This window comes from Syngnathoides biaculeatus, chromosome 10, assembly GCF_019802595.1.
Source record: "Syngnathoides biaculeatus isolate LvHL_M chromosome 10, ASM1980259v1, whole genome shotgun sequence".
NCBI classification, from domain to species: Eukaryota; Metazoa; Chordata; class Actinopteri; order Syngnathiformes; family Syngnathidae; genus Syngnathoides; species Syngnathoides biaculeatus.
In genome coordinates this window covers 24,862,347-24,976,806 of record NC_084649.1, presented here as the reverse complement: position 1 = coordinate 24,976,806, position 114,460 = coordinate 24,862,347, and the positions used below count along the sequence as shown (strand labels likewise).

Sequence of the window (114,460 nt, the reverse complement as noted above, 5' to 3'; positions counted from 1 at the left end):
TAGATGCTACTCACAAGTATGCATGTATTCTTTATCTTCTGCAAAAAGAAAGAGCGACAATTGCTTACTTGGTTGTGAAACTCTTCTTCATACGTTTGCGTTATTCTACGCCCTGGCGGCCAAAACATGCACACTCCAAAGTGCGCAAGAGATCGAAACGTGATGTCGTGGGCAAGGCCAAGAGGGGCGTGGCCTGACCAATGCTCTGGGCGGTCCCAACCCTGGTACCGATCACAGCTGTTTCACTTTCGGACTGCGATTAAACGGCCGTTTAAGTGAAGTGTTTTTATCACCGGCATTTGCCAGTTCGTTGAAGATGCTTTACCGCATCCTGGTTTACTCGGCCACTGCGCCATTATAGTCCAGTCACGCTTTTGTTATGTTCTTTAGTTGTCTCATAGTTATCGGACTTTGTTTCTTGGACTGTGTTATCGTGCACAACTTTAGTTTATAATAAAACCCGCTGAACATCATTCCTTTGCCTGGGAGTCCTGCATTTGGGTCCGCCCCCGCTCCGCTGGTATGTGACACGTCATCGTTCTTAAAATTCTTTGTTTTATAAAATACGATAATCGTGCTCTAAAACTGAGGTACTGTCATCTAGTAGCATTTTGATTGGCTGAAAGGAAAGAAGCAAGGCGTTATCGGGGGGGGGGGGACATTTAATGCAGTCGTGGTCTAAATACAAGTATCAGTCAAATCTCTCAATATTTCACGAAAGATGATAAATTGAATTCATTTCCGCAAACGCAGATGCACTGGCAGCCAGCCTGAAGCACGAGTACTTGGAAATGGAAAATACTGGCTACCTTTAAAAGCGTAAAGTGTAAAAATGTGTCATTTTTGCGCTATGAAAGTCAAACATGGAGTTAGCCCAGTTTAAGTTTACGCTGTGTCCAAAACGTGAGAACGGTCCGCCGTGTAAATGAAAAGCGGAGTACACTTTTAGACAATGTAAAGTCCGTGCGCGTAATTAACCAGCAGGAACGGGAAAGCCCACCGGAGCGTATGTGGCCATCGCGGCAGGGAATTCGACGAGCGTGTCTGACACGGCGCGGGAACGCCGTTCGCAAATGGCAAAACGTCTCGGCGCCGTTCTACATCTTAACGTTCATTGTTACCATAAAATGCGAGCGCGAAGAGGGCGAGCTTCCCGTCCTAGCGCGCAAAAACACAAGAAGAAGAAGATTTCCTTCGGGATGCACTGACACCTAATTAACACCTAAGTGACGAACCAACTGGGAATAGGCAGATAAATTGCCATCGCGCGCACACAGATTTCAACTCGTGTGAGACGCGTAGATCAGTCGAGAGATAAGATGACATCGTTTTTTTTTTTTCTTTCCGGCACTTCAGTCGCCGCCGGTCTCAAGGTTACGCTGGCAAGGTCACTTCGACGTTCCGTTAATTAACTGTCAATTGAAGGCCGTGATGCTTTCCTGATGTGGCGTGCGCCCCCTGCTGGCCACGTGCGCAATCGCTCATTATTTTTCTCACAACAAATGCTTTCTAACTTACGGAAGCATATTTTACTGCCACACCTAAAAAAATAAAAAAAAGTAGCGTTTCACATTATAATGTGAATCGTTTCACGTTATAACGTTGTAATTCGATTGACATATGACTTATGGAGCCGGCACAGTGGATCAGTTGGCAGAGCGTTGGCCTCACAGTTCTGAGGTCCCGGGTTCAATCCCGGACCCGCCTGTGTGGAGTTTGCATGTTCTCTCCGTGCCTGCCTGGGTTTTCTCCGGGTGGGCACTCCACTTTCCTCCCACATTCCAAAAACATGCAACATTAATTGGACACTCTAAATTGCCCCTAGGTGTGATTATGAGTTCATCTGTTTGTCTCAATGCGCCCTGCGATTGGCTGGCGATCAGTTCAGGGTGTGCTCCGCTTCCTGCCCGTTGACGGCTGGGATAGGCTCCAGCACTCCCCGTGACCCTTGTGAGGATAAGCGGTGAAGTAAATGGATGGATGCATGGATGTCTTATAGAAATGTATTGCTACCACTTGGGGGGGGGGGGGGGGGGGGGTCAAGAGGGGTGAAATTGATTTATTATTTTCTACGTTATAATGTGAAACGATTCACGTTATAATGTGAAACGTGACCTTTTTTTTATTGTGGGGTGGCAGTAATACGATTCCGTACTTACCTGCGCGCTCTCTCAAATACTTTTTCTGACTCACTACGGATGTCGCTTAAAGGTGGCAGATTATAAAAAGCAGAAGCACGTGAGGAAAATAACCTTCTGTTTAAAAAAATAGAAATAATGTCGTGATCGGCAGAAGTTCGCGCAGGGAAGGCCGATGAAATGGCCGCCGCGTACCGCTGGCTAATCGTTAGCCTCAAGTTTATCTTACTTGCGGGGACGCGTATGCGGATCGATGGGCGTCGGAACTTCCTCGTTTGTTTGAGGCAATGAACGGCTTCCGTTTGGTAATATCAGTTGAAATCATTCATGCGAGTAACAAAAAGTGAGCGCTTCAAAAAAAAAGTAACTTACAGTACCTGACTAGTTTTTTGTTTTTGTCTGTGTGTGTGTATGATGACTTTTTGTAAATTTACGACTTTTGCTCGCAATGTTCCAACTATTTTCATATCTTAAAGAACTTTTTTTAAAAGGTGATCATTTTTTTTCGCAGCTTCAAGCTTGCGTTATTGCCGCCGGCGTCCATACTTATCTGCTTCTACTCCTTTTTTAATTGTCTTTTTTACCCCTCCTTCCTCGCGCTTCTCCCGATCCGTCTATTGATCGCGTGGCTCCTTTTTGTCATTTGTCTGTTTTCGAGTCCACGCGGCGTTCTAATGGCGTCGCCGAAATCCGCCGCGCGTCCGCGTGTGAGTGTGCGCGAGGCGAGACGACGGACCAAAAAAAAAAAAAAAAAAGCTGAACGACGGCCACATAAATGGGCAGGTAGATGAACTGCTGGACGGGTGCCCAGATGGATGTGTTGATGGACTGATTATCTGAAAGATGGAGGACGGGGCGGACAAAAAAAAAAAAAAAAAAACCCAAAGTAGCGCGGAATGGGCCGATTTTCACGGCGACCGGCTGATGAATAAATGGGCCGAGCGAACGGTAGAGATTGATCGGCGTTCCCCTCGCCGGGCCACCTGCACCCTCAGCCGACTCGTCGGTAATGGGGCTCAAAATAAACTCACTAACAGCTCTTGCGCTATTTCCGCCAACCATCCGGCCCAATGCCTGCAACGCGCGTGGGATGGAAATTGCTCACGTCCAGCAATGAAGTTTGACTCCATGCTGGAAACCAAAGCAGGCAGGGCTCTCGTTTATACCATCACGAGCCCAAATTTGGATGATTTTCACTTCCAAACAAACTCAGCGAATCCTGATTTTTGGGTGTCTGATAAAGATTATTCTCTGATCTTGTGCCGTGGGATATTTTCCGCTGTGATTTATTTATTTTTATTTTTTTTTTTTCCATGTTTGTGTTGTGGTGTTTACATAATTCACCCGCGAGACCTCGAGTTGGGGTGCGGGGTTCCGCACGGACTGTTTTTGTTGTTGCGCTTCCGGAGTAAAGGTTAACTGAGTTCCCGCCGTTATGCGAGTCGTGTTTTGATGTCGAACAATAAAGCAAGTTCTGTTCCTGTGTCCGACACTCCGCCTCCGACTCCTTTTCTCCGGCGCTACATTAGATCTGTTTGTAAAATGGTCTGGAAAATCTCATAGATTGGACATTTTTGCGATTTGCAATGCTAATCTTAACCCTCGTGTGTGGTCACCGCCGATTTGGGTCAATCCATGAGTGTGACAACGCTTCAAACTGCTCCCTTTGCACAGTTGACATCGCACTGGACTATAACGAGAACCGCGAATGGGTAAAGGCGCTCTGTACATGTTAACACTTCTTTTTTTTCCTTTCGGCTTGTCCCGTTAGGACTCGCCACAGCTCATTTTCAGGAAAAGGTTGCTCGTCAAAGATTGACTTCATTGTTTAAATCAACACTTGACGGGGGGCCACGTCATCCACGTGCTCAACGATATTAAAGTACATTGTCCGTGATATTCATTCCCAAGAGCCTCAACAAATGTTCTTCTTCTTTTCCTTTCAGCTTGTCCCGTTAGGGGTCACCACAATATGTCATCTTTTCCCTTCTAAGCCCATCTCGTGGATCCTCCTCTCTAACAGCCACAGTCCTCATGTCATCCATCAACCTTTTCTTTGATCTTCCTCTCGCTCTCTTCACTGGTAGCTCCATCCTTACCATCCTCCTACCCATTTCCTCACTCTCTCACCTCTGAACTTGTCCAAAGCATCCAAGTCTGCTCTCTCGAACCTCATTTCTAGAACATCCAACTTTGGCTGGCCCTCCAATCAGCTCATTTCTAATCCTATCCAAGCGAGAACCTCAACACCTCCAGTTCTGCTTCCTGTTCTTTCTTCACTGCCACCGTCTCGAATCCGTACGTCATGGCCGGCCTCACCACTGTCTTATAAACTTTGCCCTTCATCCTAGCGGAGACTCTTCTGTCACATAGAAGACCGGGCACCTTCCGCCAACTGTTGCACCCCGCTTTGACCCGTTTCTTCACTTCCTTACCGCACTCTCCATTGCTCTGGATTGTTGACCCCAAGTATTTGAAGTCATCCACCCGCGCCATCTCTTCTCCCTGGAGCCCCACTCTCCCCCCCCCCCCCACCCCTCTCATCCACGCACATATATTGTGTTAGGACGCTAACACACTTATCTATAAAGATTTTACATCTTGCATGTCTTATTAGGAATAGTTCCAATAAACAGAAATGTCTCTTGTTCTTGTTGCTATGTTGGTCCTTGTTCTTTGTTCTGAATGTCGTACCAGGGCAGCACCGACTGCCGGAGAAAAATTCCTTGTGTGTTTTTACACACCAATAAAGCTGATTCTGATTCTGAAACAGAATGGTAGCCAATAAAGAAGCGACCTGAAGCTTGCGCTGTTGGCCCGCCGCACACTGACCAACTCGAGTAAATTGGAGAATCGCAAATACCTGGTCAGCGGGTGACCTTTGCACTCATCCTAAATCAATGGAATGAAAATCCGTGACACCTGAAGTTGTTAACGGGCTGCAGTTCTAGATGGCTGTTTTAGCACACACACAAGTGTCATTTTTGCTGTGAACACGCTCATGTATATTGAGAGACTCTCCACATTTTGCTTTTATTCACAGGGTATCTCATCTCAGCACTTGTTAAAGTAAGATGGACTTTGCAAAGTGACTCATACCTGTATGTGTTTTTCGTATTTGGCACTTTCTGAAATTTCAGTTTCCCCCAGACTTTTGGCCAAACTCTTCCTGCCTTGTGCTTTTGTCTCCATGACTTTCAGTAATATTTGTGTATGTGATGTCATCAGCGTGATGTCGAATTTTGAAGGAGCAGACGAGTGACACTTGGAGACAGAGAGAGAGAGAGACTGATGGGTATTGACGGGATTGTTTCAAGTCTTTGTCCTCAGGTAAATCAGTGGGCTCGATGAATGACAGAATGGTGCCAGCGATCAACAAATGGCCTCCAGAGGATATGGCGCTCGTCTCCGACACAAACTCGGGAGAGATGCTCTGTCAGGATCGAGTCGCGAGCTGTGCCAGTACTCGTCTGTGAGACTGATCAGCTTTGAACGCCATCTTTTTTTTCTTTGTTTTCAAGGCCGCGGCGCCACTGCGTCCTACGGTCTCTGTTTTTTTATCAAGATATTCTAGGGACGATTTTTGGCCGGATCCGACCTTCCTGAGTGGAGTTTGGGGAACGGGGGGGGGGGGGGGTTCTGAGGGAAGCTCAATTCTATGGTGGACCTTGCGTGTCTTGCCAAAGGTCAGCCAGTATCGACGCTCGCTCACGTGTGACCCTATTGAGGACAAGCTCTATAAGGAAGAATGACTAAAAGGTTTTTAGAAACATCATCCCCGTGGCAGCATGGCGGACAACTGGCCACCATGTCTTCCTCACAGTCAAGCGATTCCCGAGGGCTGTCGGAAAGATTCCAGGACTGAAATACACAGTCGGAAGTTGTACTCCAGTTCAATTTTTATGGATGGGGTCCATTGCCGATTGTTTTTATAGGTCAGGGCAGTTACTCACCTGCTCAACTCTAACACAGCTAGCTTTAGCGGCTATAGAATTTTTTTTATGTCGAAGTGATGACTCACAAAAGGTCAACGAGATTCCGATTTCTTAGCAAAAAAAAAAAAAAACAGACCTCAACTCATGCATTTGCTAACTCATCAAATTTGTTGAGGAAAGCCAACGTTTAAAAGACTAACCGCAATCATCCATCCATCCATTGTTTTGCTGCTTATCCTCACACGGGAAGTGGGAGTGCTGGAGCTTATCCCAGCTGTCGTCGGGCAGGAAGTTAGGGTGCACCCTGAACTGGTTGCCAGCCAATCGCAGGGCACACAAGAGACAAACGGCCGCACTCACAATCACACCGAGGGGCAATTTAGAATGTCCAATTAATGTCGCATGTTTTTGGGATGTGGGAGGAAACCGGAGTGCCCGGAGAAAACCCACACAGGCACGGGGAGAACACGCAAACTCCACACAGGCGGGTCCAGGATTGAACCCGGGACATTGGATCTACAGTTCTACAGTTGTCCCACAGTTCCACCTAACCACAATCTGATGAAACAAATTTGATGACTATCTAAAGCAAACACACATAATGCAAGTAAATAGTAACGCTTAGCTTGATTTTCTTCAACTACTGTGCTGTAGTTAAAAATTTTACCGCAATCATTGAAATGGAAATGTAATTTTTTGTAATTTTGCTTTCACCTGATCCTGAAACTTTTCGCTAATGTCACGCGCTGTGATCATCCTTCACGTCATCCTGCTCGGCCAAGTCCAAAGACAAAGCCGCGATTCCTTTGAAGAGCCAATGCGCAACTTTTCACACCCTCGCTCATTTCATTCCCGCATTGCGATCACTTTTGCAATCAGGAAGTAAGATGGAATTGTCTTGATTGAAACCTGATGGTGCTGATACAGTTTGATGGACGGTAAGGCCACCTGCGCTGTAATTGCCATTCTGGCGTAGGTCTCGAGGTCTCGGGTCATCTGGTCTCACCCCACGACGACCCGCCGGCAATAATTCTGGGCTCGTAACTCACAAAGGATTGAAATGAAGTCTGAAGCTGATAAATAAGCCTCGGTGTCTTGCGATTACGCCGACTTTTAATGGGAAATGTAATGGAAATCCATCTGGAGACGTCGTCAGATAATCGTCTTTCCTGTGAAGCAGCCTGACGTTTATGATCCAAGGTTTAGAATAACTAAATAATTGACGACACCTAAGTGCATTTGAGCCGTGAAACCTTATCGGCTTAAATCTTCTCGACATTTTCTCCGAGAAATGTTCTCGAACTGGACCTTGTACGTTGTGTAGCCCAACTTTCCATCACTGGTCTTTTTGTTTTTCCTGCCACCCCAAAAACTACATTTGTGTAAAGTCCATCGATGGCACTTCTCTTGGGTGCTGCCAAGTAGTCTTCTCAATTTTATCTCATTTTGAGATTTAATCAATCAATGCGGCGGCACGGTGGATCAGTTGGTAAAGCGTTGGCCTCACAGTTCAATCCCGGACCCGCCTGCGTGGGTTTCCCCCGGGCACTACGGTTTCCTCCCAAATTCCAAAAACATGCAACATTAATTGGACACTCTAAATTGCCCCTAGGTGTGATTGTGAGTGTGGTTGTTTGTCTCGATGTGCCCTGCGATTGGCTTGCAACCAGTTGAGGGTGCACCCTGCCTCCTGCCCGTTGACAGCTGCGATAGACTCCGGCGCTCCCCGCGACCCTTGTGAGGATAAGCGGTGAAGAAAATGGATGGATGAATCAATGCAAAGCAATCGGGGGAAGTCTCGAAGTTTCTCGATTCATGACAGTTCTGTTCCGGTGCAGCTCGAACCCCACCGCAGTCCATCCTGACCAATGCTAGTGGAGTAGGAAAGTCATTATTATTACAATATTTCTAAAATGTAAGCTATGAATGGAAAACAATCCAATCAAAAACAGTTAGTAGAGCGGTAACTGAGCGTGTCTTCTTGGGCTGTACGGTGACGTGTTCTTGCGTGGCCTAGTTTATTGTGCGATGTTAAAAACCTCGAATGTGGGGGTCTTCCAAACCCCCTCCTGCATAGTCAAAATATTGTTACAGCAGCATTAAAAAGTTTGACACCGCATTCATATCCACGCTTGTCATGTCATTGTTTTGGACAGTGTTAACTTTGCCCTTTGACCCCGGTGATCACGACGGCGATGGATGGTTTCCTCACCAGCACCAGGTTGGGTGTCCATCAGCAGACGGAAATCCCATTTCATGTTTTCTCACGAGTCCTCTCGCTGGCGCTCGTTTGACATTGCATTCCATAGATTCGGACTGAAGCGATAACTTGACCGAACGGCTACTCGCTTCCAGCAAGAAGAGCCTGACGACAAAATGGACAAAATTCCAGCAAAAGCGTGCGCAAGTGACGGTGTGCATTCCTACCCCGCAATTTAAAATAGACACAAATTGTACATTTGACACACCGCACAACACCACGCCCCTCTCAATTGTCAACTCTCGATCAAATCCCACTTCTGCTCTCCAGAAAAATGGATGCTACCCTTTCTGACGTCTTTCTTCTGGCTGGCTGGATGGTGGCTAGTTATACGCCACCAGGTTGTCGCGGGGGTTTTCCTCGCTGTGACGACGCGAGCTCTCATGTCAGACTTACAAAAATATATATATTTTTTAAACTTTGCTATTTCGCCTTCCCTCTTTGATGTGCATGTAATGGTGTGATGTTGTGCGCTATAATAGCAACAGGACGTAGAAGCGCATTTTTTATTTTGAAAGGCAGCACTTTCTCTGTCATCGTTCTTTCTTCTTTTCAACATCATTGATGGCAGAAGGAATTGTGTGTTTAAAAATGTTCATGGGGTAAAATGCCGTTGAACTGTTGTTGGTGGAAAGTCTGAGAAACACAGGAAGTAGGCTGCGTGCTTTATTTTGAAGCCACATTTATCGCGTGGCAGGAGGAAATACTTCCTCTTGTTTGTGAGATTCCCGGTGTAAGGTGTGCATTTTGTTCTCCTCCACATATTTTCATTGTTTCGTTCTAGAACGCGAATATGAGTTAGTTTAAAACGTTTGCAAAGCGGGTGTAGACACAGAGGCGCAGTGTTGACTCCATTTCGTTGATTTGAAGCAGGAAGCTGCTAGTTGGAGGAGGAGCGGCGAGGTTGCCGTGTGGTTTGTTCGGTGCGAATGAGGGCTAGCCGAAGCCGTGTGGTGACCGTGTTTTTGACGTTGCAGAGTTTTAAGAGTAATTGAGAGGAATTTGTGAACATCCGTGACCGTGTCTACTTTATAATACACAGAGAGAGGATTAAACCAAGTTGAGACCAGCCAGCAGGTGTGTCTTCTCATCCATCATCCCAAAAAATACACAATGCAGGGTCAGACCCACTACATGCGCACACCTGAGGCTTGACAATGAGGCGCTATGAACCGACCACAGCATCTCAAAGCCGCTTATCCTCACGAGGGTCACGGGAGTGCCGGAGCCTCTCCCAGGTATCTTCGGGCAGGAGGCGGAACTGGTTGTCAGCCAATCACAGAGCACATCGAATCAAACAAGCATTCACACTCACAATCACATCTAAGGGCGATTATTCTCTTCTTCTTTTCCTTTCGGCTTGTCCCGTTAGGGGTCGCCACAGCGTGTCATCTTTTTCCATCTGAGCCTATCTCGTGTATCTCAGGAACAGGAAGGCCTAAGGGCGATTTACAGTCCGGAATTCATTAATTAATTAATACATTTTTGGGGGCGATGCGGTACGAAACCGGAAAATCTGGAGATAACGCGTGCGGCCACGAGGAGAACATGTAAACTCCGTACAGGCAGGGGCGGGATTTGAACACGGGTCCTCAGAACTGTGAGGCAGACGATCTAATCACTTGCACCAATGTGCCGCCCAAGTCAGACTTCTTTATTTAAAATAACAACAACAACAACAACAAAACACAATCAGCACAATCTGTAAGTCCCGACGAATATTTTCACATTTTTAGCATCTCACCTCAACAACTAAAAATTGATAAATTCAGCATACATTGATTTTTTTTTTTTTTTTTTGTAGGGATAAGCTTTAGTTGCAAACATTTGTATATGCATAACGTGTTTAGAACGATGACAATTGATATTCATGAAGCCGCCCAGAACTGTATACTATGCTTCCTACTTGAGCACCAGATATTCACATCTCCAAATGAATTGAACGGGATCAATACTCTGTGGCTGCCAAAAAAAAAAAAAAAAAAAATCGATCGACTTTAATGGAATTGTTTTTGCGATGGATGTGTATGTGTGTGGATCACAAAGGCGACTCGTTTTCACAGCGGAGCAAAAAAAAAAGAAAAAAAAAAAGGAAAAACATGTCAGGGTAATGTAGCTTTATTGTTTTTCCAATGGCAAAAGTGGGACAACTGCTGTTTTTCCCTTGTATGGATTGCATAATTAAATCAGCAGTTGGCTGCGTCAACCCAAAGGGAGCCTGACTCCAAATTGACTGGACCGCTTTGACGCCGTGTCATTTTCTCAACGGTAGAAACCCCAAAAAAAAAAAAAAAAACATCTCACTGTCCCAAATTCACCTGTGAAATAAATCAGCTTGATTTCCAAGTTGAGGGAAAAAAAGATTCCATTTTATGTCAACGGTCGCTACTTCGGCGCGAGAAATGCGAGCGAGCTTTTTGGCGAGTAAACCAAAAGCGCGAGAGCAGCGCGTTTGCCTGGGCCATCAGCACAAATGTATCTCCAGAACTTCGCCATCAGCCGGAATGGATTGTCCTCAATTTCCAATAAGGTGCTTAAGAGCGAGCCCTAATCACGCCTTTTAATTAGAATCCGCAGGTCATTAGGGGGAGATAATTCCGTGAAAAATACCGGCCTGTGGAAGGGCAACCGCGGCAGACGGACCGACGCTTTTATCGCATCAATTCTTCTCTCAACTGAGCGTGCGCCGTGGGAAGTTCCGACCAAAAGACACACGGCCGGTTCTGCGCTTGTTATTGCTAAAAGGAGAGACAGATGTGAGCCCTTAAAGCAACGACATGCAGTAAACCGAACCTCATTCGAATTAATACACATTTTAAAAAAGCAGCACTTCCTGAGCCAATAGGGTGAAAGGGTGTAGTATAGGGTCATTTTTTTTTTACACAACACACGCACGTATACGGTTAGGATCAACTATCGAGACCTTCAAGTTCTTGGGAATTACAATCTCAAAGGACCTGAAGTGGGAGACTAACGTCAAGTTCATCCTCAAAAAAGCCCAGCAAAGGATGTAGTTCTTGTGGCTTGTGAGGAAGCACGGCCTGTCACATGACTCTGCTGAGACAGTGGTCATCCAATCAGTACTGTGTACCCCCATCACAGTCCGGTTTGAGGCCGCCACAAAAAAGGACAAACTCCGACTCCAACGCACAATCAAAATAGCTGAAGGGATTATCGGCACGACTCTGTCCACTATTGAGGACTTTCACGCAATGCGAACTCGGCCCAAAGCAGACAGGATCCTTTCGGATCCTCCACAACCTGGCCACCAGCTCTTCCAGATCCTTCTGTCGGGAAAGCGCTACAGATCAACGCAAGTCAAAACGAGCAGGCATTCGAACAGTTTTTTTCCTGGTGGCAATTAAGTAAATTTACTTTTTTCTGCCTTGTGCTATTGTTGGGAAACTCACTCACATCCTGCTGGTCTAATCAATACTAGTATCCATCCATCCATTTTCTACCACTTCTCCGGGTTGGGTCGCGGGGGAAGCAGCTTCCGCGGGGATACCCAGACTTCCCTTTCCCCGGCCACTTCTTCCAGCTCTTCCAGAGGGATCCTGAAGCATTCCCAGGCCAGCCGAGAGACACAGTCTCTCCAGCGTGTCCTGAGTCGCCCTCGGAACACCCCACCGAGGAGGCGTCCCGGAGGCGTCCGGATCAGGTGCCCCAGCCACCTCATCTGGCAGCAGCTCAACACTGAGCCCCTCCTGAATGACTGGGCTTCTCACCCCATCTCTAAGACACCCTGTGGAGGAAACTCATTTCGGCCGCTTGTAATAGTCATTTATATCAATATATTTTGTAGACTATCGCACCATGCGTCACTTTAAACTGCTCCCTTCGCACAATTGTCATTGCGCTATAACGGGAACTGCGAACGGCTAAAGTGACTCTGTGCAAGCTTTACACAATGTGGGACGTTTGCACACTTATCTCTTACCTGTTCTAAATAAAGCAATTTTACATCTTGCGTGACTCTTATCAGGAATAGTTCCTATCATAAAAATGTCTCTTGTTCTTTGTTGTTGTTCTTGTTCTGTATTTCGGACCAGGGCAGGACCGACTACCGGAGAAAAATTCATTGTGTTTTTTCCGTACTTGGCCAATAAAGCTAATTCTGATATATACACTATAGGGCCCCTTTCCCTATGGCAAACTTTTGCACTTTGGGTATGAGTTACACACAACCAGGCGTATAAACGCAATCGTGAAATGTAACTTATTTTGGACAACTTTTATATTGTTAAATTGTTTGTATGGAAGTGTCAGTCATCCAAACACAAAAGCGGCTCAGTGGCTGGTGGTAGCGCACGCGGCGCAGCAAACGACGAGCTCCCCCGATAAGCGCCCGCTGCTCCGTGTCTGTTATGTATTATCTCCGTTGTCTCCTTTGTCACTTATTTCATTGTAAGTCTTGTTTTCCGGCTTGCGTGTCTCCCGATTCCATCGGAGCGCGCGTAAATGGATATATGGCCACGTTTGCTTAATAATGTCCTGACCGTTTCATTACAGTAATCGCGGCCGGGATCGGCAACGGTGGCAGGATGACTTAGAGCCGGGGGCGGCGCCTCATTAACTCTGCGTGACCAACGAGCGGCACCCTCAAGAGACATCGGAATTGCCTCTGGCGCGGCCAAAAGAAACGATTGTGTTGCTTTTCTTCGAATCACATTTCAAAACGCCGCGTGCCTGTTTTCACTTCAATCCGAGGCCTGATAGGAGCAGACCAGTCTGATTGTACCTGCAATGTGATCTGTTTTTGGTGACGTCACGTGATATGGTCATACGGTGTTTCCCTGCTGTTCCAGGTTTGCGACGAATTGCCTATACATGCCACATGTTTACAGCAAAACACTTCTTCAGTTGAAGTGCTATGAGCACACTAAATGAAGGGCCTCCCTCACTTCAACAGACGGTCGTCCCTCGGCGCCGAGATGCCGCAAAATGATGCTTTTACTGTATGTCAGACAGTGTTGCCCTGAGCACAAAAATAGCACCCGGCTCTTCGGTGAATAATGGTGGAAAAGGTGAAGAAAAAAAGAATCCACTCAGAGGTGAATAGACAAATGGGAATTTTTCAGGCGTGTGGGACGACACATTTTTCACAATTTAAGAGTTAAGTGCTCTGTGAAATTTCAACAGGAGTGAATATTCGACTGATAATCCCATCGAAATAGTTTTTCCTTTATTAAACAACGAGGTGCAGGTATTATGCTTGAGTACTTGTGGTGATCACAGTGTACATTGTAGTATTTGTCGTTGTGTTTGGCCTTAGAAAGCGGGCCCATCCTCTGGTGTAATATGCAAGTCCGCAAACGAGAGTGTACTTGGCTATTGTTGATGCATTTTAGTGCCTGGCTGTTAACTGTTTAACCTTTCGCTATTTTTCATGTTTGACACAAATAATATTAATTTCAGTCATTCTCTGTTCTTTATTGACTATTTCTTCCAAGCTCGCCATCATTACGCCAATTTATTTCAACACCGAGTCATGCGTGCGTCTGGAGTAGGACTTGGGAAACAAAAGAGCATTTTATAACCTCACAAAATCGACAAAAAAAGAAATTTGTGGACGTAAAATTTCTGCCTCGGCCTGTGCTTGGAACCAGATTGGCGCCGCCGGAACTCGTGTTTCACACGGACATTTCTTGCCGACGGACACAATCGTGGTACCCAAACAAACTGGGCCAAAAACAACAGTGGAGCGTAGGTGGGTTTTGTTCCTTCCTTTTTTTAAAGACACTGTTGGTGTTTAATGTACCTATTCGATGACTTAGTTGAACGGTACTTTGGGGTTTTTGACCGAAATGGTTATCGCGAGCGTGGTAATGCTAATTCGCGATTGCTAACCTTTAGCATGTACCAAAGGCAAATTCTGTACACTAAATGTAGACCAAACACTCAATACCAGCATGGATTTTAAGGATGGAAGTAAATCCCTCATAAATTGGACTAAATGCACGTGAGTAGTACCCCCCCCCCCAAAAAAAAGGGTGATGTTAGAGTGATAATTGTTATTCGATGATTCGACCAATAATCAAAAGGTGAATTGATTGTAAAAGCCTTTGATTACTGACAGTCCTCTGTTGGAGCAACAATAGATTGTGTGAGGTAAATAATCCCTGTGAAACCGTGAGGCAGAGGTTTTGCATTGTCGAGTTGTTCGATTAGTTGTTTCAGCGCTACTCTGGAGCTTTCCGTAGATACTAACTCGCTGTCATGGGTGGAGAAATGTACTCTGTGGGGGAAATTCTAATGCAAAATAGCATTAACTGTAAGACTAAATGTATAAATTGTTGAGCAATTTTAGAATAGTAGAAGCTGCGTCATGAAAAATTGAATGGGTAACAGCACAAGTCATCCTTTAACTTTAACCACAAGAGTTCAGTGTTCAAATCTCTCCTCTGTAGGAGTCACGTAACCGCCTCCATATTTCCCCGCGTGGCTGACACTAATGGGAAGCATGCTGTGTCGCGCAAGCAGGTGGCTTTAAGTGGAGGAGGAGGGGGTCATCTTTTTCCTGGGCTAAAAACAAAACTTCAGCAACCTGCTGGGCACTTAAGACGCAGCGACGCCGAGATCGCTTCGCGGTGCACGATGAGTAATGTGGCGGCACGGCCTGGCTCTTATCCAATCATCAGCGTGAGCTTTAAGGGGAGACGGCGAGAGATGCTATCGCGCTTTGTTGTGTTCGCGCTTGTAGTTAGCGAGAGAGGCTGCACTAAAAAGGGATTTTCCTTGCGCCCAAGATGAAGAGAACGCTTTTTGATTGGACGCCTGGACACACGACCGATGACTCCATTCATTGTTAGGATTGTCAGGTTCATTTTAGATCTTTTTTAAATTATGAAAATATGGCATATAATTCTGTTTGTGTATATCACAGGTGTCAAACTCAAGACCCGGGGGCCAGATCCGGCCCGCCGTGTGATTTTATGTGGCCCGCGGAAGCAAATCATGTGCATCAACTTCCAGGATTTTTTTTTGTTGTTGTTGTAATCTGTAGCCAAATTTCAAATTGGCGTGTCGTAAATGACAACATTGAGATATTAAAAGCATTTTTGTGTTACCAAACAACAATGGTTGGAAACAGCCATTACCCTTGATTTCTAATTCCAAAACGAGTTCACAAATTTGAAGTGTAAATATGATGAGGCGGTTAAAGATTTTTATCCTTTCACAGCCATAACGGCCCTTTGAGGGGAAACCGCAAGTACAATGTGGCCCGCGACAAAAATGAGTTTGACACCCCTGGTGTATATGATCTCATGTTTTGGACTTTCAACAGCAAATTTGTTAAGCGTGAATCAACAGTGCCTCTACTGGTGGAAATGAATCATGCACTTAATCGCTAACGATCCCCAAATTGGTTTGAAAAATGTAAGATCCCCAAAAACATGCAGTTTGACCAGGAAAAAAATGGCAATTTCACGAGAAACTCACAGTTTTACACGGAAAATATGCAATTTAAATCGTACATGTCAAACTATTACAAGAAATGACCGTTTATGAGAGAACATCGTTTTACAAAATTAGTGACATTGAAACAAAAAACTTGTAAAATGATGGGGGTAATAATTTATACAAATCCATAATTTCATCATAAACGGTAGAGTGATAAAAACTATCAGGAAGCCATGACGTCATTTAAACAATTACATACTCAGAGTGAAAGAAAATGTTGCAATTTTACAAGAATAAAGTCATATTACAAAAGTCATACATCATGAGAATAAGTTAGCATTATAAGAAAGTAATTTTATGAGGAAAAAACATTTCACATTGTTTTGTAGTTTTTTATGGCCTCTTTTATGAGACTGGGGTGGTATTAATAATATGTTATACATGTGAAAGACTAGACTTTTACTTGAATAAAGTCACAATGTGACAAAAGTGTTTCATATCATAAAATTACAAGGAAAATGTTGACCATAAACTATTATCCCCATCCTTAATGTGCGAGCACAATTTTAATTAATGCCCTTGCAACAGTGATAACTCAGTTTGAAAAGGCACTAATTGAAAATGATAATTAGCACATTTTTAGCTAAATGTTGTCGTCGTCTTTTTGTTTCACCTTTTATTGCATCCGTTTTTCTTTTTTTCGCTATTTAAGTGTCCGTGTGTACAAAGAACCTGGACATTAAATTGTGTTGTTATGAAAATTGATTAACTTTTGCCAAAACTAATGACTAATTTGCACTTGTGAAGAACAACACATTACATAGAGACGTCTCGAAGTGTTTTGTGTAGCTGGGAACGTTAATAAGGGAACCAAAATATGAGAAACATCACACTTAAGGGCACATGTAAACAATAATCCATCCATCCATTTTATCTGCTGCTTATCCTGACGAGGGTCACGGGAGTGCCTTAGCCAATCCCAGCTATCATCGGGCAGGAGGCGGGGTAAACCCTGAACTGGTTGCCAGCCAATCGCAGGGCACATTGAGACAATCAACCATTTGCACTCATAATCACACCTTGGGGCAATTTAGGGGGTCCAGTTAAAGCATGTTTTTGGGATGTGGGAGGAAACCCACGCAGGCACAGAGAGAACATGCAAACTCCACACATGGGGGGGGGGTTGGACCCGGTCCTCAGAACTTTGAGGCCAACGTGCTACAACTGCTCCACCGTGCCCTCTCATGTAATCATATCAATTTTTTTTCACCGTAGTGTTACATTTTTAATTTCTCAAGTGGAGAACTAACTAGGGTGGCACGGTGGGGCAACTGTAAAGCGTTGGCCTCACAGTTTTGAAGTCGCGGGTTCGATCCTGGACCTGCCTGCATGGGTTTTCCTCCAGGGACTCCGGTTTCCTCCCACATCCCAAAACATTAATTGTGCACTCTAAATTGCCCCTAGGTGTGATTGTGAGTCTGGCTGTTTGTCTCAATGTGCCCTGTGATGGTCTTGCAACCAGTTCAGGGTGTACCCCGCCTCCTTCCAAATGACAGCTGGGCTTGGCTCCAGCGCTCACCCTTGTGAGGATAAGCGGCTAAGAAAATAGACAGACGGAGAACTAACTATATTGTCTCATCTTTAGCTCTGCTTTGACCCACAACCCGATCGTAATCAGGGCCTGATTGTAATTAATGAGGTGATTAATTGCTCAATTGATCCTCTGTTCGATTAAAAAAAAAAAAAAAATGTCCCTGTGATGGAAATCCAAAGAGAACAGGAGTGTAATTCTTCATATGTTATACCACTTTAATTGGATTCTGAGGTCCCATTGGCTTAGGATGTCCTACTAAATATGCATGCGTGTAATTGTCAACGTCAAGGAAGTAAGTGCAGACTCAAATTGTGACTAAAATGTATGTTGTTGTTGTCCCCCCCCCCCTTTCATATATATATATATATATATAAGTGAGGCCCAACTAGAGGAGATGATTTCCCCGTTCAAGCGGCAGGTAGTAAATCACACATTAGGTGGGGGGTGGGCGCACTGGTTGCTGCAGAAGGTGACCCTGAGATCCGGGCGGCCTTGTTCATTTAGACAGTCTGCGAGCGCGCCGCGGACAGCCAGCGACGGAGTGGAGGCTCGCCCCCGGAGAGATGCAACGGAAAGAATTTAGATGAACGATCTGCACAGCGTTGGTGTTGATACTCTGCTCGCCGTCACTTGCAAGTACCAGAAAGGAAGGGAAAAAAACAAACCAAAAAATACATCTCGCGTATTCTGTTCCATCCATCTTTTTTCTTTTGCCGCTTATCCTCACAAGGGTTGCGGGGTGTGCTGGAGCCTATCCCGGCTGTCAACGGGCAGAACTGGTTGCCAGCCAATCGCAGGGCACATCGAGACAAACAGGCGCACTCACAATCACACCTAGTGTCCAATTATTGTTGGATGTTTTTGGGATGTGGGAGGAAACCGGAGTGGCCACCCAGAGGAAAACCCACGCAGGCACGGGGAGATCACGCAAACTCCACACAGGCGGGTCTGGGATCGAACCCAGGACCTCAGAACTGTGAGGCCAACGCTCAGCTGCGCCATCACGCCGCCCTTATTCTGTTATCAAATATAATGTGGATTTGTACTATGCCAAACCCTTTTGTTGCGTTTTGGGTAAAAACAAACACACCTATGAATTTATCATAGAGAAAAACTTGCTGAGAAGAAACCTTCGTTAATCAGGTGACAGAGTACTGTAGAATCAAGCTGCTACATACTTTATCGTAGCTGCTGAAGCATGTTATTGACAAAAAAGCAATCCAAGAGAAGATTGTAACTTTAAAAGCGCCGCACGCCACAACGAGCCCATGCGCGCGGAACGCAGTCGGACGAGAAAGAAACGAGTGAACAGAATGGAAAAAAGGACAAGCTTGACCGAGCAGCCGAATTATGTATAGTGGAGAAGACCCGCGAAGACCGAATCCAACTTCAAAGCCAATGTCGGGAATTGGGAAGTTACGTTTAGGCTACGCGCGGACTGCCCGGTGGTGTCATGGATGTCAAGGCAACTTAGTTCACAGTTTATGAAACCAGAATACTGCTCGCTCGTTCATTCTGAAAACAAATACATTGAGATTCGAATGATCCACTTGTGTATTTCCCCAGATACAAGCCAACCTTCAACAGATTTTTGTCCGTTATTTTGTAATTAAATTTTATATTTTGCTTTGGCTTGCAAGTCGATATGAGAGCTGCAGGAGGGCAGTGACTCACCTCACTCCATAATAAGCGGAACTTTTGGCAAATGGTAAACAACTCCAATACCCCCCGCCCCCCACACGATAAAACAAAAAAACGCTATTTTAAGTCACAGCGCAACGTTTAGCTAGCGGACGTCGCAGTAAGTGAAATGCTTTTGGCAGTCCATCAGACTTGATAACCGGGTGAACCTGAATACCACGGCTTGAAAGTGTTCAAATAATGGAGTGATGTGGTGAACAGGTGTTCCTGCATCTGGCATTTTGCCTTTTCCACGCAGTTTGTCCCCCCCCCCCCCCGCCAATGCTCCTGCACATTTACATGAAGGCTGCCACGTCGTACCAACTGCGTACCATCCAACCAGGAACCTGTACATTGCATTTTGACTGCTACTTAACTTTGTCATTGCCCAATGTTCTCGACAGTTGGGTAATAGTAAGGAAAAGTATTGTTGAAAATGGACGAATACCTCGCTTCCCAGAATCATACACAGAACCTCGCAATTTTTCCCGATCAAGTGTGCGATTTTTTCCCTGTCGAACGAAGCGGATCCATACGGCGCGATGCAATTACTTCCATCCCTCACGACTCCGACAAAGTTTCTCCGAAAAGGTCACTCGTGTCCTCCTCGAAATGGAAATCCTTTAGGAGGAGATTTTCTAGCCTTTTATAACCTTTACACAAGATATTCCGCTGGGTTGACTCATTGCGTGCTGCGGTGGCTCCTTGCGGATCTATATTCAACATTGTGAATGTAATCAATGACTTTTGCGCGCTTGTCTTTTCCAATCACCTGGTCACGCCCATTGATCATGACAGCCACGGTCAAACGCGCACCAGCAATTACCAATCGCAACTGGCGAGCGGCGTTTAAATGCGTGCGCGGTCGAAGGCCAACGGCGTCCTCGGTTCCACGTTTTAATTGAGATGGCGCGGAAGCAAAGGGATGGAGGTCGGCTCGTTTTCGCGCGTGACAGCGAGGGTGAAACGGTCCACCCCTTCCCCAGGGGTTCCACGTGGACCCCTCAGCCGTCCTTACACCACCAATTTGTGGATCACTCAGACGCCGCACCGCATCGGGCCGTCTGTCGCTGGGTTCTGAGGGCTGCGGATGCGTTCGGGTGACATCTTAACTAAGTCTGTTGCTATCAATTAGAGTGAAGAGGCGAGAGGAGGAGGAAATGAAGGAGCAGAGTAAAGAAAGAGGCGGGTGTTGGGAAGTAGACCTTTGCAACTGGATCAGGGATAAGCTGCTTTGACTAAAACAGCCACACACCGAGCGGCGCAGCAGTTGCGAACTGACACACTTGTACCGACCAACTAGGCCAAGATTCTATTGGACTTCCAGATCCAGACTGACAAACTGGTCACGGCTAACCAGTCTGACACGAGAGGACAGTAGTCGTGCTAGATGAAGCAATACCAAGTGATAGCAACGTCGGAAAAATGAACACAAAAAGCGGGAGAAATCCCAAGGACTGAAGGAAGAACTGAAGAAAATGCCGAGGATGAATGCAATAGTGGTGCTCGTGGGTAGTGCACCGGGGGCAGTAACCCCCGAGCTGGGAGGATTGGAAGATCCCAGAACATCTGACATCTCCGTTAAGAAGAGCATAATGCCGGGGATAGCTAAGATCTCGTTCGGAACCCTCACGCTCCCAGATCTCTGGGAGAGGAGATCCTTCAGATACTGCATGTGTGGTTTTATAACAATACTTCATCACTGTATAGTTATAATTTCTCGTGTACCTGAGCCTAGATCAAGAGAGAGTCCGCATGGGTACTGTTGGTAAACTGCCAAACAACCTCTAAAATGATTCACACGGTCTTTTTTTTTTGTTCCCACTTCTCGTGGTGGCAAATTGTTGCTTCCTTGACAATTGCACCTTGTTTTTGTGGTTCATTAAAGAATAATTCAGTACAGTATATGGCCTGCGGGGCCTCAAAATTCAACACAGGGTTGCAGTTTCTTCATCGCAGTGCATCGTTTGGTATGTGGTGAAGAGTTGTCGACTTGGTTTTTTGCAATGGCTCACTTCAGTCACTTACAGCCTCATTGGTGGGGATTCGAACTGAACCGATCCACTTCTTAGTCCATTCATGGATTAAAATGTCTGGAGTGAATTTTGAACCTCGTACAAAAATGAGCTGGCTTGTTGAACAGCTGGATCATGGTGCATACCTGTAAATGTATTGCGAAATATCACGGGATGTATCTTGCTGTTTTGATTGAAGAAGCTTTGCTCCTCTGTCTTAGCAAAGTTTGTTTGTTAATAAACGGCATTACGCATTAATGACTATTGATTCCCGCTAAGCTTTATTTGATGCCGGTGCTCGGGCCAACCAAGAGCCCATTAAGATTTGGTGCAGATTCAGGAATTTTTTTTTTTTTCCCCCGACTGCAAGATTGGACATTTATCAGCATTTTCTTTAATTTCTTGTTGAATAATGCATGAGTCCAAATGACTAAATGCAGGTAATAGTCGGAGTCTGTGAACGTGGAAACTCTTTCTAGTTGTCTTTAATTCGACAAAAAAAAAGAGTGACATCAGTAGCCAGCTTCACCTTCATGTCGGCTCATTTGCGATCATATTGCTTACTTCTCTCACCATGTGCTTCTTTTCCAGGCTTTTCCTCGGTCTCGTTTCTTTACTGTCACACTGTTTGACTGAAGAATTGCCCGTTTTTGTCACGTGAGTAACAATCAAAAAACACACACATACATGCACACGCATAAACAACCACACCATAACATAAAACAGACAAAGTAGACAAATCTTCGGCACCAGAAAAACACACAAACATACCAAAATACATCAACAAAGGGACACTCAAATACGAGCACACAATACACTCACAAAAAAGAACTCAAATAAACACAACACAAGTACACTCAGCTACAATCACACAAAGATATTCACAGAAATACACAAAAATAAACATGAAAACACACGAACAAGCATGGACACACAAGGAAATCCACGTATAAAAACAAAAAGGACACAAAGACACTCAAACACACCGACAAATAAAAACTGACGTGCAGAAATGAAAATACACACACAAAAGCCAACGTACATAAACAAACAAAATCACACACAAATACAGAAACGTACACGTAAACACAGAAATACATGCAAATCACAACACTCACAAAAACGTGCGCCAACATGCACACCAAAACTCACATGCAAAAACACATAAATACTGTACATATATATGCCACAATTGCCTACAGAGTGCACCTGGTTATAAGCCTCATCCAGTACATTTGTAAAGGAAATACTATTTGGTACATCGATACGCCCCAGGTGTGTAAAAGCCACAAGTGCCCACATTTAAACACGAGATATTTACAAAGAAAGACTGTACACAGAGAGTTTACCGTGAGCTCAAGGCTAACGCTAGCGCTAGCACAGCGCTGACAGGGCCGGTTAAAAACAAAAATTACTGACACACGGCAGTAACACAGCAGCAACATGCTAGCACTGTGCTAACATATAACATGGCCGGTAAAAGTCACTTCCTCGGCACATATATTCCACCGGTCTCACTCTTACCTTTTCCGCTAGAGTGCCCCCTTGCAGCTGTGCACAAATGAGCCGCATCACCGCACAAACCGCAGGGTTGAAAGCGTGTGGGGGGAAAAAAAGTCACGGCTTGTAGCTCGGAAATTACAGTGTATATATACAAATACAATATACAAATAATAATAATAATAATATACAAAAAAATGTCAGCATGTCTACATTGTGTGAGATCCACACACAATCACTCACTCACCCCCACCTATCGTGCACTTTGGAACTGGAGGACATCTTAACTGTGCACTGTCCAAACTGAAGTGAATATAATTTTTTTTTTTTTTGATTGATGTGCATCCTCTCAATGGAAAGCTTCATTAAAATGAGATGATTATGCTCCAATGTGAAAATCCATACAAAGGTCCATGAGAAGGACACGGACCCTGGAGGACTCCTTGGACTCTTTCCCTAGTTCACTACAATGTATACTGCATTTTTTTTTTCCTTATTACCTTTGTACAGTATGTTGAAGTAATGGGCCCGCATACCCCCACCCCATTAAATACTCTCTACTGTACTGCATTGGTGTCGAGGCGACGTGACACATTACAAGACCGCCGCTCGCCGAACAAATATTGTTACGAGCGAGCGACGTTTAATAATATAAAAGTTGACACTTTAATGCATACCGGGTCTCTAATGGATATTCCATCACCATCAGGCCCCCCTCGATATAGATGGATCGCGCTTTTTGTGCACGGGACAGAACCTCATCAATCTCCCCGACCGCCACCCCTGCAACAAAAAGGGAAAGAAAGCAAATTGCTGTATTTTAATTAATGCATTGCCTCACCTCTTATGGGCTCAGCATATTTGAGCGTGGAAGAGACAAAATGGAAGCCGGGAGAGGCAAGTGGGTGTGCAGAAGGGGGCGCGGGGGGGGGTGTTCTTCAAGTTGCATCCGTCGGCAAACTTTCAAATGAGCGTCAAAGTTAGCCCGGCGTGATGGATGAGTGCCCAATGCCGCTTGTCACCAGGCTTCTCCCGGTCGCTGCGCTCGCCTCGTGTCCCTGCCAGGGCCGTGCCATAGTCGCGTCGTCAATGAGGCCCGATATTAACAATTAATATCTTCAGACGAGCTTAAGCAAACATGTCATCCCAATAAAAGTGGCCAAGTGGGGCATATTCTGTTTATTCTCGGTGACGAGCCAGACATGGATCATGTGATCATGTCGGACTATTTGCGCTGCCGCAATGGTGATACGTGATGTCCGGCAGTCTGGTTTAATATTGTCACAATTGACATTATGTTCTTAATTTCATTTCTATGATCAGTCATAATAGCATAAGTGGCACAGCTAGACAATGGCATCGGCACGGAGAGAGAGACATGACAGGAATAAACTACGGCGACATCAAGAACTGAAAGAAACCAGGGAGTTCAATTCACACAGATTGGCAAGACAACGGAAAAACACTTGGACAAGACGCAAGTGGCAGGAGGGAGCTGATTGGTTGACACCAGCTAGAGGGTAACCCGAACACGTCGACGCAATCAGCTGAGGACTGAAGACATAAAAAACAGACAACACAGTAAAACCTTAAACAAAACCAAACAAACCGTGGCATCAACCACGTTGTTTTATTTCCGTATTAGACACTTTTTCAACCACATTAATTCATTTTTTCCCCCATTTCCCCTTCCAAAAAAATACATTTAGCAATACAGGTTATAGGTCACATTCATGGTGGGAAAAAGTTGTGGAATGATTTTATCTTGGTTTAATTTTTCATATCAAAGAAAGCTACCATTTGAACAGGGGTGTGCAAACTTTATATATTCACTGCTCATTAGCATCATATTCCAGCGAGTCACGGAGTTCATATTGACAACAATTGCACATTTCTTTGTTGCCATACTGCAGTTTCTTAAAGAAACGCAAAGAATACGCGGGGTGTTTTCCCTTGAGCGTACTACTTAATTTGAAATAATTACAACCGGATATGTGCAGACCTGCTCGATTCTAAATACATTTGTGATGATTATTATTATAAGTCAAGCTGCTGAATGAATATGTAGATAAATTGCATGAAATGATAATGTAGATTCTCTAGCTGATACAACATGGGAGTTTTATTGTCTAGTCCACCAATATTGTCGACCACGATGGTTCGAGCCTGGTAATGACATATTATTTCGCTCTAAAGGATAAAACCATGCAAAACAATCTCCTTGAAATCAACAGAAAAGAAAGGAGCCCCACGACCTATCCCTGTGGGACACCCCAGGTGGCGGCTTTCTCACCTGATTAAAATCCTGCGCATTTTACCCTTAAAAAGTAGAGCAATGCACTGTTTTCCAACGCCTGCGCCGTTTGTCATATAATAACCATGCGGGTAAATTTCTTGCGGGGTTGTGGGTGGGCACGCCATCAATAGCATGCAGGTATGTTGCTGTGACCCCACCCATCTGTGTCCTCTGAGCTCCAATCAATACTGCCGGCAAATTGTACACCCCGCTAAACCTCTCGTTCCATCCACACGCATGCACTCTCTGGGGGATCAATGTGGGTCTTTTCAACATGATTATCATATACTTTATTCCCTCTTTGAAAGGACAAAGTCACCTAAACTGCCGGAGGGACTCGATTAATGGGATTAGTTCGGTATGATGGAACAGGACTGGTGGTAGCTGAGTTTTAGGGACGGCAATGGGCCTCATGTTTAAACTTGAGTTTTTTATCCATCCATCCATTTTCTTTGCCACTTATCCTCACGAGGGTCGCGGGGAGTGCTGGAGCCTGTCCCAGCTGTCAACGGGCCGGAGGCGGGGTACACCGTGAACATGTTCCCAGCCAATCGCAGGGCACATGGAGACAAACGGCCCCACTCACAATCACACCGAGGGGCAACTTAGAGTGTCCAATTCATGTTGTTTTCGGGACGTGAGAGGAAACTGGAGTGCCCGGAAGAAACCCACGCAGGCACGGGAAGAACATACAAACTCCACACAGGTGGGGGGCGGGATCGAACCCGGGTCCTCAGAACTGTGATGCCAACGCTTTTACCAGCTGATCCACCGTGCCCCCCCTTTTGATTTTCATCTGTAATTAATTGTATTTTTAACAAAACATGTTAATTTGTATGCGCTAACGTGTCTTATTAACGTCGTCGTTGTCAATCTTTTTGGAATTGGAGTGAGTCGGGCCGTAATTGCAGGTAACCTTGGGGCAATTGGAGAGAGACTCATCGTAATTGGACCGTATTGTCATTGGAGTGAAGGGCGCTGTGATCGGAGTCTTTCGTGCTGTAAATGGAGTGAACTGTATTTAAAATGTGTTTTATTGGAGTTAATTTTATTGTAATTGGAGTGAATACTAGCAGATTTGGTGTGAGTCGTATCAGTGAACTGGAGCATAATCGGTAATTGGCATAGCTTTATATGAATCTTGAACTACAGCGCATCATTGGTAACTATACAGACTCCCGTCCCGAAAAACTACAGTCGCTTGCTTTGATGGGCCTCAATCGATAAAGAGTCAAAGCGAATCCAAAGAGAGGCCGAGTGTTGTCATCTTGGGTTTGTTTAGCTAGTTTATTTATCTAGTTGACCGATATCGCGGAATGTGACCATGAGTAAACAAGTGAGATTCTCCGCTGGTAATAAAAAAAAAAAAAAAAAAAAGGACACGTGGGATGAAGAGCGAAGCGCAGAAGGAGAAGGTGTTCACCTTGAGAGCGGCCATCCATTACAAAAAAAAAAAAAAAGACCAAAGCTCACTCTGTCACGCTGTCACTGAGATGCCACCTCCTCACAGGCTGAAAGGTCACCTCGCGCTTCACTGCATTGCTTCTTTTTTCACGTACGCAGACACACACACACACACGGGCAGAGAAATTTTATATTTTATAAATACATGTCTGTGTACTTTATATCCAATGGTATCTCTTTTACTTTACAAAAGTGATATTTAAAGGAGGCATATGATGGAAAATGCCCTTTTTAGAGGCTTCCCGCCCCGGTTCTCGAACGTCCCCGTTTTCGAACAAATCGGTTTTCGAATGAAAATTTTGAGATTTTTTTTTTTTTTTTTTGCTTCTGTTTTTGAACGAAAATCGGTACTTGAACGCCCCCGGCTTCGTCTTTTCCTTTCCTTTCGGCTTGTCCTGTTAGGGTTCCCCGCAGCGTGTCATCTCAGATGAACGCATATTTGTTTGGCACAGTTTTATGCCGGATGCCCTTCCTGACGCAACCCCTCTGCATTCTAGCCGGGGAGAGAACGCCCCCGAAAAAAAACCAGAAATAACATATTGCGCGCGGCCAGACCAGCTGACCCACGACGTGCTTCGTTATTGTCAATTTGAACGCCCCCCCGAAAAAAAAGCAGAAATAACATAATGCGCGCGGTGCAAGCAGCTGACCCACCCCTGACGTGCTTAGTTATCGTCAATTCAAGCGCCCCCCGAAAAAAACCCCGTAAATAACATCGCGCGCAAGCAGTTAACCCATCCACGATGCGTTTACTTATTGTCAATTCGAATCCCCCCCCCAAAAAAAATGCGGAAATTACACAACACGGGCGGTGCAACCTGTGCACTTTTGTTATTCTGTATAACGCAGCCTCTGTACACAGACGTGTCCCGGTAGTGACTTGTTTTTCTTCTTATCAAGGACGACCGTATTAACCCCCAATCGTGGCTCCAAAGAAGGCAAGTTGCTTGTTTAAAGTTATTCTGCACTTTTGTAAAAAAAAAAAAAAAAAAAAAAATGTTCACAAGGCTGGGGGCCAAGTCACTACAGATACGGCAATGCACTCCCAGCCTAGGGTACTGCTAAAGCATACATTTTATTTAATTATTATTTTTTTTCTTACATTATTTTATTTTATAAAGTATTTAAACTATACATCTATCTGTTAAGTAGGTTATTATCAGGAAAAGCTAAAAAAAATGCTTTAAAAAGCCTAATTTTTAAAACTTGGAACGCTTTATTTCTTTTTCCATTCATTTTAATGGGAAACATTGATTCGGTTTGCGTACAAATCACTTCTCAAACCATTTTTGGAACGGATTGTGGTCGAGAACTGAGCCATCACCGTACCAGTTAAATGTTTTGTAATCTGCCCCATTTCTAAAGAAAAAAAAAAGTTTGTGTTCCGCAACAATGGGGCGAATTCACATAATAAATTACTCCAAGTTTCTTTGCCCAACTTGCCATGAGAAGATCCAGAGTCACTTCAAGTGTCCTCTGGAGGCACGATCGGGCGCAGTGGTTTCATTATACAGTGGCTAATGGCATCACGCTGTCAAGGGTCACCTCAAATGTTGCCTTGGCATTTAATAAAGGTTGTGGGATGGTCTTGATTTGACCCTGCAAAGGATTCATTTACTTTTCCTATGGGTGGAATGTCCAAATCCAGCATCCCTGAAGAGACGGCGTCAAAAAGAGAAAATCACAGGTTTCACTGTAAAAGGATTTATGTATTTAAATACAGTGCATTCTTAAAGTACGATTAACCTGACTTATATGTATATATTCTTTATCCTCTGCGAAGAAAAGCTAATATTCTTGGGGGTTGGAGTGACTGTCTCCATGTGCACACCAGAAAGAAGAGCACAATCTCTGTTGGATTAAAGCTAAATATTCACATTTAGCTGTCATAATTGTACATTTTTAGTTTGCATATTTTGGTTTTCACAGTGAGCCAGGCACGGTCTGTTGTAAACAAATGCGGCTTATATTTTTGCTCGATACCTTCGCGCCCGATGACATTTCACGCCACAATTCCGGCTTCAATTGGGCGACATGAGAATGCAGCGCAGCAGTTAGGATAACACTCATTAGGCGGCTAATTAAAAGTTTCCATGGTGACCGTTGAACAGACGGTTGCAAAAGAAAAATGAAAAATGAAAAACCCGGAGGATTCACGGCGAGGGCTTGACTCTGAACAATGTAAACGCTCAGCTAAGATTTTTCTTATGCTGACACTTGTTGATGATTATTTAGCCATGACTAAAATGTTTTTTTTTTTTTTTTTGCATTTAGAAAGACACAAATGCTTTTTTTCTTCCTCACTTTGACGTGAAATCATAGACTAAACTTTTCCTGTTTTAAATGAATTTGGATCAAAATTTATTTATATTTCCTAAAGGCGGTGGATCAGCTGGAAAGCATTGGCTGCACAGTTCTGGGTACCCGGGTTCAATCCCACCCCTCCCTGTGTGCAGTTTGCATTTTCTCCCCATCCCTGTGTGGGTTTTCTCCGGGTACTCTGGTTTCCTCCCACCTCCCAAAAACGCGCAACATTAATTTGACCCTCTAAATTGTCCCAAGATGTGTTTGTGAGTGCAGCCATTTGTCTCCTTGTGCCCTGCGATTGGCTGGCAGTTCAGGGTGTGCCCCGCCCCCTGCCCGTTGACAGCTGGGATAGGTTCCAGCTCTCCCCGCGACCCTCATGAGGATAAGCGGCAAGGATATTGGATGGATGGATAATTGGACACTCTAAATTGCCCCGAGGTGTGATTGTGAGTGCAGCCGTTTGTCTCCATGTGTCCTGCGATTGGCTGGCAGTTCAGGGTGTGCCCCGCCCCCTGCCCGTTGACAGCTGGGATAGGCTCCAGCTCTTCCCGCGACCCTCGTGAGGATAAGCGACTAAGAAAATGGTTGGATGGATAATTTCTAAACGCCAGAATAATGATTGGACTTTTTTGGGACAAATATTGTATATACATCATCGACAATACAGACATGGTTACAAACATGGGCAATAACGTCATGACTAACAACATTGGCAGCCAAGGGGTGCCATTGTTGTTTGCCATTTTCTATTTGTACGCACAAGTACAGTAGTTGTATCATTTCTCTTTTTAATCCTCTCTCTGGGTTGTGTTTTCTTAATTCACTAGGTGACATTTGCAAGGCTGCACAGGAGAACCAGGCCATTATGTCGAACAAGACACGATGCACGGGCGAGGAAGGGATAAAATGGCAAAGAACAGATAGAAGTAGGAGAAACACTCTCGGACGAGTGTCACGAGTGACAGTGAAGACATCGTCACCGCTGAGGAAAAGGTTAATTGTGTCTAACTTAGGACTGTTTGCATTTTCTGTCATCGTCCACCTGACCTTTTTGTTTGGCGCCTAATGAAACCATGTGATACATCACGGACGACACGCCTCCTTTCCCTCGCTCTCTCTCTCCATTTCTCTTCCATGCCCGTTTATTGTATTTATGCTCTGGGCAGAAGTCTATATGCCAACTCTGTTGTGTGGCCGCACTCCTTCTTCCCCTGGAAGTGCCGTGCCCCTCCCTCTTTCGAGGCCCTCGGTATTAATAACGGTGACACTGCAAACGGCGGCGATAAAGGGAAATGGAGATGGGAACCAGTTTCTCTCAAAATGTGCACTTCATCATGTGTCGAGAGATGGAAACAAGCCGAGGGAGGGGTTAGATTGTTGCAAAGTTGCAGCGGCGCTGGAATGGGTACAAAAAACGACGGCGGCGATTAAATAAAGTACTGATTTTTACTCTGAGGAACTCAGTGAAGAAATTTACAATGTAAAGTACAGTACAGGGATGTCTTCAAGCACAGAAACTCGAGTTATTTGGCCACAATTCTTCAAAATAAAAAGGCTTCAAACAGTTTATTGTCATTCCCAGTGGAAATTTACATTGTGTATTAAAACAACTACAGTAATCTTGGTTTCTTTGGACCACACGCGCAGTCGGTGAAATTTGTGAAGTAAGGAGCAAATATTTTGCGGGGATTTATCGTAGTACTATAAACTAAGTACATCCGTCCATCCTTATCCTCACAAGGGTCGCGGGAGTGCTGGAGCCTGTTCCAGCTATAGGGCAGGAGGCGGGGTACACACTGAACTGGTCGCCAGCCAATCGCAGGGCACATAGAGACAGACACCAGTCGCACTCACAATCGCACTAAGGGGCAATGTTGTCTCCAATTTATGAATATATATATATATATATACACCATATCCTTAATAAAATCAGTTTAAGATAATGCTAACAGACAATGCAAAACAGATTGGCTAACAGATAGCATCAATATTGTTGATGTAACCCTTTGAGCCACACGTGTCAACTCAAGGCCTGGGGGCCAAATCTGGCCCGCCATGAAATTTTATGTGGCCCGCGAAGGCAAATCACGTGTTAACGTCCACGATTTGTGCTGAAACCTGTCCCAAAATTTCATAAATAAATCTGAGGAGGTGATTAAGTCATAGTCACAGTCATAGCCCTCTGAGGGAAACCGTAACTACAATGTGGCCCGCGACAAAAATGAATTTGAAAACCCTGCTTTGAGCTACGGATGTCTGAACTCAAAGGTGGAGCAACACGTCGACAGTGATCACAATATTCAAAGGCATATAGTCATTTTTCTTTGCCCAAATTATTAAAATTGGAGCATCTTACCAAGATAGTAGTGCAACACTTTCTGTCACTAATGCTGACACTGCCCCCCAGTGGCCTGGTTGAGCACGCCAGAAGGAACATCTGAATGTCCGTTGAATTGAAATAATGGATGTGGCAGAAACCTAATTCTTTATCCATCCATCCATTTTCTTCGTCGCTTATCCTCACAAGAGTCGCGGGGAGTACTGGCGCCTATCCCAGCTGTCAACGGCAGGAGGCGGGGTACACCCTGAACTGTTTGCCAGCCAATCGCAGGGCACATGGAGACAAACGGACGCACTCACAATTTAGAGTGTCCAATTCATGTTGCATGTTTTTGGGATGTGGGAGGAAACCGGAGTGCCCACCTGGAAAAACCCCACGCAGGCACAGGGAGAACATGCAAACTCCACAGGGGCGTGTCCGCGATCGAACCCGGGACCTCAGAACTGTGAGGCCAACGCTTTACCAGCTGATCCACTGTGCCGCCCCTAATTCTTTACGTTCCAATTAATTGTCATTTGTGTACGTTTTTATAAAATGTGATAAAAGCGGTAGAAAATGGATCCTTCTTCTCGATATCGCCACCTAAACAAGCTGACAATCCAAATGCTGTTATTAAAAAAATATTTCCAACTGGTGCTAACCAGTCAAGCGTACGGCGCTCTTCACTAAAACCTCACCTGGGGGAGTCGAGCAGCTTTTCTTCTCCCAGCATGATTTGTTTTTTCAGCCATTCCAAACGTTGTTCGGAGGCTGACATTGCGAGGAGGCCTTTGATTCAAGTTCAGTGCGAAGCACGCGCAAGTTGTTTTGAAATATAATTTGCCATTCCACGCGTGCCGTTTTGCTCCGCTTTTTGCAAGGAAGGACACGAGCGGACAAAGAACACGACTTTGCCTTACCGGCGTAAGTCATCGACCGCCGCCGCCGTCTGATATTATTCCTTTTCCCCATCAGTGTCGCCGTCCCGCTAATAAGCCGTGTCACCTTTATTTCCACCGGGCTGTGCGCATTTAAATCTCCCATGTAGCCATTCACCCCCCCCCTCCCCTCCCGTAGCGCCACATTGAAATTCCAACATGAATCGCGTATTTTTATTTCTCGCCCCCCCCTCCCCCCGCTTCGCTTTTTGAAGACAGACTGTTGTCAGAAGCAACTTGTTCAGAACTCCCACCAGTAATTAACAAGCTGAAGCAAAACAGGAAGACGCATCCTTAGTGCCTTTTTAATTGGAGCAACAGCTGACACCATGCGGGAGGTGTCAGCAACACCACTCTAACCCCTCATGCACGCATGTACACGCACACCGCTTCCACATTCTCTCTGTACGCTTGCCGTCAGTTAGCGTCGGCCAATCAGTTGCCCAATTATCTGCTTGCTTTGATTTTCTGCAGACAAATATGAAACAATCTTCCAATTAAATTGAGATATTTTTTTTTTTTTTTTTTTTGTGGGTGGGGAAGAGTTGTTACTTTCTCACCACACCAAATGAGCAGATCGTACAGTGCCTGATGGGGCTTTTTGTGATGCATTGAGATACGAGTTTTAGTTTTGAGTTCAGAACTCAAATCAGTTCGTAAATCATCTTCACCATTTAAATAAATGCAAATGCCATTAATCAGTTTCAGCCTCCCCAACACAACCAATGAAAAAATGAGAAAAATACCACTGTAAGATTGTGCTGTACTTTATGAAAACACACATAATTACACGTCAATCCATCCATTGATTTTCTTAACCGCTTATCCTCACAAGGGTTGCGGGGATTGCTGGAGCCTATCCCAGCTGTCAACGGGCAGGAGGCGGGGTACACCCTGAACTGGCTGCCAGCCAATCGCAGGGCACATCGAGACAGTCGCTCTCACAATCACACCTAGGGGCAATTTATATTGTGCAGTTAGTGTTGCATGTTTTTGGGGTGTGGGAGGAAACCGGAGTGCCCGCAGGAAACGCACGCAGCCACAGGGAGAACATGCAAGCTCCACACGGAGGGGTCTGGGATTGAACCTGGGACCTCAGAACTGTGAGGCCAAAGCTTTCCAGCTGCCCCACCGTGCCGCCTAATAATTACATAATTAATTGAAACTTCATTAAAAGATTATTTTTTTTCTCACTGTATCAAACGGCTACTGTGTTCTTGCCCGTCTCGGCCACCTGAACGCAGCAGAATACTCGTATCAGACCACAAAACGTATTAGGTCCCTCACAATGTCAGCCATAAAATGTTGCCGTATCTCAGTCATTTATTAGGATAAAAACGTATCCCGACTTTTATGATTATTGAGCTTTTTTTTTATCCTCAAGTTACTTTTGGGGGAGGCGGAAGCGAAAAACCCATCACTGCAACAAGGTACAACTGTTACCATGGCTACAAAAACAACTTCATGCAAAAATGTATTCTGTTGAGAGAAAGGAAGGAAAACTGCCACGTTTTGCTTTGGAGGACATTTCGGGCTCTTCATTCTTCAAGGAAATCTGAAAGTAATACACATATTTAATACCAGCAGGACGCAAGGCAACATAATGTTATGTATCAAGCTAGTGCTAGCACTAACCTTTGTATGCAAGATGTTGGGAGTCTGTTATATTCATGGTTTAAAGTTTTGGTAAGCACTTTGCTGCCCGATGATAGCCGGAATAGCTCCAGCACCCCTGTGATGATAAGCTGTTCAGATAATGATGGATGGGTGTATGGTTTGTGCGCGTGAATAAATGTTGGCAAGGGAGGCGATCCGCTCGATCGTTTCGAAATCCCAGCTGACTTTGGACAAAAGGCGGACAGTCACAGAGCACACCACTGATCATCTTTACGATTAGATGAAATAGTCTTAACTCAACCCAAAACAAAAAATAAATGTAGTAGGATAAGAAAGGTCTTTACACACTCCACGCCAAAGGAGAGGCATTCAGGAGAATCTTTTAGAGACGTCCGATAATCAGCTCTTCGCTGAAGTTTGAGTTGAAAGCGGTGGTACCCAAATTCCAACCGATTATCATGGGTGACTGTTGAACTGAAAAGACAAATACAGGCCTCAATACATGCATTTTTTTTTTTCTTGTATTTTTATACATTCCATGTTTGTCAGACGACGTGTACAAGTGGTGCACTATAAATAATAGTTTAGCTTTGTAATCACAAGCTAGCTCCTCGGCGAGCCGTAATGGAGTCTTATCACTTGGAGGCGATTTCGCACCGTTCCGCCGCTAATTGAACAGCCCGTTTGTTCCACTTCTTTTCCGTCCCACCCACCTCACGGCGAGCCCGCGGGACGGACCATGAAGAATGACACTCTTTGCGACTCTCTGGGCGTCGGCCGGCTAAAACTAAACTCACATTGAGACACACACGCGTACACAACACACGGTCGGTTACCTTGGCTCATTGATTCTGCCCAGTAGAGGAACCAGGAGGGGGGCGGACACAATGAGGCAGAAGGCTTGATGGGTTATTCCCATTTTTGTTGATTAAAACGCACACAAGAGTTTTACTTTTTTTACAATTTGAACAAAAACAAAACACTAATTCGCAGGTCCTGTCAAGGGTAGAATTACAGCAGAACCGCAATGTGATGTTTTAGCGAGATTCAGCCTCGAGAGACAAGACGGTGCTGTCGCGATAGCGATCATACGGAGAGTCACGTAAGTGGTGTGTGATACTGAAAGATTTATGGTACTCGAGAGGTCACTTGGACTCCAATTACAGATAAACCCGATACTATCGATACCTATGCCCAATTACAAATAAACCCGAAACTATCGATACCGATGCCGATATCTTTTTTTCAAACTGAAACTGATCGTCCAAGCCAATCACAGCAATGTTTCGTATTGACACCTTTGAACAATTTCATCTTTAATGATGTTTTTTGAATGTTGGGGTACCGGCAGGAAAAAAAAACCCACGCGAGCACGGGGAGACCATTGAAATGATGAGATTCCAATCGTGTCGCTGAGAACTGTGAGGCAGACCTGTTAGCCACAACAGGTCTGTGCTACTTGGACTTAGTCTTATGGATATTGAATAATTTATATCCAATGGAATAGATCAGCGCACAGTGTTAAGCCAATCCCCCTCCTACTGCTTCACTCTGGACTCCTCTCTGACATAATGGATGCACACGCCCGCAGCCACTCCCACCTCACAGCTCATACATCACCAGATAAAGGTTAAGAAACTGAAGCCTCCGCAGACAACCGGGCCGGTACCCGGCAAAGGGCACGTGTAGCACACTGACGATGATAAAATCCAGTGCGAAAAGTTTGGAACTCACAGAGGATGGCGGACTCCGTCCTTAAGACGGACGAGCTGATTAAAGGAGCGGATGACTCCAAGTCCGGAGGGGATGTTTCAAGCATGTCTCCGGCACTCGTACAGCGAGGTGCGACAAAAAATGTCGAGGGGGTCGCCGCTGAGGGGGGGGCAATCGAGGGGAGCTGCTAATGAAGCGGTGCTTCGTTATGCGACGGCTGACCAACCGCACATGTTCTCACGATCTCATTTAACAGAGCAAACTTTGTATGATAAACTATTTCCGCATCATTTTTTTTTTCTTCACATTTGGATTCTGTGTGACTTTCTGCGTGGACTGTTACAATTTTGTAGTTAACCATAAAAGACGGGTCTCATAATGCAATGTTTATGAGTCTGTATGCAGTATTCATGATTAAATCTAGTCAGACTGTGCTACGAGTGACCTGAATTGAGAAATTTTCGAGATACAAGCCATTGTTAGGGTGAATTTTCCTCACACATGCCAACAACATGCATGGTAGGTTGATTGAAAACTTTTAATTGTGCGTAGTTGTGAATGTTCGGATATATGTGTCCTGCGATGGGCTGACGACCAGTTCAGGGCGTGCCTGAAGATACGTCACGCCTGAAGATAGCTGTGATGGGCTCCAGCATACCTGTGCCCCTAGTGAGGATAAGCGGTACAGCATGCAAAAAAACCAAAAAGGGGGCGAGGGGGACCATTAAGCCCCTTGGCCGAGGTCATTGTCCCTCGTTGATATTCCATTCAATCGTGAAGTGGTTGTGGAGTTACTCACGGTCAAGGGGGGGTCGTGTTGTTGGTTGGAGGTGGAATAATTTTGGATTGGACGAAAAGACGGCATTGTCAGAAGGAAATCTGATGTTTTCAACCCCCTCTGGTGTTAAACAAACATCTTTCCACCTTTGTGTTTATGGCCTCTCTCACACCGCTTTCAAACAATCTGTCTTCTCTGGCTCGAATACTCAGTTTTTGGGATAATACCTAAGAATGGGATCCACTGGAAGAAAAAGAACTTGTGAACAATGATCCAGATGGAAAGGGGGGTGAACTGTACCTTTAGTTTCTCTTTATGGTCTTGCTATTGGCATAATTGGAAAATGTATCCCAATCTTACTGTTATCTCAGGAGTTTCTCACCAACGAGCCAAAAGGTGACTGAAACAATGTTGTCCACCAAATTCTTATATCGGATCCTTGTTATTTAGCTTTAGAAATAGAGGTGTTCTGTTTGATTTAGCCCGTGAGGACCCTGCTTCTAGTGACATTTGAGATTCTAATTGATTTTTTTTTTTTTTTTGAAGACCCAACACTGAGCCTAACTCAAAAAGAGACGACTTTATATGGACGACTTTATTGAGCTGGCGATCGGGCTGTGACAATGGCGAGCAGGTATCACGTTTAAATCCCTATCCTGCTGAAATCAGCAGACTTGACCGTGGCTGTTGTTCCTCGAGCGCATTCCTGACAGTGAAAAATGTCTTTATTCTTTGTCTGTGTGTGCGTGTATGAGGGAGTGTGTGTGGGGAGCTTAGGCGAGTCCAAAGGCAAGCTGCACCAAGTGTTTTCAGCTGCTTACCGGGCCGTAAAGGCCTTGCTCAGTTAGCTTCCTCCCTGCTCTGCTTGATCAATAACTGGAGGCAACAAGATGAGTCCCTGCGCATTGGGAATGGGGGAAAGGTAGAGGACGCAGTGAATGGGGGGGGGGGGGGTTATACAACTACCTCTCCACCTCCTCCAGCTGGTCTCTCGCAAGCTCACCTCTTATCTCCACACTCATCTAGCGACATGACCTGCACAGACAGCACACTCGTAACAGATGGGATGCAAGGGTTAAAGCCTCCCTGCGACCATTCAGGAAGCACTCGATCGCAAAAGTATCCTAAAGGCTTCTTTATACTCGCAGGTGCGGTGACTGCACTGATGTCACTGCGAGGCTCCTGCGCGTAGTTTTCCGTTGTACTCGAGCGTAACCCACGCGCTCAGTTTTGAAAATGTACTGCAGTTCTTCTCCAAGGCAGCTGTGTTGCTATGCCTGGTATCGACTAGGACGCCATCCGTTGGGTCTACCGTAGCACATTTTGGTCATTTCTGGTCGCCGTTTTCGCTTTCCTTTCGGTAACAAGAAACAAATCAATAACAATGTCACCCAAGGAAGCTTGTCTGCTTGAACAAACGGACCTAAATGACCAGATGACGCGCATAATTATGCTGCCAAATCGATCGAGAAGTTGGTGAAATAGATGCTACGCGGAACGGGGAGAAACGGGGTGAGTACGTCATCACAGCATGTGACTAAACGGGCAAATCGCGAGAGACGAGCTCCGCAGCAGCAACTTTCTTTGACTTGTGCGCGACAGGCTATGCACAAGCTACGCAGAAGTGCCAGCTGATGGAAGTTGTGGAAAAAAGAAGGGCATTGGGAGTCATATAGTAGGAAGTAAAGAACAATTAGGGAGAGAAGAACGACTCAAGCGTGGACAAAAAAAAAAAGGTTGGGTGTAAGGTAGAAAGGAATTGGAGAGGAAAAACAGAAGGAACATACCTTTATAGTAATATAAGACAGCTGTAGCCAACGGAAGACAAAAAAATTGAAAATCATATTGGGAAGGAAAAAAAGTGGACTTAAAGAAGGGAACAAAGAAATACATCAGATGGAAGTCCAGGGAAAACCACAGTGAAGAAGTCTGAAAGGATGGATGGAGGTAGGAATGACAAAAGAGGACATGAGGAAGGATTGCAAGGAGAAGAGATGTGGAATAACGGATGAGTTCCTGAAAAGCAGAAACCAAAGGAAGGCAAGACGGCAGCAGGTCTAATGCAGTAACGCCAAGGTGACATTTTGTTCAGGACGTTTCTCATCAAGTACATCGAGACGCTCTCACTCGGGCGTAATCAATAGCTGGTGAAATTACTTTATGGATTGCAGAGGGCTACTCAACCAAACAGTTAACGCAGTACAGTACCTTCCTGAAGCAACGCTTGTTACAGTGCTCCGCTAATTCGGGTTTTGCCCACACATCCTCCGCAATGGCTAAACAAAACATGGGAAATGCTTCCGCTTCAGGTCACGAGCAGAGCCCGGTGACAGTCATCCATTGAAACATGAATCGTTTTCCAAAGATAACCATATCTGTCATCCTGCAACTTCTTTTCAAGGAGGTGACGTTGGCCACTTCGAGTTGTTTGGCCATCAGGCAGATGAACGACTGATTGGTAAGCAGGACGATCGCTTTCCAGCCACGGCGGACAACAACAGCAATGGCATTGGGGCCACAAGATTTGCCAAAAACATTCGCTCAAGTAACATCCCTTTCTTTGGCCACAGGTTTCAATATAACGTAGGTCCGCCCTTTGCAAGTAAAACAGCTCTTCTGTGAAGATTTTCCACAAGGTGTAGGAATTAGTTTATGGGACATTTTGACCATTCTTCAAAGAGTTTTACAGACTGATTTGGGACGAAAAAGCCCAGCTCTTAGTCTCTGCTCTAAATCATCCAAAAGGTGTTTTATTAGGTGAAGATCAGGACTCTGTGCCGTCCAGGCAAGTTCAGGCACAGCACTTTTTCGTGTATGATTTTATTGCTCTTTCTTTGTGTTGGCTGGACGTTGGTCACTTATTTGCGGAGAAAGGAACTTTGAATGTCTCAGAACAGAAAGAGATTTTGGCTAATTCCATGCTCACAAGTTTGTGGGAACAGTTTTTTTCTGTTTCGACACGACGATCCACCAGTGCGCATAGTAATCTCACAAATGCCCGTCTGGACAAATGGTTGAAAATTCACACAATGAGCACTCCTGTACCTGAAAGTGGTGATGTTACAGCTGCTAATGGTGACATATTAAATGCTATTGATTAAGAATCAAGTGTCACTTTAAGTTTTCTGCAATTCAAGCCTGTTGAGCAAAGACTAATTTTTGGCAATGTAGTGAGGATACATTGGGGAAACTTCACATTTAAAAAGGAGAACTCATGAGGCCTTTTAGCTTGAAGGTGAAATGACCTTAACCAACAAAAAGTGTCCGCTCTTCTCAATTCAACCTTTTTTTGAATTCCCATCAACTGGCTGAGTGAGAATCTGCACAGACTGAAAAGTCTTAATGAAGACAACTGGTACGCTGCCGATAATGGATGGATGGGACGAGTTAAGAGGTCTAGCCAGCCTCCTGGTTGATGAATGAACTGATCAAGAGGTGTGTCTTGATACATTTTCCTCCCCGCAAAGTGAAAATCATTACAGGCGGCTGGGAGGCACACCTTGGCCCATCACTTTCTCACTACTTCCCATTTACCTCCCGCAGCTTTCTCTTTGTTTTATTTTTTTATCTTCTTCTTTGAAGTTGCTCTTTTCTTGGAGGTGTAGCTATGCCTCGAGTTCAATGAGGCTGCGTCTTCCCTGGCATAAATACTTAAATAGCCAAACGGACATACAGACGGGCGGGTGGAAACGCGGCAGCGGGCACCTAGTGCACCCTCACAAAGAAGACTGCATTAACACGAACCATCTGAAGGGAACGCAGGAAGCGTCAGGTCCCAAGGTTTTCCGGGAGCCGGCCAGCCAGTGTGCCAGCAACCTGTCTGGACCGAGCTGCCGCAGAATACAAAGCACGCCAGCCGCCATCCGAGTCGCCACTCGCACCTTGTAATATGAGCCGCGTATGGCATGCTTAATGGTGGACTGGATGAAAAGGCCTCCGGTGTGTGACGGTCATCATAAGGCAAAAGATAAATTCCAGATTCCATCGTCGGTGGTTCACGACTGTCTCGGGAGTCCTTGCTCTGGGTACGGTCGCATGACCACCAAAGATGGCGTCGGTATGGAGAGACACGGATTTTTTTGGAATGGTTACTTGCACGTACCAGGCCGTTACTTAATATTGTATGGGAGCAACGCCGTTGAGACGAAGAAGATGGAATGAGTAATCAATATTAGATGAGTTTACGATCATGGAATAATAATTGTTGTAATGATACTGCCGCACCTGTTTTTTTGGGTTGCTGCTGTTTGTATGTATGAACTGTTATTCGGAAAATATGAAGTGCGATTGTCCTTAATGACCCGAAAAAAAAAGTGGTGAAAATGGCATTTTGATCTGAGCAAATTAACGTAACGTGTGTCTCTCATATTTGAAATAAAAATTGTATTGTGCTCAAGTGAAATACAACTGAACTGTGACTGTATTTGAATTTACATTTTCATTCATCTTTTCTCTTTATTGCTCGGTTAAAATGTCTGCGCAAAACCCATCTGCGGCGCCAAAAAGGGGTGGAGCCGCTTCACATCGCAGAAAACACATCATCGATTAATCAACTTTGGTATGACTTGCGTCACGTTATAGTCGAACAGAACAATATATTGAGGTCGTTTACTAGTTTTCGAAGTAGGAGAACATCGATATAATATAAAAATACAATTGTCGGTGTCAATTTTTCTCATTAAGGACAAATGAAATTGGCTACTTTAAAGGACCTCTTCAAGAATTCAGGGAGAAAAAGTTCATTTTCATATAAAAGTCAATGATTGATTGGACCTTGTGATTCTACCTTTCCAGCCCTGAAGTCATACTTCATCCATTTACTCTCATTACATTCATGGCGAAAGGCAAACGTAGCAACACTTGTTCATTACAAGAAGAACCTCATTTAAGACTTGTTGAGTAGTTTGCATGAATAGTAAATCAGAGCTCGTGTTTTTACTTTTTTATGCACCATGAAAAGAATCGCTGCTCTTAGTTTCTCCCTGACAAAGTTTCCCTCTCAGTCCTGTGCCAGGTCGGTCGACTGTGTATTAGCGTTACCGCAACGGAGAAGAAGACAATGGAGGAGGAAAAAAAAAAAAAAAACCCCCAAACAAAACAAAACAATGCGATGGGTGAGGAGGGAGCTCGCTAAGATTGATGTGATTGCACACACAAAAGCGAGATCGAGGTGTGGCCAATTGCGCACACACATTTGCACACGCGCACGCCTCGGGCCCCTGTGCTATATGATCCAGAAAGTGTGGGGATAATGGAAAAGCCCGGAGGGGGATGTGGCCCGCGTCTTCTCCATAGCTACAACTCTCCACCGTCCGCCGCCTCGCCATCCATCAGACGCTGCACCGCAAAGCCTTGAGCCAGGCCTCCGAAACGCTCATTAAAAAGCAGGCCAAACGGCGTGGGGAAAGTCCATGGGCGGAAACCAAAACGTTTCCGCGCAGCGCTGCCAAAAACTCTACCGGTGGTTATTGTAATTAGAATTGATTTTATTATAGTGGGATGCAAAGCATTTTCATCTCTAAACCAATCGTGAGGCTTGAAACAAAGGAACAAAAAGTGAGTAACCCATTACAAGCAATCACATGTGAAATGAATCAAAATATTCAATCAATTCAGATCAATAATGGTGGCCAAATGATCGAGGAAATTAATTAAAAATATATAAGAATTGAATTACAATGGCGACTATGACCAATGCCTCACGTATTAGAAATGCCCTTGATAGCTCACTGTTGATATTTTTATACTTTAGCAATTGATGTCACTTTCTGTGTCCTCTTCATGAATTATTGTTGGTTTGAATGGTTATGGAGTATTCAGAAAAGTGAAAACGAAAGTTGTTTTGAACTCATCACCGTGTCCTACATTTTTCGTTATTGTTACCTTTGTGTGGTACGGAAGGCAACTTTAAGATTACTGGGATTGTTCAGCCTTTTAAGCCCCTTTTCCACTGCACGACAACATCCCAAAAACATCCATCCATCCATTTTCTTTGCCGCTTATCCTCACGAGGGTCGCGGGGAGCGCTGGAGCCTATCCCAGCTGTCAACGGGCAGGAGGCCAGCCAATCACAGGGCACATCGAGATAAACAGCTGCACTCACAATCGCACCTATGGGCAATTTAGAGTGTCCAATTAATGTTGCATGTTTTTGGGATGTGGGAGGAAACCGCAGTGCCTGGAGAAAACCCACACAGGCAGGAAGAGAACATGCAAACTCCACATAGGTGGGGCCGGGATCGAACCCGGGTCCTCAGAACTGTGAGGCCAACGCTTTCACCAGCTGATTCACCGTGCCGCCTCCCAAAAACATATACATATTAATTGGAGACTCTAAATTGCCCATTGGTGTGATTGTGATTGCGGCTGGTGGTTGTTTGTTTGTATGTTCCCTGCGATGTGCTGGCAACCAATTCAGGGTGTACCCCGCCTCCTGCCCGAAAATAGCTCCCACGACCCTTGTGAGGATAAGTGGCTCAAAAAAAATGGATGGCTATACAATACGTAATCAGTAAATTGAACTTGTGTAGTCATATTTCATGGCTGATTTTTTTTTAAATCTCATAAAAATGTATAATATGAATCCCATTCCATAATTGAAAAGGTAGTAACGTAAATTATTGACATTCCGATATAAAAGTAATATACAATATTTGACAGATTTACATTGTGTTTATTTGAATGAACAGGCAGATATTAATAATGCATATAGGTGAGTGGACATAAGTTTATTGTATGCATACGGAAGCAACATTTCATGACGAAGGATTGTTTGATTAATGTACTGCTCGGAAAATGCTGGATGATCCGCCTGAGAGTTGAAAGTTGACGTAGAGCTCGTGCGATCTCGACACGCCGAGCGCTTTTCCCCGCTCGGCTGCTCCGAGTGCATGATGAGTTGGCCATGATGACATGGAATTAGGCCACTTCAATTAGTGCCGCCATCGGTGGCTCGTTAGACAGGTGCGCCATGAAAAAGCGCAGACGGCGAGAGAGATCCTCAAGTGCGTTTATTTATGTAACTTTAACATTGGAGATGGATTTTGGTTCTGCGGTGGGGTTTTTAATTTTTTGCGTGGGACATTTGCCAGTCTATCATTTGTAAATCTCTGTTAGTCCAAGGGAGGGCAAATGCAATTTCTTCAATCCTTTATTACCCGTAAACAGATTGGGCAAACCCTCGCTACCCGTATTTGTTATATCCCGAAAACTGACGTGAATACTGGTAATTGGTTGAATGCCCCCTCCCCATCCCTGCCCCATCCCCCAAAAACGAGTTTTATCCGAAAAACTGCACTCCATGATATTGTAATTCATTAAATTATACAGTAATGATAGAATTAAATACAATTTAATTCAATTGGCATTGTGTTGTGCCTTTTGGTGTTTGTACCTTTTGGTGTGTGTACCTTGGGCACCTGGGAGCAGTGTCAAACATCCATCCATTCATTTTCTTAGCCGCTTATCCTCACAAGGGTCGCGGGGAGTGCAGGAGAATATCCCAGCTGTCAACAGGCAGGAGGCGGGGCGCACCCTGAACTGGTTGCCAGCCAATCGCAGGGCACATGGAGACAGACAACAGTCGCACTCCCAATCACACCTAGGGGCAATTTAGAGTGTCCAATTAATGTTGCACGTTTTTGGGATGTGGGAGGAAACCGGAGTGCCCGGAGAAAACCCGCACAAGCAGAGGGAGAACATGCAAACTCCACGCAGGCGGGTCAGGGATTGAACCCGGGACCTCAGAACTGTGAGGCCAACGCTTTCCAGTTGACCACCGTGCCACCCCAGTGTAATACAGCCATACAAATAACTATATTTAGAGACAATCTCAGTTTCTCAGTAAGTCACAAGGTACTACTGTGTGGAGTTGTATGTACTACAGTCCCAATTGCATTTATAATTTCATATGAATCTGTGACTAAAAAGCAAAGCGTGGAGAGTCTCTGTTGCTGTCAGAGAATAGCTCGATCATTGCTAGATAAGCTATCTAAGATCCACACACTCTCCCTTATTGTCACCCGTTTCCGCTCTTCGTTTTGTCATGCGGCTACAGCGGCCGGGACATATTTGCGTTTTTCTAGACAATCCCGTCACGTTGTCTGACGTTTAATACGAAATAATACAGTTCGTTATATGCGGAGCCTGGAAACGTGGTTTGGGTTTCCCCAAAAAGAACACCAGGGCTGGCGGTTTTCCCGTTGCGGTCCGGCGCCAGGAGTCACTGACCGTAATCGGATTGGGATTGCTCAGTTTGGTCACGTCGCTCGGCGCGTAGGGGGCCTGAGAAGGAGCAGGTCGTTTGGGCGTTATCTTGGGTCATTTCTGGAAAATGGAACTAGAGGCGCAAGAGGTGAGTTTTTCAAGCAACAGTTTTAGTTGGGTTCAATCGAGAAAATTGCTAATGCTGACTCCGAAATCGCTGGAGTTCAGCGTATACTGGACACTTGTTGGATTAATATTGCTGCTACTTTGCCCCAAAAAGCCCCCATAAAAGACCTTGATCCAACCCCCCCCCCCTCCCCCTTATCCCTCCATAATCTATTTTTGTCAATGCTGCAAGATTTGAACAAAACGAATAAAATAACACTCTTGTTTTTATGTCCGTCTAGCCCATATTCGTTCTTCTTTTGGACAAGCGTCCTCTTTGGATTGTAAAGGTTTATCACAGAATAGTTACGGTCTCCCAGCAGAAAAAAAGATTTGTATTTTATTCTCAGCTTTAATGCATTTCTCTACTTCCTTTTCTTTCGGATTCCTGGTCAGACATCCGCTGTCCACCTGCTTAAAAAAAAAAAGTAATAATGGCAGGTGCTGTGGACGACTGAGGAAAACTGTATTAGGAAAGATATCGGACATTGAGGCCATATGCGTGCAGTGGTGTGTCTTTACGATAAAGTCCTTGAATATTGGTACGGCGACTCCGTTTTCATCTTGAATTTGATATGAAATAACATTTACTTTAACGGCAGACTTCCGTCTTTAATTTGAGAGGATTTAGAAATCAAGTAAACAGCGTTGACATGACTGTAGTATGTGTGTAGGACTCCCATTTTTTTAGAGAGACCCAAAGTAAAGGGACAAATTGACAATCATCAATCAAAAATTCACTTTTCAATACTTGATTTGAAATATTTTGTCGTCAATCTGCAAAGGCATCACCAGATGCCGGATTTCTTCATCCCTGGTGTTGTTTTGCCAGGCCTCCATGGCGTTCCTGCTTGATTATGGGGCATTGCCCCCCCCCCCCCCTGCAGTTTTATCTTCAGCGAGCGAAGTGCATGCTCAGTCGGATTCAGGTCAGATGATCGACTTGGCCGTTGCATAACATTCCGCTTCTTTGCCTTCAAAACAGTCTTTGTCTGCTTTTTTTTTTTTTTTTCAGTTTCAGTATGTAAGTTATGCTTGGCGTCATCTTCCCTCTGCGCTACCAAGTGCTGTCCAATGAATTTTGAAGCTTTGGATAAATATGAACAGCTAATATTCCCCAAAATACTTCTTCAGAGCTCATCCTGCTTCTTTTGTTTACCTTTACGTCACAGGTGTCAAACTCAAGGCCTGGGGGCCAGAGCTGGCCCGCCACATGATTTTATGTGCCCCTTGGAAGCAAATCATGTGGATCAACTTTCCGTGATTTTTGTTGAAATCTGAACCAAAATTTCAAATTGTCATATCATAAATGATAACGTTGAGATATCACGAGCGTTTTCTGTCTCGCCAAACAACAATAACACTTGATTTCCGATGCCAAAACTAGTTCATAAATTTCACGTGTGTATATATGACGAGGCGGTTAAAGATTTTTATGGTTTCACAGTCATAACGGCCCTCTGACGGAAACCGTAAGTACAAAAATGAGTTTGACACCCCAGCTGTATATACCATATTGCTCGATATTTAAATACATTAACAGATGCCATCATATGTGAGATACCGGGGAGTTGATAAGTTGGAACGCGACTGGACAAGCAGAAGTTGTTTTCGGTTGGCTTTAAGAGGAGCACTTCTTAACAAGCTCCCACAATGCAGTGCAATGTAACACGCGAGTGGTGAGGCACAGAGGAGCTCGTTATGGCCTAAACTGCTTTGCCCTCACCGAGAGCAACATATCGCAACTCGGGCTTTGAATGCTAATCAATTTCCGCCAAGTATTGTCAACAAGCATCTAGTTGGTTGACACAGACCCTAGAAGTATAAATTTTGCCCCTACCTTACTTGTTTGTTCATCAGCATCTGTATGACGCGCAATGTTCACAGTGTAAAAAAAATCTCTCTCCCGTTGACTAAACACGTTTAATTGCCACTGATGTGGTTTGATATTTCGCCTGAGAACTGTGAATAGAAAAGTGTTAAACTATCGTCAGCTGAAGCCCCCCCCCCCCCATTTAAATCCACTTCTTCAGCACACAGACTAAAGGTTGTCTTTTTTGCAATACGGATGAACTTTTAATATTTGTGGCTGTTCGGAAGTTGCTCATTAGTTCCAGTCTTGTAACTTTCTGGTCCGGTTCTCTTTGTCCGTGTGGTGAGCTGTGATAACTCGTGCTGGACTCGGTCGAACTCTCCAATGACTAGTTTGGTGGATTGTGTGGAGAAACAGGTGTTTGCACTGTTTTTAAGTGAATTCTCAGACTTTGCATTCTAAAAGTGTTTTGACCGAAAGGCAGGTGTTTACATTTTTGCATTTTTAAAGGAAATTTTGACATGAACCATACACCGTTGTTTTGAATGTTTATGTGGATAAATAGTGGAATGGTCGTGCAGTTGGAAAGCGTTGGCCTCACAGTTGTGAAGTCCAGGGTTCGAGCCCGGCCCGGCCTGTGTGGAGTTTGCATGTTCCCCCGTGCCCGGGTTGGTTTTTCTCCGGGTGGGCACTCCGGTTTCCTCCCACATCTCAAAAACATGCAACATTAATTGGACATTCTAAATTGCCCCGAGGTGTGACTGTGACTGCGGCTGTTTGGCTCGAAGTGCCCTGCGATTGGCTGGCAACCAGTTTAGGGGGTACCCTGCCTCCTACCCGTTGACGGCTGGGATAGGGTCCGGCACTCCCCGCGACCCTTGTGAGGATAAGCGGCTAAGAAAACTAATGGGTGGATAGATGGATAAATAGCTTCGGTGTTTTGGTAGTAACTCTCTAAAAAAAAAAAAAAAAAAACAGATGGAACACAAATGTTGCAGCAACACGTACACAGACAATATAACTGTACGCACCGGAAACGTGTGCCTACCATGGTGCACAATGGTCTAATTCTTTATAATCATGTAATTACAAATTATTTTACCATCCCACTTATACAGTATGTTTTTTTTTTATAAAGTACAGTATTGTAGAGTGCTCTTAACTATATGTTGAAATTACCATTATTCTCGTTTTTTTCTGGGTGCTGGAAGGCATTAATGGCATTTTAATATTGGAATGGAATGACAGGCAGTTGGACGCTGGGTTGCGTTCCATATTTGCATAAACAGCCAGACGGGTCACGCAGCTAATACTGGAGCAAAAAGGGGGCCCGTGAGGAGATGACTGTGAGAGGATAAAGAGAAGGGACGATTGGAGGTGGGAAGAAAAAAAAAAATCTTCAGTCCCTTGAGATCCTTATGTCAGGGGTCATCTTTGACTTGATAATCCTCCTTGTCTGGGCCGCACTGGACCCACACTGACACACAGAGAAAGCCAAGAAGGGGAGTCCCGGGGGACTGGAGTTACCTGTCACAGTGGCTACATACCTTCGGGCTGTTGGCTGGGGAGGGGAGGCGGCTTGTCACCGTGCCCGACTACCGAGTCACCTTTCGGGGATCTGAATCTTAATAAGGTGGGGGGGATGAAGGGGGCCCAGCAGATGCTCGTGTGTGTGTTTGTGAAAAAGAGAGGTGGAAAGTTGCAAAGTGCCAAGAGGTCCAGTTTGCTTCCTGCGCACCTGATTATTTTTGGGAAACGTACAACCGTCCGTGTCTTGCCTGTACTTGCTTTTATCTCCCTTTTATCAATGTAACCCACCTGAACGAAAAAAAAAAAAAAAAAAAAAACGGGCAAGCAATAACGACAGTGCCATTTTAGCCGTTATTAGCTCTGACTAGGCTGAGGTGACTGCCAGTTTCTGGCACGAGCAGTACGTGCAGCCTGCCCAACCCCCATGAAAAATTTGCCGCCGCCTCACGTCTCTGTCCTAAGCTCAATAAACGTGGACAAAAAAAAATATACAGGAAGAGACTAGTTAGTCGCGCTTGTCTTGTTGCCTCAGAGTGCATCTCATCAGGATCAGAATGAACTGTATCGCCCCTGAGGAAAGTTTGCTTTGAATGCCATAGTTTTGATGGATTTGTATCAATATGTCATACAGGGAACAACTGCACAGACAGAACAGAGCCACTGATAATAATGCTAAAATATCCTTGAAATAAAACATGTGGATCAGCTGAAAACCGTTGGCCTCACAGTTCTGAGGTCCCGGGTTCGATCCCGGACCCGCCTGTGTGGAGTTTGCATGTTCTCCCCGTGGCTGCGTGGGTTTTCTCCGGGTGGGCACTCGAGTTTCCTCCCACATCCCCAAAACATGCAACATTTATTGGGGACTCTAAAATTGCCCCTCGGTGTGATTGTCTGACTTGCGACTTGTCTGTTTCCGTATGCCCTGCGATTGGCTGGCGACCGGTTCACGGTGTAGCCCGCCTACTGCCCGTTGACAACTGGGATAGGCTCCAGCACTCCCCGCGAGCCTTGTGAGGATAAGCGACTTGGGTGATGGATGGATAGAATGGGTCATAGAGGTGTGATTTTTCGAAAGGTAATTTTAATAATAATCTGTCATGTCATTCTGACGGTTTCAACATCAGGATTTAAAAAAAATTGTACTTTTAAATTCTATCTTAAAACTATGTATTCAGTTATCATGTTTGTTTGTTTGTTTTTTTGTTGTTTTTTTTTTTTTTTTTTAAAGAAACCCAACATTGAAATTCAAAATGTGGAAAAAGTTATTTTTCAGAAGCGGACAGTTTGACTACCAGGATTTAGAGATGCATTAGCCCTTACTCGACGTTATGTGTACAGCCTTGGTGTGATTGCAGTTTGATATATTACGAGTATTTCTTGTTGTCAGGTGGGATTGACGTTGTACATCATCTGATTTGGACACATCAGCGACTTGTGAGTTGAGGTCACGCAAAGTCCTGTAAAAACCAGCATCCACTCGGCTGGATGGATCACAACGCAGTCCAAGTAATGTGTATCTCTTTTTTTTTTTTTTTTTTTAATAATTTTTTCAATGTATGAGTCTCAATATGCGATTCAGTTTGAGGCTCAAACATTTTTTATCTGAAACTTTTTTTGTGGACGATGCAAGTGATGAACAGAAGATTATGTTCGGTGTAAATTAACTGATAGACGTACAATATGCACATTGTGTTTGTCAGTGGAAAAATACACATTTTAATTGCGTATGTATGCGAAGCTGTTTTTTTGTGCTTAAATAAATTGTCTGACAGATATTTACATTTTGCATTTAAATGAACAGACACCTGTTTATCTTTAGGCACACACGAATACAAATGACATCTTGCCTTTGGATTGTTTGCTCGTGCGGCCACCTTAGAGCGCCTCGTTGTTGACCATAAGTGCGTGCGTCATGGAGAGGGAACGGGGGGAAAACAGTCTTACATGACAGTCAGTGAGTGGACAGGGGCTTCGCGCTGGTTGTGGCCACTTTAGAGCGCCTCATCGCGACCCGGGAAAGCCCTTCCACGACCCGGTGGAATATATTCCAACCGATGGATCCTTTAAGCGGATATGTTTTCATGCCTCAAACATTTTGTTGTCTGCAGGCAAAAGAAAGCTGCTAGACGAAGTCGCCTCCATTTTTCTAGGTCAAAGCACCGGTATTTGATTGACAGCCGAGCGGGGCGTAGTTTTGGAGAATTCAGTGGACACGCCTGCAGTGTTTGAGTTGGTTGGGAATGAAAGGATTTTTCAGCGTTTTGAAGCCTCATTTCAAACATTGCCCATTCATCCAGCCATTTTCTTAGTTACTTATCCTCACAAGAGTTACAAGGAGTACTGGAGCCTATCCCAGCAGTCATTGGGTAGGAGGCGGGGCACACCGTGAACTGGTTCCCAGCCAATCACAGGGCACATCGAGACAAACACCCACAATCACACCTAGGGGAAATTTAGAGTCTCCAATTAATCTTATTTAATTAATATTTTTGGGATGTGGGAGGAAAACGGAGTGCCCGGGAGAAAACCCACGCAAGCACGGGGAGAACATGCACAAGGGAGGGCTGGGATTGAACCCGGGGATCCTCAGAACTGTGAGGCCAACGCTTTCCAGCTGCTCCACCGTGCCGCCTTCAAACATTGTACTTGGCAATTTTTTTTTTAAATCGTTCAAATTTGGCAGGTTTGTCAACTGTAGTGTATCAAATTTACAAAAACGTTTTTCAGTCTGTGCATCCGGATGGACAGTGATGTATTTGCACCATGCAGCATTAATACACATACAGCCTCGCGTTTTTTCGGGGGGCTGTATTATCGTATTTCCACTGACTACCACCGCAACATGATCCATAACAATTCCCACACTCTCCTCCTCGCCACCGCGCACTCGTCCGGGCGGCGAGACGGCCGCACACAAATCCGTCCGCGGTGTGCACATTACGTCTCGTCCCGACGCACGTCATCCCGTCCAATTATTCCACTTCTCCCCGTGGCCCCCATTAGCGCTCCTCTGCCTTTCCCTTGTCCCGCAACATCACATTTGAATGACAATGCCGCATACCGGAGACACTCACCCGCTCGCTCCGTCGCTCTCCATTCTGGAAAAAGAAGGGAGAACAACACCGGCAGGTTTCATAGAGACGTTGGGAAATGACTATTTCCACACACAAAAGGGCTCCATTACTGTCAGCTGACCTCTCTGCCTTGTACCGTACTTTGCAACCTCCTCGATAAGATATCCTGTCATGTGTGGATGTGCTTTGGTTTGCGTTATTCCCGGGAGTCGTTTTGGGATCATTTCGCTTTTTGTTTGCATTAAGCTATTGCTTTTACCAGGTAGTTTTTAACCTCCAAAACTAATGGCGTAATGAAAATATAGTACAACTGTAGTTTATTGTGGAAAACTGTGAATATTTCCTCAAAGTTAAAAAAAAAAAAAAATACTAATTACAGCGGTGAGTTGAGATACAACTAGCCTGAGTCATGACATGGTTCGGGAGAGGGTACAGTTTGCTTCGTGGTACTTTCACACTATGTACCCGGTGGCCACGGCAATCACATTTTAGGCTTTCTTGGACAAAACGGAATGGATGTCAAACAACATGGTGGGACGGGTTGGGCAAACGTGACAGTTTTTGATTGCTCTCGACGCCCAGCGAGATTTTTAAACTGTTAAAAATTAGCTATGGCTGTCAAACTGGATGCAGGCAACAAAATGGCAATGTACGTAATAATATAATAAAACTTGGAATCAGTCCGCAGTGGGGTGGGAAGTATTTCCCCCGCATCTCGCTGTTCTTTTTCAAATGTAGTCATGTTTGTTGAAAGTTTTTTTCTTTTTTTTCCCCCCTCATGATTCTCACAGCAAAGTTATTGTGTACGGCAGCCATCTTGTCGCGTTCTATCACGGCGCATCGCACTCGACTCTGCCGTAGCCGCAAACGCGCTGCAAAGCTGCCAGGCTTTTCCCCCTTGTAGAAAGAAGATAGAAATAAAAAAAAAAAAAAAAATCTCGGACCTCGATCCTGACAAGAGAAACGTTAGGGGCCACGTCACATCGTGATAAGCCCAGAGCAAATTTCCTGCCATCTGTGGGAAACCACAAGCTCAACTGAAGTGAGTTCTTGAGCTTCTGGGACTCTGGGCAGCCCTGAGAATCAACAATACCTTGATAGACACTAAGACTTTATCTTAGATCTAATACATTCTATTCTACTGTATTTATATTGGTTGAAACACATTGTGGAGTACTGGGCGTTATGTCGTCGTAGCGCACAATAGAAGGTTTTGATTTGATTGATTAAAAACTTTAAGACTTGAATATGGAGAAAAAAAAAATCCCACGGTGCACTGCGTTCCGGGTAAACGGCGCCACTTGGCCATTCAGGATAATTCCGCTTTCTGTCGCTTTAGCCAACAAAAGAGCGCCGGTGACTCACTCTTCAGTGTAATTAGTACGCCAACCCCATTGTGCTCAAATCAGACGTTCAGTACGACAAATACTGAGTAACTTTTATAGAGTTTACAGGTACCTCTGCTTAACTTGAAGATGTATTTTTCTGATGTCTACTTTTACCCTCTACATTTGAAAATAGATATCTCTACTTTCTACTCAATACTTTGTCAAGCTTGCCACTATCCATCCATCCATCCTTCCATCCATTCTCTCCTGCTTCTCCGGGTCAGATCGCGCGGGAAGTCGCTTCAGAAAGGATACCCAGACTTCCTTTTCCCCGGCCACTTCTTCCAGCTCTTCCGGAGGGATCCCGAGGTGTTCCCAGGCCAGCCAAGAGGCATAGTCTCTCTGGCGTGTCCCGGGTCATCCTCGGGGTCTCTTTCCAGTGGGACATGCCCAGAACACCTCACATAGGAGGCGTCCGGGAGGCAGCCCCAGCCAGCCCATCTGGATCCTCTCAATGCGGAGGAAAATCGGCTCGACATTGAGCCCCTCCCTGATGAACGAGCTTCTCACCCTATCTCAAAGGGAGAACCCGGACAGCCTGCGGAGGAAACACATTTCGGCAACTTGTATCCGGGATCTTGTTCTTTCGGCCACGACCCAGAGCCCGTGCCCATCGGTGAGGGTAGGAATGTAGATCGACTGATAAATTGAGAGCTTTTTTATTTTTTTAACCTTCACGAATGACCATTTGAAATAGAAAGTTGATATTTTGAGTGCTCGAGATCTTGGAGATTGAGGATTATTTGATATTGTCAGCTACAATATTGATTTGTCACAAATACGTTGTCGTGTGCTCGCCTGGTAACCACCAACTTCTTGCGTTCAAGAATTCTCTGACTAATCGGTGAACGAAAGCTCTGTACAAGAAATGTGTACTTTTCACATATTTCGCTTTCTTCTCAATTGACCCCTCGGTGGATGTTGCGCAATCCGCGTCACTGACCAATCAGAGGCCAGAGATCTGCATAATCTCAAACTCAAATCTCAGACAACGCTGGCTGGATGGTCCACTATAGCTTCTGTTGGCGTTTTATCCCGTATTTGGGTTCTTTAACAATAGATTTGGTTAAGAGGTGTAGTCACGGACTTTATAGTAGTGACGACAGGTATCCTGAAAGGCTAGTTGGTGGAGTTCAATTCGTACCCTTTCCAAAACCGAAGACCCAGTACGAAAAATGTCTTTGATGGATCAAACTTCGTGTAAGACCGCATCATCAACTGAATCCATCTAAAATCAACCGGAACAGAAGGCCGAGTACGAAAAATGCCTTTGATGGATAAAACTTTGAGGAAGACCGCATGAAAACAACTGAATCCATCAACCGGAACAGATATGTTTGCACGAAGGTAAGTCCTATATTTGATTTTCAATACATGTCTCATATAAATGAATTAGCAGTTCTTCGCTTGCATAACATAGCTAAGTGTGAATGATTGTCACACTTGATCTGTGTTGAGCGATATTTTGCGATGATCTGACTGCACAAACGTGTCCCTTTGTTCGCGGCTAATTAGCTAAGCTAAACCGGACTAGCAGTCCTAAAAGCCTTCGACGTGCACCGAGACACCAAGACTGAAGGAAGGATGTGTGAGGACACTAAAGTAGTGATTGTCGTACTCGGTCGGGACTTGCGTAGGTTCGGCACTAATTCAAGAATAATTATTGAGGGGAGCGCCTGACGTTACACAAAGAAAACGAGAGAAACAACTCGTAAATCAAGCCTCGCCTTCTTCTTTTCCTTCATACGGCGGTTCACAAACGGCTATACAGATACACATACAGATTCTGCACACAAGTGTGATATGTAACACGAAAATAGGAAACTGTCAATGACGAATTTGTCTTTGGGTTATGATATATTATATTATGTGGCTTCTCGGTCTTCCTCTGACTCTGGAAATATCTCGCGCTAATATCGATGGTTTCTCCGTCGATATGCATGGAAATACCCCTCGCTGAAATACTTGAAGCCCTGCTGTCTGCTTTTCAACGGCATTTCACTGTTAGCTAAGAATGGGAGTGAGAAATCAGCAGGTAAATGGACAGTTTCGCTCTATTTTTTTTTTATTGCCGCGCCGATATTTTTGCTAATTGTTTGTCTGACTTCAGGAGGCGTGGTTAAGTGCCCTGTACGGAGGGGCCAATTAGTTCACAATGTTAGCAAGGGCATGCGAACAAATTGTTTTGATAGCATGAAATCCTGAGATGATGCTAGCTAGAGCTTGATTTAAAAAAAATATATATTTTCTCATTATCCCAAGTAATCGAAACTGTGATGGTATACACCGGATAAAATGTTTTCTTTTATACTTGAGTACATTTCCAAGTCTGTCCTTTTTTTAGTGGAGTGGAATTGCAAGTCATATGCTCATCAGTATTCTCTTATTTTATCTACTGTAAGTACCTGCGCTTCTGCTTAAGTGCATATTATAAGTACTTGTGCCATGTCTGTTCCACAGAGTCTGGGTGGGGGGTGGGAAATAACGGCAGCAGGGTGATATTTGCGAGGGTCGACGCGGAGCTTCTTGTTCATTCATTTGCGTCTCGCTGAGTCACCGGCGTCGCTGCTAAATGGAACAGGGACGGGGAGCAGCTGAGCAAAATTCACCTGCCACTTCCAATGTGGATCACCAAATGGCACCGGCGTGTATTTGGGGTGTGTACATCTGGAGAGCGGAGGACAGAGCTCGCTCGCTGCAAATCGTAGCAGCCGTGTTTACGTTCTTGGAGTCGTGCTGCGTTTGATCGACACTTTCACGCTTGACGGGAGATGAAGAAATGGACACTTTTCGAGCAGCCAGACGTGTGGACCAAGGACAAACGAATTCTCTGTGAGATTTTGTAAAAAGGAGTTTCAGGACACAAAGCAGGGACACAAGTCCTTAATATCAGGGTCCGTGTAACGCAGTTATAACACAGTCTTGAATGTTAGCGTAGCTCTCTTTGCAAGCCGAACAATTTTCTTTGTCTTGTATGCATCACTTAATTTCATACTGATTTTGCGTTCAATTGGTTTAAAAAAATTCTGATGTGTAAAGGTACTAATCTCGCAACTATACTGAGGTATCCGTCTGAAAATATATCCAGCCTGGTCACCGAGTTCAAGGATAGCCGCAACAATGATTGCACAGTTTGTCGTTTGAAATTTTTACTGTTAAAATCAATGCCTCGGAGATTAATTTTTTTTGAAAAAAGGTCGCCAGAAGTGTGTATGCACACGGGGTGTAAACTCCACATAACTTCTACTAACAACCCAGGCTAAATTTAGCTCCTCCCCCAACATAGAATCGAAATGTATCCCTTCAAAATGCTTCCTTGACACCGATTAGTACACTCATATTACCGTGAGCTTTGGCTCCATCTTGAGGCACGTTACACCGTTAAAGAAGCGTGAAAAAACAGGTGAATTTTTAAACGAATAGCTTAGGATTGGTTCCAAAAAACATGAATGGGTACATTCATAATTGGTAAAGGTGTATCAAAAACCATCTGAATCAGAAGATTTCGAAGAGACGAGTACGCCGCTTCATCGGTACACGGACTAATGAATCGTCTCGCATCGAACTCATCGAGCTTGAAAGCGGTTTGATGTTGCCGACACGCTCGCGTCGCCTCCTTCAAACTCCTGCGAGATTTGTCGCAGTTACCCGGGCGATGCGCGCGCTACAATTTCTGTACAAATTTGAGTTGCGTTGTGTAATGTAGAAAATAGAATTCTGTTGTCAACCAAGGACCACCCCCCCCCCCGTATTTGTTTGAGCGTTGATGAACAGGCACTTGAAGCCCACGCCTGTCAGATAACATAAAAATATACAGAGTTTGAAGTAAATCGGAGCAACGGGAGCAGAGTTAATGCGTTTCCGCGAATGGAGCGCGACTGAATAGACTTATTACGGTTTTTGTGCTTCGTGTTGAGTCATCGTGCGTGTTTGTGAAGCCACCATGCTTCTGCCCACATGCACCGACCAACAAAAACTTTTTCATAAATTTGCATCACCCATCTATTTGGTGCTGTTAAATTGAAATTTGGCAGCAATTGGGGGGGTCTCCGAGAGGTCTCTCTTGGAAGGGGCCAATGATGACTTCCAGTTGTGTTTACGGCACACCTTTTGGGGATTTCTTTGTAGGTCTACTCACGATCGACATGCCTCCCAATTTTCATCTTGTGCCTCTGGGACTGGAGTTTTGCAAAATTCATCTCGCCACTTCAAGCCTATCGTTAGGTTCCGAGAAACCCAGAACCTGACCTGAGTTACATTGTTGAAACCCTGAAGTCAGTTCTTGCGCAAACGTTTTATAGTAATATACAGAAGATGTGTATATTGGTGATGGTCAAGAGGTCATCTCGTAGCCATCAATCTTATATATCGGACAATTTGTATATAATGTGGGCAACACGGTGGATCAGCTGGTAAAGCGTTAGCGTCACAGTTCTCAGGTCCCGGGTTCTATCCCAGACCCACCATTGTGGCGTTTGCATGTTCTCCCCGTGCCTGCGTGAGTTTTTTCTCCGGGTGGGCACTCCGGTTTCCTCCCACATCCCAAAAACATGCAATATTATTTGGACACTAAATTGCTCCTCGGTGTAATTGTGAGTGCGGGTGTTTGTCTTGATGTGCCCTGCGATTGGCTGGCAACCGGTTCAGGGTGTACCCCGCCTCCTGCCCGTTGACAGCCGGGATAGCCTCCAGCAGTCCCACAACTCTCGTGAGGATAAGCGGCAAAGATAATAGCTGGATGGATGTATATCCGTAAGCACTGAGTGACGATTGTGTGCAGTGACAGTTTGGCTCAGAGGGGGGCAGTACTGTGACACACGCACACACAGAGTGGAGGATCCCATTCTCTGTGGGAGTTGAAGGGAGCGGGTTTCAAAATCCACTCCCGTGTCATCCTCCGCTGTACATGCTGATTACTTTTGACTCCCTTCTGCATGGAAGGACGCAAAGGAACGTGCGATGGCCCTAAAGGGGCAAAAAAGGTCGACGCGGCTGAGCAACTTTCGACTCTTCACGTGTAATCCCCAAATCGTGTTCCGTTGTTGTTTACCAGAACGCTATCGATCTTAAATGAAATCTGATCGAAGAAGAAATAGCAATCTTTGTTTCGTGTTGAAGCAATTAAACTTGCCGATTGTAACAATGGACGAATTTCCCCTCGACTGTAGTCAGTCTCTTTTTTTTTTTTTTTTGTAGGTTTGATAGTTGTGTGTGTCAGAAAGGGACCGATTTAGAACGAGATATGATCTGAGATGCTCCAAGTGACTGTTTTCAGTCCCTACTTTTTTTTTTTTTTTTTTGTCAGGTAAATTCCTTTTTGTATCTTTTAAATGAAATTTCCCTGAACTTAAAATGTTTTGCTGTTTGTCTAGTGCACAGGTGTCAAACTCAAGGCCCGGGGGCAGGATCCGGCCCGCCGAGGCAAATCATGTGAATCAACCTTTGTGAATTTTGTTCAAATGTGTACCAAAATCTCCAAGTGTCATATCACAGATGAGAGATTGCGAGCATTTTTTGTGTTACCAAATGTCCACAATAGTTGAAAAAGTCATTACACTTGATTTCGGATTCCAAAACTAGTTCTTAAATTTCACGTGTAAATGTGATTGGTCAATTCAAGGTTTTGATGTTTTCCCAGTCATAATAGCCCTCTGACAGAAAGCGTAACTTACAACGTTGCCCGCGCTAAAAATCAGTTTGACACCCCTGGCCGAGTGTAAAGATTCCGAAAGTGTGGTACCAGTACCGCTAATGGTACACGAGCTCCCTCAAGTGTTGCACAAAATAATCACGTGCATAAGTGCAATTCATTCGTAGCTATTTTATTTTGTGTGTCTTACATTTGCTTATAATCTTGACGATTGTTTTGACATTTTTCGTCTTGTAGAATTTTTTGAAATGCAGTTTGTTATCCGACTGATAATTTAGATATTTTTTTTGGGGGGGGGGGGGGGCGGGGGGTGGAACTTGAAGCGTTTTCTTTAGGTGTCTGGTATGGAATTCTTGCTTGTCCATATTAGGCAGTGGTGCTTTTGGTTGTGCCGCGTGCAGGTAGAGGAAGAGGAAGAAGAGGTGGGAGGAGAGAGAGAGAGAGAGGGAGGGGGGAGTGGAAGAGGTGATGTACAGTATCGCTTCTCCTCCTCCTCTCAGCAGCCGCTCACAAGCCTTAAACCCCCCCTCCGCAACGAGAGCGCACTCGCGTTCCAAAAAAAAAAAAAAAAAAAAAAACGCCAAGAAACTTGGCGCAGGCGGACGGCGCGGATGTTGCGCACGAGGCGCGGAGGAGCGGCGACTCAGTCAAGTTGTCGTCCGGTGTCGAGCGCCGACAACTTTGAGCCAACTTGTCCGACCCGTCTCGCCTGAGCGTCGCGATCGGAATTGAGCCCGTGCGCCGATTTCCAGCGCCTCCTCCCCACCCTCTTCTTTTTCCACTTCTTGTATGCGCAAACAAGGAGGCGCCGAGTTGTGCTCGTGAACGGAAGGTGACATGCAGGTGCTCGGATGGACCGCGCTCGTCCTTTGCCAGTGGATCCTGCGTAAGGTGAGAGCGCCAAACAACAACGAGACACTTATATTGAAATGTGATTTGTCATATTGCATACTTTGCGGGTTTTTTCATTTGAATTTGCAATGTACTTTTCCTATGTTTGGATGTTTAAAATAGCCGCAAAATCTCTTAAATATGTTTTTTTTTGGGGAGGCGGGAGGGGGCAGTTGGAGTCGGTTGCACTAAAATCACGCCGGCGGTGCAAATCCATCGCGGCAGCTGCTCTGCAAGATCAAACGAAAAGAAAAATCAAAACTTCAAAATGGGACTCACTTTGGCGTTTACCTTTTTCTTAACCTCTAATTTCATTTTGCAGTACTCGCATGCACTTGTACACGTACTGCATTCAGGAACGTTTAAAAATCTTGCTCCAAATCAAACACATTTTTAAATTTTGATTTCTAATTTAGAAGAAATTACACAATCCAACAAGTTCCCTCCCCCTACATATTGTGTCTTAACCAAATATATGCTTTGGATGATTTTTAAAAATGTTTTTCCCCATCATTGCAGCCACTTTTTTTTTCTTTTATTGCTTTTTAATCTTTAATGTTACGTACCTGCAGTATGTGATAGTTGTTTTGGAATTTTCCTAAACATACATATATATATATATATATATATATATATTTTATTTATTTTTATTTTTAATATCTACTGTGCTGTGTGGGCACCCCAAGTGTCCTGTAGTGTATAGCAGTGCGCACCCCTCTTCTATCTATCTATCTATCTATTCTATCTATCTATCTATCTATCTATCTATCTATCTATCTATCTATCTATCTATCTATCGCTCTCTGTGCTGGCAGCAACTTCCTTTCATTTTTTTTTTGTTTTTTTTTGGGTTCCCACCCCCCCCCCTCCTCTTTGTGAAGTTGAAGACGCCGCTGGCTTGTTTTATTTTATTATCTCCGCATCGCCGCTGCTCAAGTGGAGTTTAGTTTGGCTCCGCTGCTGATTACGTGAGGTTAAATGTGTGCGCGCTCGTATCATTAAATGGCCTTTTTCTTTTCGGTTTATGTGCAGGAAACGTATCATATGTCCCGAAAAGAGATCTTCTCCCCCCACCTTCGTTACATCCGTCTCGTGCGCTTCCATTCCGGCTAATCTGATTCCTGACTGGAGAATTCAAAGCGCTTCCAAGTATTGCCGACCGTGTTCGTTAAAGAGAAGAGAAAGCGGCGCCGAGCGCGTCCGCCGCGAGTTCAGCGGGTCGAGTTAAGTTGTCCGCGGCCGAGGTAGCCGCGTCGTTACCGGATTTGCATTGGATTTCGTGTTTATTTTTAAATACAATTTCTTCGTTTTGGTAGTAGGTTGGCAAATTCAGTTATTGCAGGGATACGTTTAACCCACGTGGAACGGCAACGATGAATCTCCTTTAGGGCGTTCTCGTGGAGCTGAGTTGGAGATGAAAAATTGAACTTTGTTGTGATGTCGAAAAACAAAAGAAATCTCTCTGTTTGGGGTGTGTTGTTCAAATATAGGACTATATCATTTCTCTTTTGATGAAATGACCAAGAGGGCTCTGAAACGGGCTCTTTGGCACAAAATGGCATCCCTCTGTTTGAGGTCTACGCGTGACGGCCATTTTTAACAAATTTCATGTTTCCCAGAGAAAGTGGCTGAACTTTCAAAACATTCAGGAGGCTACGGAGCTCCACCTGATTATGAAAAATGATCATTTTTCACCATTTAGTCTCTTCCATCCATCAGGATGATGCAACCAATGTAGGGGGATGGATGGAACTGTACTTAAATCGATAGGTAGATACCTACAGCAAATGGGAAGATATATCCATTCTCTTCGCTGCTTATCCACACGAGGGTCGTGTGGAGTTTTGTAGCGTATCCCAACTGTCAACGGGCAGGAGGCGGGGTACGCCCTGAACTGGCTCCCAGCCAATCGCAGGGCACATTCGAGACACACAACAGTCGTACTCACAATCACACCTACGGGCAATTTAGAGTGTCCTAATTAATGTTGCCTGTTTTTGGGATGTGGGAGGAAACCGGAGTGCCCACCCGGAGAAAACCCACGCAGGCAAGGGGAGATCATGCAAACTCCAAAGAGGCGGGTCCGGGATCCAACCCTGGTCCTCAGAACTGGCTGCTCCGCCGTGCTGCCACACCTGATTATGAAAATGATCTTTTTTCACAATTTTTTTCCTTATCCATTTGCGTAATAGTTCAGATTCAGCAGTGATTTTGAATCTTTTTGAAGGAAATGTGCGCCGAAAGTGGCAGACGTCATTTCAGGCGTGTTTTGATCATTGTCGGCAATATGGCAGGAAGCAAGTTCCATCCTTGGAGGTGCTCTACTTTTTATGCGAGGATTATGAAGTGAAAAGTTGAAAGAGGGAGGGGAGAAATATCAGCATGGGCCCAGTGCAGTTTGAATCAGGTTCCCTTTAAAATGGAACGCCCCCCCCCCCCCCCCAGCATCCGAGTGGTGGAGTCCAGTCTATGCAATTTTAGCATATTTACGTCATTCTCTGTGAACCAGAACGAAGCCTACGAACAAGATAACTAATCACTGTTTTTGCTATTTTGTAAATTAATTTCTTCTCTTTTGTCATTGCCCCCTTGACCCTCCCACACTTCGTGATACAAATGGTCGAGTCCAGTCTGTCCCATATACGTTTCATCGTTCTCCTTGAACCAGAAAGTCACAGATTTATTCTGTTGTCAAGCAATTTTTTTTTTTTCGGAGTGAATTTCCAGAATTATTTTAACGCAACGTGCTTTTTACTTTTATTTGAGTATATTTTTTTATTAAGAAGAAACACTACTCTACTCTGTTGCAATGCGCTACATTCCGCTCGCTACTCTTATTTTTCGTAAATATTGCTTGCGCCATCTACAGGATATCTTTTACTTTGTCAGAGGGATTTTCCCGTTTTTCCAACGATCACGTCTTATTGACGTGGTTTGATGCCACATGCGTTGTTCACTCATAATCGTTTACTAGCTCACTCTTGTCAGAGGACACTTTGGTTCTTGCAAAAACTCCTTTTTATGATCAGTCCACGCCTGGCGGAAGTCAGCTAATCTCTCAAGTTTTGAAAAAAAAAATAAATAAATAAAAATACATGAAAATGATGCGCACCTTTGTACTGCTTCTACTGTATTTGGGGACCGCTACAAAATGATGTCATCTATTAACCAGTCTTACGTAAACCCGTGCCGGATGTTTCCCCTTTTCCCGCATTCAGGCAAGTTTAAGAAGTTTTCATTTTAAGAATCCTTCACTTTTTTTTCCCCCCACTTTGTGCTTTTTTGAAAGCATATCTACTCGAACAGCTCTACGCAAAGATGTGCGAAAGAAAAGCTTCTTTGCCGTTTCGGCAGTCCCGGTACGAACAATAGCATTAGCCGCCATCTCAACCTGACAAAATCCTCTTATCCCCCTTGCGTCCCTTCCTCCTCCTCCTCCTCCTCTTCCTTATAAAACAACGAGCAAGTGGATATACCCGCAGGCGTATTACAACTAGGGAGTGACTTTAATTGTGTTTGTATACGTGTACATACAGAAAGTCTTCACAACCCTGGTTAAATGCCAGTCTCTACTGTACTGTCATGGAAATGTAACAATTTTATGTCATTAATGCGAAAATAACTTTTAGAGAGGGGAAATAAAAATAAAAAAAAAGTGATTGCAAAAGTATGCACACCCCTGATAACACTGGATGTGGCTGTATTCAGCATTAATCAATGACATTCAAACTTATTTCGGAGTTAGTAGAAATCTGCCAGCATTTAAAATGGCTCTGATCAACTCCAAATAAAGTCCAGCTGTTCTGGTAGGCTTTTCCTGACATTTTATTGTCCACTTCTTACAGCACAGCAAGGGCTTATTGTCAGCAGAGAGCTGCCACAGCATCAGGGGGCTCTCGTTGTTTAAAAGGTATCCGTCAGGAGAAGGGCACAACGCTGAGTTCCCGATACAATGGAAAACGGTGAAGACAAGTGGGGAAAATCTGGCACAACGGTGACATTACCCAGAAGTGGACTTCTTTCCAAGACCGATGAAAAGGCGAGAAGAAAACTGGTGAGGTGGGCGGCCAAGAGACGAGACGGCAACGTTAAAGAAGCCGCAGGAATCTCTTGGCATGTGCTCCCTGTCGGTTATGGTGGTCGGATGGACAGATGGAAAATGGAAAAAACAGCATATCGACTGAAGCGTGGTGGGCTTTTCCGGAGCTAGAACTGGGGCCTTCGTCAAAGTGGACGGAATTATGAAAATTCCAAATGCTACTCAGTGTCAGCAAGAGCATTTCATGTTTCTGCCGGGAAGAAAAAGTCGGGAAAAGACTACTAGAACATCAGAATTTTATACAGCGTTAACCAGAGTCACTCTTAATGGTGACAATTATCAATCCACTCCCATTGAACATGTATTTGTGGTTGGTTAGTTCTCAACATCCCCAGTATTTAGAGGGTGTGTGCACTTGTGCAACAGCATTAGCTCAGTTTTTCCACTTCCCTCTGAAATTTCTTTTCAATGATTGAATTGAGTTGCTTAGGGGTGACACGGTCGACGACTGCTTAGAGCGTCTGTCTTGCAGTTCTGAGTACTCCGGTTCAAATCCCAAGCACCCTCTGTGTGAGGTTTGCAGTCTCCGGGCACTCCAGTTTCCACTTCCGCTTATCCTCAGGAGGGTCGCAGGAGTGCCGGAGCCAATGCCAGCTGTCACCATGAACTGGTTGCCGGCCAATCGCAGGGCAAATATAGCTGGGATAGGCTCCGGCACGCTAGCGACCCTAGTGAGGATAAGTGGCTCCAAAAATGGATAGATGGAGTTGTATCGGTTACAATAATAGTGGAAAAAGTTTTGGAACGATTTATCTCGGTCTCGGCATTCGAACAGGCGACCGTATCTCCGTTATATCTGCCTCAGATTTGAGTTTTGTATGTTTTCACTAATTTATTTTTTTTTTCAAAAATGTCACGGTTTGGGTTTTTCGCACAAAATTTTTTTCTCATTGGAGATAAAAGCAGGCGATTTGTTTTTGTCCCCCCCCCCCCCCCCCCCGTCGGTGCTTTCTGTCCGTCCACGGACGCTGTCTTAACGGCCCACTTTCCGGCGGCGCTGTGTAATCTGCGTAAATGACGGTATATGCGCGTTGGGCCCAGAGATTTGAGACGTAATCTGCGGAATCGCGACGACGGAGGCAATCACGTCGGCCCAAAATTGTGCCCACACGTCAAAAGCCCTTCCTTAAAGCTTAAATTAAAAAAAAAAAAAAAACATTTTATTTTAACGGTTGAATGGTAAAAAAAAAATAAATAAAAATAATAATAATCAAAATGAAATGCAAAACACAAATAATGTTAGAAGATAATCCTTTAAATGCAAGATACCTTCCAAAGGTAATGGTAACGACGGCTCTTTGAATACGTTTGTTTGAAATATGTTGTCTGAATCCCCCCCCCCCATATCTCCCGTTTGACGTTGCCATTGCTTTTTAACATCAACAATTTCACCTCCAGTTTTTTTTTTTTTTTTTTTGCCGCTTTAATTAACAAGGGAAGATGACATAGCGTTTATTATAATCACACATAATGCCGCAATACAGATCGCTTCTGTCAGGTAATCGAGCCCTCGTTGCCAGAAATGTGATGGATGGTTATTTAATGAAAATGTCTTTAATTAAAAACATGATGTACGTAATGCGGCTGATATACGTTGAGATAGTCGGACATCGTGTGGTTTTCACGTCAGCCTCACTCAGCTGAGAGAAGTTTGAATCTCAAACTCTTTCGTTTCCATTTTACTTTCATGGGAATTGTGTACTAATTGTGAACTAACTACGAAAACATATAAAAAAAATAACGTAAGAGAATACAGTAAAACTGACGGACACGTAGAGAAACGGTTTCATCTGAATTTGCTCTGCCCGGAACCCTTTAGCCAGTGTCCGTGTTTACGGTACGGATTTTTGTTGCAGACGGACACACTTTTGGGCCAGTGAAAAACATTGCTAAATATGACACAGGAATATCTGTCAACGATTAAGACACTATTACATGTGTAATATAGATATAACACGTTGTATGAGGGGAGATAAATAGTAGTTAACGTTCTTCATTTTTTCCACCTCGCGCTTTTTGAAAGCACGTCTACTCTAACAGATCTACGCAAAGCAGCAAAGATGTAACAATTTTCCGTCGTGAATGTGAAAAGAGGGGGAAGTAAAAATACATTTAAAAAAAAAGTGATTGCAAAAGTATGCACACCCCCTAATAACCCTGGATGTGGGTGTGTTCACCATAAACCAATTACGTTCAAACTCATGTAGGAGTTAGCACAAATCTGCAATCTAAAATGGTCGTCGCGCATGCTAACCGTTTAGCAACGGCTATTTATGTTGTTGCGAATTCTCGACAAGAGTTTAGTTCGAAATCCATCTTTCATAAAGGAGAATGAAGATCGATTGCTCTAGTATGCCACAAAATATCTAAAGGATAATAATTCTAGAAGGATTTAATAGGCACGGTGGATCAGATGGTAAAGCGTTGGCCTTACAGTTCTGAGGTCCCAGGTTCAATCCCGGACCCGCCTGTGTGGAGTTTGCATGTTCTCTCCGTGCCTTCATGGGTTTTCTCTGGGTGGGCACTCCGGCTTCCTCCCACAACCCAAAAACACGCAACATTAATCGGACACTCAAAATTGCCCCGAGGTGTGATTGTGAGTGCGATTGGCTGTTTGTCTTGATGTGCCCTGCGATTGGCTGGGAGCCAGTTCAGGGCGTACCCCGCCTCCTGCCCGTTGACAGGTGGGATAGGCTACAACACTCCACACGACCCTCGTGAGGATAAGCGGCTAAGAAAATGGATGGATGGATTCGATAGTGACAGCCCAAGTTTCGACCGATCCATTCAATGGAGCGGAAAACCAAACCGCCTCAAACCAAGTTACTAGTAACAGAACTGGTTGAACGAGCCACTTGGTATAAGAAGTAATGTCTTGGGTTACTGTCCCTCCAGAATCTCCGTATCCAAGTTGCCAAGGAAACAGCATAATGACAGCATTATGAAATCATTTCCTTCAATAAACAAAAAGCCTCAGCTGGACGACGAAACTTTCAGAATACGGCTCGTTTTTCCCCTCTCATTTATTGCAAAAGCGCTCTTTCGTATGCGTTTCTCCAAACACAACGCAGTGGCGCGCATCTCATTCAAACGAAGGTTTTCTATTTTGCATCGCATTCCGGAGGTCACCGGCAGTATCGCAAGCCGCCTCCCTGAGCTTCCGGCGGCCCGATGACGCCGCTTGATTTCTTGTGCGATCTGTTTCTCAAGTCGGGCTCGTTCGTGACGTCGCGGTACCAGAGGAGTAAATAATGTGCTGTCACTTGAGGATAAACAATTTTAGAGACGTTCAATCATTTGTCAATGTCCCAGATGGCCTTCACATCATTCGCAGATTTTCTTGAAGTAAAAGAAGATTTCAAGTAGTACGTGGCCGCTGGATCTGATGACTATAAAATGTTTTAATTCCCATTCACAGGTTCAATAGTCAGGAAAATACTGCAAAATCCATGTTGCATGGAATTTTGAGGATGATGAACAATAAGTAGACCTGATTACCGCCCACTTTGAAAATGAATATGAGGGCCAGAACAGTTTGGCACAGCGTTTGAAAATGAACGCACTATAAGGCGCACTGCATTATAAGGCAGGCCTTTAATGCATGGTCTATATGAAAACTTTTTCATATAAAAACGTCCAAACGTTTCATGTATAAGGTGCACCACGTTATAAGGCGCATAGAATAGGCGCTACGGTAGAGGCTGGGGTTACGTTATACATTCATTAGATGGAGTTGCAAAAAGGGCTAAATATTGATCCATGTATAAGGCGCACCGTCGGCTAGGGGGAAAATGAAAGGCTTTTAGGTGCGCCTTATGGTGCGGAAGATACACTTATTCTTTGACAATTGGTGGAAAGAAATACCGGAGGTGGAGCCCATTATTTATGTACTCGGTATGGGAACATAACATTTTTCGGTCGATGTTGGATGAAGGGAGAAGCCATCAATTACTTTGTTAAAATACAACCAAATACGCGCGATTTTGGAACCGAATGGAGTTTTGAGCTGATGATCAATAATAGACATGCTCGATTACTTGACTTTGATGCTCTGAGGATGGACTGCTTTGGAAAATGTAATGTTATATTTTGAGATTGTGATGGACAGTTGGTGTAATGAATTTTTTTTATTCCAATGGAGGTTGAATTTTAAGATAATTGTTGACAGTAGACGTAGCCTTTACGCTGTCTCAATAAGCACGGACAAGGTTGAAAATTAGAGTAAAACTAAAAGTTTTGATGCGGTGATCGACAACAGGAGCAGGTTTTACTTTGTATTCATGAATAAAGTACATTTTACTTTGTGCTGTATTTTACTGAACCGGGTACCAACATGATCGACACTTAGTGTAATACATTATTTTGGTTCAGTGGCTGTAAAGTTTTTGGCTGATTGACATTTGCATTGTTTTAATGAACCAAAAATAGACACCTGTGAAAATGAGCAGAAATATTTTAACTGATTTTTTGATCGTAGGTCAAGCCATTGCTTTGGTTAAAAAAAAAAAAAAAAACAAGTACCGGTATCAGCTAGATACAATTTAGGAGAATGTTGAAAATTGGTGAAGCCATTACTTTGTCGAAATTACCGTTAATTCCGGCCTACAAGCCGCGACTTTTTATTACACGTTTTCAACCCTGCGGCTAATGCGGTGATGCGGCTAATTTGTGCACTTTTTCTAACGCCCGCAAGGCAGCACTCGAGCGGAAAAGGTAAGAATGAGACTAGTGGAATATATGTGCCGAGGAAGTGTCTTTTACCCGCTCTGTTAGAGCTGCGCTAGCGTGTTGCTGCTGTGTTACTGGCGTGTCTCAGTGATATTTACCGGTATCGCTAGTGCAAACAATAGCACGAGCGTTAGCACTGTGCTAACGTTAAACTCTATGCACCGTCTTTCTTTGTAAATAGCTTGTTTCAATGTGGGCACTTGCGGCTTTTACACAGGTGCGGCTTATGTACGTACCAAATGGTATTTCCTTTACAAATATACTCAGTGAGGCTTGTAACCAGGTGCGCTCTGTAGGCCGGGAATTACGGTAACCATATAGCGACAACTTTTACAGTGACCGTTGCGTTCAAGATGGTACCGACAATTTTAAGAAAATGAATGTAAGATTTTGAGCCAATTGTTGTATAGATATAATTGATGACTTTGCGTTTACTGCCTACTTTGGAAATTGAATGTTTGAATGATAAACCATTCCAGTAACTTGTTTTATTGGACGTCATGTTTTGAGACGATTGTTGACAACGCGAGTGGCCAGTATGTTGTTTTAATAAACTAGTCTATTAATTCAATGAATGAAGATACTGTATCCCAGATTGTCATTACATCAAATGTTTTGTGTACCTCACCGATGTTGATCAGTCACGCTGCGCTTTATATTTTTTATCTTGTTATCATCCACTCATCCATCCACTCCCCCCCCCCCCCCGCCATTCAATTTATTTATGCTTTGCTGTAAAAGCTGTGTAAATAGCACAAGGTACTTAGCCAAAGAATAAACAGGATTTTGTCAAGAGAAAGCGTGGTTATAAAAAGAAGTTACGTATTTTTTTCCCCCCAAGTTTCAGACGTGCCTGCAGCTGTCTGATTTGTCTTGTTTTGCTGTGGATTGACTTGCTTGTGATTTCCAGTTGGTGGGATTTCATACAAAATCAAATAATGTTGGCGGAAGTTTCGGGGTATTATTTTTTTTTTTTTTTATATATCGGTAAGGAAAATATGGAAATGTAGGGACTAGGGAAGCTGACGGTTTCAATACGCCCACTTGCTCTCGTCTGAGTTTTTATACAAATTAATGTAAAACAGTGGAATGAATAACAGCGCGCTGCAAGTGTTTTGCTGTCTGAATTAAATTAGCCACCTGAGTCACGTTTTCAACAAGGAAGCGCCGGCTCGCTTTCAAGCAGCGATTAGCACCTAACAGCCTTGCGTCACTTATTTCGGCAGCCGGGCATTAATCGCTAACGTTAAACCTCGCTGACTTTGTCCTCTACGTCGGAGCTCAGCCGACAAACGTGGGGATTTAACAGGAAATTAGGGAAGTTAAAAAAAAATTGCACAGTTGTAAATTTTAATAGAGCAGCCACAGAAGACGTTCTTGAACAAAGGACAGCCGTGAGAAAGTCTTGACGCGAGCGCGAGACGTGAAGATGGAACGATCGATATTCTATTTGCACTTTAGCGTATCGGTTAAAAAATAATTAGCAAACAGCTATTATGAAGTATTTTTGAAACAATATATTTTTGGGATCCGAAACTATGACAGTGGCTGCGAACTGACTGCTGGACTCCACATCAGAACATGCAAGATGGCCTTCAGTTGTGGGGAAAAAAGGCCTCTGCAGCTGTTGCTAGCCCCCATGGCCCCACCCCTACCCATGTGGTTGGCCCAGTTGGAGTCCCGGTCCCAGCTTCCAATGGCGAAGTCTCTGTAGAACTGCCAGGGCACGGCACTGATGATTGGCTCAGATGAGGACGTCGAGCAGCAGTCCAGCGAACACTCTGGGAAAATTCTCTTCCAAAGTTAAGAGTTTAAACCCTAAATACCGCATTCCCAAAATGTGATCCCAAAACACCGTCTGGCTCATTTTCTCATCGCCCCTAAAATTGAAACGGCTTCCAGACGGTTTGATTTCAAAGTTCTCAGCGAGACATAGATATACAGTATAATGATTCCTGTATATTTGTGCTTCAATTTCAACTATTCTCAACTATTTGTGTTTTTTTCTGTCGAACCTGACACTGGGAATTTGCTGAAAAAAATTCTGCAACACCCTAAAACGCCACAAGATGGCACCAAAGCCCTGTCTTATAGGAAAGTAGTACATTGATCTTGTTAAACTTTGATGACGTGGAGACAAGCTTTGTGAGTCGCAGGCTCATTTTCGAAAGAAATTAATCTTTGGGGTGGATATTTTTATGTGGGTGTTTTTTTTTTTTTTTTTTTTTTAAACCAATGCGAAATGTGCACGTGGGTTCCACGTATCGTTTTTGTCCAGCTGGTTTCTCGGTGAACCAAGTTCCAATTGGCAGCCGTACACGCACGCGGCGCGGCCTTTGCAACAGTTTCACTGAAGAAGCGCAATCCAGATCCAACAATATTGAGACATCGAGGCAATTCTTAGTTTTTGAGCCGTAAACACTCCCACCATGGATTTGAAGCGAAAACAACAAGATGTGTTATAATTGCTGACTTTCACTTTTTAATTTGAGGGTATTTTGCCTACATCCAAATCACGTGAACGGTATTAATTTGTATTTGTGTTTCCCCACTTTTTAAGGGACCAAAAGTAACGGCACAATGAGCTGCTCAGCTGCTGCATGGCCAGGTGGCCATATTATTATGAATAGTCCCAAGGAGTACTTTAAAAAGTGTTTATATAAATAATATAAATATGTTTTATATTTTTGTTCTGTAAATGTGTTTTTTCACCAATTGCGGTTGGGTCTGGATTGTTTCGCAGAAGTACGCTCGCCCCCGAAGTTACTGTGTTATTTGTCGCGGTGATTAGTTGTATTTGTGTTTAGTTATTGAGTCACTGATGGAGTCGTGGTACACACGCCTGCTTTTAGTGCAGGCAGTGTGGGATCGATTCCCGCTCAGTGATGGTGTCGACATCTGCCCCGCGACTGGCTGGCGACCAGTTCGGGGTGTAACACCGCCTTTCGCCCGAAGAGAGCCCGGGATAGGCTCCACTTCTCTCCCCGGATCAATGCCGAGGGCTTGCGTCAGGAAGGGCATCCGGCGTAAAAACTGCGGCAAACAAATATGAGCGTTCATCTGAGATGACACGCTGTGGCAGACCCCTGAAGGGACAAACCGAAAGAAATGCATGCATACATACAATTGTATGTATAGTGTGTGCACTCTTCAGACTGTACTGTCCAAAAATGTGCTGCCTCGCGCGGGACGCGATATCGTCAGGGAATGTGCCGCATAAATGTGCCGCGATTGTACCAAAACGTGGAGTTTCAGTGTGACTGTATTTGTTGGAGTTTGTGTTGTCCTCTTTAGCATGACTTCATAAATAAAGAAGCAGGGCGGGGGGGGGGGGGGGGGGGGGGGGTTGAACGCAGGGACCGGTTGGGGTTTGGATTGGAAGTGGTCAGCTCAGCCCGACTTTGGAACGCCAGCGCTGGCGTTGCTCCACTTTCGAGGGGTCCCCTGTCATCTTTGCGACGTCCGCTATGCGCGCTAATTGTCCTTCCCTCCGTTTCCTGGCGCCCGAGCAGGAGGCCGAGCGGGGGCTTTTGGAAATAGATCACATCTGAGGGGGACTCTTGGCTCCCGATGAACGGGCGCCGCGTTTGTTTCATACACGCAAGATGAATCAGTCGTGGCGAGGATCCACGGCCCTGTTGGTCAACGTGTTGCCGAGTCTGCACTCTGGCGAGGAGGAGGCGTGCTGTGCCTCATGTTTGCGCTAGTTCCTGGACCGCTGCGTATTCTAATATGTACTTGCGTTTGAACGGCGTGTCGACCGGTGCGCTTTTCATCCAAACTTTGGACGCGTCGGGCTTTTTGTTATTGTCACGCCGTAGCAGAACGGTGCCAGTGATGGAGAAGAGCAAGAAAAAGGTTGGGATGCTCACTATGGAACCAAAAATGGACCTCTTTGCAACGGCAGAAAAGTGGCCGCAGGCTGCGCGGTAAATCTTGAGCGATACATATCTTTGAATTTCTATTACTTGCGTGAATGGCTCTCGCCCAGCAGTCAACATGTCCCGCGCACATTTCCTTAAAGGGACCTCTCCATCCCGTGGTTCTGCGTGACGTCTGCCTAAGTCATACAAAAATGAAAAAAAAAATTACACCCAAAATTGACACAGTGGTAATTTCATGCTTGTTGACAAATTCAATATTCAGCCAGATTTTGCACTGCCCATATTTGGTCACGTCCGTAAATAATCCAAGATGGTAATGTAGACTATTTAATGAAATAATACTCATATAATCACATACATATGTTGCAATGGTTCAGATTATCCATAAAACTATACAAAGATGATTAAAGTACATTTGAAAATCCAGAAAAATCAATCACATATCCATTCAACATCTTAATGATAAATAAATGAGCAAAATTAAAAGTGAAAAGGTTTTATTTCCGCCCATAGGCCCACACAATTGAAATGTTCATGATATTAATCATCAATAAATAAGCACAACATTGCACTAAAAGCCATTTTAATTGTACTTTTTCATATGTTTGTTTATGTATTTTAATCATGCAAAGTGCATTAGTAACCTGGTGTATGAAATGCACTGTACAAATAAATATGCTTTGCTTTAACATAAATATATGCAGTACCGGTACATTAATATGAAATACAATTTGTCTTCAAACAACATTGTTTAAATTGAAACGAGATCTTGAGGTCATTTATGACTTGATTTGGTTTACATTTACATTCAAGCAGTTGATTTATGAATCATAAATAATCATAATAACAATGATAATAATTCTATATTATCATCCCCTCAATGAATGACTCGTTGCGCACTCGTTCATATTCAGAAGTATTAAGATGTACTGCGGCTCAGGGGCGGCGTGGCCTTGGGCGCAACGTCTTATGATTAATAATCACACACCTGCTAGATATATAGAAAAGGATTTTGTGCACGTAATGAAATATTCAAGCGCAATCTGAGTCACCAAATATCATAACTCACCGACGCGGGAGGAATAGAGGAGGCTCAGGGTCAGCACGGCGTGAGAGCCCCGCCACAGATGGCACCGAGGGATGAGGATTTTTATTTATGTGATTAAAAAAGAAAAAAAAAAAAATTAATACTCCCAGCATGACCTGTAATGCATTAATTCAGACACAGCGCTGGATTTATTGGACAAGAAGAAGACGAAGAAGAAGAAACGCCTTGCGTTGACCTCCTAGCTTAAGCCTCACTGTAGGCGCTCCGGCTCGCCACGCGCAATATGTTCATAAATAAAAAGGTGATGTGGAAATCTGCTGGACGGACGAGATTGTCGTGGATTTGCTGCTTTTCTTGTTTTTCTTCACATTCAATCTTGTACGGGATCCTCGGGGATTGTAAAAGCGCTACGTGAGATGTCAATTTTCAGGATTACAACAACACAACGTTTTTTTGTTTTTTGGGTGGATGTCTCGTCATCCATCCAAGGAGATAATGTTCACGTTCCTTATGGTAGAAATTTTGGTGCAGATCTTGGTAAAGGTGTCAATTTTACAGATTTTCTGCGGAGCACTTTTAGTTTCGATCCGGATCAATGTCCCAACTTCGTTTTCTGTGCTTTTGTTGTTTAACAACTTCTGTGATGCAATCTTGCTGCAGATCCAGATAAAAAAAAGTGCCTCCCGCACTGATTTCCGTGAGCTTCTGTAGCATAAATTTGCTGGCGCTCTGGTTAAAGGTGCCACCTTCACTGATTTCACTGAATTTCTGTGGCTTCGTGAAGAGTAAGTTAAAGGTGGGTTCCTCTCTGGGGCAATATCACTGCAAGTCTGGAGAACGATACCACCTTGACTGAATTCCATGAACCAGATGTGACATACGTTTGGTGGAGAGCCGAATAATTCACATTTTTTTTTCCAGATTTTTACAGATCGACCAGAAATTCTGTTGAGGTGTCAAATATATTGATTTTGTTGGATTCTATGCTACAATTTTCAAAGTAGTTGTGGATAAAGTTGCCAAAGTGACCGAATTGCCTGAAGTTTTTTGGTGGAGTCGTGGCGGAGATATGGATAAAGATACAAACTTTACCTTTTCGCGCACTTTAGGAGCCAGATTAGGTGGCCGGGGCATCTGATCCAGATGCCTCCCGGACGCCTCCCTGGTGAGGTGTTCTGGGCACGTCCCACCGCAAAGAGAGACCCCGAGGACGACCCAGGACGCGCTGGAGAGACTCCGTCTCTCGGCTGGCTTGGGAACTCCTCGGGATCCCTCCGGAAGAGCTGGAAGAAGTGGCTGGGGAAAGGGAAGTCTGGGTATCCCTGCGGAAGCAACTTCCCCTGCGACCCGACCCGGAAAGGCAGTAGATAATGGATGGATTCATAGGATTTTATTGACTTTATGCGGCACACTTCTTGCATATCTGCACAATGGTAGCAACTTAAAGTATTTCCTCAACATTTGCCGTGCACTTTAGGTCTGGTGCTGGATAAAGTAATCGATTTTATCGATTTCCCTGAACTTCTATTGCGCGTGTACATACACTGTAGACTTTTTGTGTCGCGTATGCTCCTTAAAGGGGTCTGGCCTAGTAAATTAAATCAGGGGCTGGAATGGTGCTGAGTGGTTCTAGTTCAGTGTGAGTATCCGGGCGCTAATCGTGGCCTACGGCGGCTGTTTGCGAGTCTTCTCATCTTTTGCCTGTCCCATTAAACAAGCGCCGACATCAACGATGTTGACTTTCCTTCTCACATTTTTTTTTTTTTTTTTTTCACCGCGCATCAAATTTTGGCATATAAGGCGAAACTTGACCAACTGATGGCTCATAAATACATAAACTTGTAAATTGAGGCACACGTGGAGCAAGCTACTGTACTTATATCCCATTAAAAAGGCAATTTTCCATCCTATGTCTCGTGGTGAAAGGTCAACGAACAGCAATACAAAGAAAACATGAACGCGAGTGTTATTGTTCTTCTGCGAGTGCTGTTCTGGTTTATTTATGATTTCCTGCCAGCTTATTGGCGAGCGGCGGAGAATTCAAACGAGGTGCACGAGCACTCAGCATGGACGTCCTGCCGCCTGCACTTCCCCCGCGCGCTCGTCTTTCATCTCCCACCTTTCGTCTTCGGCCGGCGCCTGGCCCGTCAGAACCGTCACGATCCAGCTTCTATCTACCTCACTTCCGACACGTTTTGGGGCTTCGCTGACACTCGCATCCTCCTTTGTCGGGTTCTTTAAGCCCAGCGCGCCTGATTGAATTGTCCACTGGGCCGATGTAAAATAGGAGAGGAAGCGGACATGATGTCAGCAGGGTGCATGGTTGCTGGATTTCACGTTCTCTTTTTTTTGTTTGTTTGTTTGTTTGATTTTTAAACGTCTACCTTCTTTCTCTGTGGTTCTACTTCTATGGCTCATTTCCTTTCTTTTTTGGATCAGCTGCATAATTGGCGTGTTTTTGTGGTGAATTAGACCTGTGTTTCCCAACCTTTTGTGTTTGACATTTAAACAATCTGACGCTAAACCACAAAACCAAAATGGTACTCCTTCCAATAGCAAAAAAAAAAAAAAAAAAAGATGCAGTCGACGGCTAGACTCCCCAAAAAACGTTTCCTTCAAATGCAAATAGGGGAGTTTTTCAGCAATTAGCAGGTATTAAAAAAATGCAATTACTTAACAGGTTACTGTATGTACTGAAATAATCTTGCGCTCATTTCAATTTACTGCAACGTACCGTAATTCCCGGCCGACAGAGCGCAGCTGGTTATAAACCCTCGCCGAGTACATTTGTAAAGGAAATACCATTTGGTACATGCATACGCCGCAGCTGTGTAAAAGCCGCAAGTGCCCACATTGAAACCCACCCGAGGTATTTACAAAGAAAGACGGTACACAGAGAGTTTAACGCTAGCGCCGCGCTAAATGGGCTGGTTTAAAAAAAAAAAAAAAAACATACCTGTAAAAATCACTGAGACACGGCAGTAACACGAACTGGTAAAAGTCACTTCCTCGGCACACGTATTCCACCGGTCTCACTCTTACTTTTTCCGCTGGAGAGCCCCCTTGCGGCCGTTGGAAAAAAATCCACAAATTAGCCACATCACTGAATAAACCGCAGGGTTGAAAGCGTGTGGAAAAAAGTCGCGGCTTATAGGCAGGAAGTGACGGTACTTCATGTGCAATCTCTTGATCTGAATGTAAAGATAATATTCTGTTGTATAAATGGCACCAGGCGGATACCCTGGTTCATTGTACCTTCTGCCATCTTGTGAAAAATAATTAATTTTTTCTGACTGTCACATATGTCGCTGACGTTGATAGATGAATAAAGAGACAGCTCAGTGGTTAGAGCACTGGTTTGGTAAACCAGGGGTTGTGGGTTCGTATCCCACTGGGGCCTCCACTCCCTGAGAAGGGTTGCGTCAGGAAGGGCATCCGGCGTAAAAATTGTGCCAAACATATGTGCGTTCATCTGAGATGACACGCTGTGGCGACCCCGAAAGGGACAAGCCGAAAGAAACTTACCTATTCAAAGTAAATACGTCACGATTTTTCTGACCAATGTAGTGAAATTGGACCATTTCCCGTGGCAAACCCGATGATGTCTCACAGCACACAAATGTACGGTGGCACACCAGTTGGGAATCACCGAATTTGGGGGAGGGGACTCCGGGGCACGGCCAGGACAAAGTTTGACTGTTGCGACAGGAGGGGAACATTCCCAAATCTTACTTTTGAACCCTCCGTCACAGCGGCAAATGTTCTTACACGCCGCATCTACGCGAGTGGAGGAGGAGGACTGCATTCTTCCAAATTGTTACAAGATAGTGCTTTTTCTTTTTTCTTTTTTTTCCCCTACTAGTCGATGCATTTTAGAGGACTACAGTTTTTTGATCATCCATCCATTTTCTATACCGCTTATGCCCACTACGGTCGCCGGCGTGAGGGAGCCTATCCCAGCAATCGTCGGCTTGACACTTAACCCATTCGTGGGCAGCGTCCCATTTTTGGGACATCTTGATTTTCACGCATTACATCCTTCAGTATATCAAAATATGAAAGTGTTTTTATCTGATTCTCATTCTGGTTTGTGGGACAAATACCCTCTCGCGGGCAGCGTCCCATTTTTGGGACGAGATTATAAATTAGTAAAGTTATCATATAACTTAACCATAAACGGGGGAAAAAGGCATTTTTTTTCCTTGATTGTGGCCTGTTAAGAGACTTTTATCTCAATAAGTCAAAAAACTGCCACCCTGCCCATGAATGGGTTAAATTAGTTTCTGCAATCATCCGAATTTGATAGGATTGATTGATTGGTTGCAAAATTACTCTGAATCAGATCTGGATTTTATTGGACCCGCTGATAATTTGCATTGTCAGGAAGCAGTTGTTGACTTTTTTTAATAATCCACATTTTAATAAATAATATATATATATATATACACACATAAAAATGTACATTTGCATGTGCATTGATTTGATTTAGGTTTTATCTTCAAGATTAAACATTTTGCATATTTTATATACACCTCCTGTACGAATGTCTGATATGAAAAATCAAATGTCGCCCTCGAGCACTACAGTTTGTCCACCTCTGCTCTAAATATGTCCTAAATTATGAACAACACTCAAATGGTGTTTCAACCCAAAAACATCTTTGCCGATAACCGATATCACAGGCTCTCAATAGGGTTGATGTCAGGGGGATAGGCTGAGATTTCCTCCCTTTATAGCCACAACAGCTCAAGTCTTCAATCATGTTCATCATGACAAGATGCAGAGAAATTCAATCCAGAAATTACACAAGTATTCCGCCGATTTGGTTTTGAAGGTCCCGGTTTTCTAGGAACGAAGGAGGACTTCGGAACTCAATTGTCAGAAGCAGGAAGCGGCAGATTTCACACAGGGTATGTCACTCTCCGACTTGCCTGCAGTGACCAGTCGGTGACAGTCTCACAATGAGCCACCTGGGGAAAGAGAAAAGAAAATGAGGGCTCGGAAGTGACAGACACGTACAGGCTAGCGCAGAATAATCTCCCGGTGTGATGGCGAACATGTGTGTCCAGTGCAGCAAAAAAATGATCATGGGAGTCGTTCCAGCGCAAAGGCTGAACCGTAAACAAGCTAAGATTGAAACCCCGCGACCTCCCAACACGCTAATTCAATTCAATTCTTTTTTTTTTTTCCCCCTATACATCAAAATAAGCCAAAACGAATGTGACATGTCTTTTTGTACTTGACTTCACTTGTGCATTAAGTTATGTCATTTTGAATCTGTGAATATGACTCACTAGCTGTTATTTTGTGATGGCCCAAATTAAAATGTCACGTGAACGGACTGACCCACTTTGGGTGGGGGAATGATTGAACGTTGACTTGATTAGACTGATCATTGCATAATTCATATTCGTTGGCCCTGGTTTCAGAGAAAAAATGTACTGAAACTACTTCATACTGTGTGATTAAATAGCAAAAGTACATTTTTGTTATAGTTGAAAAACAAAATCCATGCAGACCAACTTAAGGGGAAATGACAAGCAATATAAAGATGATTAATAATGGATGAACTTCCTGTAAGCCTGTTCTCCAAATTGTAATTAAGAGCTGTACAAACTATATTCAAATATAAACAAAGCGCGTTTCAAACGAAGAATCATAAAACCAGAGCATCGAGTCAGATCGTGACCAATCACTTCAGTTCTGGTATTCATCACTGAAATCCATTTACAAAATTATATCATCATAACATCCAAAGTCTGCTGACACGGTCACGTTGGGTGGTCTCCTTGTTGTAGGGGGGACGTGTTAACTCATCTTGGGGACCATAAATCGGGTCTCCTTCAGCGAAATCCCATAATATATCATATCTTCTGTGACGGTATCTGACGTTTCTAGCGGCCTTCGCCATATTTAAAAAAAATATATATTATTATTATTCCATGAATGTGATGTATGGTATTGCTCACGTGACAGCAAAAGGCTGCTTTGTATGCTCAAGGTGGTGTTTTTTTTTTTTTTTTTTTTTTTCTCCGGTCCCGAGAGCAGAAACCCATCATAACAATACAGGAGCTATTCTGAAGGTATCAGGCAAGTCCCGAGCAGTAATCTTTTTTTGTGTTCTTCCATGTATTCCCCTTAGGGGAAACTACATCGTGCTATCTTTTTTTTTTTTCACGCGGTTATTTCTATGTAGTTGTAAAAGTCATAAATAGCAGAAACGGGCTTTTTTTTACAGATAGCAGCAAGGGGCCTTTTTGCACTATGACCACCTGATTTTTGGTCCACGTGAAGCAAACCCCGTAATATGAATGCAATCGCTATTCTGAAAGTATCTGAGAGGGTTTTTAGCATGTTTTATATGATGTATACTTTACAAATTCTGCTGCCTTTCAACATTCTTTTTTTTTTTTTTAAGTCAGGGATGGCACTTTTGTGCGTTGAGCATGCGCTAAGGGTCCGGCACAACCCTCCAAGCCCTATCAATCAAACCCGTGCACACCGCAAGGACACAGAGAAAGAGATTAAAAATATACCTGTGAGTTATTGACGACCCGCTTGCCTTGTAAAAATTACATACTACCTGTGCAGTCATCGGATATAAATTTATCCCCCCAAAAAATTGACCTTGAAGGAGCGACACGCAAACATTTAGCTGGAAAGCCAGTGGCACGCACGTGTAAATATACAGTACGTAAAGTATTGCAATATTAATATGCAATGTAATTACATGTCAACGTCCCATTGCATTTCATTTGATTTGTCACAAAAGTGTAATTTTTTTTTTCAAGTCGACTAAGTGGAGGGATGATCGAATGGATGGCAGATGGAAGAATAGATAGATGGAGGGATGGTCGGATGATGCAACCAGTGGAGGGGGATGGATGGATGGATGGATGGATGGAAGTGCACTTTGATCGATTGGGAGATACCTACACTGGATGGGAAGATAACGTAGATATGTAAATATATAACAGAGAGACACTGATGAGGATTTATGGGTGTATGTAGGTAGCTGTGATGGGTGCTATGTTTTGTGTTTGGTGAGGGTTACCACTAGACATTTGTGTCATATTCAAATTTGGCATATTTGCCATTCAATTAGCATCCTGGCATTAAAGAAATTATAAACGATGATAGGGCGGTACGGTGGAACAGCTGGAAAGCATTGGCCCCACAATTCTGAGGACCTGGGTTCAATCCCGGCCCCGCCTGTGTGGAGTTTGCATGTTCTCCCCGTGCCTGCGTGGCTTTTCTCCGGGCACTCCGGTTTCTTCCCACATCTAAAAAAAACATGCACTGGTTGCACACTCTAAATTGCCCCTCGGTGTGATTGTGAGTACGGATGTTTGTCTCTATGTGCCCTGCGATTGACCGTTGACAGCTGGGATAGGCTCCAGCACTCCCCGTGACCCTTGTGAGGATAAGCGGCAAAGCAAATGGATGGATGGATGGATGTTCTTAGAAGCAAATGTTTTGTCTCTGCCATTGGTTTCCCTTTATTAATGAGAATAGATCCTGTTTTGAGAAATGTTTAATGATTGGCTTTCATTTGGAGAAAGTTTTTCAAATGCACAGACTGCATCAGCCGCTTTATTTTCCTTACAACGTTGCCAATATTTTTTTGAATTTCATCATCCCGCACTAAATGTGCACATGTGCAGTCAGAAGGTGGACTAGTCCATTGTATGAAAAAGGAGGTGACAGCAGTTGAAATGATTGTGACGAATGAAGCGTTTTGTGTTCTGTGTGAATTAACATGAAAAAATTGTCTTATTGAGCTTTTATGAGATGTTAATGGGGCCCTGAAAATCTTGCGGCCCTTGTGAAAAAAGAAGCACAGTGTGAGGAGGTGAGTACTGTCTGGCTCACCTCGCACAGTTTTCAAGCAATCAGCAAAACTAAATACAAACAAATACAGAGGCCTGACAAAAGCAATTTCGAGTGCATATTAAAAATGTGTGAAAACATATTGGTGGGCGTTTGCCACTTCTGAGCCTCCTCGAGTCAGCTCTTGAGTCGTGTCTCGCTCGTGTGTTTGTAAAAGGAAGTGCACACATTGAGAAATTTTCTCCGTGGCATTATGTTCATATTCGCTTTAAAAAAAAAAAACAAATCAATATAAAGCACAAACTACAGAACTACCGTAATTGCCGTCCTACAGAGCGCACCTGGTTATAAGCCTCACCCAGTACATTTGTAAAGGAAATACCATTTGGTACATACATATGCCCCAGCCGTGTAATAAAGAAAGACGGTACATAGAGTTTAACGCTAGCGCTCCGTCTAACAAGGCCGGTTAAAAACAAAAAAACATACGGGTAAAAATCACTGTGACACGGCAGTAACACGCTAGCGCAGCGCTAACCGGGCCGGACCGGTAAAAGTCACTTCCTCGGCACATATATTCCACCGGTCTCACTCTTACCTTTCCCGCTCGAGTGCCCCCTTTCAGCCGTTGGAAAAAAATGCACAAATTATCCGCATCACCGCATAAACCGCACGCTTGAAAGCGTGTGAAAAAATTGCGGTATATATTCATAAAACGTCTATACAGTATGCATACTACTAGTTGTTTATTTTGTTTTTTTACCAAGTGAGGCTTTGAGGGTGTCTGGATGGAAGCATAGACGGATGAGGGATAAGTAGTTAGGTCGGTCGATCCGTAAGTGGGTCAATTACATGAACGTATAACATTTACACATACTAATACTAACCCTATACAAATCACAAGACAAAATTTAAAAAAAAACTCACTTAGGATGTTGAACTGAGATGAATTTTAATGAGCTACGCCAACATCCTGAGAGTTCCATAACGTCACTTAGGTTGAATCTTTTACCATTTTTTTCTGCAATTTTGGAATTTTTTTGTTCAACGTACAGACGGCCATCCAAAATGATGCTTCTTCTTCGTGTTCCCTATCCTGCGTGTCAGTGTGGGTGTCACTCAACAGAAGCGATGTTTGTTTTAATCTACGTGATGCGAACTAACCTGGGATTAAAATGTGATTTCCAAACGATTGGTGATAAATGTTTTTTTTTTTTTATGTCCTCAGATGTTTAATCCACAAGGTCAGGCCCCCGATATTCTCAATCAATCCACTTGATTTCCCTTTAAATACATGTTCAGATGTGATTGTTATTCACTAATGGGGATTGCGTCCGTCTTTTAAGCAAACACGGCTTTACAAATGTATTAATATTTGTCCATCCCCACCTAAACAGCCCTTGTGTCATGCCCCCATATTTCCATTTTGTTATGAATTCGATTTGGTTTGGGGAGGGAAGCGGCGGGGATAACGAATCATCCGCATGTCGGCTCATCCCGTGCTTTTCATTTTGCCACCGCTAATGTAGTAAAGATGAGATTCTTTTGGCAAATGCGCGACCTCATGTTTTCCATTTTTGCTTCTCATTGAGCCGTCAGACGCCGGCGCGGTGATTACGTTCTGTCGATCGGCCGTCTCGCACCCGATTCCCTGATCCGACTCATTTTCCTACGAAACGTCGGTCTCGTCAATTGGATGTGACTGCGTGGCGGAAAAAAAAAAAAAAAAGATTGCAACAACAATCGAAATAATCGATTTGTAATCCTGCGATAAGTCCGCTGATAATTCTGATCGAAAGGGATTGTCTTTTGGCATTTGAATCCCTCAAATGATACACCCCACAATTGGGGAAAAAATGGATATTGACCATTGTCACGGTGTCTGCACGTTACTTGCATAAAGAATAGCAAGAAAAAATATATATATATTGTTTTGTATGTTAATTTAGGGCTATTTGAAAGAGAGTAACATTGCTGTTCTGGTCATCTTTTGTACAACGCGCCAATTACAGTTATTACTATTAGTACTTCTCTGATGTGCATTATCACATCCCTTTTATCTTTGTTCTCTCACGTCCTCTTTTGTGCGCTGGGTGGAAAAACGAAGTACTCGCTGTCTCGATTGCAGATGCGCTTTAAAAAAAAGAAAAAAAGAACAGCCACTTGAGTACTCTCTTTCAAAAGCAGACAATTTTTTGTATCTTGTTTGTACGTATGGATCTTCAAATGGCAGAGCGAAAACAAACTGGCAATTAAAAAAAAATACAACAAAAAAGGGTAGCTTAAATGGGCTGTGACACGATGATGTGATTTTCAAGACATTGCTACATGTACAGTATATATAACAATATCTATGAGTTACCTGTGTGGTAGTTTTTTGTTGTTGTTGTTTGTTTTTTTTTAGCTTACATGGTAATGCTAATTGTGGCTGCTAACTGTTTAGGAAAAGCTGATTTTGTTGTATCAAATTGGATAGAGCCCGTGCACGTGACGTCACCATTTTCGCGGCGCCATATTGCCGGTAAAAAAAAAAGCTGCTCGACAGTGTGGGTGACGTTGAACCGGAGCGGAATATACACACTGACCGAGACTTGTTGTGCTGTTGGTTGTCACAAGAGACGAGACAGATATTCAAAAAGATCATTCTATGGAATATCAGATGAAAAGACGAGAAAATATGGATGGATTTCGGCAATTAAACGTGATTGATGGTGCCCAATGGTGCTGTGTAGCCATCGCTTCATTTCAGGTCGGAATTATTCTTCTCAATCTCAAATTCCCAAGAAATATTTATAATGCCAAGTTGGTTCATTTGAGAACAATGCGTTAAAAAAAAAAAAAAGAAAAGAAAGAAAAAAAGAAAACATACACGGAACCGTGTAGCGGCCACACATCGAACTACCGTAAACCTCTCCCCGACAGATGTTTTTTTTTTTTTTATTTTAAATATGCATTTTTCTGAAATGAGTCCAATGTGTATTTAAAAAAAGAAAATAAACCGTCGGTCACACAGAGGTTTACGTAGGTTAACGTGTGCCCCGCAACACGCTTCCGTGTACGAGGGCCGAAGCCTATCCCAGCGGTTTATTTTCTTTCTTTTTTTTAAATACATATTAGACTAATTTGAGAACAATGCATATTAAAAAAAAAAACGTCTGTCACAGAGAGGTTTACCGAAATTTAACGTGTGGTCGCAACAGGCTTCGTGGACGGAGGAGCCGATTCACTGTCTTTTTTTTTCCCCCCCAATCATAGCTAAATGAATGCGAGTTTGTGTAAAACCAGGGGTCGTTTATTTAAATTTAAATTGGTATTTGTATTGAAAAAAAATTGAGTGGCTCCATCACTCTGTGGGATTTATTCCTGATTGAGAACAGATCTAGCAACAAAGTATTTGCATGCGTCCAGACGTTTCTACACTTTCAAACTCTTCCGTGTAAATCTCGACGACTGACTCACCAGATCCATGTGTCGATCCAGTTGTCCAAGACAAGCGGAAGCGGGTTAACGGTCCAATTTCTTCTCGGCGAAAACATCGACTTCGGCATGAAATCCGAGTCCTCTGTGCCTCATTTTTCCAGATACCTTTGTTTATTATCATCTTCTAAATGTTTAACGGTATCAGACAAAACTCTCCAAGCGACGTAGCATTGGAGAATGCGTTGTTTGACCGACACTTCCGGCCAGTGACGTGATTTGATGACGTAGGTGCACGAGCTCCACACAGGGCTAATATCATACACCCAGTACTAACATATAAGTTTAAGGATAGAAGTCAAGCCCTGAGAAATGAGAATAAAATACACGTTAATAATAATATACTTTTTTTTTTCCTGGGGTGGCAATTACTCAAGTACTCGTCTGTCATTTGGTTTAATATAAATATAATTTCTTTCTGGTGGATCGTGTGGACTTCGAAATTAAAAGTAAAGCAATTTTTTTTTTTTTTTGAAACAGCTGATAACATTCAGTATGCGATATCAATTGAACATTTCCGCGTCAGGACACATCTCAGACATCCTGAGGCGACGCGGCCATTATTGCATCAGGCAAGGTAAACATCATCATCATCCACAGACACACACACACCACAATGTCCCAGATATGATAATAGTCATAATGGTACAAATACGGCCACTGGGATCGCCACTTTTGTCTATTTTTTTCCACCCCCCCTCCCGACAGGAAAGGTTGATATCTGAGTGGCTTTGTGTTGCTGAAAGCTTCAAGATCCATAATGTCATTACCGATCCAGCCGGCGGAGTGCTTTGTTGCCAAGGATGCATGTAGAGACGCACGGAAGTGAAAAAGGAGAAAATCGCATTTAAAACACCACAAAATGAAATAAGGATGAGTGCGCCGATGGGCCACGGCGCGAATATGGCAAAACAATCTTCCGGAATACGCACGGCTGAGCGAATGCGAAATTTTTGGGATTTCACCTGACGCAATCCCTCCCCATTACACCTGGGCGATTTTTTGGGGATCAAGGCACCCGTTGTCGCGGCGACACAATTCAGTGGAAATGACCACCTCCTGAATTTAATCAAATTTTGTCGTGTTTTTTTTTTTCCCCTCCATTCCCCGCTGCGTAATGCCTTTATTATTACGGATTGGCGTCGCGCAATGAAAGGTATTGATTGTGAGCCGGAGCCCCTTGTGGGCGCTGGGAAAGAGATGGAAGGTGCGGTGAAGTGTGCTGCAATTACAATAAACCCCCGACCTTTTTTTTTTTTTTTTTGAACCTCAAACCGGTTATGGCATAGAAACAAAAACAAACATGTTTAATAAAAAACGCGGCTCAAGCATTACGTTTAATGCAGTTGCTGTTCGACAAGCTGGTGCAATCTTGGGGTAACGGGAGAAGTGTTGGAATTATCTGCGGTCCACTTTGGCAAGTGGATTAATATTTAAAAAAGACAAGTCTGACTGTTAGGAATTATCCTCGTAGATATGATATCTTTTTGACTAGTCGTGATTTACTATTCGAATTGTTGGAATTTTCATTCGAGACTGATAACGCTATCTGACTAGTCGAAACAACAGATGGAAATATGTATTATTCGGTTTCACCTAGTCAGAACAAGGCCAGGGCCAAACTGCTAACCATTGTCCTTATTAATTAATAATTCTCTTCTTTGTGTTTAGTTTGACAGTAAACTTCACCTTCGGTGGAATTGAGCAGCTTCGAGACTTTTTTTTTCGAGAATCGTTGCTTGCTGCTTGTTGGCAAATGAGTTGAGTTCACTGCCAGCGTTTCCATCCATTCATCCATTTCTTTAGCTGCCCATCCTCACAAGGGTCGCGGGAACTGCCAACATACAGGTCGCATGTGTCAATTTTTGCTGGCAAGTTAAAACAATAAAAAGGCCGAACGACAGCTAACGTCTCCAAAAAATTTGACTCGTATCTTAAAGCACCTTTGCACCCTGGAAGGCGGCACGGTGGAACAGCTGGAAAGCGTTGGCCTCACAGTTCTGAGGTCCCGGGTTCAATCCCGGTCCTGCCTGTGTGGAGTCTGCATGTTGCAAAAACATGCAATATTAATTGGACAATCTAAATTGCCCCTAGGTGTGATTGTGAGTGAGGCTTTTTTGTCTCCATGTGCCCTGCGATTGCCTGGCGACCAGTTCAGGGTGTAGCCCGCCTCTTGCCCGTTGACAGCTGGGACAGGCTCCAGCATGTCCCGTGACCCTTGTGAGGATAAGTGGCTAAGAAAATGGATGGCTCTACCATGGAGTGCTTTTTTTAGGGGTTTTTTTTTGTGTGTTTTCAAAGGCAGGAATGACTTGTCGTCATTTCGAAGGAGAAAAACATGATGTCTTCCGAGTGTGCCGAATAAACTCACTACTGTATCACTGCATCTCAATATATTTGAATGTTTATTCTAATTTATTGAGATTACATACATGAATAAACTGTGCAACAGAAGCCCGATTTATTAGCTGGAAAGTGCAATCGAGTTATAGATCGAAACCTCACACAGCTCCACAACAAATTTGAAAATAATAACAATTAAGTCATCGGCGGGGTTCTGTTGCGCAACTTATTTAGGTATGTCACCCAAATAAATTTGAATAAACACGTTCCATTTTATTGAGACGTACCCGTATTTTAAGCAAGGACTGTTAATGTTTTCTCGCAATTTGCGGCCTTGTTTTCTGCATTATCATTTGGTCGGCTGTCTTTCCTGAAGAAACTCTTTGAACACGTTTGAGTGCTGGTCCACAGCTGGACAAAATAAATGGATGCTTTTGGGATACTCATAAAACGAAGAAAATATGCAAGCATCCTTTACTATTTAGGCCTCTTGTCCTTGTTTCCCGAACCCTCAAAGTCACCCCCGCACCAATGCATTATGGGCCGACGTGTCCCACAACAATTGAAAAAAAACGGAGGAGTGATGATTCTTGCAGTTGTGACTTTCGACGTAGCAATCGGTCAACGTGGAGCTAAAACAGTTCATAAAGGTCTTAACATGGAGACATTTTGAGCACGTTCCTGTTTTCCTCCAGACTTTTTTGCTGTTGAATTCGTCAACCAGGTTTGGAGGTTCTGCTGCGTTGTAATTTTTAGGTTTATGCATCAATAAACAGCAGCCGGTGTCTGTACAGCAGCGTCTAAACTATGAGGACGGGATGACAACGGAGAAGTAGGGAAAAATGCAGATGTACATGCTAAATGTTGACTGGAACGCGCCTTCCGCCCCTGTTTGGATCATTAATTTGTGTTCTAATTAGCAGAAATGTCACAGTTGGAATGTGTGTGTGTGTGTGTGTGTCCTGTCTCGTTGACCTGCCCTGGCTCCCGGTCTCCCGGTCTCCCAGCTTGTTAGGAATGACAGATTGACGCTCTTCAGCGTAACGCCGACCCTCCCGCTCGCCATCTTCTCGTACACATCCCGGCCATCTGCTCTGGACGCCCGCCAGCGTCTTTAGCGCGTCACTCTGAGTGCGTGTGCACATGGGATCGCATAGTATGTGTGCAGCATGTTGCTGTTGAGCTCACAGATAGACCGAGGCAAAACTCCTGTAATTTTTCATGTGTAATGTGCAATGTTACCGAGGCGTATTGCTGCCACACCCCCAAAAAAAAACAAAAAAAAACCCCATCACTATCACGTTATAACGTGATATGTTTCACGTTATAATGGGGTTAAATACACGTTATAACGTGAATCATTTCATGTCATAGCATGATTCATTGTACATTGTCACATGAAACGTTTCATATAACATGAAATGAACCACGTTACAACATGTAATTTATCGCATTATAACATGAAACATCGCGGTAAAACCTAATAAGTTCTGAGTTATAACCTGAAAAGTTGGCGTCAACTTGTTGCGACATCGTGGTCACTCACGTCCTTCCAAGGTGGCATACAGGAAGACACAGCTTGAAGTGGACTCTCATTGAGTGTTGCACAAAACATGGATTTGGTGAGCTTTTTACGGAGTCGTGGTGTACCCGAAGACTGCCTCTTACGGATGGAGCAAGAGCATGTAGAACGAGGTCGATCTGGAAGTAATAGCTTTTTGGTTGGGCGGGGTGAAGAGGTTGAAATTTATCTATTTATTTTCTACGTTATAATGTGAAACGAACAATTTTATAACGTAGAGCATATCATGTTATAACGTGAAAGTTACACATTATAACATGAAATAAATTATGTTATAATGTGAAGCTTTTCATGTTATAACATGACATGATTCACATTATAATGTGTAATTAACCACATAACGTGAAACATATGTTATAACATCCACATTATAACAAGAAACATCACGTTATAACGTGATAGCAACTTTTTTTGGGGGGGGGGGGGGTGTTGCAGCAATACGCTTCCGTAGAAAGTATTCCAAAAATATTTTCAAAAAGTCCATAGAGGGCATTATATTTAGGTATAGATTAAAAAGAAAATCAGATTGTATAGTCGTATACAGGTGGATAGGGTTGTTTAAAAAAAAAAAAAAAAAAAGGTACATCATGGTAGATCAGTGCTGGTTTCCGGAGTCCAGACCATCTTAGACCAAGGCAAGACCAAGACTTTTCGGAATCAAGTCCAAGACCTTCAAACTGCGGCCCCAAAACCGGTCTCGGTTCTTACAACACTGCATTATAGTCTTCAACTGCTAGTCAACACCGACCCGAGCAAATGACAAATTAACGCCGGTCCAGAGTGTGCCAACCAATGGGACGACATCATAGCGGCTACTTTTGAGTGTCTAGTTAGTCATCGGGGGGCCGAAGACAAACGCATTCGTGCGGCCTCGCACATCCTTGGACTCATTTTGAATATTGATATTCAACCATCAGTGGATGACGGCATTATTTTCCCCACAATGCACCAACAACTTTGTTTTCTTCTCATTATTGATTAAATCAAGTCTCCACATGTAAAAAAAAAAAAGAGAACAGGGAAGGAAGGAGGAGGAAGCACCCCAAACAGTCAAGTTAGAATAACCCATTTGTTTTTTTTCAATTGTGGGAATTCAGGCTAAACTAATAAGAACGGCATCAAATTCAAGAAAACGTTATTAATCTGTTTTTATGAGATATTTAGGGTCCCTTGGAAATCTCACGGCCTCAGACAATTGCCTGGGCTAATGTCAGTCGGCCCTGTCTAATATCGATCTTTGATAACCAAAACACAAGCCGGACTTGACTTTCGCGGGTCACTATTCATTTCTCTTTGTGTTTCACCTTTATTTTTATGAACCTGCTTGAGCTTTTCATCAGTACGCTCTCCTTTTTTTTTTTTTTTTGCTTTTTAATTTTTTCTTTCACGGGGCTCTTCTGAGGACTCGGATGCCTCGGTGAGCATTTTGCCTCCGCAGGGTCGAAAACGACGGTGCCAATATCCAATTTTCTGGTGTGTTTCTTTGAGACATTTCTTGATATATCAGCGTTGCCGTCGTTTGACCGGGGACATCATGTTGAGAAAGTGTGTGTTTACTCGGAGTGTATTTACTGAAGCTATTCCCGCATCCGGCGTCCAGCCTCGGGACAGAGGAGAGCTGTCCCCCACAATAATTGAACCACGGCGCTCGCTGGACTATCAGTCACCGGCCCGGGTCTTCGCCATCCTTTAACGCTGCCAAGTCCACATCCAGAGTCAGGATATGCTTATTCTTATTTTTAGTTTTCTCTGGAGAATTTCGTCGATTAATATTAACTAAAACTTTTTTCACCCCAGGCCTCTGTCACTGAAACTATTTGCTTTGGGCTTATTTATTTTTGTATTCATTTATGTTTGTTTAATAACTAAAGAGAAAATAATGTAGTTTCTTGTTGTTCACGGTGCATTGCTTTTTTTGCTCAAATACTCAATTTTTAAAAACCTGTAAATGTTCCTTTTGAATGTGGCTGTGTTCCTTTTGTCTTTGTTGTCTGGGACTTTACGTCCCTAATAGGGTCAGTCATGGCAAACAGGTCCTGAATGACGAACCGGACAAAGCATGGCTCAAAACCCGTCTAGATTAACACGAATATTGTCTCTCATTTTCCCTCGCTTGAATGCGGGTAACCAACTCCCCCTTCTGGACCCAGACCTGGAGGTGGAGCACCTGGTAGCTGGTCCTGCAGTCGTGAGGCCCGGCCGGGCACGGCTCAAAGAGGCAACATGGGTCATCATTCCCATGGGCTCAACACCTTTTGAGAGGGGCCCGGGTCGGGTCCTCAAAAAGCTGGGTGATTGAACCTGTCCCCCCTGTTTCGGCCGTACGACCCTAGGAACGAGTGGACTCTTGGAATGTCGGATGTCACCTCTGGTAGGAAATGTCAGCTTTCTCGTAGGGAAGGGGAGCTTCCGACTGGATGTCGTCGCCCAACGTGGATTGCCCATAACAAAGATTACGTTAAGTCATACGGTTTTATGGGAGTCACTGATGGTGTAGTTGTAGACGTGCCTGCCTTTGGTGGACTTTGTGGTCATATCATTTATTGGGCTTGTGACCATGTCTTGGATACTCCAGTGAAGACTCGGATGGATGGATAATCTGCAAACATGGAAAATTCGATCACAAAACACGACTGTTCCTAATGTGATTTACGTCCTCGTTCTTCTTCTGCTGTGGGTTTTATTGGTGGTTGCCAGCTCAGCATTACCGCCACCAACTGATATTGTTGTTTTTCTTCAAGGAAGCAAATGTGAATTGCCGGTGGCTGGAATTTTGTGAAGTTCACTGTCATCAACGAGTGGTGGGGGTCTGAAGGTCACTCGTATCAAATTTTTTTTAGATTTTTCTCCTGATGGCAGCACTAACTACTAACTATACAATACAGAGCAACGGTGAGTGTGGTAAGGAAGTGAAGAAACGGGTCCAAGTGGGGTGGAACAGTTGGCGGAAGGTCTCTGGACAGAAGAGTCTCTGCTAGGATGAAGGGCAAAGTTTATAAAACAGTGGCGAGGCCGGCCATGATGGACGGACTAGAGACGGTGGCGCTGAACAGACAACAGGAAGTAGACCTGGAGGTGGCAAAAATTGAGATTTTGAGGTTCTCGCTCGGAGTGAACAGGTTGGATAGGGTTAGAAAGGAGCTCATTAGAGGGATAACCAAAGTTGGATGTGTTGGAGACAAGGTTAGAGAGAGCAGACTTGGATGGTTTGGACATGTCCAGAAGGGGGGCTGAGGATGGAGTTGCCAGGCAAAAGAGCGAGAGAGAGGAAGACCAAAGAAAAGGTTGATGGATGTGGTGAGGGAGGACATGAGGACAGTCAGTGTCAAGAGAGAAACATGGACGAGATAGGCTGAGGTGGAAAAAGATGACACGCTAACGGGACAAGCCGAAAGGAAGAAGAAAAGAAGAAGATTTCAGGGAAAAGTAAATTTGGAGAATCATCCACGAGTCATTTCTCTTGGCTTTGTGTCATTTAGTTAAAAATCATACAGTTCACCCAACGATACACAGTACCTCCGTGGAATCGCACCGATTTATTTTGCAAAGAGTTCTTACCGAGGCTTTAAAGACTGAAAATTCATCACTCTTGTTGATTGTTCGCTCGGGGGTTTCGATTGTTGTTGTTGTGCACTTTGAGAGAAAAATGACGGTTTTGTCTGGTGGGGGTTGGGGGGGGGGAGGAAAAATAGGACCATTTTTATCCTTTGTCATGTTTTGAAGCTGATGGAAGAGTCCGCAGACATGCGAGAGGTCCGGGCCATCCGGCTGGACGACCTTCTCCCAGGTAAGCACACTGCTTCTATTGTGTCTTGTCTCATTGGCCGCTGTTTATGTTTGCTTTGATGGCAGCTCTCCGGAGTGTACGTATGAAGTCGGGCTCAAGTCTCTCCTCTTCGTTACGAGTGACACTTCCCTCCCTGTCGATATCCGCGAGTCCGGCGGCGGGCGACCCCACGGGGAGTATTTAATCCCCCCCGTCATGTAATTCTTGAAACAACAACAACCTCAGAGTAGCCTTTTTTTTTTTTTTTTTTGAGACAAAAATCCGTCCAGAAATCTTTCTCGACAGTAGTAGTTACGGGCTTAAGGCATCATCTTTTTATTTACTGTATATATAATTACAGTCCATTACTCTTTGGTTGTTTAGTTTTGTATATTAATATTGTTTTGAACAATTTATTGTGCAGTTTTTGTAGCATTTTTTAAATATTAACTCAAGAAAGACCCAAAGTCACGTACTACGCAAAGTGTATCTCTTTTTGCAGAAATGTAAAAAAAATTTCATATAATATTCCATAACAATAATTTGAAAGTGCTTTAAGTATACGATTTATAATGTAGCACGTATAAGTGGCTAAGACGAGAAAGCCGCAAGTCGTTTTACTATTTGCGGCGGCACGGTGGGGCAGCTGGAAAGCGTTGGCCTCACAGTCCTGAGGTCGTGGGTTCAATCCCGGACCCGCCTCAATAACGAAGATTATGTTAAGACATGAGGTTGTATGGGAGTCACTGATGGTGTAGTGGTACACACGCCTGCCTTTGGTGCAGGCAGCGTGGGATCGATTCCCCCTCGGCGATGGTGTCGATATCTGCTCTGCCACTGACTGGCGACCAGTTCAGGGTGTAGTCTAGCCTTTTGTTTTGCCTGAAGCTAGGTCAGATAGGCTCCAGCTTTCCGCAACCCTTGTGAGGATAAGCCGCTTGGACAATGCCGCAAAGGCGGCACAGTCACCTGCTAAAGCATTGACCTCACAGCTCTGAGGTCCCAGGTTAAATCCCGGCCCCGCCTGTGTGGAGTTTGCGTGTTCTCCCCGTGCCTGGGTGGGTTTTTCTCCGGGCACTCCGGTTTCCTCCCACTTCCCTAAAACACGCAACGTTGATTGGACACTCGAAATTGCCCCAAGGTGTGATTGTGAGTGCGACTGTTTGTGCTCTTTGTGCCCTGCGACTGGCTGGCGACCAGTTCAGGGTGAGCCCTTCCTCCTGCCCGTTCACAACTGGGATAGACTCCAGCACTACTCTCGACCCTGGTGAGGATAAGCAGCAAAGAAAATGGATGGATGATTTGTGTTGTGTTTTGTTAGCATTTTTGTGTATTAACAAAAGCACTATATAAATCAATACTACTTACTATATACACTAACTGCTATATGACAGTGAATTACGATTATTATTCCCATTCTTGTTTCAACCTTTTCATACCTTTAGAATGACCCTTAGAGGACTTTGTATAAACCAAAATATCCCCCGATAGGGAAAAGGTTCCACTAAGTGTGACCCTCAGGAAGGGGCGAGTATAAATCCAGCGTGCATCTGGCAGCTCGTCCTGAGCTACAGAATGAGTGCAAAGCCTTTGGTCAGCACTCTGCTCATCCAGATGGTGCATTTGAAGGGTCCCAGTTAGGGGTCCCAACGCTGTGCCCTTGAAGCCGGGTGATTTATACGCCGGCAAAGGCGTGTGAAAGGCGCTGCCGTAGCCTACATTGTGGGTCCACACACAGTTGCGGAAGCCTCGCCATTTATTAGCTGCCTTTGTTACGACCTTTCACTGTGAAGTTTTTTTTATGTTTTTCCCCACCGAAACTCGGCAAATTGATCGAGATTCGTAACGGGATTTTTTTCGTCCCTTGTTAGTGAGAATCACGTATAAATTGGGAAGCGGACATTTTCACGATAAATATGGAACAAAAGTAATCAAAGAGAAAGTGGCATTGATATGCCAATGCTAACCGCCAGCGCTAGCCGTGACTGGCCAGCTGCTGTACACATCATCTCTTATTATTGAGTGCAACTTACAATTTTGGAAGTTGAATGCTAACATTAGCTTCTATAATGACTTTTTAGTTGGTTAACTGCTGACTGGCTCGTTGCAATTATGCATTCTCTTTCTTTATTGAATATGATCTGCAATTAAGAAAAAGTCAAACAAAATGTCTAAGGGAAAAAAACGTCTCAATTCATGAAATCCAAAAAGGGAATTGGCTGCTAATATTACTTACGAACACCACCCGCTCACTGCTACACATGTTACCGGTACTTATTGAAAATGTAAAAAATACAATTCAGAAACTGACCAAAATATGCATTAGAAGTGTCTGAAGAAACTATGAAAACCAAACACTAGACAGCTAGCGTTGACTGCTACAGCCATCTAGCCACTTGCTAGCAAACACACACAGGTCAAAACCAAAGTCGTCAAAATGAAGTCCAGACAGTTTCAAAACTGAACAAAACCTTCAGGAAAAATATGATAAGAAGTTCTGACATTTGAATTGCTTGCTCGTGTTTTTAATTTCGTGTCAAAACATTTTAGTTGTTTGCTAATTTTAGCTGCTAGCGCTAGCCATCAGATGTTTCGTTCCCAACTGTGGAGCTGCTTTAAGAAAATGGAAACTTTCCAAAAACATATGATAATGATAAATAATAATATATAAATATGACACGGCTTGTTTATTCCATTGCTGTAAGGTATTTACATTACATCGGTTGTTCACTTTAAGAAAGCAAAATGTGACCTCGGCCCTAAGAGTTCCATTTTATCTGCTTTTGATGAGCATCAAAATGTAATTGCTTTCCAAATTGTCGTATTCGACCAACTTTTTGTGGAAATCTTTTTTTTTTGTCCTGCTAATAAACAAGCGGCGGTGCAACGCTCCTGGACGGAGGTAACAGTAATAGAGGCGCATGGTTGCTTTGCCCTCAAAGACTCGGGTTATTCTTTGTTGTTTGTGTGCTTGTGTTGAGAATGAAAAGCAAAATGTCACCGTGCTCCCCGTGTGCCATTATCTTTTAATGGAGTTCTACACCCCCCCCCCTTACTTTTCTTCAATTAACGACGAACAATCGGCTTCCAGTGGGGGCGGGCCGACCCGCGATGTCTAACTGGATCGCCACTTCTTTAGCCAGAAAACTTGCTGGGACTGAGTCAAGGGGGCCCTCTGCTGGCTACTTCTTAGAGCAGACGTTTTGTATTTTTTTTGTCAAACACTCTTCACAACGTGTCCAAGACAAAATGTCGCATCGTATTATTATTTTTCTGGAATTTTTTTTTCCACCTTAAAATGACTTAGTGTCGTCTTTTCTCGGGCATCTGAGCCCATCCCATGGCAACGCGCTTACTTGTTGTCACGCAGCCCAGAGTCCAAAGCTCACATCCATCCATCCGTTTTCTTTGCCGCTTATCCTCACGAGGGTCGCGGGGAGTGCCGGAGCCTATCCCGGCTGTCAACGCGCAGGAGGCGGGGTACACCCTGAAGTGGTCGCAAGCCAAGGAGTCACTGATTGTGGAGTGGTGCACACGCCTGACTTTGATGCAGGCAGCGTGGGATCGATTCCTGCTCAGTGATGGTGTTGGTGCAGTATGTGCCCTGTCACTGGTGACCAGTTTAGTTTGCAGTCCGCCTTTTGCCTGAATTTAGCTGACCCTTGTGAGGATAAGCGGCTCGGGAAATGGAATGGCGGGTGAATTTGAGCCGGCCACAATCGTATCAGATTTCTTCGTTTCATTGTCATATTTTGTCCTTCCACATTCTAAAAACATACATGTAAGGTTAAGACTGAATTGTCTGTTCATCCATCCATCCATTTTCTTAGCCGCTTATCCTCACAAGGGTTGCAGGAGTGCCGGAGCCTATCTCGGTTGTCAACGGGCAGGAGGCAGGGTACACCCTGAACCGGTTGCCAGCCAGTCGCAGGGCACATCGAGACAAACAGCCGCAGTCACAATCACACCTATGGTCAATTTAGAGTGTCCAATTAATTTTGCACGTTTTTTGGGATGTGGTAGGAAACCGGAGTAGCCGGAGGAAACCCACGCAGGCACGGGGAGAACATGCAAACTCCACGTTTTGAACCCCGGTCCTCAGAACTCTGAGGCCAACGATTTACCAGCTGGTCCACCGTGCCACCACGAGCTCACATATGAAATTGATGCTAATAATGTCGGTAGCTAAGGATAATCACATTTTCTCAAATTTGGAATCACGGAATATGTACCAGCCGAAGCTCGGCCGCCCGTGAAAAGTAGTTGCAGAGTACAACGCGCGTGAGCGAAAGGTCCGGTCGGGTCCGGTCAGGTTCGGCCCCGTCGGCCGTCTTTTCCCACCTCTGCTGGAAACAAATCTGCACAAGTCTGCTGCTTGTGTGGATTTTGACTACCACCGCTGTCACCATCCTAAGTGACATCTCTGAGAGGCCTCCTCTTCCTCCTCCTTCATCTCAACTTGTCATTATGCAGATTTGATCACCACCCCCCCCCTCCGCAGCCACACTCCCTTGTGCTCCCCCCCCCCTTCCTTCCTTTCTTTCTATTTTTCATTCATCTCAAATGTTTATCTTTGTGCGCCGGATGCATCGGGCCATCAATCACCGTCGCTCAGCGTGTCACTCACGCCGCCACACCTTCCTTGTTTAGTTTCGCTCCAATGCATTCCCAGACAAACATCTACGAGGTGAACGGAGGCGACGAGGGCAAGTGTTTTATTTTTTATTTATTTATTTTTTTTTTTTACGCGTTTGCAATCTGATTCAAATATATGTTTACAAATGAGAAAATCAAGAGCAAAGATGTCAGCCGCGCCAGCACGGCGGCCGAGTCGCGCAACAGTTATTTAGATGAATGATTAAAGTTAAGGCGCGGCCAGCGGGAGTCCCGGCGCTCTTGTTTAAGGAGGAATCGGGAGAGTTGTCATCTTTTGATGCATTGCCCGCTACGCCGCATGCAAACGAGGTGCCCGCGCTCGACAAATGTCGCCCGTCTCCCTGACGGGCCGCCCCACCCCAAAGTAAAAAAAAAAAAAAAATGAAAAAATCCCGGGGGGCGATCTATCAACTTGTGGTTACCAGGCGGATTCGCGGAATTCAGAATTTTTTCAGCTGAAAATGTCATTGTTGTGAAATGTGTAGAATTTATTTTTGGAGGGGTATGACTTGACGCGGGGTGAGGCTGTGATCAAGTCCGGCCGCCAGCATCTATCGCCGACGCCCGGCGTGAAATTAGTCACAGCTGGGATCGCAGGAAAACGACATTGCTATATGTTTGCATTAAATTTGGTGTTTATAATAACGGCAACATTCCGATTTCCGGCAGCACTTCGTCGGTATTTTCACTCCGATGTTAACATTTCTTAGAGAAGGATTCTGTTTATTACGGCGTAGTTATAACGTACACAGATGCTATCGAGCGGTCTGCACGTTTGCCGGTAGGGCGAAAGTCTCGGAGCGAAAAGATGAAAATCGTGCCGGGGAAATTGACAAAAACCACGGCGTGAAAAACTGTTTTAGATGGGCACAACTGTGTGGATAGCAACGAAAACTGTACAATAAATACTAAGCAAAAATAATACAAAAAGTGGGCGTTCCCGGCAAAGTGCTGTGCACTCTGTGTTCCGATATGATCAATTATGGAAGGCGAGGGGCCAAAAATATCCAAAAGCAGGAGACACAAAGGTAAGTTGGACGTAAATTTCTCAAATATTATATCATTGACAACTGTTATTACAATTAGGCCTATCTGTAGAACTGGCCCTGTAGATCACGCATTTTATTGGTCACTTTCATATTTCATTTTTCTCTCTCGCTAATATATATATATATATATGTGTATGTAAACAAATTACTTCTGTACTTGGCGGCGCGGTGGATCAGCTGGTATAGCATTGGCCTCAAGGTTTGAGGTCCCTGGTTCAATCCCGGACCCGCCTGTGTGGCATGTTCTCCCCGTGCCTGCGTGGGTTTCCTCCGGGTACTCCGGTTTCCTCCCACATTCCCAAATCATGCAACATTAATTGGACACTCTAAAATTGCCGCTAGGTGTGATCGTGAGTGCGACTGTTTGTCTGGATGTGCACTGCGATTGGCTGGCAACCAGGGTCAGGGTTGTACCCCGCCTCCTGCCTGTTGACAGCTGGGATAGGCCCCTTGTGAGGATAAGCGGCAAAGAAAATGGATGGATGGATACTTGTGTACTTATTTCTGAAGTAAAATATGTACGTATTTACGTATGTACGTGTAGTAGCCTCTTTGATGTTAATTTTACACAGTCTACTCAGTTTTACTCAGTTTACATTTTTATGTCTGGCACTTGGCAAAATGATTTTGGTTGTTTGGACTCATATTTTAAGTTTTCAAAATAATATGATTGCCCTGTATTTACACTGTTAGAAATAACCAGAGGTCACCATTTAACAGTGTGTTTTATTAAAAAAAAAAATTGTGCCAAATTTGTGGCCAAAGAGGGGGTAACCCCCCCCCCCCCTTTCAGCGTTTTTCCAAATTGGTCATTTTCATCCCTGGGTTATTTGTTACTTGTGGTGATTCCTTCTGTGTGTTGTGAGTTGCAAAAAACATTTTTGTTGTCAAATTTGGATTTTATAGGAGGAATATGCAAGATTGAATCGTCATCCTTTTATTGTGTTCGGCCGAGTAACTTTTGAAATTTGCAAATGTTTGTCGGCGCCAAACTTCACAGCTTTATGCTACTTTGCTCTGTAAAAAAAAAAAAAAAAAGGAAAAATGACTTATGAGAATGAAGCTGTATTACTCGTTTTCCGGCGCGTGATTAATTGTCATCCCGGCACGTTCACACCTTTTTTTGTGTGTGACAGATTGTTTCCGCGATGGTGGAAACATCTTGGGGTGTAAATATTAATGAGCGTAACCGAGCGAAATGCTTCGCTTTAAAGCCCCGACGAGAAAGCAGATTTCATTAGCGCGTTAGTGATTGCGCTCGTCCGTGTAATGTTTGTGAAGGAATTACTTTATTAAAGTATGCTAAAATGTCTCCTCTGGACCTCGTTTGCTGCAGGTACAGTAGAACCGCTCAAGTGGAATGTGATATGTTCCTGGACTGCTTTGTTATTATTTAGAGTTAGAAGAAAAGGAAAGGGTAAAATTCTGGTGTCAAACTGTTACAATCCAGCCATCTGCTAATTCTCTGAACCGCTTATCCTCAAAATTTAAAACAGTTTCCAGTTGTATTAAGATGTCTGTGGCATGTTTTCGTCAAAATAACTCAAGGATGAAGAGTTGCAGACATACAATAACTTTGTTTATTAAGGGATGACGTTCCAGATCACACCCCGCAAAAGATGATCTGTGTATGATTGACCAAATAGTAATTGTACTGTTTTTATATTCAAATGTTTATATTTTAATGTTTTGTGCATACAATACTAAAATATATGCATGTGAGGTGCACACATAGTATCTAAAATGTTGAATGTACTGTACTGCCTGCCCTCCTAACGAGAAAGGATTTCTGACTTCAATAGCAGTAAATGTGGGTGGCACGGTGGATCACTTGGTAAAGCGTTGGCCTCACAGGTCTGAGGTCCCGGGTTCGATCCCGGACCCGCCTGTGTGGAGTTTGCATGTTCTCCCCGTGCCTGCGTGGCTTTTCTACGGGTGGGCACTCCGGTTTCCTCCCACATCCCCAAAACATGCAACATTAATTGGACACTCTAAATTGCCCCTAGGTGTGATTGTGAGTGCGGCTGCAACCAGTTCAGGGTGTACCCCGCCTCCTGCCCCTTGACAGCTGGGATAGGCTCCAGCACTTGCCACAACCCTAGTGAGGATAAGCGGCAAAGATGACGGATGGATATTCATTGAATGCACTCGCTTGCATTCGGGGAACAGAAACTCTCCACGCTTCATTTTTACCCACATGTACAAATGAAAAAAGAGTTTTTCCAACTATTGTTGATGTTTGGGAACACAAAAATGCTTGCAGTATCTCAACATCATCATTTATGATGTGAAAAATTGCAGTTTTGGTCCAGATTTGACAAAAATCATGGAAGTTGATACACATGATTTGCCTCGGCGAGCCACATAAAATCACGTCCCCGGCCGCATCTGGCCCCCAGGCCTTGAGTTTAACATCTGCGTGGTAGCGGATTTCTGCCCGTCTTCTGTCTGCCTCCACAATATTTGGCAATATTGTCGACATATTACACTTAAGCCAGCGCACAATGCTTTTCATAAATCCTTTTTGGCGGCAGATGACACTTTTTTTCCTGTTTCACGCCCCATCACTTCTTTAACTAAGAAATTATTTCACAGCCGAGCGGGTCTCCCGGAAACAACATTTACAGGTATTACTTCTCGGGAAAGCTCTGATTATTCCTTTTTGGGTGAAGTGATTGCGGCGCGAGCCTTATTGCGCTCATAATCTGGGCACGCGCGGTGTATATATATTGTCTTTTTACATTTTCCTCCTCATATTGTCTCACGGACCTCTTTGCGTTCTCCGCTCTGCTCTTTTGATTTGTTTTTTTTTTTTCTTCTTCTTCTTCTTTTCCGTCTCCTCGGCTTGCCGTTATCTGCCGGGGCTCCATTTCTGTGCTCTCTGATACTCCCCGGCTCGCTAGCTTTCATTTTCATGATAATCCGGTGACACCAGCGGACTGCAAAATCGCTTTGACTGCCTTTTCTGTTTTTTCCCCTCAATCCATCCCACTTATTGGTTTATCTCGCCTTTTTTTAAACCCCGTGCTCTCCATGGTGCTCCATGTAATTAAATTATGTTTTTACTTTGATTTTAAGGGAGGAGGGAGTAAGAAAGCGTTCAAAGTTATGTGATCAAAACTTGGGCAGTAAAATTGAATGTGACGTGACTGGCGGTCAGTCCGTTCTTTCTCTCTTCAGATGAGGTTTCACTTGGCGTTATCCGTGATAGCGACCTTTTTGATTATGTGCCCATAAGAAAAAAAATCATAGTGCTTCCGAGGATTCATTCTCGACGCGCCCCCAAAATGAAATATTGATGCTCGCTCAGCTAAGGTCTCACATGACGTCATTATGAGTTTCAGTTTTTAGGGGATAAAAAAAGTTCTCTTTTTTTTTTTTTTCCCAAATGTGACAAATGTGGACGCATGGGGTGTAAAATTGAACTTCTGAGTCACTAGACCACACCAGCAGCCCATGTCCAATTTACTTTGCCACCTCTATATTTTTGCATTTCACATTTTTGCTACGTTTATATTACGTTATATGAAAAAAATATATATATATATATATATATATATATATAAATATATATGGACAATGGGTCAGAACGGAATCCGTAGCGAGATGTTTTCTAATCAAGTTTAATGGAAAATGAGGCAGTTCTAGGCAGCCCTGCGTTTGGGTGCTTAGCGCACCTGCCTCACAATTTGTAGGCTTCACCCAAAAGCCACATACAGTGCCTTGAGAAAGTATTCGGCGCCCTTGAACTTCTTTTCAACCTTTCGCCACATTTCAGGCTTCAAACATAAACATATACATTTTTCATTTTTTTGTCAAGAATCAACAGCAAGTGAGATGCAATTGTGAAGTGGAACAAAATTTATTGGATATTTTGTACTTTTTTAGCAAAATAAAAAACTGAAAAGTGGGGCGTGCAATATTATTCGGCCTCTTTCCTTTCAGTGCAGCAAACGCACTCCAGAAGTTCAGTGAGGATCTCTGATTGATCCAATGTTGACTGCTGATGATAAGTAGAATCCCGTCTTCGTATAAATGCACCTGCTCTGTGATAGTCTCGGGATTCTGTTCAAAGTACAGAGAGCATCATGAAAACCAAGGAACACACCGGCCGGGTCCGAGATACTGTTGTGGAGAAGTTTAAAGCCGGATTTGGATCTAAAAAGATTTCCCAAGCTTTAAACATCTCAAGGAGAACTGTGCAAGCGAACATATTGAAATGGAAGGAGCATCAGACCACTGGAAATCCACCAAGACCCGGCCGTCCCTTTCAACTTTGACCTCGAACAAGGAGAAGGCTGATCGGATCGGATCGGATGAACTGCAGAGATCTACAGCTGAGGTGGGAGAGACAGCAGTCCACTCGTACACTGCACAAATCTGGCCTTTTTGGAGGAGTGGCAAGAAGAAAGCCATAACTCAAAGATATCCATAAAACGTCTCGTTTAAAGTTTGCCACAACCAACCTGGGAGACGCACCAAACATGTGGAAGAAGGTGCTCTGGTATGTTTAGCGTAAAAGTTGTCAAATATGGTGGTGGCAGCCTCGTGGTTTGGGCCTGCTTTTCTTCAGCAGGGACAAGGAAGCTATGAATGGAGCCAAATACAGGACCATTCCGGAAGAAAACCTGTTGGAGTCTGCAAAAAGACCTGAGACTGGGACGGAGATTTATCTTCCAAAAGGACAATGTTCCAAAACATAAAGCCAAATTTTCAATGGACCGGTTCACAAATTAACGTATCCCGGTGTTAGAATGGCCGAGTCAAGGTCCAGACATGAATCCAGTCGAGAATCTGCGGGCAGAGCTGAAGACTGCTGTTCACAAACGCTCTCCATCTTGAGCTGTTTTGCAAGGAAGAATGGGCAAGAAACTAAAACTAAAAGAGACACACCCCAAGCTGTAATTGCAGCAAAAGGTGGCGCTACAAAGTGTTAATGCAAGGGGGCCGAATAATATTGCAGGTTTTTATTTGTTAAAAAGAAGTTGAAAATATCCAATAAGTTTCATTCCACTTCACGATTGTGTCCCACTTGTTGTTGATTCTTGGCAAAAAAAAAATAAATAAATCATAATAATTTTACATTTTTATGTTTGAAGCCTGAAATGTGGCAAAAGTTTGAAAAGTTCAAGAGGGCCGAATACTTTCGCAAGGCATCGTGTGTCAGTAGTTTAGGTTGGAATGTTGCAGCTGAGAGCATTAATTTCGCTCACGGGACGAATAGATGATCTGTTTAGCTCTGTAACATCATCTTTATGAATTCATCAAAAGTCACGCTCGTCCCGAGCGGGGGTCGCTAATGCATATCACGGGACATCTCACTTTGGTGAGGGGGTAAAAGGAGAACTTGTGGTGGGAGTGGAGCTTTTCATTCCGTGACAGCGGATCAATGCCGCCGGATGTACCGATGGAAATGAATTGATTGTCGCCAATGAAAGTCCAATTAAACAAAAAGAACAACCGTGGCAAAGTGCTCGCAGACAGGCGGCTCTCATCTTGTCTTCCGTCCTCCAGGGGGTGGGCAAGGTTTGGAAGTTACTGATGAGCGTGGGTATGAAAGCCCATCATGTACCTGCACGGCGCAGACATCGATCCCGCGCTTTCTTAATGATGAAAAGAGATCTTAATTGTGGCCATATATCAGTTTTCCGCAGCTTGTCTGACCTTTTCCCATTTAATAATAGTGTGAAGCTCGGCGCTCTCCGCCCACCCGCGTGCACATCTCATCCCGTTTCCTGTCATGTCTGCTCACCAGTTCGGAGTCGTAACCTTCCTCGCGGTAGAACTACTGCAGCGTCCTTTTGGGGAATAGCAGGGAAAGATTTTCTTTCAAGATACAAGCCGTCGGTCGCCCGATTTTTATTTATGTTTTTGGCGGGTGGGGGGGCGTTAGTTTCGAGCAAAAAATTTGAGTGACTGATTGGATACGAGGAATTTCACATTAAGCAGCAGATGGTGGACAATTTTTCTTCTTCTTTAAGGTGTTTATTGACATACTCAGTTGCTGTTTAAATATAAAGAGAAATACAGAATGTCGCTTTAAGCAAAGCACATAATTTATGAGTGTCTACTAGCTTAATGCTAACACGCAATGTAGAATGCCATAGACGGCCTCACAAAACTAGCATCGCTGAACCTGTAGTTTTGTAAAAGTTTAGAACAGGCGCAGTAATAAATGACCCATCCTCACTGGGTGTCACACACCTACTTTGGGCGTCTCTATGTGTGTCTTGAAAAGTATATAAAGTGTTGTACTTCCTGAGAGTTTTCATTTTTTTCATGTCAGACGTTGAACTTTACAAGGGACTGAATCGCATTGAATTCAATTCCACTGAACTCTGGCGTCTTATTCTGAGCTCTGAACATTTTTCAACACCAAAAAACAAACAATTTCCTGCACCAAAAAGATTCAGACTTGGCACCAAATAACTTTGATTAAAAATCCAGTGCAACGGCTTCGGTCTTTGGTCTTTCAGACTCGGCTTCAAACCGGCCCTTAAGTAGGTTTCACTTGTGTGATTTTGATCCGCGTTACAAGCCTTACATTTCATTCTCCGATGTCCTCGCTCAGGTAACTTCTAGGCTTCTTCGCTGATGCTTCTTGCTCAGATGAACCCCCAAATGAAGTTAAAGATGAATAATGCGCCCCCATTCCGAGGAAACGTACACGAGCTCCGCCGCTCGTCGCACTTGAGCACTAATAACGTTTTCCTCGCCATCCGGCGCTGTCTCACAAGCTCTGTAATTTGATTGCGGGCTCTATGATTGTTCTGTTATTGAGTTGCCGCGATCATGCATATGTATAGGTCCTCCACGATGCCGATTCCATCTTCGGCTGCAATTTCCACAAGCATTCGGGAAAACGCGAGGCTCATTCACAACCGCCGGACGTTCCGACGACGTGTTGACGTGTGAAGTTGCATTGGCGGCGAGCGGCGTGGATGGCTCCGACAGTGTCATTCCATCAACCATGTTCTGTGCGTGATCCTACTTAATCTATAAAATTCTGCATGATTCTTTAATGGAATATATGAAAACAACTGCGGTGATAAATTTCCCCCTCATTCATACCTGCCATTGGGAAGACATGCTGTAGACAAACGAACCTGAACACCTGTGGACAGACAAGTGGTGGCACGGTGGAACTGAGTCCTGGGTCCTGGGTTTAATCCCGGACCCAACTGTGTGGAGTTTGCGTGTTCTCCCCGTGCCTGTGGGGGTTTTCTCTGGGTGGGCACTTAACGTGAATTGGACACGCTAAATTGTGATTGTGAGTGCGTCTGTTTGTCTCTACGTGCCCTGTGATTGGCTGGCAACCAATTCAGGGTGTACCCTGCCTTCTGCCCGTTGACAGCTGGGATAGGCTTCACCAGTTCCCGCAACCCTTGTGAGGATAAGCGGCTAAGAAAATGGATGGATGGATGGATGGACAGACAAATTATTCTTCGATTAAGTCTGCTTTTAGAATGTGGTAGGACAAAATATGACAGGGAAATGAAGAAATCTACCCGAAACAACTGTGGCCGGCTCAAATTCACCGACCGTTCATTTTTCCAAACCGCTTATCCTCAAGGGTCGCACGAGCACTGTAGCCTACCCCAGCTAACTTTGGGCAAAAGGCGGACCACACCCTGAACTGGTCACAGGGCACATATCAACACCATCACTGAGCAGCAATCGATCCCACGCTGCCTGCATCAAAGTCAGGCACGTGTACCACTCCACCATCAGTGACTCCTCTCCAGTGTGGGCGACGGTCGGTCACTCCTGAAAATTAGAGGGAGAGCCCTGCAGTGTTGATGACAGTTCGGTCATGTCGGTCCGTGTGCGGAAAGACTTCAGACTCACAATTATCAATAAGTTTGAATGCGTAGGGTTGTTTGTATGCCTTGCGATTGATGGCGACCAGTCGAGGGTGTACCCTGTCTCTGCTGCGAAGACAGCTGGGAAAGGATAACGGTCAGGGTCACTCCGTGAGCTGAATGCGGAAACGCGGTGCAAAAATAAAAAAGATGGAATGATGAATGGACAGTTTAAAGGAAAATATTATCCACATCTTTATTATGTTATTAGTAGTTATACTTCAGGCTGCGAAAGTACGTGAATCCTTGTGGTAGCGTTTAGGCCAGCAGAGAAGCCTTCGTTGGCCCTTAGCAACTGGTGTTACTTCTACTTAAGTACATAGTGTGAGTACTTTTGCCATCTCTGGCCTTAAGAATGATTAAGCGTGCACCTCAGCGTGTTGCCTGACAGCTGGTAAAGCGCGGTGTTAATTCACAGCGCTGCCGACGACGCCTTTATAAGAGGCCCCCGTTGCGCACGCGCTGATTTATGTATCTTATTCTTACCTTCGCAAAGTTCCCCAGGAATGTCGGGGGCATCAAAGCGGAGCATGTTGGAAAATCTTCCGCGGGTCATTATCCCCGTCGCGAGTCATTCATCAAGGTCTGGCGTTTATTTTGTAGTAATTCACTCCTCCCGTGGTCAATAAGCGTTCACTTATTCTCCCGTCACTTTTTCTCCCATCAATCAATCCGCACAGAAATAGATACATTAATTGAATGACTGAATGCATTAGCCGCTCGGAGTGATGCACTGTTGCGTCTGCTAATAGCATCGTGGACGTTGTGATTAGATTCGGTGATGGATGAGCTCCGCCCCGGACCCGTCACTTCAGCCTCGAGTCAAGAAGGCAGCACGCGCGCAAGGAGGCGATCATGGACTAATTTTCAATTGTTGTTTTCTCCGTTGCTGCGTTTTTTGTTTTTTTTTTTGGTCCACTTGCAGATTCGTTTCAAACAAATCCTTCTGGATTGTGTGGGGAAGCGCGTCGCAAGCTACTTTCGCAGATCGAAGCAGTGCACAAGGAACTTTTATGGTTTTTGTGAACGTTGTGCTGTGTTGGTCATCACGGGTACACCACACGCTTAAAAAAAAGCTTAAATGTGTGGGGTATTTCACATTTCAAATATCAGTGAGGACGTTAAGTACAGTATGGTTGTATTGTAGCCGGCGGCACAGCTGGAAAGCATTGGCCTCACAGTTCTGAGGTCTAAAGTTTGATCCTGTCCCAACCTGTGTGGAGTTTGCATGTTCTCCCCGTGCCTGTGGGGGTTTCCTCTGGGTGGGCGCTCAACGTTAATTGGACTCTCTAAATTGCCCCTAGGTGTGATTCTGAGTACGACTGTTGTCTGTCTCCATCTGCCCTGTGATTGGCCGGCAACCAGTTCAGGGTGTACCCCGCCTCCTGCCCGATGACAGCTGGGATAGGCTCCATCACTCTTGCAACCCTTGCAAGGATAAGCGGCTAAGAAAATGGATGGATGGATGTACTGTAGCCCGTTTTAGTGTGTTTATTTGTGTGTTTTCACATGTTTGCAAACGGAAGGCAGCAAGAGTGCGACGTGACTGATCAGACATCAAGGATTGTCGAAAAAGATGCGTCGTCAATCAGACCTGAGCATACGCAGCAAAGGCAGTCGATTAAAGGCAGGCAGCTGTCTATACAAGCAAACAAACAGACACACATCCATTGTCTTACGCGCGTCTTCTTTGGAGCAGCAACATTTCAAAGCGTATTCCCGAAAATAGACGTTTTCTTGAATAGGGGAGAGATGATAGCACAGCGACGTCGAACAAATCAGATGTGTTGCAGCGTTTAGCATCACAGAATCACGACGTGACTAAATATGTGGGCTATTTGGTTGAACTGGATTTCAGCGATGGACGCTGTGGGGTCAAGAGACCAATTAAAACTGGATTTAGGTTGCAGGTCCCAGCAGAGGCTAGTGTTTGGCACCACTGCGCAACCACTGTACGTCCTATTTGATTTTCCTTTTTACGCTCCATTTAAGCTTCACTAAAATTGTTTTCAAATTCTCACTCACTGAGTACTGCAGAGAAAAGCCAAAGATAGCAATATTAGCATTCGCACTTTACAGACCCGTAACGACCAGAAGACGGGGTTGGACCCAAACGCGCAACTCAGGAGGCGCATTGGCAGTTTGGGAAGCGTCTTTATTCAGACCGGTGTCGAGAACCCAACGGGCAGTCCATGGAAGCAGCAGTAATGGAATGGGCAGGCGTAAGGGGCAGGGCAGTAGGCAGGCAGGACTCGGCACACGAGAGAGCAAGAGCAGGATCGGGAAATTGCAGGAACGAGGCATAAGGCAACGATCTGGCAAAGGCCAGACCCTACGTGTGGTCCTATATGTGTCAGACGTGATTGCTTGAGACGAGGCGCAGCTATGCTCCTCCACTGATTGCGGCAGGTGCGTGCCGGATCGGAGACCGGCACAGCTAGGACAGGGACCGGCAGGGCCACGGCAAAGACCGACTGACAGCTTGACTGTTCACACTGTGTGGGGGGTCCTCGGTTTACAATAGTACCAACGTAAGACCCTTTGAGCTGTTCATCGATGAGCAACAAAATAGTTTGCACAGGAACGTAGGAAAACTGTACGGGGTCATGCGGTACAAGAAGACACATTCTATTTCGAGCTCAGTTACCAAAGTACTTCCTGTTATTCATTTGATTGTTAAATATTCATGAGGTTGAATTGTTTTCCTTACAAGTATGTACTGTAGTTATTGCTTTTCTGCTGCTTTATTGTGGGCGATTGCACCTCTCATAGGCAGTATGAGATAAGAGCGGAGCTTCCACCGTGACCCAAATCAGCTGAAACGTGGATGGATGCACATTTGAGCATAGGGGACTAACGCGTTGTTTCTTACACCCTCAGGTCCACGGTTTGGAGAAGAGAGTGGACTTCTCAGACCCGGGCCCGATGGGCTCAGCGATGAAGACTCTCCCTTACGGCATGGGCGGAGGCACAGGCGTGGGACAACCGGGAGGAGCGGGGAAACCCCCGTACCAAACCCGAATCTTCTCCACCTCTTTTGATCAGACACCCATGAAAGCCAAGCCTCCCACCTACAGTTTCTTCAACCCGTACGAAGCAGCCCGGAACCAGTCGCTGCTACTGGACCAGACAGGTTACCGCTCCAAGCGTAAGCCCTCGCTGAAGACTGCCATGAAGACCAAGAAGATCTTCGGCTGGGGGGATTTCTACTTCAACGTCAAGACGCTCAAGTTTAGCTTGCTTGTGACGGGGAAGATCGTGGACCACATCAACGGGACGTTCACCGTTTACTTTCGCCACAATTCCTCCAGTCTCGGAAACGTGTCGGTCAGCATCGTGCCGCCAACTAAAGTGGTGGAGTTTGAGGTCCTCCAGCAGCAGCAGCAGCAGCAGCAGTTCCTCCACCCCCACTCCCAACAGGAAGTGCACCTCCAGGAGTCCCAGCAAACCACCATCGACCCCAAAGAGGTCAAGACATTCAACTGCCGAGTGGAGTACGAGAAAACCAACAGATCTAAGAAGCCCAAGCCCTGCCTGTACGACCCGTCTCAGACGTGCTTCACGGAGCACACCCAGTCCCACGCCGCCTGGCTCTGCGCCAAGCCCTTCAAAGTCATCTGCATCTTCATTTCCTTCTTCAGCATCGACTACAAGCTGGTTCAGAAGGTGTGTCCGGACTACAATTTCCAAAGTGAGCACCCTTACTTTGGATAAGCCACACACACACACAGCGGTGACGACGACAACGATGGGAACGATAGTCATATTGATTACCGAGGATGGAGCCAGGGGACAGTTTCTTGCCTCTACACTGCTGCGAACTGTGGATTTGAATCAAGTACAGCCCGTACCTTGACTTACGAGCGCCCCCAACTTACCAGTTTTTCAACTTACAACCTGTTGTTTTGCTCTTTCTAGCCATTTCAAGCATTTATCGAACGGGACAAATGAAAACACTTGCAAGGAGCATGGACGAAATACACTGCAACAACCGTATGGTAAATTCCCAAACCAGGGGGTGGAGTCAGACCTTTTGACATCGAAAAGTAAAGCCCTGACAGTTGATGTGTCTCCGAGACATTCGACTTGATTATTTGTGAATCCATTATTTCTTTAAATTCTCATTTGCTATGTTTTATTTTTATGTTCATTATTTCCAACACAGCATGAGTTTTCAGTGTTAAAAACGGAATAGAAATATTATTTTTGAGTGGGCAAACAGGTAAATTGAATTACAAGGTTGGTCGAGAGGGGGAAACAAAACTCTTAAGTCAAGGTACTGCTGTAGAATCAGTGTTATAGATGCCAAGATTGTGTCATTTTCCAAAACTACCCGCTGAAACTTTGGTAACTTCTGTTTTTGCAGTTGTGTCTGTAAATATTGATCTTGCCCTCCGCGCACTAATTGTTTTCAAATATTTGTTTCTCCGTGTGATTACTTTTTCCAAAATCAATACACCATCCCGAGTACAAAGCGAGCCTCTGAAGCAGCCATCACCCGATGCGCAGTATCTCAAAAAGTGAGTGCATCCCTCACATTTTTGGAATTATTGTATTGTATCTTTTCGCGGGACAACACTGAAGAACTCGCATTTTGGTACAACGCAGTGTACAGCTTGTAGTGTACATTTACGCTCCCCTGAAAATAACTCACCGCACATCCACCAATAACTAAACCGCCTGCAACAAACGTGAGTACACCCCTAAATGAAAATGTCCAAATTGGCCCCAGTTAACTATTTTCTCTCCCTACGATCATGTGACTCGTTACTGTTACTCCCAAGAGTGAAAATAAATTTGGTGTTAGCATTCTCACGTTCCCCCGTGCTGGTTAGTTCAAGACGTTGAACCGGAGCAGAATATTCACAATGCCCGAGACCTGTTCTGCCGTTGGTTGTCACAACGGACGAGACGGATATTCAAAAAGATCATTCTAAGGAACACCAGCCAAAAAGACCGGAAAATATCGATGCGTTTCGGCAATCAAACGGGATGGACGGTGCTTAACCAAATACACACGACTGTGTAGCGATCGCTTCATTTCAGGTGGGAATTATTCTTCTCAATCTCAATTTCCCAACAAGTATTTATAATGCCAAGTTGGCTCATTTGAGAACAATGCGTATTAAAAAAAAAAAAAACAACAGGGAGTCGTCTCCAACGTACACGGAAGCGTGTTGCGGCCACACGTTAAACTTCGGTAGACCTCTCCCCGACAGACGTTTTTTTTTTTTATTTTAATATGCATTGTTCTCAAATGAGTCCAATGCGTATTCAAAAAAATAAATAAATAAAATCGTCGGTCACACAGAGGTTCACATAGGTTAATGTGTGGCAGCAACACGCTTCCGTGTACGGGGACTGAAGCCTATCCCATCGGTTTATTTTCTTTTTTTATATACGCATTGGACTCATTTGAGAGTAATGCATATTTTATGAAAAAATCTGTCACGGACAGGTTTACCGAAGTTTAACGTGTGGCCGCAACACGTTTCCGTGTACGGAGGAGCTGACCCGCTGTCTTTTTTTTTTCCCCCCAATCATGGTTAATGAATGCAAGTTTGTGTAAAACCAGGGCTCATTTATTGAAATATTGGTATTTGAATTGAAAAAAATACAAGTCGCTCCATCACTATGTGGGATTTATTCTTGATTGAGAACAGATCCAGCAACGAAGTATTTGTATGCGTCCAGACTTTTCTACGCTTTCAAACTCTTCCGTGTAAATCTCGACTTACTCACCAGATCCATGTGTAGATCCAGTTGTCCAAGACAAGCGCAAGCGGGTTAACGGTCCAATTTCTTCTCGGCGATAACATCGACTTCGGCATGAAATATGGGTCCAATGTGCTCATTTTTCCACGTACCTTCATTTATTATCACCTTCTTAATGTTTAACGGTATCGGATGTATTTTTGCGTCGTCTCCAACCGACTTAGCATTGAAGAATACTTTGTTTGACCGGCACTTCCCGCCAGTGATGTGATTTGATGACGTAGGTGCACGAGCTCTATACGGCACCTCATATTTCCAAAAATGTGAGGGGTGTATTCACTTTGGCAGCGGTAGTGGTTTTTTTTTTGTTTTTTTTTTTCTTTTTGATAGCGTGACTGTTAATCATCCCCTGCGCCCTACATTTCTATCCTCTGGTTTTAAGAGAGTTGTACGTGTGAGAAATACCACGCTGGGTATGCCTATAATATGCTGTACGAGACAAAAAAAAAAAAAAAAAAGCACATTAAAATATTTTAAACAGTCTTCCCGTTTTGCCAAGTGAATTTCTTTCTTTTTTTCTTTTTCTTTTTCAAAGCCCACAAGCACAATTCCAATCCGCGGACCGTACTCCAGTTATCTCGGCAAGGACGGCCTTACGAATTAAATCAACGTTTCATTCCGATTACGAATGCGCGCGCCCGAGCTTGCTGTGAAGATATGTCCTTTTAATTTCTGAAACGTATTGTAGGAAAATTTGTTTTTCGCTTGGAATTTGAAGAAGCCCGAAGCATTCCAAAAATGATGATAACTTCTGGCTTCTTTAGAGAGGCGAGATGGTTTTACGTGACGTACGTTTCCATGACGCACTGTGGTAAATGTCGTGAATTGAATGAGAATCGCTACGGCGCACTGAATTATGTGCTATATATTTGTTTTGTTTGCTGTGTGCAACAAACACACAGGTGCTTTCCTCTCCATTATGTTCATGACAAAATGACAAAACTGCGAAGACAATGGCGTGATCACCAGCGACTAAATTGGAAGTTGAAGCGACCAGATATGAGCCCTGATTTAATTAAAACTCACAAAACCTTGCGCAAAAAGCCGCCGTCTGGTCCGTAGTCTGTCTTTCGTGATCACGGCGTCTTTCTCGTTTATCTTTGCCTCAGTGCGGACTTTTCGGCTGTTTGCTCTGCACACCCTCTCCATTTTGACAAACTGAACGCGCGTCTGCCTCGTTAAATTCTCTCCCAGTGAAAAGTTTGGAGATGAGTTGCAGTGATCATAAAACAGGGACGTGTACTGTACATTGTTAAATTTGCCTTTGTTGCTCACTTTGGTATGAAACCCCTAAAGGGACATTGAAAAAAAAAAAACTTGTTTCTCATTGTAATGAGAAACTTACTCATTTCAATGAGAAAAAAGTTAGTTACCCCCCCAACCCATGTCTCTTTAGGGGCTCCGTACTTTGGTCCACAATTATTACAATAATTTTAGCATTTCTACGGAGTCCCTAAAGGGACATGGGGGGGGGGGGCTAACTCGTTTCTCATTGTAATGAGAAACTTAGTCATTATAATGAGAAAGAAGATAGTCCCTCCCCCTGATGTCCCTTTAGAAAAAACTAACAAACTAATTAAAAACTAACTTGTTTGTCGTTGTAATGAGAAACTTACTCATTAAAATGTGTAAACTCATTGTAATGAGAAACTTACTCATTATAATGAGAAACAAATTAGTTTTTTTCCCCCCAATGTCAATTTAGGGGCTCCTATGGACCGCACACATTCATATCCTACGGAGTACGGAGCCCCTAAAGGGACATTGGGTGGGGGGGGGGTCTAACTAATTTCTCATTGTAATGAGACAGTTACTCATTACAATGAGAAACAAGTTGGTTTTTTTCAATGTCCCTTTAGGGGTCCGTACATTTCAAAGGAGAGGTTTTTTTTTTTTTTTTTCACCGTTTGAAACCGTTGCCAGGTGTTTGATTGACATGCCTGTGACACGCGCTCATCACAATCCCCAAAGAATCAAGAATCGTTGCACACTTTTTCAAGTCCCGCTGAAATTGGCCTGATTTCGGAGGACCGTCGCATCTTGTCTAAGTGCCTTCATCCCGACTCACAGACTTCTGGGTCAACGCTGAATTTGGCCTTGGTTACCATGACTACTAAAGTCAGCACTCGAGCATGACAACTCGAATAGAGGGGGTTCTAGGAGCAGAGCCCAAAGACGAGCGGCTGCAACTGGTGGAGACAGCACTTGATACGCTATACTGTGTGCATGTGGCACAAGGACGCTTCGTTATCACGGAAATGAAATCCATTGTTACGTAACTGACGTGCAGACACGTTTTCAGAAATAAGCAGATGGGGCGGGGGGGGGGGGGGTGAGCCACTGTGCTCGGTCGTTTAATTTCACACTTGATGGGTGGGCGGGCGCTCCACACACCCGATTATTTGGAAAAGAAACAATAAGGAGTCGACTTTTCATAGTGTGTACCCTTTAATATATTATTTAATATATGATTAATGCATTTCTCCGGGGAGAGGAGGATGAAAGATTGGAAGAGCTGACGGAAAAAAGTAGAATGCAGCCGACCGGTTTGAACACGCCGGCGTAATCAATCGTCTCTCCTTAAAACTACTCGTGTGCGTGCCTACGGGGCTCGCAACAATTTATGATATTGTACATCCAAATTTTTTAAAAAAAAATTGTAACCCTTTAAAAGGAGCCATACCAAAAGCGAAAGGACATAACTCAGAAATAACACTTGTGCTGTCCCCTGGCGGCACGGCGGACGACTGGTGAGAGCGTCTGCCTCACAGTTCTGAGGTCCGGGGTTGAAATCCCGGCCGCGCTTGTGTGGAGTTTGCATGTTCTCCCCGTGCATGGGTGGGTTTCCTCCGGGTGGGCGCTCCGGTTTCCTCCCACATCCCAAAAACATGCAACATTAATTGGACACTCTAAATTGCCCCTGGGTGTGATTGTCTCTATGTGCCCTGCGATTGGCTGGCAACCAGTTCAGGGTGTACCCCACCTCTTGCCTAATGACAGCTGGGATTGGCTCCAGCACTCCCACGACCCTTGTAAGGATAAGCGGCTCAGAAAATGGATGGATGGATTCTGTCTCCGATTGTGTGAATCCAAACCGGCTAATACATCCTGGTACTTTCGGATTACAGATCCTCCCGGTGTATTGCAACAACATAATGAGGCTGAAAAGGCATAAATAATAAGCAATCAGAGAATAAATATGTGCGGTATATCAAAAAAAGTCATCACCATCTTCAGAAATCATGAAATTTAGTTTTGGACACATAACAGTTAAAACAATTTAGCATTAAGAGTGTGGAAAAAATGTCACTTGAAAATGTATTGTTTTTTCTTGGAAACCTATGAATAATATCCATCCATCAATCCATTTTCTTCGACACTTATCCTCACAAAGGTCACAGGAGTGCTGGAGCCTATCCCAGCTGTCAACGGGCAGGAAACTGGGTACACCCTGAACTAGTTGCCACCCAATCGCAGGGCACATCGAGACAAACGGCCGCACTCACAATCACACCTAGGGGCAATTTGGAGTGTCCGATTTAATGTCGCATGTTTTTGGGATGTGGGAGGGAACCGGAGTGCCCACCCGGAGAAAACCCACGCAGGCACGGGGAGAACATGTAAACTCCACAGAGGCAAATCCGGGATCGAACCCGGAACCCTCAGAACTGTAATGCCAGCGCTTT

At 44.3% G+C, this 114,460-nt stretch overlaps 1 protein-coding gene and 1 long non-coding RNA gene across 6 annotated transcripts; one reads left to right on the top strand and one right to left on the bottom strand.

The window, feature by feature from the left end:
• Nucleotides 1-13,937: 13,937 nt before the first annotated feature.
• LOC133507956 (neurexophilin-4) lies at nt 13,938-110,173 on the top strand. 5 transcript variants are annotated; one of them, XM_061833571.1, is made up of 5 exons: nt 13,938-14,043; nt 21,618-21,683; nt 29,421-29,586; nt 49,060-49,178; nt 107,880-110,173. In XM_061833571.1, the coding sequence occupies exons 4-5, from the start codon at nt 49,158-49,160 to the stop codon at nt 108,711-108,713; spliced, it is 855 nt and encodes a 284-aa protein (XP_061689555.1). In that variant the 5' UTR covers nt 13,938-14,043; nt 21,618-21,683; nt 29,421-29,586; nt 49,060-49,157; the 3' UTR covers nt 108,714-110,173. The 5 variants fall into 5 exon arrangements, with proteins under 5 accessions (XP_061689555.1, XP_061689557.1, XP_061689556.1 ...); XM_061833572.1 differs by lacking the exon at nt 13,938-14,043 and adding an exon at nt 14,054-14,295; XM_061833573.1 differs by lacking the exon at nt 49,060-49,178.
• LOC133508010 (uncharacterized) lies at nt 76,910-83,942 on the bottom strand. The gene is made up of 2 exons (XR_009796960.1): nt 83,724-83,942; nt 76,910-77,404 (listed from the first exon to the last, which is right to left on the bottom strand). It is a non-coding gene; the product is annotated as an uncharacterized LOC133508010 (long non-coding RNA).
• Nucleotides 110,174-114,460: the final 4,287 nt, after the last annotated feature.

Bases quoted from the DNA above. Each gene is read 5' to 3' on its own strand.
- LOC133507956 (XM_061833570.1), top strand. From the start codon at position 58,622: ATGCAGGTGCTCGGATGGACCGCGCTCGTCCTTTGCCAGTGGATCCTG. The intron at 58,676-107,879 runs GTGAGAGCGCCA...TTACACCCTCAG, and splicing joins GCCAGTGGATCCTGCGTAAG to GTCCACGGTTTGGAGAAGAG.